General features: G+C 43.2%; 2 protein-coding genes and 1 non-coding gene across 5 annotated transcripts; 2 read left to right on the top strand and 1 right to left on the bottom strand.

Annotated features, from left to right (window-relative positions):
- Positions 1–38,651: 38,651 nt before the first annotated feature.
- LOC145356975 (calcium/calmodulin-dependent protein kinase type 1D-like) lies at positions 38,652–70,570 on the top strand. Of its 3 annotated transcripts, XR_013889225.1 has the most exons (14): positions 38,652–38,742; positions 39,015–39,120; positions 44,613–44,732; positions 44,863–44,937; positions 47,864–48,002; positions 50,374–50,497; positions 51,582–51,657; positions 55,533–55,645; positions 57,067–57,145; positions 58,629–58,716; positions 59,768–60,489; positions 63,247–63,339; positions 66,828–67,023; positions 67,674–70,570. XR_013889225.1 is itself a non-coding variant. In XM_080209997.1 (13 exons), exons 2-12 carry the CDS (start codon positions 39,035–39,037, stop codon positions 63,317–63,319), a joined length of 1,695 nt encoding a protein of 564 aa, XP_080066123.1. In that variant the 5' UTR covers positions 38,652–38,742; positions 39,015–39,034; the 3' UTR covers positions 63,320–63,339; positions 67,674–70,570. The 3 variants fall into 3 exon arrangements, 2 of the variants coding, with proteins under 2 accessions (XP_080066123.1, XP_080066122.1); XM_080209997.1 differs by lacking the exon at positions 66,828–67,023; XM_080209996.1 differs by having other exon boundaries at positions 66,828–70,570.
- Positions 63,648–63,720, top strand: trnak-uuu (transfer RNA lysine (anticodon UUU)). The gene has a single exon. It is a non-coding gene; the product is annotated as a tRNA-Lys (tRNA).
- Positions 70,571–71,756: 1,186 nt separating the features above from the next.
- lamb3 (laminin subunit beta 3) lies at positions 71,757–119,170 on the bottom strand. The gene is made up of 22 exons (XM_080209703.1): positions 119,126–119,170; positions 118,643–118,703; positions 115,765–115,928; positions 104,749–104,875; positions 102,397–102,470; positions 100,785–100,970; positions 100,498–100,561; positions 99,144–99,343; positions 97,193–97,313; positions 95,897–96,085; positions 94,770–94,966; positions 93,227–93,335; positions 89,495–89,864; positions 86,761–86,930; positions 83,988–84,196; positions 81,672–81,860; positions 80,910–81,054; positions 79,424–79,631; positions 78,117–78,258; positions 76,752–76,928; positions 73,611–73,761; positions 71,757–72,230 (listed from the first exon to the last, which is right to left on the bottom strand). The coding sequence occupies exons 2-22, from the start codon at positions 118,665–118,667 to the stop codon at positions 72,091–72,093; spliced, it is 3,357 nt and encodes a 1,118-aa protein (XP_080065829.1). The 5' UTR covers positions 118,668–118,703; positions 119,126–119,170; the 3' UTR covers positions 71,757–72,090.
- Between the last annotated feature and the right edge of the window lie 25,009 nt (positions 119,171–144,179).

Genomic DNA, 144,179 nt, shown 5'->3' with positions numbered 1-144,179 from the left:
ATGTACCATGCTTCGGGACATCCTTTCTTGCAACGTATCAGGTAGGCCAGTCCAACGCCGGCATACCCACATCATTTCCTCAGAGTGGCAGTGTCAGATTGGCACTGAGTACCCAATTCTGTACCTTAATTTTTTTCCGATTCTATTTTGCCTGAGCTTGCAACTCAGATTGAGCGAGATCCAGACAGTACAATGTATCCCCAGGGCTTAATGTCAAAATGCAGCTGAGTCGAAGGGAAGGAGGCCTCACCTTTTCTTTATGGTACTGGCTGTTGCAAAGCAGATAAAAGCTAGGAGGTTGGACACTGGCCGGTCAAGAACCTGATGGGCATTTAATTTTGGCGAGCTCTCCCTAGTTCTCCAGCCAGCAGTAATGAGTGCACAACATTGAATTCCATCCATGGAATGGATAGCAAGATTGAATAGTGGTGTCATTATTGATATATTTCGATCTGGGGCAATAGTGGAACTTTACAGACTTTCTGATTCGATAAACTGAAATGGGTGGAATGGCTTTCCTCATTTTAGTTATCTGGTGATCTTGTAAACAGCCGAATCAAAGTGCCAGATGTCCACCACATCTTATAGAGGTCTATAAAATAATGAGGGGCGCAGATCAGCTACATAGTCAACATCTGTTTCCAAGGGTAGGGGAGTCTAAAACTAGAGGGCATAGGTTTAAGGTGAGAGGGGAGAGATACAAGAGTGGCCAGAGGGAGCAATTTTTTCACACAGAGGGTGGTGAGTGTCTGGAACAAGCTGCCAGAGGTAGCAGTAGAAGCGGGTACAATTTTGTCTTTTAAAAAACATTTAGACAGTTACATGGGTAAAATGGATATAGAGGGATATAGGTCAAATGCGGGCAATTGGGATTAGCTTAGGAGGTTTAAAAAGAAGGGCAACAAGTTGAACCAAAGGGCCTGTTTCCATGCTGTAAACCTCTATGACTCTATAACCACAAGAAGACTTTCAAATAAAAATGACACCCAGGTTGTATGCTGCAATTAATCCCGTTTGTCAAAGTTTTTTTTAAAAATCATTTGTCCGTCCTTTTTCTCTTCACTGAATATCCAGCCATTTAAGATCTTCAGAATATCAGGATAGGGCAAATTCCTACAAAGCTTCGATGTGTAAAGACCAAGGTGATAAAAGATCTTTGGATTCTGGGCTTTGTTTTTTGAGAGGAACAATATGGAAAGAATAATGCTATCATTGCAGTGGAATGAGTAGAATCTGGCACACCTCACATTCCACAGCCATTGACTCTGTCTGTGCCAACAACTAACCCCACCCAATTCTGGAATACTGTACAATTTTGCAAGACACTCCATGTTAGCCTGCGTACGCAGATGTTGAATCTGTAATGAAGCATGTATTCTGCCAGATAGTATTAAGCCATGACCTGACAAAATATCTGAACATTTGCACAACATGGAGGCGGGAAGGGAAATCTCATGGCCTCTCCCATTGGTACGGTTTTCCAGTCCCACTGGAGCCAATGAACTTGTGGCTTTCCACATTTGCCAGTCCCACCCCTGCTGTGACAGGGACATAAAAATTTGCCTTGGTAATAAAGAAAAACATATTAAAAAGCACAAAGTATGTAGATTGTAGGAATTTTGAAGAACAAAAGCAAAATAAAGATGTGTTCATATTACAAGTGGTTTTAACAGCAGAGCACAAAGGAAGCATTGTTAGGTGTGAAAGCTGAGATACTATTTTAACTAATTACTGAAAATGAATGCCTTGTTTTTACTGAGTCCTACAATGTACATTCATATGCACGCTCCTTCTTGCAAAGGGATCTGTGCATTCAAGGTTTGATTACTTTTTAAAGCCTTTTATGTATGTTGTGGAGCAGCATCAAGAGAGTGAAAGTAACAGTGCCACAAATTCTGTTCCTTAACCACTGTTTGAGGCTGATTCAGACAGATAAGAACCTTGGTGTCTGACTGGACCCTGAGATGAACTTTCAACACTATATCCTCTCCATCAAAAGTATCCAGAGGGGCACTTTTTATTACCAGGATCACCCTAGTAATAAATAAATAGTGATGTCTTCAGGAGTGTACACATTACAGATAAGGAGGTGCTGGAAATCTTAAAGCGCATCAAGGTTGATAAATCCCTAGGACCTGATGAAGTGTATCCCAGGACGTTGTGGGAGGCTAGGGAGGAAATTGCGGGTCCCCTAGCCGAGATATTCGAATCATTGATAGTCACGGGTGAGGTGCCTGAAGATTGGAGGGTGGCAAATGTTGTGTCTTTGTTTAAAAAGGGCTGCAGGGGAAAGCCTGGGAACTATAGGCCAGTAAGCCTCACATCTGTGGAAGGGATTTTGAGAGACAAGATCTACAGGCATTTAAAGATGCAAGATTGATTAGTCAGTATAGCTTTGTGAGTGGAAAATCATGTCTCACAAATTTGATTGAGTTTTTTGAAGGGGTAACCAAGAAGGTAGATGAGGGCAGTGCAATTGATGTTGTTTACATGAACTTTAGAAGGCCTCTGAGAAGGTACCGCGTGGTAGGTTGTTGCATAAGGTTAAATCTCATGGGATCCAGGGCAAGGTATCTGAATGGATACAAAATTGGCTTCTTGACAGAAGCCAGAGGGTGGTTGTAGAAAATTGTTTTTCAAACTGGAGGTCTGTGACTGACCAGCGATATGCCATAGGGATCAGTGCTGGGTCCACTGTTATTTGTCATTTATATTAATGATTTGGATGAGAATATAGGAGGCATGGTTAGTAGTTTGCAAATGATGCTAAAATTGGTGGCATAGTGGACAGTGAAGAATGTTATCTCCAATTGCAATGGGATCTTGATCAGTTGGGCCAGTGGGCTGAAGAATGGCAAATGGAGTTTAATTTAGACAGATGTGAGGTGTTGCATTTTGATAGATTGAACCAGGACAGGACTTACTCTGTTAGGGCAATGGGGAGAGTTACAGAACAAAGAGATCTAGGGGTACATGTTCATAGCTCCTTGAAAGTGGAGTCACATGTGGACAGAGTGGTGAAGAGGGCATTCAATATACTTGGTTTCATTGGTCAGAACATTGAATACAGGAGTTGGAATGTCTTGTTGAAGTTGTACAAGACATTGGTAAGGCCACACTTGTAATACTGTTTGCACTTCTGGTCATCCCATTATAAAAAAAGGATATTATTAAACTAGAAAGAGTGCAGAAAAGATTTACTAGAATGCTACTGGGACTTGATGGATTGAGTTACAAGGAGAGGCTGGATAGACTGGGACTTTTTTCTCTGGAGAGTTGAAGGCTGAGGGGTGATCTTATAGAGATCTGTAAAGTAATGAGGGGCACAGATCAGCTAGATAGTCAACATCGTTTCCCAAAGGTAGGGGAATCTAAAACTAAAGGGCATAGGTTTAAGGTGAGAGGGAAGAGATACAGAAGTGTCCAGAGGTGCAATTTTTTCACACAGAGGGTGGTGAGTGTTTGGAACAAGCTGCCAGAGGTAGTAGTAGAGGTGAGTACAATTTTATCTTTTAAAAAGCATTTAGATAGTTACTTGGGTACGATGGGAAGGGAAAAAACCCCAATCCCCTACCGTGGCCCCCACAACAATTCCCAGGCCATTCCTGACCCACCCACCCCACAGCACCCCGCTGTCTAGCCCACCCCCTCACAGAAGTGGCAATCCCCCCACCCAATGAAGTACTCCTGGCAGGGTGGGAGGTTCAATTGGGACCAGCAAGTTCCCAATAATCACATGCAAAACATATTTTAAAAAGATCCGAATCACTTACCTGTCTTTCCACTGGTTTCCAGCGCGATCTGGACTCGGACTGTTCTGGGTGACGTGCATTCCTTTCTGGCACACACGCAAATCCCGGAAAAAGGCCAATGATGCGATTCTCCCGACTGGACACACCTGAAAAGATGTGGGTTGCAATAGGAGAATCGGGCCCTATAATTCTCAGCCAACCAATGATTTTACTTACATCTTTGATGCTTGTTATGGTGAGGGGTAAATCTGGCTAAAGTCAGGACTGACATTGCCAAGGTTTAAAAGACACCTGTTTATTGGGTTTTCTGAGCAGTCCAGTACAATAAAATGGTCAAGCAGTCTGTGCCTCCAATTCCATCACTTGTTACAAACAAACACAGATTGTGATCAGATGACTCAGAAGCCCACGTCCATGGCTGCATTTGAGTTTTCTTGTCATGTGTGTACATTTTGGACTCATTGATAATACAATGGTGTGGACATGTCATGCAAATGTCACCAAATCCATGCACCAGCACCTTTAGTGATGCCAAGACTTGGTGGAGGCTGTCAGGAAATATGGAAAGAAGATATCACTTGAAGCAGCAGCCCAATGGAGGCAGCAAAAGATTCTGCAGCTTAATTTGGTGAACAGGTGAAAACTGTCACTAATAAGACCCAGGTGTTTGCAATCTGGCTTTAACAGACAAATTTGACCCTCGTTGCTGATCACCATCATTTGAATTTGCTTCTAGGTTCTAAATTAGACATCTGCAGATTTAGTATTCCAACACTGATTAAAGGAAATTTTTGTGGAACAATATGTATGGACTTTAATGCCCTCCCTCGAAGCTGGTTTGGAGGCAAGGGGGACATTTAGTCAGATGGGAGAGTGCTGGATGGGGACCCTGCTGTCTTCCCACCTTTCCCCCGATTGAATTCAGGGTGGGAAGGCTTGTGGGTGGTCTCCCTACCCTGATGCCAATTGAAAGCCTTAAGGGGGCAATTAATGGTCTCATCTCATTGGTGCTCGAAATGTCAGTCAGTGGGGTTAAGTGCCGCAATTGTGAAATGCAGGATGTCTATTACGCTTCCAGTGTCTTGGATGACTACATTCGCAGGACATGCACTCAATTGCAGCTTCTTATAGACTGCATGGTTGGTTGGGGCAGCAGTTGGATGCACTTAGGAGCATGAAGGAGGTGGAAAGTGTCATATATAGGAGCTTTGGAGACATGGCCATGCCAAAGGTGCTGATAGATAGATGGGTGACCACCAGAAGGGGCATGCAGTCAGTGCAGGAATCCCCTGCAGTCATCCCCCTCTCTCACAAGTATACTGTTTTGGATACTGTTGGGGGAAATGGCCTATCAGAAGATAACATCAACAGCAGCAGCCAAAGCAGTGGCACCACGGCTGTCTCTGTTGTTAAGCAGGGATGGATAAAGAGAAGTGGAGCAATAGTTATAGGGGATTCTATAGTTAAGGGTGCAGATAGTCACTTCTATGGACACGAAAGAGACTCGAGGATGGTGTGTTGTCTCCCTGGTACCAGGGTCCAGAATGTCCTTGAATGGACAGAAAGCATTCTGAAAGGAGAGGGCGAACAGCCAGAGTACATATTGGTACTAACGACATAGGTAGGAAGGGTGATGAGGTCCTACCTGTTTAGGGAGTTAGATAGAAAGTTAAAAAGCAGGACCTCCAGGATTGTAATCTCACAATTACTCCCTGTGCTATGTGCTAGTGAGGCTAGGAATAGGAAGATAGTGCAGCTCAACACAAGGCTAGGAGGGAACGTTTCAGATATCTGGGCCATTTGAATCTCTTCCTGAGCATATGGGATCTGTACAAGAAGGATGGGTTGCATCCCAACTGGAAGGGTATAAATATTCTGGCCGGGAGGTTTGCTAATGTCACACAGGAAGATTTAAGTTTGGCAGAGAGGTGGGAACCAAAGCAATGGTGAATTAGCTCAAAGGGAACCAGAGAGTACGGCCAGTAAGACTCAAAGAACAGGCAGGATGTGGTTGCTCATCAAAGAGGGTCTGGTGGACTGAAGTGCATTTGTTTCAATGCGAGTAGTGTAACAAGTAAGGCAGATGAACTTAGAGCTTGGATTAGTACTTGGAACTATGATGTTGTTGCTATTAAAGAGACTTGGTTAAGGGAAGGACAGGATTGGCAGCTTAACATCACAGGATACAAATGTTTCAGTGGGATAGAGAGGGGTATAAAAGGGATGGGGGAGTTGCATTTCTGGTTAAGAGGAATATCAAAGCATACAGCGTGCTTTCCTTCATTGGCCGGGCATTGAGTTTAAAAATTGGCAAGTCATGTTGCAGCTTTATAGAACCTTAGTCAGGCTGCACTTGGAATATAGCGTTCAGTTCTGGTTGCCACACTATCAGAAGGATGTGGAAGCTTTGGAGAGGGTGCAGAAAAGATTTACTAGGATGTTGCCTGATATGGAGGGCATTAGCTATGAGGAGAGGTTGGAGAAACTTGCTTTGTTTTCACTGGAATGATGGAGGTTGAGGGCAGACCTGATAGAAGCCTACAAGATTATGAAAGGCATGGACAAAGTGGATAGTCAGAAGCCTTTTCCCAGGGTGGAAGAGTCGATTATTAGGAGGCACAGGTTTAAGATGCAAGGGGCAAGGTTTAAAGGAGATGTATGATGCAGATTTTTACAGTGTGGTGCCTGGAACTTGTTGGTGGGGTAGTGGAAGCGGATAGGGTAGTAACTTTTAAGGGGAATCTTGACAAATACATGAATAGGATGGAAATAGAGGAATATGGTCCCTGGAAGGGTAGGGGATTTTAGTTAAGTCGGGCAGCATGGTCAATGCAGGCTTGGAGGGCCACAGTGCCTGTTCCTGTGCTATAATTTGTGTTCTTTCATCTAAACTGATGGGTCCACATATGGCAGCTGCCATTGGCAAAACAATGAGCTCTGGGGATAGGTGGGGTGGATACCTATAAAGTGTCTAAGGGAGTAGCAAAGTTCTGACCCTTTTAGGGAAATCTTGAGGGAATAACAAAAATAAATGTTGCTGGTGCGTTGATGAAGTCTTTACAAAGTGTGCCAGAAAGTCTTCCAAATTGTGTCGAAAGTTCTGTACAAGTCTCCATCAGTAAGTGAAAAGCAAAGGGTGAGATATTTTTAAGTAGCACTGGAAATTTGCAGCAATAATTTATTTACTCCTGTTCAGCTGGTTCCTGTTATGAGAGGCTGTTACATAAAGCAATATCCATCAAAATGTCATACGGCCTCTCCAATGAGCATTTACAGGCAATTTAATTATCAATCAGCTGCTCAACAATCCTCTAGTTAGCTGATAGTAGTGCTGACTTCAATGTCTCTACCACGATGTTGTCAGGTGATTAAACCAAGGATACCGAGACAATGTCACGGCATTACGGTACATCTTTCATATGTTTCTGTTGACAATTCTTTTTCCCTCAGTATTCTTGGCTGCTGAAGGGATTTAAATGATGAGTGTGAACATTGCCAAGTTCTGACTCTGTTGGAATTTCTGGACAAGAAGCCTACGAGGGGCCATCAGTAGCAAATGCAGTAACACAAAGGATAATTTAAAAAAAACAAAATGCTGGATAAAATCTGCAGGTCAGGCATTCCCTGTGAATAGGGAAACAGAATTAATCAGATAGGTTTTCAAGACCCGCCCTCCAGGAGAATCATGACGGGCAGGATGGAAAATTTGATGGTTTATTTAAAGGCACTTGACCACGGGCAGGAATTTCCAGTCTTGAGGCGAGTGGAAAATCCTGCCAAAGTTTTGAATCTGTGTGACTCCTTAGACTCAAAACAGTAACTCTGATTCTCTCTTCACGAGTACTGCCAGACCTGCCAAATTTATCCAGCATTTTCTGTTTTTATTTCTGATTTCTAGCACCTGCAGTATTTTGCTTTTATTTTAGTGACACAAAGCATTAGGTTTATTGTCGCATTTGTTCCAGTATTGGTGTGACTTCATGTTCGTAGGCCAGGCAACAGCTGTTTGCTATTTGCTACCTTTAGCTGTAAGAGAGGTTTTCTCCGGCATTGGCAAAAAGAGTGTGTGGAAAAGCAATGATTGCATACAGCTATTACAATGATATTTTCCAAGGCAAGGGGTGGGATTGTCCATCTTAGGTTTGTGGCATGCCTACTCAAGCATGGGGATTTCCAGCCTGTTCCCAATGGCCTGGGAAACGTTTGTATGATTGGCAGTTGTATGTGGGTAGTTAAAATAGCTGAATAATGAACAACATATTTGTAAATCCCAAAGCATTTTTGAATTTGTTATGACTGTTTTCTTTTGGTTGAAAACCAAGGTGGGGTGGAGAGGTGAACCATCCTAGAGTAAATATTAGGATGTCCCTGCCTGCCTGGACCTCCGTTCATGGGCTCACTGATGGGCGCCCAAAACTCCGGGTCTGCATTTTGAGGTAGAGGTTCAGTTCTGGGGGCTACATAAAGAAGCTTGGCTGAGAGCCAGACATCCAGTACTCTTACTGAGACCGCTGCATCATGGGGGAAGTATTACTCGATTGACAGCTCTGTCTCTCTGATCTCTGTGGTCAATTTTACAATGTTTACTTACTGAAGGGTAGAATTTTCCCATTTCATGGTGGGCGGGAGCAGAGAATCCAGCAGCAGGCCAAAGGTTGGAAAATCTGCTGCCATAAAAATAGAACCATAGAGTCCCAACAGTCAAAGATTTGATTTATTATTGTCACATGTATTAACGTAAAGTGAAAAGTATTGTTGTGTGTTATATGGACAAAATATATCATTCATAGAGAAGAAAGCAAGAGTGCAGAATGTAGTATTAAAGTCATAGCTAGGGTGTAGAGAAAGATCAACTTAATACAAGGTAAGTCCATTCAAAAGTCTGACAGCAGCAGGGAAGAAGCTGTTCTTGAGTCGGTTGGTACGTGACCTCAGACTTTTGAAAGAGAGAATGTTTGGAGCGTGGAGGCTTTCAGTCCGTCAAGTCTGCACTGACTTTCCAAACAGCATCCCAACCAGGCCCTCCCCTCTGCCCTATCCCCATAACTTCACAAATTTACCATGGCTAATCAACCTAACCTACAATTCTTTGGGCACTAGTGGGCAATTTAGTGTAGCCAACCCAGTTAACCTACACATAGTCGGTCTGTGGGAGGAAACCGGAGGAAACTCATGCAGACACAAGGAGAATGTGCAAACTCTACACAGACAGTGATGCAAGGCCACAATTGAACCTGGGCCACTGGCACAGAGGCAACAGTACTAACCACTGTGCCACCATGCCACCCACAGGTCTGTATTTCCCCAGTGGTGGATTAATGATGGGTTGGGTATCCTGTTTCACTGTGGCATGAACACAATTTGTATTCATTACCACCTCAATGCTGATTAAAACAGCTACTTGTCCAAATCATGTGCTACCCTCCAATCTTGCATCATGCCAGTGGGAAATTATGTTGGCCTGAAACCCATTTGAAAAAGAATAGCATGCACTCATTGGACCTCACTTCGCTCGTGAGATCGGGGTGAGTGCAGCATACATACATAGCTGATCTGTCACAGTTTGTACTGATCTCATTGTAACGAGCACCACGTGCTGGGGCTGTGGTGTTGATCTCCTCTGTGGTCTCAAGGACACCACTGCACAGCAATGTTCAGGCAGGGCTCAACTTTCAGACACTGACCGGTATTGCAACCAAGGCTTGTGTGGGGATGGTCTGTGCCTGGTGGGTGCCACCATTGTTCAGAGGGACACAAGTATAGCAATACAGGGTTGAACATTCAGAAACCAGCATTTTGGCCAGGGTGGGTTTGGGGAGATGGATGGTGGGTGGGGGGTAGTAGGTGAATGGGGAACACATTGGGGCAATGAGGAAGGAAGGATTTGCAAGGTGTTGGGGGGTAGGGTATGATAAAAGGAAGAGGTCCAGGAAAACTTGGTCAGAAGGTAGAGGAGGAAGACATGTTTTTTTTTCTATTGATATGACTGAAGTGATACGCACACAAAGCAAGGACAAGTGGAGTGAGGTGCATGCTGATTGCTCACAACATTGAGACGTATACTCCCTCTGTGTCCAAAGTGTAAATATTTCTTTTGTTTTTACCATTTGGAGTTGATAATAGTTCTATCAATATATAAGCAATTTGCATTTTCTATAACTCATTACGAAATATTTGGTGTGTATTAAATGTATTTAATCTTATTTATGGATGAGTAAGTCTGATTTTAACCTCGCAGCCCACTGAGATGAAGGGAAGGTCACTCATGCAGCCCACTCACTAACCTCGGTTACCTTTCACTGCTCTGACCCCTCATTCACCACTGCCATCCTTAACTGCTCCATCGACCTCCATGGCCCCTCACATGGCTATTGCACTTGCATGTTTATTGACTCAATACACAATGTGTAGAACCAATGAAAGCTACAGTGACAATATAATGTATAAAAAGAGCTTTAAAAAATCATTTATTCATTATTTTCTAGTATGTTTAAAAAAAATCATTTCACTGCAGAGCGATAAGAGTGCCAATCATCTAGGCTCTTTAAAGTGTCACTCGAGTAAAATGTTTCAAGAGAAAAAGCCATTAAAACCTCTTAACGTTCAGTGGAATTTTCCAGTTTTTGTAACTAAGCGCAGTGGCAGATTCCACGGCATGTATCCTGTTCTTCGGGATGGTGGGAAATTGAACCCAATTTTGCACAAGGAAGCTCATTAATCACATGCAGGCAAGTTTCTGCCTGAAGCGCCTGGCGAGCTGGGAGCTGATTCATCTGTCCCACCATTTATTTGCAGGCGCCTTACTTAAATGTCACCCAGGCACACACACAATCCAGCTATCGCCAAAACCGTTAGAGGTGTCTGCTGACAAGGGGAAGGAGACTGCAAGCCAAAATGAGTAGGCTGCATCCCATTCCATTTACAATATCCTCCAGGCCTTGGGAAGAGGAATGCATGTGCAGAGGGATGTGCTTTACCCTAGGGAAAGCACACCAACCTCACCACACCAGTCACACAGGCCATCACAGAGGAGAACGGCATGACTAGCCACCGCACCTACAGTTTCATCCAATGCAGGAAGAAAATGAATGATCTCATGCACTCTGCCAGGTTAAAACATCCTTCAGCTCATTTCCTGTCAAATTCTCATTATAGCATTGTGCACTCAAGGGGCTACTCACTTCAGAAATCTCACACAACCATTAGAGGAGACACAAATCACCACTGATTGTTTCAGAGAAACGTTCACATTGCCACTATCTCATCTATCGTACTGTGCACGCTCCATCCTCAGCCCCTCCTGAGAAGGGCTCTGATGTCGTGGCTCCAACATACAAGTACCTCGGGGTCACCATGAGCAGATTGGTGACTATCAGTGATACCGTGGTCCAACAGGTCCTGCCAGCTTTGTGCTCCATCCTGCACTCCATGATACAAGCCCAAGTGGGCAGCATTAAGGGTGACCACCTTGACCTCTCCCTAGGTGCCCTTTCTCCTTATGGAGTCAGGGAGGTTCCCTTGGGCACACACAGGAAGAATGAGTGTCAGTCAGAAATTCTGAGGGCCTCCACTGAAGGCATTCCAAGGGTGTTCAACTGCTCAGAATCCCCTCTGCCTGTCACTCTATCTACTCCAGCTCAGACCAAGGAGGGTGTAACTGCCTATGATCATAGACCCTTATCAGGCTGCAGTCTTCCATGCATCAGACCACCAGGAGATGTCTGCCAAGGTCATCACAAGCAACAGGACATAGCTGTCAGCAGGTTGCTTCCAGCTGTGGATGTTGGGGCTGCTCCAAGAGGTACTGGAAGCGTTAGGAAAGTAAAGAAATATTGAAATCACTTTTGAGTCACAGCCAACCACTGTACAAATATTGGACTTTTGTTAATATGTGTGATGTTTATGTGAAAGGTTTGGTGAATTGAAAGCACTGTGATTACGTACATATGGATCTTCTTACTTCAAGGTTTCACCACCTTGATGTTCAATGACGTCAATGACAATGTCCCTTGAAGTTCACATTCATCTGAAGATAATTTCCAAACCCTTGTGTAATGTGTTAATTCAAGCACTTGTAACCCTTCCTTCTCACAAAATACCACTGAGGGCAACTCAGGTGTCTTGTGGGACTAGAGGGAGTTATGTCTAGTATCAAAGGAAGAGACAAGGCTGGGGAAGGGGGCGGGTGGGGAGACCCCCAACCACATCTTCATACCACTGCCTGCTCTAGTTTCTCAGCCGATGACTGTTTCAAGGAAGTTTTTGCATTGTTCTTGTTCAGTGGCCCCTCTCTTCCCAGAGTGAATGCATATGGGGGTACTTATAGATCATGGTCTAGTGAATCATGAGGCATGAAGGTGTGAATGCTGGACTACCATTCGATGTGGCCAGTCGGACATCCTTGAGGTGATATGGAAAGGCATTGAAGGCCAGGAGAACTATAGCCATCTCCCTTTGCCTTCACTTTATTCCTCTTGCAACATGGCAGCGGTTAAATTGTCATCAGCACATCTCCCACATCTCGCTTCCTCAATGACTTTGTCACTTTTAAAATGTTCCCAATGGCAGGAGAGTCCAGAACTAGGGGTCATAGTTTGAGAATTCACCACCATCAAATGTAGCTGAGGCCAACACATTGTATAATTTCAAGAAGAAATTAAATATAGTTCTTGAGGCTGAAGGGATATGGAAGGAAGGGGGATCAGGATATGGAATTCGATGACCAGCCGTAGTCAAGATGAATGATGGAGCAGGCTCGAAGGGCCGAACGGTCTACTCCTGCTTCAAGTTTCTATCACCCTCTTAAGCCTCCTGGGTCTCTGTATCTTCATCCTCTTAAGGGCCCTCAGCCTCATGAATGTCACTCTTTGTCAAAGGATCACATCTTTGCAGTCAGATTGTGATGTGTGCAATGAACAGCGGTGATGCAGGATATTCTATTGGAACTGTACTGTAGTGTGCCAACTGAGTGAGCTCAGACATCTGAAGCGTGTTGCCTGTGTGCCAATGGTCTGCTCGATCAGGAACTGTGTGGAGCTATGAGCAGCATAGTTCCTCTCATCTGAGTGACTCTGAGGGTGTCTGCACACTCACCAGGATCATCAGCCAGCATTTCAGTGGGTACAGCTGATCCCCAGCAGCCAACCCTGTAGATATTTAAGTGCTCAGGATGTATGAGTTGGGGTGACTGCCAAGGTACCTGGTACTAACATGCATTATGTACTTTCAATGGTCACGCAGTTGTACATTGATGGAATGATAGCCTCGATGGTTGATAAACATTAGGGACTGCAAAGTCTTTAAAATCAACTGAGGTACAGTTGTTGACATTCTGTACTCTTGGGAGGCCTGAGATAGCAGTGAAGCTGGTGAATCTTGCAGCCTGGCTAGCTTAACCTCACATAGTGATGTGCCCTGCTGTAAAGGACATTTGTTATTAATCTTGTGCGCGTGAACCTCACTTCAAGTGCTCTTGCTTTATGTGCGTATCACTTCAGTCATACTGGTCGGGGAAAAAAAACCACATGAACAGAAATCATCCAAATGGGGCAACTTGGCACATGGGCAGCAGTTAATAAAATGTCTCATGGACCGCACTCAGAACCCAAATGTGGCCCCTGGGTCTCAGGTTGCCCGTCACTACCTTAGAGGCTGGGCGGAGGAGCATTGAGTGACATTGGTGGTGTGAGGGGTCACAGGGGATAGGTGAGGGGGGGGGGTGTCATGAGGTGGCATGGATGATACATAGGGAATGTGTGGTGAGTGAAGTGTAGTGAAGGCTGGTGTGTCTCTCTGCTTTTATTCCATAGCATCGAGGCAGGTCTTTTAAAGTGTTCACCCTGGCACTCGGAGCACCTGTCGGCTGATCCAAATCTGGCCTGCACCCGCCCCCATGGAATAATGGAAACTTCCACTTATACCCTGTAAAAACTTTTGGGAAAAACTCATTGAATGAGGTACAGTTGGGATATTAAACGCTCATTAAGTTTATAATTGTTGCTACAGAAGCTTACTGGTCCTGAAAAAGTAACTTAATAAATATGGCACATCAAATTTTCCATGATGGTTTAAAAAATTGCACATTTTTAATAATTCTTTTGACGAGATTGTGAATAATAATTCAGATTCCACCTTAATCATATCATAATTGTTCACTCGGCTATTTGAAAATTTAAAGAACTGAATGAAAAGGGAAGTGTTTTTAACTTCCTGGTTTTGTGTGTGTGTGTGTGTGTGTGTGTGTGAATGTTTCTGCGCCTCTTCTGCTATCTGTTGCCTGTAGATTCCATTGACATGTCGCCAGGCTGAAACTGCGGTCAGGAGAGAGACAATCTGCAGCACAAGGGATGGCTCGATCATTGAGGGCAGCTTTCTTCGAGATCAGCGCCAAGAGCTGTTCCTTTGCTGCTGACCACGAAAATCCGGAACATTCTCTCAACCCTGCACCAACCTGGATTACAGCTTCCACAAAATGGAAAGTTCCCTGACATTCTCAAAGCTGCTCTCTCTCTCTCTCTCTCACTTTTAATGGTTGCCATCTTTGTCAGAAAGGGTCCCTTCATTTATTTATTAAGTAGCATTTTCTGCAAGATAGTTTTAAAAGTCCAAAAGATGTTTCTGATTATGCTTGAGCAGCCTAACCAAAACCTCACTGGGATCTAGCAGGCAGTGCCTGTAATTACACTAATCACTGTAATTATAAAGGGAGGTTTGAAATTAAATCTGTGCTTATGCAGCTTAAGTTTCAAGAGGTTGTGAGACCAGACATTTCAATTTGCCAATAGAGCTTAACTTGAAAGTGAGATATGTCAAACTATACCAGTATCCAGTGTTCTCGTATTATACCAACTCCTTTAACAAAGGTGAATTTGACTGTATTAATTACATCACCTTGCCCCATTTACAGTGAGATGTGTGGGATCAAACTGGGCTCCTATATTATATCACAGTGGAAAAGAGATTAAAAGGTAGAAAAGCATAGAACAGAGGGAAGCTTTCAAGTGAATAATTAACTGGTTGAGTCAAAAGGTACAAAACAGTAGTTGTTAGGGTTCCAGAAGTGACACAGAAAGAGACCGCTCGTGGTAAACTGCAGGAATTAGTTTGTAGTCAGTGTTGATTTTATTGTATATTGCTGATTTGGGAGACAGAGATTTGGGCGATTCGGGTGATTTGGGCGATTTACAAGAAAATGCTAAGTATCCAGCTAGTGTGAATATGGGAAGTTTCAGATCCATTTTTTAGATGAGCCATTACTCCCAACCTTATGCACTTGGTGTATTAAAAATGGCTGAACCATTTCTCGCCACTAGAGGCAGTGAGTGTGGCTTAATTTGCCAGTCAGCTTGTTCTAGCAGCAGAGGGAGCCATTGCTCATGTACAGACCTCTGTGGCTGCACATGCTCAATTGCAACACAAAGGCCTGACTGAGACAGACAGAGATTTGTCAGGCCTCCACTGTTGCAGCTGGCCTCAACCCAGCCTCCTCGCCATCCCACCATCATTGGGGCCTGTGGCTGATTGGGAGCTCCACACTGCCTGGAAATATCACCCCCGCCACCACCCTGCTGCCCAGACTGATCGCATCCCCCCCCCGCCCCAACCGATATCCTCCCTGCCCCACTTATCACAGCTGCAAAGTGGCAAGTGGGTGCCCCTTCTTCCCACACCAATCACAGCTGCAAAGTGGCAGCGGGCCCTCCCTCCCTTCCTGATCAATCTGCCTTCTCCTGGCCCAGTCCCCTTCAGGTCCCACCCTTTCAAGCTCCACCTCTTCAAGCTGCAACCCAGTGGGCAGAGCCAAGGTGCCAGGTTGGCAGTGCTGAGAAGCAAGACTGGCACTGCAAGGCTGGCACTGTCCAAGGGGCGCTGCCTTACCCTCAACCTCCCTGGGGGGAGCATCAAAGGCCTCCACTTTTACTGGTGAGGCCAACACTACTGTTCCCCATTCATGTTTTCCTCACCGGAGAGAACCTCTCTTGGGGAAGCCACAAAGACAAGCGAGCCCAGGTGATTGCATCCTGAGCTCACTCATTGCACGCAAGTGTGAATTTAAATACTTTTGAATAAATTATTCAGCCTCTTGCCAGAAATGGGCGAGAGGCTGAACGGGCTGGATACCCGGTGCCGATAAGATTGCGAGAGGTGAGAAATCGGACCTGATCCTGATTTCTTGGCTCTCGCGTGATTTTACCAGTTCTCTCCACACATCGATGGGTGGTAAAATCACCACCAGATGGTTAGCTGCCTGAGTTTAGTAATAATGCCAAATTGAGGAGCAGTTGCTAAGGAGAGCGGGCAGGTTGACAAATTGGGCTGGAGAGTGGCAAATGTTGTTTAATATTTAAAAAAAAATCATTTCCAGCAGTTAACAAAGGTGCAAATTCCAAACATTGTGCAGTTGTGGGGCAGAAGCATTTCAATAATAGGGTTAAACCACAAGAAATAAAACAATCTGTGGGTTTATTTTGATTTTCAACAGTTGTATAATTCTCTTGATTTTTATCTCCATTAACTTCAACCAAGAGAAACATAAAATGAATTGCCCATTTGTTCTCACCGGTAGTGCGCTATTGCATAAAGTCAACATCCTGTGTAGTTTAAAACATCCATGAACCATCAATATAGTGTATAATGGGATGAAAAAAATAAACACAGTCTTGGGCTGTGTAGCTGAATATCACATAAGTCCTCGGAACTGATAGTTTTGCAGAAAGCACTGATCCATCCTCTCCCTGAGTATCGTGCACTCCTAATGCTATTATCACTAGATTATTAATCCAGAAACTCAGCTAATGTTCTGGGGACCAGGGTTCAAATCCCGCCATGGCAGATGGTGGAATTTGAATTCAATAAAAAAAATCTGGAATCTACTGATGACCATGAAACTGCTATCAGGAAAAAAACATCTGGTTCACCAATGCCCTTTAGGGAAGGAAATATTGGCCATCCTTACCTGGTCTACTTGTGACTTCAGAGCCCCAGAAATGTGGTTGACTCTGAACAAGGACAACAAGGGATGGACAATAAATGTGGGATAGTCGGCAAAGTCCATCTTCCACTAATGAAGTAAAAAAAAATTATTGCAATTAGTTTAATGCCCAAGCAACACCCCAGTTTTTCCTCTTTTTTTATAGTAAGAAGTCTCACAACACCAGTTAAAGTCCAACAGGTTAATTTGAAATGATGAGCTTTTGGAGTGCTGCTGCTCCTTCATCAGATGAGTGCTTGACTCACCTAATGAAGGAACAGTGCTCCAAAAGTTTGTGATTCCAAATAAACCTGTTGGACTTTAACCTGGTATTGTGAGACCTCTTACTGTACCCACCCCTGTCCAACACCGGCACCTCCACATCATAGCTACCATCCCTTTTTTTATAGCCTGCACATTATTGCACCTCAGGGAAGCACTGGTATTGTCATTGCCATGATAAGTGAGTTCCCATCAAGTAAACCTGATATGTGGCCATTTTCCTTGTCCCTTTGCTGGTCATCAGTTGAGTGCTCTTTGTCCCCAGTTACAGCGAATGCAATGAAACGGGGAAGTCAGTATTTCAAGTTTAACCTTGACAATTTTAGTGCGGCTTTCTTCCAGGGGGTTTTGACTGTTTGCAGGAGTGGCTACTAATTTACCTTTTGTGATTTGGCAGGTCACCAAAAGGATGTCATTCTGCATTTTTCTCTTATCTCTGTTACCTCGTGAAAGAGAAGGTTGAAATTGTGAAGGCATCCTGAAGGCCAGAAAGGTTCAACAATTAAAAGGGAGAACGGAGAATGCTTGTGCATTACACTATCACCGTACGGAGGCAGAGGTCACTGTAGCTGTTTCTGAAAGCTGGAATATTCATGTAAAGGTGAATTCCTTTAAATGTTCTTTCCACATTCTACATTTACGTAGATTCAGTGCTGCACAAACAATGGTTTGACAGGAGAGAATGAGCAGAGTACCAAAGGGTTGATGTTGATGACTGGTGGCAATGAAGGGATACCATCAAGTCTTGTTGCACTGCCATTCAGTTACCTGTACCCGACTCAGCTACTTGCAAAACAAACACGTGTTGTCCCTGAGGATTAGCAGCAAGGCATTTGAATCTCTTTCAGGAAAATGTTGGCACAGCACAATATCCAGACACACTGCCAGCAGCTGCTAAAGATGTTTCTGTACTTTACCATCCACTTTGCCTTGCGCCATCATACCTTCTTGTTCATAGAATCCCTACAGTGCAGAAGGAGGCCATTTGACCTATTGACCCTGCACCAACAACAATCCTACCCAGGCCCTATCCCCGTAACACCACATATTTACCCTGCTAATCCCCCAACACTAAAGACTGGTTTAGCATGGCCAATCAACCTAACCTTCACATCTTTGGAGTGTGGGAGGAAATGTGGAGCACCCAGAGGAAACCCATGCAGACACCGGGAGAATGTACAAACTCCACACAGACAAGGGAATTGAACCTGGCTCCCTGGCACTGTGAGGCAGCAGTGTTTACCACTGTGCCACCCTATTTAATCTCTCTGGCTGAGGGTACATTGTGTAGTTGGGGAACCCGGAAGAACAGGGTTCCCTCGATCTCACCCTGACTAACATTCTCTGCTTCTGTTTCCTGGCTGCAGCCAGGGTGACTGAAAGGGGAAGTTTGATGGCTTCAGTGGGGAGAAATCAGAAGGCTGCGGCTGGTGGGAGATTATGGTTGGGTTGTGGGGCGAGGTACTTATTGCAGTTGGGGGGATGGGAGCCAGGTCCAGCAGCAAAGTGTCTAAAAGGCACATGAAGGTTCTTATCTCTCTTTAGCTGCCAGGGTTCCCTGAAGTTCTGGAACCCTAGGTGGCCAGGGGGGCATTTAGATCTGATCATTGCAACCTCATTGTAATATTTAAATGACCAACCCACCAGATGGGGGTGGGTTGGTTGAATCCCCTCACCCCGACCCTGTCAAAATCAGAAGCAAGTGTTTTGGCGGGAAACTCGAACTTATCCATTGTTGAAGGAGTTCTCAAACCTACCCGATGATTTGTTGCCCATGGAAGGAACACAGCAGAACACAATCAGCGGTTATCAGTGGTACTCACAACTCGTACAACACAATTGAAACTCAACAAGGACAAATGCACATTGGCAAGACCTGAGACTTATTTTCCAGGGTAGAGAGTGACAGCAGCTGAATTAAGGTCTGCACACAACGTCAAAATCACTCATGTACTTTTTTCTCCATCTAACACAAAAGAGTTGGCATTATTTCTCAGTATTGTGACATCTTTTCCTGTGCCTAACAGTGCAGAGATTGTGGCGCCTCTTTGAAAGCTACTGCACAATGGGAATGGATAATCATATAGCAAACAGCATTTGACACATGAAGATAGCCAGTCCTCACACATTTCATCCCAAATGCAGAAACTTATGTTATAAATTTCTTATAACGTGGCAAGGTAGCACAATGGTTAGCACTGCTGCCTCACAGCGAAAGGGACCCGGGTTCAATTCCCGACTTGGGTCACTGTCTGTACAGAATCTGCACGTTCTCCCCTTGTCTGCTCTGTGGGTTTCCTCTGAATTCTCCAGTTTCTTCCCACAGTCTGAAAGATGTGCTAGTTAGGCGCATTGGCCAAGCTAAATTCTTCCTCAGTGTACCCGAACAAGTCCTGGAGTGTGGCAACTACTGTGTATAGTTCTGGTCACCCTGTTATAGAAAGGATGTTATTAGACTAGAAAGAGTGCAGAAAAGATTTACTAGGATGCTACCAGGACTTGATGGTTTGAGTTATAAGGAGAGGCTGGATAGACTGGGATTTTTTTTTCTCTGGAGTGTCGGAGGCTGAGGGGTAATCTTATAGAGGTCTTTGAAGTAATGAGCGGCATAGATCAGCTAGATAGTTAATATCTTTTCTCTAAGGTAGGGGAGTCTAAAATTAGAGAGCATAGGTTTAAGGTGAGAAAGGAGGCTCCAGAGGGGCAATTTCTTTCACAGAGAGGGTGGTGAGTATGTGAAACAGGCTGCCAGAATAAAGTAGAGGCGGGTTCAATTTTGTCTTTTGGAAAGTGTTTAGAAAGTTACATGGGTAAGATTGTTGTGGAGGGATGTGGGCCAAATGCGGGCAATTGGACTAGCTTCGTTGTTGAAAAAAGGGGCAGCATGGACAAGTTGGGCTGAAGGGCCTGTTTCCATGCTGTAAATGTCAATGACTCTATGACTAGAAGGTTTTCACAGTAACTTCATTGTTGATAAAGTGTTAATGCAAGCTTACTTGTGACTAATAAATAAACTTTTAAAATTGTAAGTTATGCATCAAGGAATGTGGTAGGAGTTGTGCTGTGACAATAAATTGAATGAAGTGAATAGCCAATCATTTATGTGTCACGCTCATTGTTGAAAGTTAAACGTCAATTCTCCACTGGAGAGCGGGAAGCACTAGCCTTTGTGCTTGTGAAATTGGATGCATGTACCTCTATGGTAGAAAGTTCACTGTCTACTCTGATCACAAGCACTGCTGAAATTGTTAGCCACATCGGGATTTGACCATTGATCTGTATGCATCTACAGATGGTCAGATTGATTTCAATAGCACAAGTTTGAGATCAAGTACCTCAATGGTTTTTCTTTAGTTCTCTATTTTTCTTCATTCATGGGACCTGGGTGTCACTGGTTGGCCAGCATTTATTATGAATCCCTAGTTGCCCGAGGGTAGTTGAGAGTCAACCACATTGCTGTGGCTCTGGAGTCACATGTAGGCCAGGTAAGGATGGCAAATTTCCTTCCCTAAAGGACATTAGAAAGCGGGAAAGTGGAACTGAGCAGCGACAGATCAGCCATGATCTTATTGAATGGCGGGGCAGGCTCGAAGGGCTAGATGGCCTACTCCTGCTCTTATTTCTTATGTTCTTATGTAAATGGGTTTTTCCTGACAATCTGCAATAGTTTCATGGTCATCAGTAGAATCTTAATTCCAGAAATTTTTATTGCATTCAAATTCCACCACTTGCCATGATGGGATTTGAACCCGGGCCCCCAAAGCATTAGCTCAGTTTCTGGATTAATAGTCTAGCGATAATACCACTATTCCATTGCTTCCACATAGTGGTGCAGCTGACACGCTTAGCCATATTGCTTTCACAGACAGCATTAGCAACAGCAAAGTAACCTGTGACATTGAAGATCATAGTAATTTTATATGTGACTGTGAATCTTGTTAATTAGGAGAAGTTGAAGGCAGAATTGGCGACAGACAGAATACTGCAATAAGAGTAATCCAGCATCTTAAAACTGCGCGGTGTTGTGAAAAAAGTGAAGAATTTATCCCTTACGTAATGAACTATCATTGTTCGATGACAACTGTGTTGCATGCTTAAGTGGTTATCTCAAATGTGTTACAGCAACATGTATTGTACCTTGTCCATCAAAGTTCATCTGACTGTAGTTAAGATGAAGCAATTATCCTATGAAACAGCCTGCTTCTGCAATAACTTGCCCTATAGAGGAGTTAACACAAAATTTCACAGCTGAATGAGGAGGTGTCACACATCACATTCCTATCACCTATTTACTTCTAACGTCACGACAGTAGATTACAGCCCTGAATTACTTAAAGGAATTTAAAACTTTGTACGGTAGACATGTGCTTTTTAAAATACATACAAACAAAAACACTGAGCAAATGGTTTTCTTTAATTCATTCATGGGATCCGTGTGTCGCCGATAAGGCCCGTATTTGTTGCCCATCTCTAATTGCCCTTAAATTGAGCGGCTTGCTAGGCTATTGCAGAGGACATTTTAAGAGTCAACCACGTTGGGTCTGAAGTCACATAGAGGCCAGCTTGGGTAAGGAGGACAGATTTCCTCCACAAAAGGATATGAGGGAACCAGATGGGTTTTTACAACAACAGTTTCATGGTTATCATTAGACTTTTAACTCTACATTTTTCTAGGTTTGAAGTTCACCATCAGCCATAGTGGGATTTGAACCCAGGTCCCCAGAGAATTAACTCAAATCATTGGATAACTAGTCCAGCGGTAATACCACTACACCACCATCTACCCGTGCGATGACAGATAGCGTAGAGACCATTTTTAGAAAATTCCTGTGCGGAATAGTGTTGAGAAAACATGAATGTCGCATCTGAAACATGGCGTGGACTTTTTCAAAAACAGGTTTGAAAGGAGACAGGAAAGATTGAACTTTAATCTCCTGCGCTTGCGGAGGTAAAATACTGATTGCACATCTCAGCAAATATCCAAGACCCATTTCTTGTTGATTATATTTCAGAATGTGTAAACTGTTAGACAAAGAAAAAACATGGACTTTGGATGCAAGGCTTCACTTTCAGGAATCATCCAATGTAATAGCTGCAATAAACCGTCAATTAAGTCTCAAGGACAAGTGTATGAATCAAAGGACTGATTCATACACTTGTTTTAATTTTTATTTGGACTCAGCTTCTCATTTCTGATCAGCATGTGTAGTATTTTATTAGTTTTCTCAGGTTTTAGTAACTAATAGACTTATTCTTTCCTTGACTCAAGAAAGCCCGGTTAAATTATCTCCTTCTAAAAAAACAAAAACATGTGTCCATGGGATAGCTTGTCTCAAATGGGTCAGACAATCACAAAGTGAAATAACAGCTTTCAGTCTATTTTTTTCTGGTCAATTTGTTGCCAGCAGTTTTAGACAAAATTAACAAGTGAGATCTGTTTTATGAAATACAACATACTGGTCAAGGACAGGTTAACCCTCTCTGTTGCGTAAGCAGTTGTGAGGAAGTACGCACGAGTGATTAAGGGTTACTTGGTCTTCAATTTTCATTCTTCTTTTAATTCTATTGAATGTTCATTCCTACCAAAAAACTGCAATTGAGAGATCAGCATTGCAAGAACCATGGATGGAAATCCACTATCTAATGTTTAGTGACACCAAGCCATGCGCCACATTGCTGAATGAACATAGAAATTAGAAGCAGGAGTACACTATTTGTCCCTCTGAGCCTACCCTGCCATTCATTATGATCAAGGCTGATAATCAAATTCAATATCCTGATTACCCCCCTTCCCTCCATATCCTTTGATTCCTTTAGCCCCAAGAGCTATACTTAATTTCTTCTTGAAATCAGACAACATTTTGACCTCAGCAGGATCATAACAGTACCAGATGTATTGCAGCAACTCACTAAGCCTCCTTAGAAAGCTTCTTGCAGGCCCGTGACCACTGACCGTGTAGAAGAACAAGGACAGCAGGCACATGGGAAAACCACCATTTAGAAGTTCCCCTCCAAGGTATACACCACCCTGACTTGGAAATATATCATTGCTCTTTGACCGTTGTTGGGTCAAAAAACGTGGGACTCCCTCCCTTATAGCACTGTGGGCGCACCTGCACTATGTGGACTGTACGTGATTCAAGAAGGCAGCTCACCACCACCTTCTGAAAGGTATCGAAGGTTTGGTATCAAATGCTGGCCTTGCCAGTGGTGCATGTGAATGCCTTAAAAAATTCTGCATTCTTAAAACAATCTAAGGATTAGAAGTAAAACATTCCAAACACATGTTGCTGAATTAGATATTTGCCTTGGTTGAAGCAAAAGTAGAATTTGAAAAAAATTGCTGATCACAATTACTGCAGAATCTATTAACCTCTATTTCGGTGGGTATTTGCTGCCCCCTCTTGGTGGAAGGTAACCATACACTAAAATATCCAAACTTCTATCATCATAGAATCCCTACAGTATAGAAGGAGGCCATTCAATCCATTGATTCTGCATCAACTGCCTAACAGAGCTTTTCATCCAGGCTTACCCTATCCCTGTTACCTCAGACATGTATCCCACTAATCCCCCTACAGCCTACACACCTTTGGACTCCAGGAGCCAATTTAGCATGGCCAATCACCTAACCTGCACATCATAGAATCATAGAATCCCTACACTACAGAAGGAGGTCATTTGGCCCATCAAGTCTGTACCAACCACAATCCCACCCAGGCCCTACTCCTGAAACCTACACATTTACCCTGCTAATCCCCTTGATACTAGGGCCAATTTAGCATGGCCAATCAACCTAATCCGCACATCTTTAGATCATGGGAAGAAACTGGAGCACCTGGAGGAAACCCATACAAATATGGGGAGAATGTGCAAACTCCACACAGACAGTGACCCAAGACTGGAATCAAACCTGGGACACTGGTGCTGTGAGATAGTAGTGCTAACCACAGTGCCACCCTGCTGCCCAAAGCGATTACATGTTGTCACTGGTTGGGATTGAACCACATCCTTTAGATTAACAGCCAAACGCGATAACCGATAGCACCATAGAGACTACATCTTTGGATTGCGGGAGGAAACAAGAGCACCCAGAGCAAAACTACACAGACGTAGGAAGAGCATGAACACTCCACACAGACAGTAACCCAAAGTTGGAATTGAATCCGGGTCCCTGGCATTGTGAGGCAGCAATGCTAACTGTTGTGCCATCATGCCACCCATTTATCTCCATTAATAAGTTTATAGGGCTGCTCTGTTGTACCTCAATATGGGCTCATGTTACATATTAAATGTTACATATTAAATTACATCTTAAATTTCAATAACAAATGTATACCTAACAAAAAGCTGCACTCTAAAGTATTCAAATAAAATGAAAAGAATTAATTGCCAGGAAGTTCCTCAAGGATCCTTCCAATCTGCCTTTACAATTTTGGCAGAAATCCCATTTCTCTGCATAACAAGGTTTACACCAACCTTCAGTGGAAATTGTGATGGCAAAGCAAAATATTCCCAGTAAAAGTGTATTTTGTAAATAAACCAATCTCGGGTTTCCATTTGCAGAAAGGTTAGGAATTTATTTTAATGTGGAGTTCAATTTAGGAAATCTTACTTCCATGAACACTTCAAGGTCAATGTTACAAATACACTCCTCCAACCAGAAGCCATGCCAGCTGAGAGTGCATAACCAGGTTTACAGGCACACACCCTGTGACACTTTGCTCACATTTGAAGTATCAAACCCTCTAATGTCTAGATCATCAATAACCTGTCCTGGTCCCTCCATGCTGATGCTATAATTAAGAAAGCCCACCAACGTCTCTACTTTCTCAGAAGGCTAGGGAAATTTGACATGTCCGTTACGACTCTCACCAACTTTTACAGACGCGTCATAGAAAGCATCCTTCTGGTTGGTGGGGGTCTTACTTCAATACCATCAAAAACTACAAAAGGTCGTGAAAGAATCCCGTAAACCAGACTCCCATCCATTGACTCCGTCTACACTTCCCGTTGCCTCAGAAAAGCAGACAGCATAATCAAGGCATTCGCGTGCCCTGGACATTCTCCCTTCCACCTTCTTCTGTCAGGAAAAAGATATAAAAGACTGAAAACACATACCAAACAACTCAAGAACAGCTTCTTCCCTGCTGCCATCAGACTTTTGAATGGACCTACCTCATATTAAGTTTATCTTTCTCTACACCCTAGCTACTACAGTAACACTACATTCTGCACCATCTCCTTTCCTTCTCTATGTACAGTATGCTTTGTCTGTGTACCGCACAAGAAACAACACTTTTCACTATATACTAATACATTTGACAATAATAAATCAAATCAAATCAAAGTCTTTTAAACCATAATAATCAGCTAATGCAGGAATGGGCTGATAAGGATGCCTTCATAGAATACAATGGGTACTGGCTCATCACTAGTGTTGCTAACTGTGATTAGATGTATTTCTGAGAGGAGACAGGTAGTCATAGCATTTAAAGGAGAGTCATCGGCCGCTGTTTTATTGATTGCCTCATCCATTGATGAGGCCAAGAATTCAGGATCGCACCTGATTTCTCAGCTCTTGCAATCTTCCCAGCACTGGATTTCCAGTGCTGTCAGTCTCTTGCCCATCTCTGGCAAGAGGCTGAATAATTTATTCAAATTTATTTAAATATGTACTTGCATCTGTTTGATGAGGTCGATGCTCAATCATCCGGTCTCACTTTCTTTTATGGCCTCGCTGAGGGAGGTTTTCTTCGGCAAGGAAATCTCCTGCGCCCCATGCATGGGGAACTGTCGTGTTGCCCTCACTGGTAGAACCGGAGATCATTGAGCCCCTCAGGGGGTCCAAGGGCAAGGGGGCGTGCTCCTTGGGCGCTGGGCCTCTTGGCAGTGCCCACTGGGGTGGGGTCTATGGGGGTGGGGCCTGGGACATATGGACGGGACCCATGGGGACGTGGCCTGGAAGGGGCAGGGCTGGGACGGTCCAACTGGGGAGGGGGGAGCTGCTGTGCATTCCTCGGCCGCAATCGGTTTTGTGGGGGCGGGGGGCATGATCTGTCTCGGTAGTGGGGGTAGGCAGCAGGGGCTACATCTGTGGGTGGTGTGGGGCTTGCGATTGGTCCTCGGGATTGCTGATCAGGGGTTTGGTTCAGGCTGGCTGCAGCAGGGGCCTGACAGAGCTGTATCTCTCTTTCTGTCAGGCTTCTGTTGTTGGAATTGTGGATGTGCAGGTCTGCACATGCGCAATAGCTCCTTTTGCTGGTTGAAGAAGCTGGCTGGTAAGTTAAGTCCAGCCCACTGCCGCGAGTAGCTAGAAACAGTGTAGCCCATTTTCACATGCACTTTGTGCACAAAATTAGGGATAAAACGCATCCAAAAAATGGATCTGCATCTCCCCCATTTTCACACTTGCTGACACTGAGAATTTTCTTGTACAATTGTGCCCATAGAATTTTACAGCACAGCCAGAGGGCCTTTGGCCCATCATGTCTATGCTGGCCACCCTAGCTATTCTAGTCCCATTTTCCAATATTTTGTCTGTAGCTTTGTAGGCTTTGGCATGTCAAGTGCTCATCTAAAAGCTTCTTAAATGTTCTGAGGATTCCCACCTCTACTGCCCTTTCAGGCAGTGAGTTTTAATTCCCACTGCCCACTGGGCGAAAGCATTTCTCCTTACATCTCCTGCTTCTTACCTCAAATCTATGACCCCTAGTTATTGACCTCTCTATGAAAGGGAAAAGTTTCTTCTTATCTATGTCCCTCATAATTCTGTACATTTCAAGCAAGTCCTCCCTCAGTTTCTTCTGTTCTAATGAAAATACAGTAAAAAGTCTCACAACACCAGGTTAAAGTCCCACCAGTTTATTTGATAATAAACCCACAAGCTTTCAGAAACACTGTTCCTTCATCAGGTGTGTGGAAGGTTCTGATCAGAGATATAGAGGCACACACTGTTTATAGAATACTGATTAGAATGCGCATCTTTACAGCTAACCTGCTATTCAAGCCTTAAAGATGCAGACAATGTGAGTGGAGAGAGCATTTGGCATAGATTAAAGAGATGTGTATTGTCTCCAGACAGGACAGTAAATGAGGTGTTGCAATTTCAGGCAAGTCATGGGGGTTACAGATAATATGACATGAACCCAAGATCCCGGTTGAGGCTGTCCTCATGTGTGCAGAACTTGGCTATCAGTTCCCCCCAATAAAAATAACCAGTCTCTCTTCATAGCTGAAATGCTCCAGCCCAGGCAGCACCCAGGTGAATCTCCTCTGCACCCTTTCTAGTGCAATCACATTCTTCCTATAGTGTGGTAACCAGAACAGTACACAGTCCTCTAGCTGTGGCCTAATGAGCATTTTATATAGATCCGTAAGTTCATAGAGTTCATAGAATCCTACAGTGCAGAAAGAGGCCATTCGGTCCATCGAGTCCACACCGACCACAATCCTACAGTGCAGAAAGAGGCCAATCGGTCCATCGAGTCCACACCGACCACAATCCTACCCAGACCCCAACCCATTACCCCGTGCATTTTACCCTAGCTAGTCTCCCCCCTTCCCCCAACACTAAGTGCAATCTAGCATAGTCAATCCACCTAACCTGCATATCTTTGAACTGGGGGAGGAAACTGGAGAACCCAGATGGAACCCACACAGACACAAGGAGAATGTGCAAACTCCACAAAGACAGTGACCCAAGCTGGGAATTGAACCTGGGTCCCTGGCATTGTGAGTAACACGTTAGCGTGTTACTGTGGCTGGAGATGTGACTTCAGGATGGTGTGTTTCCTCCCAGGTGACAAGGTCAAGGATGTCCCAGAACAGCTGTGGGTATTCTGAAGAAGGAAGAGTGAACAGCCAGAGGTTGTTATCCATGTTGGGACCAATGACATAGGAAGAAAGTGAAATGAGGTCCTACAAGTTCTGAAATTTAAAAGCAGGACTTTGACATTAGTAATCTCTGGATTACTCCCAGTATCATGGAATAGTGAATACAGGGGCAGAAGAATAGAACAGATTAATGCATGGCTGGACAAATGGTTCAGCAGGGAGAGCTTTAGCTTTCTGGGTATTGGAATTATTTCTGGGGAGGATAAAGCACAGACACTCACACTTTGGTGGGTGCAATAAGTACACAGGCTTCTGGGTCACACACTGGTGAGCACCTCACAGCTGAAGATCTGCAGCAGGTGGAGGCAGGAATGTCCCAGGGAAACGGCACTGAGAGGGATGCTGGAGACCAGGACTCTGCTGGGCTCCAAGCCAATGGTGTGCCCTTGGGCCTGAAGTGATGGAGCTGCAAAGACAGAGTTGCGAACATCAGGCGGGGATGAAAGCGCCCCTCCTCAGACTACAAGACTGAGTCGGGGAGTCCCATCGCCATGTGTCGGAAGAGATGGTGGCATTGCTTCAGCGCACCAAGGCCAACATTGTGAGGCTGGCATCAACAGTGGCACAGGACATGCACTCTGTAGCAGCAGACGTTCACACCATGGCTTAACTCATGGCCTCCTGTCTGAGGTGGTGGGAAACTATGAATGTCAGAGCCTGTGGGGCTTCTGAGCCTCACTCCAGCTGGCCCTCTATACCATGGAGGACCACTGGGCCTCCGAGGTAATGAGAATCGTATGGTGCACAGCCTTCCACCGAGGATACCATGGATTTGTCCAGCCTATCTGAGTCCCCCCCCCCGGCTTATGAGGGACACACCTACGGCCCCGCACAGCAATGAGGGCAGAACTGCAATACTCATCCTGCCTGAAAGCCCTCATGGTCCAGGCCCTGCAGGGAACGCCCACCAAGGTCATCTCAGGCAAGAGGGTATGGAAGTTAGCAGGCTTCCTCAATCTCAGCTGCAGATCCTGAAGAAGCACCTAGACATAGTGGGAGGGTGAGAATGATTAAGAAGTGATAGGCACCTTCTTGGCACGGGTGAAAGGTGGCAATTGTGTAGGGAGCTCGCCACTATACATAGTTACAGATAACAAAATACCATTCACACACACAGCCTCCACCCATGCTGCCAAACCCAATGGACTCACGCATATAACCAACGCTATGGAGTATGAGAATGGCTGTGCTGTGTCCGTCCCATTGAGGACAGAGTAAAGAAGCCCTGCTGCTGGCAAGCCCGTCTCCCACAATCTCCAACTATCCTTCTCAAGACCCCATTCATGGAAGAAGAGAAGCACTATCTGCATAGTTCCACCTCCCCCCTCCCCGCCCCCACCAGGAGTGGTTCCTACCAGACAGGGTTTACAACTGCTTCCCACTAACGGGGAACAGGCATCTTCACCCTGCTAGTGGGATAGAGGCCATTGTGGGCCCCCCCCGCCCGCCCCCCCCCCCCAGGAGATTGAGGGCAAGGAGTGGTGGTGATCCTTAGGCAGTGCCAGCCTTGTAATGCCAGCCTGGCACTGCCCAAGGGGTGCACTGGCACTGCCCACCAGGCACGTTGGCACTGGGTGGGGGTGGCGTTTCTATCCTTCCATGAAAGGGCAGTACCAGGGTGCGGGGCCACTAGGGGACAGGGCATACTGGGGCAGGGTTTATTGAGGGTGGTCTGTGGTGAGGTGGTACCCACTGCCACTCCAAGTGGAATCAGTGGGTGAGTTTTCCCATTCACAGTCCAAAGATGTGCAGGTTAGGAGGATTGGCCATGGTAAATTGTCCCTTAGTGTCAGGGGGATTAGCAGGGTAAATGCATTAGCAGGGGTTACAGGCATAGTCCTGGGTGGGATTGTTGATGGTGCAGGCTTCATGGGCCAAATGGCCTCCTTTTGCACTGTAAGGATTTTAGGATTAAGCCTATTACCAAAGGCAGTAACTGGAGAATATCTCAGTATAAAATCTAACTTTTCTGTGCGTCCTAATCGATGTTGTTCATTTCCCTGGTTTCATTCTTTGGCAGCAAGTACTGCTGCTCTGCAGAAGCAGCAGAACTGAGGCCAGAAGCAACATAAAAGGAAATTGTGCCTTGTGGCACTGGGTGACATAACCAGCAGATAGCTCCTGTGATTATATCTGCCCTATGTAACAAAAGCTGTTTGTAGGTCAGTTAAGATTAAAAGGAATTTAGTAGCTTATGTTCACTGCTGAAAGCTTATCATGTTAGACCTAATTACAATCCTGCTTCATGCTTTAGTTGTACCTACAAATTTCAAGTGAACACTGCCTTTATTTTTTAGACCATTTATTTGCTGTAAATTGCACAAATTTTAACAGGACACTTTTATATATGTACACAATTATAAATAGTGTGAGTATGGGCAGCACAGTGGCACAGTAGTTAGCACTGCTGCCTCACAGCCCCAGGCACCTGGGTGCGATTCCCAGTTTGGGTCACTGTCTGTGCAGAGTTTGCCTGTTCTCCTTGTGCCTGTGGGGGTTTGCTCTGTGTGCTCTGGTTTCTTCCCACAGTCCAAAAGACATGTTGGTTAGGTGCATTGGCCATGCTAAATTCTCCCTCATTATACCTGAACAGACACCAGAGTGTGCTGAGTAGGGGATTTTCACAGTAACTTCATTGGAATGTTACTGTAAACCTACTTGTGGCACTAATTTATAAACATTATGAGTAATTGTGAATCTACTTCACTTCCACTTAAGGGTGAATCCGTTTATTTGGCAAATTGGCGCTGTAAAAATGTCACAGGAACTTTGTTTTGGTAAATTTTGTTGCTTCTACTGCTTGCGCTTTTTAAAAATAAACCTCTAGAGTTTTGTCACACTTTCTGACCATTTATGTGAACTATCATCCAATTCCTTCACTTCATTTGCATGTAGAAAGTGAGAGCCAGTAACTGTGTGGAAGTGTTTCTATAAGAGGCCGGTGGGTGTGCTCAGGGTGGTGCTCAGGGTGGTCGAGGAAAAAGCGGGGAATGCGATACTCTGACAGCCTTGACTCACCTGATGAAGGAGCAGCGCTCCGAAAGCTTGTGCTACCAAATAGACCTAGTGGACTTTAACCTGGTGTTGTGAGACTTCTTCCTGAGCCTTAATGAGGGTGTTGCTCTTTTTAAAACACTATTCTGTTGTACTGAGATTGAGGAAGTTGACAGTCATTGACCATGCACCTCCCACCATGTGACTTAGAGACACCTGCACCCATCTCTGCCTCCTGTCTTCAATTTTCTCAAGACAGACCTAGGTTCAGAGATCGTAAAGTTAGTTGTTCTTCTCCTAGGTTGTGTCCTGTCCTGCCATTATTTGGGTAGCAATGGTGTTTGATGGTCTTAACTCTGTACGATTCAAATTTTAATAAATAGATTTACAAACCAGTGAGATTATTTAAGAGTTAAAGAGCCAAACATTATTCCTCTCTTGCGTTATTGTCTCCCAGTCAGCTGCTCAAGTGTCTGGGCTGAACTATCTTTTTAAAGGCTGCACAGGAATTTCCAAGTAGTTCAACTACTCACAGCTATAGAACCATACAACATTACAGCACAGAAACAGGTCTTTTGGTCCTTCTTGACTGTGCCGAACCATTTTTCTGCCTAGTCCCACTGACCTGCACCCTCCACACCCCTCTAATCCATGTACCTGTGCAAGTTTTTCTTAAATGTTAAAAGTGAGCCCACATTCACCGCTTCATCTGGCAGCTCATTCCACACTCCCACCATTCTCTATGTGAAAAAGCCCCCCTTTAAACTTTTCCCCCTTCGCCCTTAACCCATGTCCTCTAGTTTCTTTCTCCCCTAGCCTCAGTGGAAAAAGCCTGCTTGCATTCACACTATCTATACCCATCATAATTTTATACACCTCTATCAAATCTGTCCTCATTCTTCTATGCTCCAGGGAATAAAGTGCTAACCTATTCAACCTTTTTCTGTAACTCAGTTTCTCAAGTCCTGGCAACATCCTTGTAAACCTTCTCTGCACTCTTTCAACCTTATTAATATCCTTCCTGTAATTAGGTGACCAAAACTGCACACAACACTTTAAATTCAGCCTCACCAATGTCTTACACAACCTCACCATAACATTCCAACTCTTATACTCAATACCCATTTCCCACAATTTTACAACATTGCATAAACGGAAATACAAATAAACAGAACTATAGAACCAGAACCATAGAATTCCTACAGTGCAGAAAGAAACCATTCAGCCCATCAAGTCTGCATCAATGTCAATTTAACAATGTTTACTGACTGAAGAGGCAGATTTTTCATCCTCCTGTGATGCATTTCATGGTGGGTGGCAGCAGAGAATCCAGCAGCAGACCTTTGGTAACATATGACCTTTGGTCTGCTGCCATAAAAATAGAATCATAGAGCCTTAGGCTTCCTACAGTGCAAAAAGAGGCCTTTTGGCCCACTGAGTGTGCACTGACTCTCCAAACAGCATCCCACCCAGCTCCTTTCTTCCTCCCTACCCCTGTAAATCTACACATTTACCATGGCTAATCTTCCTAACCTGCACATCTTGGGACACTAAGAGGCAATTTAGCATGGCCAATCTACCTAACTTGCACATCTTTGGGCTGTGGGAGGAAACCCATGTAGACACAGGAAGAATGTGCAAACTCCACACAGATAGTCACCCAAGGCTGGAATTGAACACAGGTCCCTGGCATTGTGAGGCAGTAGTGTTAACCACTGTACCCCCTACCACCCATAGAGCCCAGAAGGAGGACATTTGGCCCATGGTGCCTTGAAAGAGCTAGCCAATTAGTCCCCCTCCCTTGCTCTTTCCCTGATAAGCTCAGGGGAAGTGAGAGATTTCTAGGCTATAGTTATGCATATGAGTGAAGGAATATTCCCTTGAGATTTCCACTCTTGTTAAATAATAGTTTGGTAAGTACCTTCCCTCTGTTTAAATATAAATGTAATGATCTCATTGGCGTTGTGAAAACATCAATACTGCTATGTCACAAGAGAACTAATGGCAATAATGGCAATGAAATTGGTAAGTTTTTTTGTCCTTAGAATGATAAAATTCTCCTCTGAAGAGACAATATCCATAATTACAATATATATATGACTCTTTTCATGATACTCAGACAGAAAGTTGCAAGTTAACATATGACCACTACTTTGGAAATTTGAATGTGATATTTTTTCATGCGCATTTTGAGAGTTTAATATTATTTTTAACATACAATTGCTGAAATTCTGCTTTACTTTACATAAGGTCATATCCAAAAATAGACAGGTTAATCCATTAGCTTTCATGTTATAAAATCCCTGACCCAGATACACAGGTTTAATTCATGTAATTCTAATCCTGAGTAGAAAACTTATGTAAAATGTTTCTGGGCATACGGAGCTTTCAATTATTTTGGTCACAATGTAATGTGATCCATGCCTATGGCTTACATTGGCAGTCACTGAGCAACTTGCCAACCATTGACATGTTCCTTAATTAGACTATAAGATATAGGAGCAGAATTAGGCCATTTGGTCCATCGAGTCTGCTCAGCCATTCAATCACGGCTGATATGATTCTCATCTCCATTCTCCTGCCTTCTCCCCATAACCCTTGATCCCCTTATTGATCAAAAACCATCTATCTCTGTCTTAAAGACATTCAACGACTTGGCCTCCTGTGGCAATGATTTCCACTGATTCACCAGCCGCTGGCTGAAGAAATTCCTCCTCATCTCAGTTTTAAAAGAGCATTCCTTCATTCTGAGGTTGTGCCCTCGAGTTCTAGGCTCTCCCAGTAGTGGAAACATCCTCTCCATGTCTACTCTATCTAGACCCCTCAGTATCCTGTAAGTTTCAATTAGATCCCCCCTCATCCTTCTATTGAGTGTAGACCCAGACTCCTCAACTGCTCCTCATATGATAAACCTTTCATTCTTGGGATCATTCTTGTGAACCTCCTTTGGACCTCCTCCAAGGCCAGCACATCCTTCTTTAGGTATGGGGCCAAAAACTGCTCACAATATTCCGAATGGGGTCTGAAGAGAGCCTTATAAAGTCTAAGCAGTACATCTTTGCTCCTGCATTCTAGCCCTCTAAAAATGAACACTAACATTGAATTTGCCTTCCTAACTGCCAACTGAACCTGCATGTTAACCTGAAGAGACCCCTGAAGCAGGACTCCCAAATCCCTTTGTGCTTCAGATATCCAAAGCCTTTCTCCACTTAGAAAATAGTCTAGTAGTCTAATAGTCTAATTTTCCAAGTTTAGGGACATAGGCCTAGTGTAAGCTCTTCAAGAGATCAGGCTACAAATTTTCAGCAGAAATTTTCCACCCATCCCAAATATGGATCATGTCATCAGGAGAAAAGTTATATACCAGTGCTGGTAGCTCTCACTTCTCAATCCACTAAAGTGTTAAGGGTATTGGAGGAATAATTTAAGCAAAGAGCACTTCACTCTGCCATTTGAAATTAGATGCCCTTGAATTGCTGGTTTGAGGCAGACAGAAAGAGGATGACGCAGATGGGACATCTGCTTTTGGAACATTTTGGAATTGGTGGGGACTGGAGGGGATGGGGGGGTGGGGGGCGGTGGTGCGGTTAGATGGATGGTGAGTTTCTCTGCAGAAAAAAGTGTTGTAATTCATGTACTAAGGTAACTAATAGAAGTTAAGCTAACATTTGTGATCACACAAATCTTTGAACTTTCTCCCTAACGGTACTGTGAGTGTACCTAAACCACATGGACTGCAAGGCTTCAAGAAGGCAGTTCACCCGTTAGGGATGGGCAACAAATGCTAGTCAGCAACATCCATTCCCAGCTTGGGTCACTGTCTGTGCTGAGTTTGCACGTTCTTCCCGTGTCTGCGTGGGTTTCCTCTGGATGCTCCAGTTTCCTCCCACTATCCAAAGACATACTGGTTAGCTGCATTGGCCATGCTAAATTCTCTGTCAAGGTAGCCGAACAGGCACCAAAGTGTGGCGACTAGGGGGATTTCACAATAATTTCATTGCACTGTTGATGTAAGCCTACTTGTGACTAATAAATAAACTGTTAACTTTAACTTTGTTTGATATCCTTCCTGGATATTAACATTCTCAAGCGTATCAGAAATTTAACTCCTGTTCATTGGCCATGTCACTGCAATGTGCAAACTGCAGTCACTCATTATAGCAAACCTTTGGATAAATTACGAATATAGATGTTTGTTTTATCATGCATTATTAGGTGTTATCTAGGTCAGTTATCTAAACACCCAGGGAGCTGGATGGCTGGTGTGGATTAGATTGGTACCAATAGCTGTGGAGTTTGATCCCCATTTTTGCTGCAATGGATTAAGTGCCTGTCCCCATGCCCTATTCTCTACCTGTTGTGGAGATTGTTCTGCTGTAAGTTGGATCTGTCCCCAGGCATAGAACTAAAGAAGAGAGGAACACAAACCTTTACTATTATTTTGCAGATTACGAGTTGGCTCACGGCTGCTTGACAACAATTTTGATCAATTGTTGGGTGAAGAACAGTGACTGGCAGTGAAACTGGGAAAATTAACAGTAAATTTAATTTATATTGTTGATATCATATAAATAGTTGTTCTCAAGTTCTTAGAATATAGCATCCCTACAGTGCAGAAGGAAGCCATTCAGCTGATCAAGTCTGCCCCGTCAACAATCCCATCCAGACCGTATCCCTGTAAGCCCACATATTTACCCCACTAATCCCTCTGACAGTAAGGCACAATTTAGCATAGCCAATCAACCTAACCCACACATCTTTGGATTGCAATAGACAAAAAAAAAGTACCAAGGGAGTGGAAGTAAAAGGGACTGGGAATTTAAAAATGTTCCAGAAGGTGTGGCCAAAAGGTTGAGTATCAATTTATAGAGCAGAAGCAACTGAATATAAAGTCCCCCCAAGTTCTAATGGAAGATCACCAACCCAAAACGCTGTTTTTAAAAATTAATTCATGGGCTCTGTTGTGAGTATCACTGGCTGGGCCAACATTTATTTCCCTCTTTGATCCAGCACTCTGCTTAAATGAAACAAAGATGAAAATGAAAAACAGCCATCCAACCATCACCCTTCAGACCCCCCACATTCCCTATGCCCCATATGCCAACCCATGCCCCCACCTCCACAGGCCATCCCATCCTCAATGCCAACCATGCCCCTCTATTGATCACCATTTGCCCTTACTCCTTCTATGTCTACTCATCTAATATGCTGGGACACTCCCTTGACAGCTGGACAGTTTCTTGACAGCTGGACAGTTCCTTAACTGTTCCTTGACAGTACAGTTTCAATGAGTTCATGCATAAAAAGTGCATAATGGTGTTTAATTTTAAAAGTCCCAATGAGTGTCTGACCTCTCCCAAACTGGTCCCACGACTCAATTCAAAGGGGTGCCCTACCTTTCCATAGGGGATAGATATCCTGGTCATCCAGACTTATTTACCAAGTTCAGACCTCCTCTTACCCAGTCTAATTTGCATACATCGGGTTTCACATTCTGGTCCACCAAGATCTCACTTCACTGGAGGCAGCTGATGATTTAAATGGCTGGCTGCCTCCCCCAGTTGTTATTTGTGTGAATCCCTGCCCAAATCCAGTCATGTCTCTCCACCGTGGTGAAAATCTGGCCCCTTGACTCTACATTTGGGCTGCATTGACAATCGGCAACATTGGTGTCAAAGTGAAGCCATTTACTTAACTTGGTGTACATACGAGTAAACTGCAAGGGACTGGGTGAGTTCACATTGGTTGAACTTGGACTCTAGGCACACTTCCAAGCATTAGTCTCCTTTTACCTGAACAATTCCATTCATTTTGAATGAACACTGAACATGTAATTCCAGTCTCTTTTCCCAATCTTAGTTTCTTGAGCTTTTCTTCCTGATGAGGATTAGGAGGAGATCTGAGGAAGGTGGGTGTAATCATAGATCTACTAAGTATTTATTCTGAGTTCCAACAAATCCAATTTTGAGAATTTTAAATTTCCATACCAAAATGCAGATGTGGATAACTCAAAAAGTTTAGCATGGCTAATCCACCTAACCTATACATATTTGGACACTATGGGACACTTAAACATGGCTAATCCATCTAATATGCACATCTTTGGACTACGAGAGGAAACTAAAATATCCAAAAGAAACTCAAGCACGTATAGGAAGAATGTGAAAACTCCACACAGATAGTCACCTAAGGCCAGAGTTGAAGCCAGGTTCCTGGCATTGTGAGGCAGCAGCACTAATCACTGTGCCACTGTGTCACCGACATTAGTGGTGGCTGTTGGATTCTCCTCTGGATAGTGTTTAATTTCTCATTAATTTTCAATAAAATTTTAGGAAGTAACTTACACTTAATCATGTAGTCCAAGAGTTCAGAATGGGAAGAGAGATGAATGATAACACAATGCTGTTTAGAGGCCAGTGGCAACCATGCTTTCCAGCTCTTTAGTGATTTAACAAACTGGTGTTAGTTGGAGAGAGCATTCCGATTTTTATGGACTTAAAGACTCTCTGCTTCTCTTCAACCACACCTCCTGCTCCAATCAAAGGATTGGCCCTCCCCCCTTCTCATGTTGTCTGCTTTGTCTTCCTACAACTTCTTCTTTAAGGGATTGATTTCTGATTTTTTTAGTGGTTCGAATTTTAAAAACATTTTTATTCCATCCAAAAAATCAAGTTCAACTTTAATCCTATTCATGGTCCCCATGAGGTCAAACAAGATCCAAGGTGACAAGGTGAGGCATTGAACTCCATCCTGGGCTTTATCTTAGCCAAAAGGCTGAGGTGGCTTTGAAAAACTGCATCAGCGATGCCCCGATTTAACCTTATCGTTTACTCTGATCATTGACCCTAGCCTAGCCTGGGAGATCACCTACTCTGATCATTGACTCTACCCTAGTCTGGGAGATCAACTAACCTGATCACTGACAGTACCCTGCCCTGAGAGATCAACAGCCTGATCACTGACTGTACCCTGCCCTGAGAGATCAACAGCCTGATCACTGACTGTACCCTGCCCTGAGAGATCAACAGCCTGATCACTGATTGTACCCTGCCCTGAGAGATCAACCAGCCTGAACATTGACTATACCCTAGCCTGGGCAGCATGGTGGCACAATGATGAGTACTGCTGCCTCACAGCACCAGGGACCCGGGTTCGATTCCAGCCTCGAGTGACTGTCTGTGTGGAGTTTACACATTCTCCCTATATCTGTGTGGGTTTTCTCCAGGTACTCCAGTTTCCTCCCACATTACAAAGATAGAATCCTTACAGTGCAGTAGGGGGGCTATTTGGCCCATTGAGCCTGCGCCTACAACAGTCCCTCCCAGACCCTACTCCCGTAACCCTAATATTTACTCTATTAGTTCCCCTGACATTAAGGGGCAATTAAGCATGGCCAATCAACATAATCCACACATCTTTGGATGGGTTAGGTGGATGGGCCATGCTAAATTGCCCCTTAGTGTCAGGGGACTAACCACAGAAATGCATGGGGTTAAAGGGATAGGGCTTGGGTGGGATTGTTGTAGGTGCAGGCTCGATGGGCTGACTAGCTCCTTCTATACTGGAGGGATTCTATGATCGACCTGCCTGATCATTGACTATACCCCAGCCTGGGCGAACCACCATCACCACAGCCTTGGTGCAATGGACCAGCCTCCTCACTTGCATGACTATGGTTTCATATTCGGATTTGTTTGTAATCTGTTTGGAATTAGTACTTGGAAAGGATGCAGGAGGAGCTGGATTCGGGGCGGGGGGATCACAGCAGACACATCAGTGTAAGGAGCCTCTCACCTTTCACTCCCACTGCTCCCTCGCTCTGTGCACACAGTCTGCAGCCCAGCTGGTGTAAGTATTTATTTATGTTGGTGTTTTGATGATCATTTTACTGTGGTATCTTTTGGAGATGAGGCAGGAACTGGCAATAACACCCCTTTCCGGGCGAATTGGCTTTTATTGCTCTGTAGAGTTTAGAAAAATAAAGGTTTTGACAAGTTTTGTTTTGTTAAATATTGAGAATCAGCCGTTCATTCAGATCACTGTTTTGTGTCATTATTATTGCGGGTGATTCTCATGTTAATGATGTCTGATATCACTTTATTTCGCTCGCCTTTGTCCAGTTTGAGGATTTGCAGAAACTATGGGCCGGAAGGAGGAATGTTTTTGCTGGAAGAAACAAACCAGCAACATCGGGGAGAGTTTCCAGTTAATACAACTACTGGGATCGTAAGTAGATGCATTTTGAAAAATATCCCGGGGTAGTAAACCAATCTGAATTTAAAACGGTAACGCAGCAGGTCAAGAGAAACAAGCGTTCCAGGTTGATGAGCTTTCAGTAAAAACTCGGAGGCAGAAGCGGCAGCTGAAAGGTTGAACTGGGTTTCTCTCTCTGCAGACCCTTTCTAAGTGCTTGGAGCCTACTGCGTTTTATTTAGGATTTTACCAGCCTCAGTCCAGATGCGCCAGTGCCTGTGTGTGGGTACAGCTGAGCTGCAGTGATAGTCTTTATCTGTATCCTTGTGCCTTCTGTGGTTGTTTATTGGCATCACCTTCTTCCCAGAAGGTTAGCTGCCCTGAATCTCCCACTTCTTGCCTCCCTTGTGCTGCCCGCACACATACCATAGAGGTGAACTATAGCCAGTCCATTATTCCCAACTTCCCCTTGCATCCCTTTTCTTTGTTTTTCATAAATCAATATCCTTCCAATAATTATCTCTAACCAGACCAAAATATTGTATCTTCTGCCCTTTGATATTATGCACTAATTTCCTCATTTCTTCAGCTATTTCCAGCACTTCCTCATTCATCTTTCTCCCTGTGTAGGATTTGTGGAACATTCTTTGATTTGATTAGATTTATTATTGTCATATGTATTAGGATAGTGAAAAGTATTGTTTCTTGCACGCTGTACAGACAAGGCATACAGTTCATAGTGAAGGAAAGGAGAGGATGCAGAATGTAGTGTAACAGTCATTGCAGTCCTCCTGTACGTCCGCATCTCGACCACATTCAGTTTTTCAGTAGTCTCTTTGTTGGTTGTGTCTCCGAGACATATATAATAGAATCCCTATAAGTGGCAGAAGGAAGCAATTTGGCCCATCAAATCTGCATCAACTCTCTGACAGAGCATCCCACCCAAGTCCTATACTGTAACTCCATGTATTTACCCTGCTGACACATCTTGGAACATTAAGGCAATTTAGCTTGGCCAGTGTGCAGTGACAATGTGCAAACTCCACATAGTCACCCAAGGCCGGAATCGAACCTGGGTTCCTGGCACTTGCTATGAGTGAGTAGTGCTACCCACTGTGCTATTGTGCCATCCATAACATAGATGACAACGTATGGCAACTTAGCAATCCTTTCCTATCATTTAGGTTTCTTGTACTTTTCCTTGTATCTACAAACACTTAAGAACATGGTCAAACCACTAGAGGCAGATGTTCTCAACTGGGTTGCCCTAATCTTGGATGCTATTGGATATAAATTGGAGCGCAGAGCTATCTTGTTTAAATGATAATCTATTATAATGTAGGCAATATAATAATATTCCACTGTTAACCCATCCCATGAAAGACACACTGCTCTTTCAAATGGCAAATTAATCCTTATTGGATTTTCAATCCAGTTCACTTTCAAATAATGAATCAGTCAGTTTATAATTGTTCGGATTTTTTAGATTTGATCTGTACGGATGTCTGTCCATTAACAATAAACAAATCGCTAACTGGTGTGAGCGGTCACATGTCAGGAACATGCCTTGCTCTGTGGGTCAGCCCTGCTCAGCCTTACAATGTGTCAGCTATAATCAATCCTCTAAAATCTACTTTATCTGTGTGGCATCATTCCAATATTGAGAAAGTGAGGGAAGATTACTGCAAAATGCCTCCCTCCAGTCTTCTCTTTCTGGCACATCAAATTTAAAGAAATCTAACCTTTTCAGGGTACTATCTCCATAATAGAACCTCTTCAAAGTAACTCTGATCAGTGTAGAGAGCAGGTGATTTATGGAAATTGACTGCAGATTATTTCCTGATAAACCTGTATTAAAGATGTCAATTGCCATTTATCCTCTTTAATGCCACCATTATTTGGGAATTAACAGGCAACTGACATTATCCCTGACTGGCAAACAAGAACTCATTAGAATTTTAAAGGAATTTGGGTATTTTTATTTTTTCTAAACTGTATCTGCCAGGAGTAATTAGAAAAAGACAATCTGATCTGAAGCTTCAACACTCTGCTGCAAACCATTCAAATGTTGTTCTTGAATTAATCCAAAGCTCTTAATTAGATTGCAAGCATATTACCACTTCCATAGGCACAGAAACTTTACCTTTGCCCTTGAACTTGAATCTGCTGTGTCTGCCTGTCAGATGTTTTCATTTAATCCCTGTGTCAGAAGGACTCCTTCAGACTTTTGCCTTATTATCAGTTTTGCGGACGAACAATAATTCATAAAATAAAAATCAAAGGGATGTGTTAAGCATCTTACAACAAACACATTGAACTGTCATGTAAATGTGTAGTTTGAGAGTTGTTGCGCTGTTGATTTAGATAGCTCTGCAGACGGTCGCTATGATAAGTGGTGCTCTGGGTTGCCAGGTCATGTGAAGACTGTATAATATTTGTGTGAGAAATTCTACTTGAATCTAAATATTAAAAATTCTTTACTCCTCCTTTGAGATTCAATTTTTCTCTGATAGTCGATTTTCTTTTTCTCTTGAGATGTCGTAAGTACTCAAGATCAGGCTTTTCTCAAATTCTTGTTTTTTCATCATTGCTTTGAATTTTCTATATATTTGTGTTTGTGATCATGTGAAAGCACAAGCAGAAGAAGTATGTAACAGCTAAGCTGTTTTTGGATCATATACAATGCATGCTGGTTTGAATGCCATTCATGTGTCTCATGTTATACTGGAGATATGCATCCTTGAAAGGCATGCACTATATTAGGGCAGTGGTACACATATCAGATCAGGACTTACAGATAAATACAAATCAAGCAATCCAGTTTTGTACCCAAATTGACTTCTTCCTAAAATTAATGACATTTTTTTCCAACGAATGAGACATTGGGGTGTTTATTGTCTAGGTTGGATTTGTCCATTTTGTTGACAGGACACCCCAGGACAATTTTCTGCTTTGTCAAGACGATGTCTGTGTTACAGCTAAACTGGAATAGTTTGGCTTGAGGAGTGGCTAGTTCTGGGGCATAAGTCTTCGTGTAAATCAGTAGTGGGCAATAGGGCTACATGCTGCCCATCTGGGTTCTGAGTGCAGCCCATGGGACATTTTGTTGACTATTGCCCACTAGTAAGGTTGCCACGTTCCACTGATTTCTGTCTGCGTATTTTTTTTTCCTACTGGTATGACTGAAGTGATCAAACAAGGGCAAATGAAACGAGATGTGTGCTGATTGCACACAACATTAACTAAAAGAGCCACCATTTAAAATTGATAGCTCTATTAATTTTTAAATGATTAAGTCTCTTCTGTACTCATCATGAAATTTTTAGAAGGTATTGAATCTTATTCATGGGGTCATAGTAGTGAACAAGCCAGATATTGAACTTGTGGCCCACTGAAATGAAGGAACGCCATACATGCGGCTCACTTACTAACCAAGGTTGCCCATCGCTGTTATAAATACATGGAAATCTATTATGTATGCCAGTATATGTGGATGTATTTCAGTTGACGTAGTTCTTTCCCATTACTGAAGCTTGGTTGTTTACTTATGTTGTTTCATGAATAGTTTGTTCAGTTTCTTGCCATCTTCCAAATGTTGCCCTTCTACGCAACTGCTTAGTGGTTGTGCCAGCCTTGGTCTTCAGCACTGCAGCCAGGAAAGTTCTAGGACCCAGTGGTACAGTGGTTAAAGAACAAAGAACAAAATCAGCCTGGGAAACAGGCCCTTCGGCCCAACGAGCCCACGCTGCCATCTCAACACCACCAGTCCACCTCTCTACCCACGATCCCTGTCTAATGTTTTATGGCCATCCAGATTGAGGGAAACTGATTTAGGGACAATTTATTCCTGCCAATCAGCCTAACAGCACATCCTTGGGGTGTGGGAGGAAACCGGAGCACCCGGAGAAAACCCATGCAAGCACGGGGAGAATGCGCAAACTCCCGCAGACACCGGCCCAAATGCCTCACAGAGCCAGGGGCTCAGGTTCAATTCCGGCCTCAGGTCACTGCCTGTGTGGAGTTTACACATTTTCCCTGTGTCTGCGTGGGTTTCCCCTGGGTGCTCCAGTTTCCTTCTACAGTCCAAAGGTGTGCAGATTAGGTTGATTGGCCATGCTAAATTGACCCCAGCATCAGGGCTAGCAGGGTATATATGTGGGGTTACGGGAATAGGGCCAGGGTGGGAGTGTGGTCAGTAAGACCTGATGGGCTGAATGACCTCCTTCTGTATTGTAGGGATCCTATGGATTCTATGACCCACAGCCATTGCACATTCAACTGTTCGTAGTCTTGGGGGGTGGGTTAGGAGATGGTGGTATAGTGATAATGTCAGTGGCCTTATTAACTAGATGCCCAGACAAATGCTCTGGGTACATCGGTTCAAACCCCACCATGGCAGCTGTTAGAATTTAGATCCAATGAATAAATCTGGAATTAAAAGCTAGTCTTGGCAATGATGACCATGGAACCATTGTTGATCAAAATCCATCTGGTTCACTAATCCCTTTTAGGGAAGGAAATCTGCCATTCTTACCTGGTTTTGCCTACATTAGACCACAGATCCACAGTAAATGGTCCAGCAACCCAATCAGTTCAAGGCCAATTAGAGATGGACAACAAATGCTGGCTTTGCAGTGATGCTCACATTCCATAAAAAAAATAATATAATCCCTACAATGCATAAGGAGGCCATTCAACCTGCAGGCACAACAATCCCACACAGGCTTTATCTCCATAACCCAATGAGTTTATCCTGCTAATCCCTCTGACATTAAAAGCAATTTAGCACAGCCAATGAACCCAACCTACAAATCTTTGGACTGTGGGAGGAAACCAGAGCATCCAGAGGAAACCCACGCAGGCACAGGGACAAGGTGTAACATCCGCAGACAGTCACCTGAGGCTGAAATTGAACCCGGGTCCCTGGCACTGTGCCGCCCTTACAATAATAAAAAAAATCCTCATTTCAATGGTGTAGTCTGTACTGCCTGTATAAATTATAACATTTGTGTGGCAGTAAATAAAGCTGTATTTACTTTTAAACAAATCTACTAATAATATTAATAGCTTCTCATGTACGCACCATTTAGCCAATTTCTTCAAAAACCAAATGAAGACTCTGAAGAGTTGCATCAAACATGGACAAACGGGGATACATTTCCACCTTCACCACATGTTCAGAAATCTGACATTGCAGATCATTCATCTATCATAGAATCTTCCTGATTTTATCCTTGTGATATCAATGAATGAAAAATGGGGTGGGGGTCTCTAACATATGGCAATATTGTCACATATGACTGTCCACACAGTGAAGACAAACATTATTTCGTAGTCTTATAGCTCTAGCAAATCAACAAATGAATTTTCAAATCATGATTATTCTTGACTGAATAGTGTAGACATCAGTTCCAGCTTCCCAGTGGTACAAAGAATTTGAATCACATTCTTCTGCATAATATAAATCTGATGAACTACTCTGATATCAACACATGTAATGTGGAATGTTTCTTTCATTCTTGCAGAGGAGCCTTTTCAGAAGTGTATTTGGCAAAAGAGAGGGCAACTGACAAGATGGTAGCATTGAAGTGTGTTCATAAAAACAACAACGATTCATTAGAAACTGAAATTGCTGTTCTGAGAAGGTGAGTAAGATTATATTTATTTCACTTGCGTATCGCTGACAATCCATTTCTAACCCGCGTCACTTAAACAAGTGCATTGGAGCAATCGCAGGACGATTGCAATGGTTTTACTTTATGTTTTGGGTTTCAGGGTCAAACATGAGAACATCATAGCCCTAGAGGACATCTATGAAAGTCCCACTCACTTCTACCTAGTCATGCAACTGTAAGTAGGCATTTGAATCTACTTCATACCGTATGAACTTCTTTGTATGATTTATACTTCACATCGTTTCATGAATTATTATGGGTAGGATTTTATGGCCTCACTCGTTCTGAAACCGTAAAATCCGCCCCCCCCCCCCCCCGAGGTCATCAGATCTTTCACTGTCCACCCTACACCTGCTCCGATTCATGTGGTGGGCATGGCTGTAAAATTCTGGCCATTGTGTCACTGATGAATGGCACGGATGCAAGTGAGAGCTCTGTGCTTTGCTGTTGGCAACAGCCTCAGTAATTTGAATTCTTATTGTGTCTTGAACCTGGCAAAATATTCCAAGACAACACCTTTAGCAAAATGAATTTCACAGCTAACTATTTAAGGAGATATTAGTATAGATGACCAAAAGCTTGGTCAAAGAGGCAAGTAAAGAGTGTTTTAAATGGGAGAGAGAGAGGTGGAGAGGGCAGAGTCATAGAGGTCTACATCATGGTTACAGGCCCTTCGACCCAACCTGTCCATGCAGCAGGGATGGAATTCCACACTTTGGGGCTGTACAGCTGGAAGTGTGATTCCAGGGAGGAGTGGTGAAACCCAGGTATGCGTAAGAACCACAACTGAAGGAACAGGTAGAATCTTTTTGGAATTTTTCCCCAGAGGATTAGCTGTATGGTCTTATGGAAGGAACAGGGATAACATTTCATTTCAAGTTGCCACTGGAGACCCTGACTTTCTGGGGGAGCATGTCAAAAGTTTGAGCATGAGCAATGATTGATTTTCTGATTTAAATTATGCATTGCATGTAAACAAATGCCATTATGTATTCCTGAGGGGCAAGATACCCTCCAGAAGCACAGTGTTGTAAAATAATCCCTACCTGCATCACCTGGCAAAGTAATATTTGTCACTCATTGTGGTGCCATTTTGAAGTTGGTACTGTGGAAGTTACTGGATGAAATTCTGTATGTTTGAAATGCAATAGACAACCTAACAGAAATTGACCAATACACCAGTGATACCAAAAGCAAGGCCTACCATTTATTCAGACTTTGACAGTTGGGCTTTGAGAGTGCACCAGCCATGTGTAACAATACTGTGCTTTTAAGAAAGATATTTTAGTCATGCTACTGTGCTGTATGTGTTCACTAGCCATTTCCATTTCATCTGAGCCATTTTGTCTGGATCCAGCAGCACTGCCTTGTTTTAGCAGCAGAATAATTGATCTTAACTGATGCAGTGTTTGTTTTGATCTGAATTTATGAAGGGTTCAGTTGTTTTGTGTTTTCCCCTGGGATATTGCAGAGTGGGACATAATCAGGTTGATTGACAGGTAAGATCACGTGACAGGCTAAAAATAGGTTTTCACAGAGAACTCAAGGCAGTCTGCTTTTGTGATTTTTAGGGACAGATTGCTTTCTCGGTGTCTCTTGCTCTGTTTGAAGTCACGACTGGAACCTGCTAAGAAATAAGCCTATTTCTCTAAGGTTCTACATTGGGGGGGCAGGGGTGTAGGGGTGGAGCTTTCTCTGGAAGTTTCTGCATTTGAATTATAAATCAGAGATCCATTTGGATCACTCTCCAAGAGTGTCAAAAGGCTGGAAATCTAATACCTATATAAGCATCTTTGGATTCAGTGCAAATTGGTTCTAAAGATGGGATTTATGTCTGTGGGGGATACTGCGAAATTGGGACAAGAGAGATAGCCAGCTGATAAGAATTATATTTTGCATGTTTAAGTATTTCAATTGGTAAAAGTTATGTTAATTATTTTTGTTATATTCTAACTGTGTCCTTAAATAAAGTTTGTTTTGACAAAAGCTTCACTTGAATCATAGCTGGAGTGAAAAACCTTATGCTCACCCTCATGCCAAAATCAACTATAAATGTTAGGGTCTGGGCTAACTTCATAAAGTACCATGGAGTTTCTGATCTGTTTTTGAACACATGGCTCAGTGGATGCCCCCCTTGACTTCTAGGCTAAATGTTTTGGTTCAAGTCTTACTCCAACATAATATTTATGTTGACACTCTAGTGTAAATACTAAAGGAGCACTGCACTGTTAGGTCTGATTTTTCAAGTAAGGTGCTCATTTGAGATCCAACATCCCTAAAAGTAGATTAACTGATTATTATCACATTTGTGTTAATGGGAGCTTGCTGTGCACAATTTGGCTGTCATATCTATTACAAAATCACGATGACTTCGTGATTTGGCTGTGAAGTGTTTTGGGAGGTTCTGAGATTGCAAGGCCATCTTTTCCCTTGTATCTTATAAAAAGCAATGAAAATAATGGATTCACCTGTGTAGGTGTAGCTGTGTTGCATTTCCAAAAAGATCTCCAGTTTCTCTTTGTAACTTTGGTGGCAAATTACAGAAGCTGCAGAGAAAGTGCGTAATGTTCTTTGTGTGGATTCTCCGGCACTTCTGCTGAAGTTGTATTTGGAAATCAGGAGAATCCCACTTAGAAGTGACTGGCACTTGTCTTTGTGGCATTGTGAAATTGTTCTAATACCAGAGTTTACAACAGACAGATTGCACAGAACCCATCAGTCTAAGCCTCATTGAAATAGTAACAATCAGAATAGAGAGTTGCTGGTTGAGATTCACATTCGTGGGGAAGGAAGGTCACAGTTAAGGATGTTTAGCCAACACAATGTTGTTGACTGTGGGAGAATCTTATGAGTGAGGCAACATTTCAGCATTATCATCACTGCACCTTTTGTGACGTCTATGATTCCTGCAGGGATGTACCTGCTGCAACCTGAAAGGATTAACCTGGTCAGAGGATTCCGTGATATGTTCTGCCGAGGAATAAAACAACTGTTTTACATATTGTTAATTGCAAACACACTCATTGTGAGCACGCATTCCGTTGCGTTCCATTTCAGACTGGCTGTTATATTAAAACATGCACATTCATATTTATTTCCAGTGTGTCGGGAGGAGAACTTTTTGACAGGATTCTAGAACGTGGAGTTTACTCAGAGAAAGAGGCCAGGATTCTGATTCGACAGATACTCGATGCTGTGAAGTATCTTCACGACAATGGAATTGTGCATCGGGACTTGAAGGTATTGTTTTGATTTTGTGACCAGAGTAACTTTGTTCACCTAATTGCTGCAATATTTATTCATTCATTGCCCAGAGGGATATAAGCCAAACTCAGGCAAATAGGGCTAGTTCAGTTTAGAAAATCGTGTTGGCCTGGATGAGTTGGGGCAAAGGGCCTGTTTCTGTGACTCTGTGTGGAAATTTACAAAAATGACTCTAAGCTTGTGTGAATATGGGAGAGATGCAGATCCATTTTTTGGGTGGATTTTCACACCCAATCTTGCACACATAGTGCACGGAAGATAGTCTAGACAATTTCTTGTTGCTGTAGGCAGTGGGCTGGGCTTAATTTGCCAACAAGACTGCGGAGGGAGATATTGCACATGTGTAGACCTCTGATGCTGCACATGCATATTAGCAGCAGCAGAGGCCTGACAAAAAGAGAGAACTGTCAAGCCCCTGCTGTTATAGGAACCTGAATAAACTTCCTGCAATCACAGGGGCCCATGGCCAATTGTGAGCCACACACTGTCCAACATGGAGTCCCCACTGCTCAGACTGATCGTGCCCCCTCCCCCAACGATCACGATGCAATGTGCACACCACCCCCCCCCCCCCCATATTGATCGGACCTGCAGAGTGGCCCCCTCCCTTTCCCGATTGGGTCACCCCATTAACCCTGCCCCAAAAGCCCTGGCCCATCACCCCATTAATTTTAGTTCCTTCAGGACCCAACCCCATAGGTCCCAGGGGGCCTCAATTGCCTCTGGTTCTACTGGTGAGGCCAGCAGCACTGATCTCCATTCACGGGGAGCAGGTGTTTTCCTCTCTGAATAGAATCTCTCTCAGTGAGGTCAGAAAGTCAAATGAGCCTGGACAATTGAAAATTTATTGAAAAATAAAAATAAAGTAAAAATTGGAAGTCCAGCTCTTGTAACGTTGTGAGAGCTGAGAAATTGGGCGTGATCCTGATTTCCCAGCACTCGCGCAGTCTGCCCTATAGCACAGACCTTGTACAAAGGCAAAAACCACACGGCTTTCCTCTGAGTGCTCCGGTTTCTTTCCACAGTCTGAAAGATGTGATGGGTAGATGCATTGTGCCGGACTGTGGCGACAAGGGGAATTTCACAGTAACTTCATTGCAGTGTTAATGTAAGCCTTACTTGTGACTAGTAAATAGACATTACTTTAAAGATCTGTATCGGTTTTATCTGAGGTAGATCTTAATATCCTGAATATCAAAGCAAATGATGCTGTTGGCATTGTGTTTCCACCTCCCCCATCCCCCACCCCAATCCAGACATCAAGGGCCTTTCTTAGCCCCACTTATCTTTTATCAAAGGTGCCCGGCCACTGAGGAGCCCTCACCCTGCTGATGTATCTTCAATGACCTGCATTCGTGGTGGTGCTGCTGAGCTGCTGACATCTGTTTGGGACAGAAATTGGCTTCTGAAATAACTACTCAGAGGCAGGTGCCCCTTCCTCAGATTCCCTTTATTTGCAAACTCTATTCCACTCCTAGAGTGCTTCAGGTGCAAAGTCAAATGGACCTGACACTCCCATATTTCTATACAGGTCAGATTCCCTGATTGGGCTGGCAATTATAACCAATCTTTTTGGCCAACCAAATAAACTAAATCAAATTAAAATGGGCAGCTCCCCAAAGGAGGGGAACTATCCGAAACAAAGGACAGAGTGGAAAGGAAACTTAAAACATCAAATCAAACTGTGTTAATTATACCCTCAGACACGGCATACTCCTTCTCCAGGGACACCCTGCAGCAAATATAGTCACTTTAGAGAGGCAGACAGTTTGGTCAGATGACCGCCTTGGTTGGCAATTATGACCTCAGTTAGGGAGCTCATACTCCAAGAGCCCAACCTCATGGATCTTGTTGAAGTCATTATCCCTAAATCATGATCCCCAAATTGACAATATCAGCCAGATATTGCTGGTGTGGAAATGGGAGTAATGCCAGGAGGCTGGGCAATGTTTTTACCTGAGATTAGTTATTGAGGTAGGGCAAAATAAGATGAACTTTATTGTACACCTAATTCTCTTACACTTGGCAGAGAGTTCTTGATTCATTCTTCAGCAGTAACATTCTTTATCTTGCTAAGCACTGAAATCATATCGAAAACAAATCCATAAAATAATCTCAATCATGTCCTCTTTCAATGTGAATTCCCCCCAGCGAAGCAATTACGTAATCCTCATAAAACCTTAAATCATGGGATATTTCTTATTCTTTGGAACCTTTTCCCATTGCAACAATTTATTTTTCAAAGTATCCAATAACACCAAATAAATATTGTGATGTTCAAGATGTGGCCTCAACAATGATACTAAAGCAGGAGATACTATTAATAATGTTACAATTTCTTTCATAGCCTGAAAATCTACTGTACTACAGTCCTGATGAAAACTCCAAGATTATGATTAGTGACTTTGGTCTTTCTAAGATTCTGGACATGGGTGTAATGTCTACAGCATGTGGTACACCTGGCTATGTGGGTAGGTGCAACTGTTCTGTCAATTGAATTAAAGATGGTAAAACCTCAGTAGCTATGAATATCGTGATATCTAATGAAATAAGGATGTCACATCTCTGACTCTGAGGTCGTCATCACTCACCTATCTTAATTAAATGTAGAACATCTAACGGCTTTCTTCTGATACCAAATTTTTTTCTCAAGAATTGAGCCATCTTTGGAAGTAAAAACGATTGCTTTAAAGCAATATTTCCTCTTGAGAACATTTTAAGGAGCTTTACAGTCAATTAGTTGCTTTGAAGTGTAGTCATTGTAGACAAATGTTTATATGATACAAATGTATGGTCACAGCAATGTTCCTTCAGACTTATGAGTCACTTATGAGTTAGCCCTGTTGGCTGGACGGCTAGCACATGGATCAGATTAATGACAATACCACGGTATTCGATCTTTGTTGCAGCTAAGGTAGACTTGGGGTCTGCCTCCTTGCCCAGCCCATAGTAAAACATCATGGCACTTTGCTGTGGTCTGGCAAATAATTGCCAAGGACCTGCCTTTGGACAGAGAACTCAAAAAGACGAAGGTGAACTTTCTCCCATTCCCATGTCGTCAAACTGCCTATACTGTGATCCTGTTCTCTGATGAACTGAACTGAACTGATATTGGTTGTGACCTGCCATTAGGTGAACTCTGATATTTATAGCAATTATGTATGAGTGGCAGGGGATCCAATTAAGCACCATAGAGAGGAAGATTGGGAAATGGAAAACAACAATTATAATCCAACAGTAAGCACACTGGTGACTCAGAGCTGCACAAAACCACATTGCCTCCTTCTGCTCACATTTTATTAAAATAGAGCAGACTGTAAAATAGGACCTGCCTAAAGTCATGATTAATTTAACTTGCAGATAAGCTTTAGTCTTAAACAAAGTCCCTCAAGTTATAAAACCAATTGTTTTTCTCTCTCTAATGGAGACAGATGCCTATGACCCTTTGTGGACTATGGTTAACTGCTTACTTACTTATATTGATAAGAAATCTATTCTGTTTGTTTCAGTTTAAGCAACTCTTCAAAGGAACTAATACATTTTATCTCTTCGAAGCCCCTGAAGTTCTTTACCAAAAACCGTATGACAAAGCAGTTGACTGCTGGTCCATTGGAGTAATTGCATACATTCTGTGAGTATCTGAATACATGTGTAGAGTTTTGACCTGATATCCTTAGCAAAAACATTGTGCAGTAAACAGATATGGGCCACCTCATCAGTTGGCCTTTGAAATTGACCATTAAAAATACAAACCTCATACACAACTGGCTTTGAAGCCACTAAGAGTCTTCATAGAATCCCTACAGTGCAGAAGGAGGCCATTCAGCCCATCGAGTCTGCACCAACCACAATCTCATCCGGACCCTATTCCCATAACCCCACATATTTACCCTGCTAATCCCCTGACTCTAGGCTCAATTTAGCATGGCCAATCAACCTAACCCGCACGTCTTTGTAGTGTGGGAAGAAACTGGAGAAACCCATGCAGACATGGGGAGAATGTGCAAACTCCACACAGACAGTGTGAATTGAACCTGGGTCCCTGGCACCTTGAGGCAGCAATGCTGACAACTGTGCTACCTTTCCGCCCAAGTCAATATGAAATCCACTGGTAGCAATCTTGAAACTAAAGCCTTCTATATCTGACACCTTTCTTAAGCTCAGTGTCCAAAGACGTGTAAATTAGTTGGGTTAGCCATGATAACTGTGGTTATGAGGATAGTGTAGGGAGGTGGTGGTGATGGTGGGTGGGGGGTAGAGGGGAGGGAGTGGTTGGATAGGAGGACGGTTAATGCTTTTCAGTGAGTTGGTGCAGAATCGATGGCTTGAATGACCCCCTACACTGTGGAGGGTCTGTCGTTCTATGGCAAACTCGGCCCCTGATTGATATATGGTCCAAATGATTGACTCAATAACTATTGCTAAATTTGTGAGGTTTTAAATCCAGCCTATCATATAGAGGCTATCCAGCCAATATATCAGTGACCATTCTTAGAATAGTGGTTGTGATTTTTTGACATTACTTGATAATCTGGAGTTTTATTTGGAAGCTGCTCTGCAAATGATATTCATAACATGTAACTGATCTTCAGAGCGATCACAATCAATTGACTGTGAACATCATCGTGCATTGTCAAAAATAAAGCAATGGTATGCTGTTTAAAAAATTGCCTTAAAATTTTCGATCAAATGAAAAAAATTCCAACAAAATCTATTAAAAAGCATCACTGTTTCCAAAAGCTGTAACTCAAAACATTCATCATAGAAAGTTAACAATTCAGAGGGAGACCATTCAGCCTATAGTGTCTGTGTTGGTTCTCTGAAAGAGCAAATCAGTTAGATCCACTCGCCACCCTATCCCCATACCCCTTTTCCTTTCAGGTGCTTATCCAGTTCCAGTAATAGAAACAAGTCCAAAATGATCTATGCTAACAATGAGAAATTGTTTATTTGAATGTCAAAATGTAACTCAAAATAACAAATAATATAAAATTAGTGCAGTGCATATTTTCCTAAAAACTGAGTGATTCACTGGCTGCAAAAACACGTCAGAGGCTAGGAATCCTGTGATGAGTAATTCATCTCACCACCTTATCTTTTTCCACCCTCTCATTCTGGCCAAAGCCTTTCCACCACCTATAAAGCCCAAGACAGGAATGTGATGGAATGCTCTCCACTTGTCTGGATGAGCTCAACTCCAGTAACACTCAAGAAGTTCAATCAGGACAAAGCAGTCCGCTTGATTGGTATTCCCTCCATAAACATTCACTCTCTCCATCACCAACTTACAATGGAAGCAGGGTGTACTATCTACAAGGTGCACTATGGCAATTCACCAAGGCGTCTCAGACAGCACTTCCCAAACTCATGAATGCTACCATCTAGAAGGACAAGGGTGGCTAATATATAGGAATACTAGCACCTACAAGCTCCTGTCCAAATTACATTTTACTTGGAAATATACTGCCATTCCTTCACTGTCGCTAGATCAAAATCCTAGTGCTTCCTCCTAACAGCGCTGTCGATGCAACTACACTACATGGACTAGCAGCTCAAGAATTAAGCTCACCACTGCCTTTTCAGGAACAATTAGGGTTGGGAAATAAATGCTGACCTAGCCAGCAATACCCACATCCCATGAATGAATATTTAAAAACCCTAATTGATTTATGAAAAAGACAAAAGCCATTTTCAAGTGACTTGGGATCACAGTCAAAGATGACTGCACATGTGCATCTGTGTACTTTCTTCATTCCAAAACCTTTGACATGGAGCCAGCCTGCCTGCCAAGCTGCACCAGGAAGAATTGCCTTGACATAATATAAATGGGGACCATCTCCTATCCCATAAACAAAGCATAAGATAATCATCAGAGTACTCAAAGAGGGTGGAGACAAACCATTAGGTATAATCACTTGGACAATGGGGCCCTGGTTGAGAAAGGAGTTCTCAGTTTAATCAAGTTACAACTGAAATCTGCTAGCTGAGATACTGGACAGAAAGGGAGAGAGAAGATCAGTCAACACTTTGTGTACTTAAGCACATGTTTTCTCTAAAGATCATGGCAGCAACTGAGACACTGAAAGACCAAGGATGGACTTTATGATGTTGCTTGCCCTGAAACCAGAAAACCCTGTTTGAGGTCAATGGACCTTCCCATGGTCTGTCCCTTGCCCGCTCCGATTCCTGTGGTGGGCGGGACAGTAAAATTCGCCCCTAGGATTCTGAGTGTTCTCTTTCTCTCTTGCTCCACCCAACTTGCAAGTTTTGAACCCTGTCTTCTGATTTTACTAGAGACGTAGATTTTATAAAAGCAGTCCAACCCCACAGCTGCTACCTTCATGCAAACAGATAAATTGTCTCTCTGGATCATTAAACTGCCTTGGTGCTAATCCAGAAGGACGACTAAGTTCAATCTGAAGGCAACAAACTCACCAACCTTCAAGAACCATAATCCCTTTAACTTTACTGGACTTAAAATAATCTATTTGTTTATGTGCGAGCATGTGTGTGTTGTGTGAAAGTCAGAACATTTTAAAACATATTTTATTGGACTGGGTTTAGTATAGTAAAAACTATCCTTTTCTTTTTTCAAAGCACTGAAGGAAACCTGTCTGTTTGTATCTTTTATGGACATAGCAAGCAAGCAGTTGAGTACTCACTCAATTGGCAAGCATGTTCTTTCAAATGAGGAGTTGGAAACAAGGACAGCCATTTTGACCCCTCTCACCTGATCGTAACAAAATGTGAAGGTGACCCAGCGGGCCATGCAAGGCCTTTTTAAACATGAAAATAATGTTTTTAACAAATGGTTTCATAAAAATATGTTCCAGCTCCAGTCTCAATCATTTCCTTCAGTTACAGGTATACAGTTCTGCAAAATTTATACCACATTCATGTCAGAGATTTTGATTTGGGTTAGTATTGAACAGCTTGGTGTGAAATCTATGCTGCTTTTAGGGAGAAATTTTTCTTTGCCAGACCTATAATTTAAACGCATTCCAGTGACAAGCTTCTGCACTAACAGAATCTAGCAAGATGCTCACAAAGCAGAAATTCAGGTTAAGCAAGTTTACCAGAGCATGGAACTTGGTGTAGATGTAGATTGAGTTGTAGATTGGGTGCAGTATGAAACTGAGATACAAATTCAGAAAATGGGGATATAAAATTGAAACTTAAACTTGGGCTCAGGTTGGGGGGTGGTCGGGTGGGAGGCAGTGATCGGAGGAGCCATTTTAAGCAAACGTGTCTGACAGGAAGCTGCTGCGGGTGAATCAGGATTGAAATCACTGGAAATTAAAATTGGACTGGGTGTAAAACTGATCCAATCCTAACTGCTCCCTGCAGGTGGGGTGGTAGGGCATAATGTCCAGTTAGAATTCTTCTCCTGGACTTTGAAGCATTGAACACCTCCTTTCCAAACATAGAAAACTGACAGTATATTTTGTGTCCCCCATGGTTACAACATAGATGATTGAAACAAAGAATTTTGTTTTATTTTTACAGGTTATGTGGTTACCCTCCTTTCTATGAAGAGACAGAGTCTAAACTGTTTGAACGAATTTCAAAGGCTGATTATGAATTTGATTCTCCATTCTGGGATGATATTTCTGAGCAAGGTGTGCGTGCAATACAAGTAAAGGGTGTATATATCTTCATACATTGAATGACTGTGATGTTTTATCCAATTAGAGAAGGAGATTTTGGATGGGGCTATAAAGATTAAGGGTGAAATTCTAAGTGTTGAATTTACGGGAAAACTGGAGTAATACTCTGGCTTTTTCAATGGGAGTTCAGATTAGAATCTCCCACACTCTGCACTGCAGAGGCCACCAGCGTGAATATTATTATAAATCAGTGGGTGGGACCTATTCCTACCCAGGGGGCTGAAACTAGCAAAATGCACAATGGCCCCGAACTGACAGTCTCCCGTTTGCTGGCCAGCTGTATCGCTGGTCAACCGGTACCCCCCGGCCTCAATGCTGCCCTCCCAGCACTCCCATGGCCCCCTCCCCCGGCCATTCATGGACCAACCATGACCCCTCTCATCCCAGACCGCCCTGATCTCCAGCCCCCCATAACCCCCACAGTGCATCCCGGCGTCCCTCCCCAACAGACCCCCATCCCCAGCCCGTCCCGATTGCTGGCCTCTCCCCTGCCCCCACTAATCCCAATGCAGAGAGGCAGCGGGACCCTCCACCCCACCAATCACATCCTAGGCCATGCCCCCAATAGGCCCCACCCCTGCAGAGAAAGATAGGCCGTAATTTCTTGGTCTATTTATTTCCATACCCATTGCTGAGGCACTTCATTGCAATAAAAATCAAACTGCTTATGATCAAGTTTCCAAAGTGTGTTAGTGTGACAGAAAATTATCCATCTTTCTTCAAGAATTGAGTTTTCCTAAAACTGACTTTCCCAATACATTGGTGGAATGCATGGAAATAAAAAACAAAGAATAATGAACAATACAGAACAGGTCCTTCAGCCACCAACCATACTCAGATTCCTCATCCTTATTTGGACCCACTACTTACTATTCATAAGAGGTTTCTATCCCTCTGTTTGCCATCCATTCATGTGTCTACGCTTTGAACTTGCTTCCACCACTTCCACTGGTACCCACCATCCTCTGTGAAAGTCTTTATCCACACACATCTCCCCTAAACTTTCTCCCTCTCACCTTGAACCTGTGCCCTCTCGCAGTTGACCTTTCCAACCTGGGAAAAAGTCCCTGACTATCCACCCTGTCTGTGCCTCTCATAATTTTGTAGACCTCTATCAGGTCTCTCGTTAGCCTCCATCTTTCCAGTGAAAACAATCCGAGTTTATGCCACCTCTCCTCATACCTAAAATCCTCTGGACCAGGCAACACCTAGTAAACTTTCTTTGCACCGTCTCCAAAGCATCCATGCCCTTCTGAAATGCAACAACACACTGTCAATAAGCTTTATTATTGAGCTGTTGAGTGGATACAATAACGCTGTCTTATTACCAACTGTATTGTCTTTCATTTCTCTTTCCTCATTTCCAAAAACAGCTAAAGACTTTATCAGGCACTTGCTGGAGAAGGACCCAACAAAGCGTTTCAGTTGTGATCAGGCACTACGACACCCCTGGTAAAATATTTTAAATATGATGGCTTTGAAAAGAGTGTGAGCTGTTTTAATTTTTGCTAAAAAGATAATGAGATTATGAGGGGCATGGACAGGGTGGATCGGGAGCAGCTGTTCCCCTTAATTGAAGGGTCAGTTACGAGGGGACACAAGCTAAAAGTGAGGGGTGAGAGGTTTGGGGGGATTGGGAGGAAAACGATTTTACCCAGAGGGTGGTGACACTCTTGAATGCACTGCCTGGGAGGGTGGTGGAGGTGGGATGCCTCACATCGTTTAGAAAGTACCTGAATGAGTACTTGGCACGCCATAACATTCAAGGCTGTGGGCCAAGAGTTGGCAACTGGAAATAGGTGGGCAGGTCAGGGCCTTTCCTGTGTTGGTGTAGACTCAGTGGGCCGAACGGCTGCTTCTGCACAGTAGTATTTTGTGATTCTGTGATAAATAACTGTAGAGAAGAGAATAATGTAAAATTAATATTACATGTTATAATTGTAGAGCATTAATGTTGGCTTTCATTGAATAGACCAGGTTTCGTGACTTTCTGTAATGCTGTATGTGAATCATATCCATTCATCCCCATTCATGTAAAAATATAATGGAGAGTATTAAAAAATAGAATGTATTAGAATTCAATGTGGGGGAGCAGTTTTTGGTTCGAATTAGAACTTCACAGTTTGCAATTTATGCGGAGTTCTTGAAGCTCCACAAAAGATTTGTGTTTCTTAGACATGCTCCAGCATTAAGCTAGAATATATTAACGAAATACAATGCGCACCCCCCCCCACCCCCTTATCCAGCCCTTCATGCTAGTGGGACCTTCCAGTCCGGCTGACATGAAAGGAGACCTCAATGGCTCACCAGCTCCATCACGGGTTCCCAAGACAGAAGGCTTTAAGAATTTACAGATTGGCTGAAGTCGCGAGAGGTAAAATATGCTATGCAAAGAATGATGATGCATGTAAGGAGGGTACCTCATGACCTCCCTTTAGTGTCACCTCCTGACGACACCATCAGACGTTTGTCTTTATTTCTGACACAAAACCTTGTTGTAGAGATCTCGAGCATTGGTATCAACCGCGCATGATGAGGTTTTGTTAGTGTTTAATCAAAGACCTGGACAGTATAGTGCAGCTACACTGAGGGAGAACTTAGCATGGCTAATACATCTAACCAGCACGTCTTTGGAGGAAACCGGAGCAGTCGGAGGAAACCCATGCAGACACAGGGAGAACGTGCAAACTCCATACAAAGCTGGGAATCAAACCCAGGTCCCTGGTGCTGTGAGGCAGCAGTGCTAACCACATTGCAAAAACTTACAATGCTTCTGCAAATCGCATTGCCAAACTATCTCCAATAATAAGCCAACAATGTTTGGGGGAAAAATGTTGATTTAAAAGAGGATCAGTTGATTCTTGTTCATAATGGTAATCTGACACTTCGCGACCGCACCTACCAGTTGGAATAATTTCTCTTTGATTTTTGACAGGATTGCAGAGAACACCTCTTCATTATGTGAGAGCTATCGTTCTATCGACATTCAGCTTGCCAAGAGCAATGCGAGAAATAAATGGAAGGTGAGTTCCAGTGGAATATATTTCAAAACTGTTGTTAAACCTGTCATTGTATTGGTTTTGCTTATTTTGTTACACAGCGCTATTGCATGCATTATGTATACGTTTTGTCATTGCTCTATCCTTTCAACCTGTGTATGCGATTCAGAAAATATTCAAATTTTTTTTGTTATGTAATTTTGCAATCTGTGCAAAATAATAAACAGGTTGTCTGTCCAAATGGATCTTCTGATTCAGATTATAATGAATCCTACCTTATCGTAGTTATAACTTAAATGTAGCACAAGGAGAGTGTGGAAAAGTCACAGCTCGAGTTTTTGACAGCAAAATGGATCTTACTGGCGAAGCAATGGCTGGAAATGGAAACGGTCATTTTAGGTGCTTAAAGAAGCCATACTTTAAAATCAGGACTACAAGGATGAACTTTTGCCACTGTTGTAATTAAAGAAAATGATTTGAAAGGAGGCAGCTAACCTGGGATGCCAGAAAGGCAAATCCCCTGAGGAATTAAGAAACGTGGAAATTCTAGCACAGGAAGAAGTTACTGCACTGAAATTTTTGACCATTTTTGGCAGCAGTTTTCACACATTCCTTTCTTCCTTCTTTCTCCCCATACTATTTTACATCCCTGTACAATTCAGTATCTGTTTAAATGTTGTAATCAATTTAGCATCAGTCAACATAGTGACAAAGCATTCATCAGGCGGTTAACTTTTGCAGTGATGATATTTATTCCAATCACTCTAATTTGTGAGAGAGTTTGTTTTCCTCAGAGCTACTCCCATCACTGTTAATGTTATTCCTTGAGTCTGGTGGGGGTGATGCAGCTTTGTTTGGATATTAATGTGCCACTGCAGGACACACTCAGTAAATTGAGCATAGGTGTGAGATAAAAGATGAATGAAATTCTCTCAGTTATATTGTGTATATGTTATCATTGTGGTACTGGTGAGCACTTTCTCTTCAGCCTGACCTGTCCTTTCTTAGTGGTATCTTATCCAGGGTTGACTTCTGCACCTTGTGACTCATTGAATCTTTTTTCTGTTTCTTATAGCAAACAATCAACATTGTGGCAGCAGTGAACTATATGAAAAGGTTACAATTATCTTCAGAGCAGGAATCACAGGCGACCATTTTCAGTTACTCCCAGAGTGACTCCAGACTGTCATGCTCACAGATGCCTAGGAATCTGAAGCAGCAGTTGACTACAAACGTTTCAACAACAAAGAGGCCAGTAACCCTGGAGCTACCAACAAAGAGGCCAGTAACCCTGGAGCCACCAACGAATAGGCCAGTAACCCTGGAGCCACCAACAAGTAGGCCAGTAACCCTGGAGCCACCAACGAATGGGCCAGTAACCCTGGCGCCACCAACGAATGGGCCAGTAACCCTGGAGCCACCAACGAATGGGCCAATAACCCTGGAGCCACCAACGAATGGGCCAATAACCCTGGAGCCACCAACGAATGGGCCAGTAACCCTGGAGCCACCAACGAATGGGCCAGTAACCTTAGTGACGAGCAAAAGTATCAAACAGAGCATGGCATCAAACTGTGTTGCGAAGGAACCTCCTCACCAAAGGACTAGTGAAACTGCATTGGTTTGTGTGTCATCCGGTGTGAAAAAAAACAATGGACCGTCTAAACAGCAGAGGGCTGCTTGCTGTGTAGTAAATGAGAATGTGCGCATTGAACCAACAACGAAAAGAAAGCAGGCAGAGGTCCCTAGTGCCACAATCAAAACTGTTCCACCGAGTAAAATCAATGGTCACGACCAGTAAGTCGCGCATGTTTTTCACCTATTGTTCATAAACAGCCCTGAACACAGCTCCCATTCACCTGGTGAAGGGGCAGTGCTCTGAAAGCTTGTGTCTTGTGCTACCAAATAAACCTGTTGGTTTAACCTGGTATTATGAGATTTCTTACTATTCTGTACTTCATCAGGAGCATTTGATGCTGATCCCGAGGGGGTGACCTTATCAAAAAGAATCTAAGTCCATTTCAGATCCATTTTTTGGTTGAGTTCAAAGCTGTTATCTTATCCGCTGAGTGCAGGAAAAATTAGCAGAAATGGTTCCTTGCCCATAGGAGGTGGGAAAGGGGCATGTCACCTGACTGTTGGCGGAGAGCAGCAGAGGATGCCATTGTGCATGTGCAGGCCTCTATAGCAGAGATCTGTCAATCAGTCTCTCCTACTTTCAGCCAGCCTCTATGACCTCCACAAAGTACTCAACCTCACAAACAAAGCAACTCCTTCAGCTCCTGTGGGGCCTGCAGCCTATCGTGACCAATCCCACCTGCCCAGACTGTTATACCCTCTCCTCACGGTCAGTGCTTGACCCTCCCCTGGACAGTCGGCTGCCTAATCCCTCCCCACCATGGCCATCCCCAATCATCCCCCTCCCTCGCCATACTGACCCCAAAGCAAATTTGTGGCAGGTTCCTCCAAACCCCCAGTAGGTCCCACTGCCTCAGGCCCCACCTCTTGGCACTGACAGGGTGCCCAGTGGGCACTGCCAGGGTGCCAGGCTGGGGAAACCCCTTTGCCCCAACCTCCTCAGGTGGGTCTCAATGGCCTCTGGTTCTACGGTGAGGCCATCACGACTCGTGCCCGTTGCTGGGGACCAGCAACTGGAGAGAACCTCTCCCAGCGAGGCTATAGAGGCAAATGAGCCCAGAAGATAGCATCCCAGGCTCATTAAATCAATGTAAAAACAGTTTTAATTATATTTAAATAATTTATTTAGCCTCGCTGTGGAAATGGGCATGAAGCTGAGCTCACTGGATATCGGTGCTGGTAAGATTGCATGAGATGAGAAATAGGGTGCGAACCTGATTTGTCAGATCTCATGCGATCTTACCGGCTCACCCTGCCCATGGGCCGGCAGGGTGTAACGGTGAGATCGCCCCCATGTCAGATGCATTCTTTGCTGTTTACCCCACCTTGCCAAACAGTCAAAAACTGTTACCTCCCGAATGATAGTAGTGCTATATAGATATTTAGGAAATGCGTCAACTATATTTTAATCATTGTACTTAGTGGAAGTGTCATCCTTTCTTCTTGCAACCATTTTCCATCACACCTCGTTAACAAAAACCCTTTATGAAACAATGTCTGACTCAAAGCAAAAATCCAATTAGTTGGTCCATGGTTTTAAATAGAATGTAATTAAAAACAAAAATAGGCAAATTGGCTGCTGGTTTTATGTTAATTGCTAATGGATCAGCCCATCGAAAATTTAGATTTCCATTCAGGAGCAGATAAGCAAAGGATTTTGAGCTGAGTGGAGTCAGTAATAGTGTTAGTGACATCTTGTGGCAGAGTATCATACTGCACTAACTATTTATTATTACTGAAAGGGTGTCTTTAATCAGATTAAAATCATAGAATCCCTACAGTGCAGAAGAGGCCATTCATCCCATTGAGTCTGACCCCCCCACCCGCAGAACGTCCCACACAGACCTTATCTCCTTAATTCCATTCATTTTGCCTGTGTGGAGTTTGCACATTCTCCTCATGTCTGCGTGGGTTTCCTCCGGGTGTTCCAGTTTACTCCCACAGTCCAAAAATGTGTGGGTTAGGTTGATTGGCCATACTAAATTGACCATAGATGCATAGGTTAGAGGATTAGTGGGTAAAATATTTACAGATATGGGGTTAGAGCCTGGGTGGGATTGTGGTCGGTGAAGAATCGATGGGCCAAATGGCCTCTTTCTGTACTGTAGGATTTCTATGATTTAACCCATTAATTCCCCCAAGCTACGCATCTTGGGACACTAAAGGGCAATTTTAGCATGGCCAATTGACTTAACGTGCACATCTTTGGACAGCGGGAGGAAACCAGAGCATCCAGAGGAAACCCATGCAGACACGGGGAGAATGTGCAAACACCACACAGTCACCCAAAGCTGGAATTAAACCGGGTCCCTGGCACTGTGAGGCAGCAGTGCTAACCACTGTGCCACCTTACTACCCAACGTCAACACTCGTTTGATACATAGATATGGCTAATACTCAAAAGGACTGGTTTCCTGGCTTTAGAGATTTTCTTTCATTCATTTGTTGAATAAGAATCAAATTCAAACAAAACAAGAGTTCATATCATGTATTTTGAAGGAATCCAGATTGAACCTAAGTTGAGATGAAACTATCATTAATAGAATGTGTCTTAATATCCACCAGTTTCATAAACCCATCAACACTGCTTACTAATTCACTTTGAGTCTGTTTGATCTAATTTGATTTCTCCCGGTCCTTAGATATTTAACTCAGGCAAAAAAATCATCAGTTTGTTACAAAATACTCCAATTCTCGTGGGATGAGGATGATTACAATAATCAGAATGCAGTGGCACAGAAACGGTTTAGCACAGACTCATTGAAAAAACACTCAAATTATTTGGAATATGCTTTTTCCATTATCTCTGAATTCTGTCCCAAGTTAGGGATGTAATGTGAAGCTTGACTGATTTAAATGTTGCATAGCGGTTTTCTTCCTTTTAACCAAAATCTCCATCTTTCACCTTTTCGACAGATTAACTTCACATCCCAAAATGATTTCAAAGAAAAGGCATAACTTAAGGACGAGTGTGTGCTTCATTATGTAATATTATCGGAACGTGCACCCGTAAGTAGTTAAACTTGTGAATGTGTAGTATTGCAACAAAGGAGACAATCATAACACATCCACTCATAAGAAGATGGTACAGGGTTCACAAGTACATAAGCAAGGCAAATCATATCAGCTTCCATTATGAAGTCACAAAAAATAAATGAAGTATGTTTTAAATCAGAAAGTGAAGTCACAAGGACAGTACTTACAGTACTTGGTACATTTGGCTCCCATTTCAAAGGCTCAAATTTGAATATTAGTTCTATTATATTCTTATTCATGTTTCCAATGAGGGAATCTTTATCAATTCATTTATCTCAGAAGCCCGGATAGCTCAGTCGGTAGAGCATCAGACTTTTAATCTGAGGGTCCAGGGTTCAAGTCCCTGTTCGGGCATTGCTTTTTCTGGAGTCAGGGGAAATATGAAGACATCAGGCAGATAATTGGACGAATAAACTGGAAGGAGGCGTTCTTGGGGAAAAGTACAGAAGGAAGGTGGCGGATATTCAAGGAATGTTTGACTGGAGCTCTGCACGATAATGTCCCGATGAGACAAGGAGGTTTTGATAGGGCATGGGAACCGTGGTGCATGAAGGCTGTGGTGAACCTAGTCAGGAAGAAAGGAAAGGTGTATAAAAGGTTCAGAGAGCTAGGAGATGGTAAGGATCTAGAGGAGTATAAGGCTTGTAGAAAGGAGCTTAAAAAGGAAATTAGGAGAGCCAGAAGGGGTCATGACAAGGCCTTGGCAGGTAAGATTAAGGAGAATCCCAAGGCCTTCTACAAATATGTAAAAAGTAAAAGGATGAGAAGAGAAGGGATAGGACCTATAAAAGGTGAAGGGGGAAAAGTCTGTGTGGAACCAGAAGAAATGGCAGAGGTGCCTAATGAGTACTTTGCCTTGGTATTCACGGTGGAAAGTGATCTGGGAGGTTGTACTACAGGTTTGCGGCAGTCTGAAAAGATTGAGTATGTGGATGTTAAGGAAGAGGATGTGTTAGAACTTTTAAACTCTATCAAGATAGACAAGTCGCCAGGACTGGATAGGATGTACCCCAGGTTACTGTGGGAGGTGAGGGAAGTGATTGCAGAGCCCCTGGCGATGATCTTTGCATTGTCGATGGAGACAGGGGAGGTTCCGGAGGATTGGAGGATTGCAGATGTGGTTCCTATTTTCAAGAAAGGGAACAAGGATAGCCCGGGAAATTACCGACCGGTGAGTCTGACCTCAGTGGTTGGTAAGTTGATGGAGAGGCTTCTGAGGGACAAGATTTATGAGCATTTGGAGAAGTTTAGAATGATCGGAAATAGTCAACATGGTTTTGTCAAGGGCAGATCGTGCCTTACGAGCCTAGTTGAGTTCTTTGAGAATGTGACTGAGCACATTGACGAAGGAAGAGCGGTAGACGTGGTTTACATGGACTTCAGCAAGGCGTTTGATAAGGTCCCCCATGCAAGACTTCTTGAGAAGGTGAGAGGGCATGGGATCCAGGGGGCTTTGGCCTTGTGGATCCAGAACTGGCTTGCCTGCAGAAGGCAGAGAGTGGTTATGGATGGGTCTTTTTCTGCATGGAGGTCAGTCACCAGTGGAGTGCCCCAGGGATCTGTTCTAGGACCCTTGCTGTTTGTCATTTTCATAAATGACCTGGATGAGGAAGTGGAGTGATGGGTTAGCAAGTTTGCAGACGATACGAAGGTTGGTGGTGTTGTGGATGGTCTGGAGGGATGTCAGAAGTTGCAGCGGGACATAGATAGGATAAGACTGGGCGGAGAAGTGGCAGATGGGCTTCAATGCAGATAAATGTGTAGTGGTCCATTTTGGCAGGACCAATGGGATGAAGGAATACAATATCAAGGGTAGGAGCCTTAGCTGTGTTGAGGAGCAGAGGGATCTTGGGGTCCAGGTGCATAGGACTGTTAAATCGGCCTCGCAGGTGGAGGATGTGGTCAAGAAGGCGTATGGTGTACTGGCCTTCATTAATCGAGGGATTGAGTTCAGGAGTTGGGAGGTAATGCTGCAACTTTATAGGACCCTTGTCAGACCCCACTTGGAGTACTGTGCGCAGTTCTGGTCGCCTCACTATAGGAAGGACGTGGAAGCTATTGAAAGGGTACAGAGGAGATTTACAAGGATGTTGCCTGGATTGGGAGGCATGCCTTTTGAAGATAGGTTGAGGGAGCTGGGACTCTTCTCCCTGGAGAGACGAAGATTGAGAGGCGACCTGATAGAGGTTTATAAGATGTTGAGAGGAATAGATAGGGTGGATTCTCAGAGGCTATTTCCCAGGGCTGAAATGGTCGCTACGAGAGGACACAGATTTAAGGTGCAGGGAAGCAAGTACAGAGGAGATGTTAGGGGTAAGTTTTTCACTCAGAGGGTGGTGAGTGAATGGAATCGGCTGCCGTCGGTGGTGGTGGAGGCGAACTCGCTGGGGTCTGTTAAAAGACTTCTGAATGAATATATGGGATCTAATGGGATTGGGGGTTATAGATAGGTCTATGGCTTAGTAGGTATAGCATTGATTGGCGTAACTAGTGGGCCGAAGGGCCTGTTTGTGCTGTGGTGTTCTATGTTCTATCTCGTCTGCGGGGGTGTCAGAGAACCTTGCAGAGAGACACACAAAGCAGGGTAGCATGATAGCACAGTGGTTAGCACTGCTGGGGACCCAGGTTCAATTCCTGGCTTAGGTCACTGTCTGTGTGGAGTTTGCATGTACTCCCTGTGTCTGCATGGGTTTCCTCCGGGTGCTCAAGTTTCCTCCCATAGTCCGAAAGACATGCTGGCTAGGTGCGATTGGCCATACTAAATTCCCCCTCAGTGTACCCAAACAGGTACACTGGATTTTCACAGTAACTAGCATTACAATGTAAGCCTAAACTTACATTGTAAAACTAGCAGTTAATGTAAGCCTACTTGTGACAATAATGAAAAAAATAAACGTTAAACAGGATGTGCCAATACTTTTCAAATGTGGTGTGTGGCAGGCTAGCTATGTATTAATATTAAAAACAAGCACAGATGTATCTATGGGAAGGACATTGTGGGTGGGGAGGAGGTTGGTGGGGAGATTTGGGTGCAGTGATGCGGGGTAGGGTGGAATGTATTATTCTTTTTCAGTAAAGAAGGAGAATGGAAGAAAGACTAAAAGAGAAAAGAAATGCCATTGCCTGAGGAAGCAATTCAACCTCTTTCTTTTCATTAGGAAGGATTTATTTTCTTTTGCTACCATATTAATACCTGACAATATGACTAAGCCCCCATATTAATTCCTATTTCCTGATGACTCAAGGAGTTCAATTTCCATGGGATTTTGTGCTGTTCCTGCACATCCTCTGCCAATCAGGTGAATCCCACTGAGATTCATCTGCCTAACATCTCCTTATCAGCAAATGTGTTATGATTGCCCCCTTTATTGAAATAATTCACATTCACAAGATGAATAAATGCTTTGAAGGCAAATAAATATTTTGTGTTAACAATATTAATCCTGCTTTGTATTTTGTAGATATAAAGATATCCATGTGCAATGTATCAATTACTTGGACACACCTGTAAATTGACCCTGTTTTTAAGATCCATTAAAAGAAAATAATGGAATTATATGTCTGAAATGCAGCCCTTCTCTTATTCAATCGTTGACTACTTTTTCACCTTAACTCCCTATTTCATCATCCTGTAATTCAGAATTCTTAGTGATACAGGTAAGTGCGGTGTGGCATAGTGGCACATTGGTTAGCACTGCTGCCTCACAGTATCAGGGACCCGGGTTCAATTCCAGTCTCAGGTCAGTGCCTGTGTGGAGTTCGCACATTCTATCTACCCTGTACCTGTGTGGGTTTCCTCCGGGTGCTCCGGTTTCCTCCCACAGTCCAAAGATGTGCAGGTTAGGTTGATTGGCCAGGGAATTAGCAGGATAAACATGTATGGTTGTGTGAATAGGGCCTGGGTGGGATTGTGGTTGGTGTAGGTTTGATGGGCCGAATGGCCTCCTTCTGCACTGTAGGAATTCTAATGATTCCATGATATAGGCAGGTATAGGGTTATTTATCCAAAAAAAAGCTAATGCCATTTCATAATAGCAGGTCCAAAGTTAAGTGAAATGTTATCGTCTTTGTTAATGCAAAAGGGTTGAATCAAGTGCTTTAGCATGTGTTGATAGCGTTATGTTATATTTTCCCACTATGTTTTAGAATGCACATAATTTATACTGGCATAATTTATATATGGGTGTTAGCACTGTTACTGAGGACCTAACATCAGAAAATGCCAATGTTTGTTACTAATGTCCAATCTTATATGATGTGCTAACTGTTTGGAAGTTTTTCTAACCAAACTATACTCTTTATACTAGGTGGAACAAATGGATGTTCAACAATTTCTGATTTTCATGGAAAGAAAACAACTGTAAACTCATGACTACAAAAGAAGATGTTTTGGAGAAGTAAGCTAGGAGATGAACAACAACATTATAGGGGTTCACCTAGTGGCTGCTGCTCTTCATGTTGGAGATAGCTGAAGGTTCAGAATGAATAAAAGGAAGTTATTGAAATGGGGCATCCCATTAAATGAATGCGCAAGATTGAATTGGACTGGGTTGATTGTAGTCAAGTTGAGATTTAATGTAAAATCTTCCGCAAATCTTCAATTTAATTTGTTGTGTTAAATATATTTTATTGAGCCATATCACTACAGTAGCAGTATGGCTTTGGATCTACACTACATCATTCAACAGAAAAGAAGGTACAATTGTGAAACATGTATAACTTGCATTTTTTTAAAATTAAGAAACGAAATAGTACATTTATTTGTGATAAGTGAAAAGCATTCACATTGAGATTCAACGGGAGTTGGTTCAATCAAGTACCCAAAGCCATTGATTTGTAATAGCTTTGTCACAAATTTGTGATCAATCAGAAACTTAGCATTACTCACTTGCTGCAGTGCTTATATTCACAACTGTGTTTAGCCTTATATTCTTGAGTCACCATATAAACATTGTAATGAATTGAAAATACGATGAAATGCTCTATATATTTGTTGTACTTAACTTGCATTATATAGTCACGTGACATAATAGTTATAAAATTTGTGGGTGGTATTTTTGTATTTGCAACTACACTACTATTCTGTCCGACAGGCCACCATAGTAAATATATTGGGTAGAATTCTCCCAAAAAATGACTAAGTTGTGTAACGGTGGGGGTGGGGGGAGGTGCTGGCTAAACACACCTGTGAACCTGGATGCAGAGCACTTGGGTGCCATATTGCAGGGACGTCCCAATCTCAGAGTGCACTGGGAGACACCCTCCCTTCCCCCACTGACATCGAGTTCACCTCTCATCAGCAGCATTGTCCCCCACCCCTTCCCCAACATAGGTCACCAGCAATGGGGCCCTCCTCATGGATCCCCCTGCCTGACCTCCCCAACATATCTCCCCATTGTGACCCCCCTCCCCACCCTGCAGAGGCTCCACCCTGGCCCCACACCCTTGGCACTGCCCCTGGCACACTGGCAGTACCCAACTGGCAAACTAGAGATGCCCAACTGACACTGATGGGGTGGCCTGGTGGTAACTGCTGTGATACCTGTTAGGCACTGCTAAGTTGTCCAGTGAACACTGCCAGGGTGTCTGGTGGGCACTGCCAGGTGGACATTGACCTTCCATAGTCCTTTGGGGTAGAGAATTCCTAAAGATTTACAACCCTCTGAGCAAAGAAATTTCTCTTCATCTCAGTCCTAAGTGACATATACATTTATTATACTTACCTTGTATTATATGCAAGTTGCGTACGTTAGAGGGATTAGTGGGTAAATATGTGGGGATAGGGCCTGGGTGGAATTGTAGTCAATGCAACCTTGATGGGCCAAATGGCCTCTTTCTGCACTGCAGGGTTTCTATAGTTTCTATATGGTCACGTGACATAATAGTTATAAAATTTGTGAGTGGTATTTTTGTATTTGCAACTACACTAGTGTGTTCAACAGGCCATCATAATACATATATCAGGCAGAATTCTCCCAAAAAATGACTAAGTTGCATAACAGTGAGAATAATAGTGTAATCCCTGGCAGTCTCTCAGGCACGATCTGTGTGGGGAGGGGGGTGGTTGCTGGCTAAACATGCCTGTGAGCCCAGCTGCAGAGCACTTGGGTGTCGTTTTGCAGGAGCATCCCAATCCTACAGTGCACTGGGAGACCCCCACCCTTCTCCCAAAGATGTTTATTTTGAAATTGCGCTCCCCTGATTCCAGGCGAACCGGGGGAAACACTTCACTTGCTTTGACCCTGTCTGTTCATTCTAGCATTTTGTGGGCTTCAATGAGATCGCCTCCCATTCTTTGAAACTCTGTGGCGAAGAAGAACAAGTTTATATGCCACAGCAAAAACCCCCAGTGATCTATTCAGAATTTCGGCAGAATACAAAGATGAAAGTTGAAATCCTGGCATGTCTGTATTTTAATCTCCGTTGATGTGGAAATGCACATTCAACTGGTTGAATCACAATTTACAAATGGTACAATAATACTGAGACATGGGTGTAGCAGTTCAAAGATTTGTACAAGTCTTATAAATGATGCAGTACCTTATGTTGTCCTTAAGCATTTTAAAAACTGGGTTCATATCCTTCAACCATTTTAGGATGTCTTGCATTCTAGACCAAGTTGTGCCCGTAGCCACACAATTCTCCAGTCATTTATCTGATTAATAAATTTGTGGAATTTATGGAGATACTCAGTTTAAAACAGAATCATTTTGTAAAGTTAAATCATTTTTGTTATACATCTGTTTTCAAGATGAGAGAGAGGTAGAAAAGCTGCTCAGGCATCAAATTTAACTTGCACAACAATAGGATTGCGGCTCAGAAATGAAACAGGCTGTGTGGCTCAGTTACCCATTAAATAAAATGCACAATATTATTTTCCTTTATCAATGAAAATGAATCTGCTTTGGTTGCTTTGACAATCAGGGCTTGTAATCCACTGAGCTGGTGACAGTGGGTATGATTCTCCCAAGTACTTTTAACAGGCTGAAGCCATTCACTTTGAAATGTTGGATTTAATTGTCTCTCAATGTTGCATCTTGTGCTATTAATTTTAAACAAGTTAATTATATTTTCTTAATAGGCATCCTCTGTGTGTTGAACAAATCAGTGGCAAGTATTTTATCTGGGAAATATTTCTGTAGCTATAAAAATGAAAGTCTGTGAAATGAAATTTGATTTTGCATTAAAGGGCTACAAACAAGTATTTTTAAGCAAATCTCTTGTGGTTTTGTTAATTTAAGATCTTTGTTCTCTCCTTTTCTGTTCACAGTTCAAGTCATATAATTTACTTATGGCTATATCATTTATATCTCTCAGGATTTCAAAAATCTAGAATCATAGCATTCCAATAATGCATAAAGAAGCCATTGGGCTCATTGAGCCTGCACAGATAACAATCCAACCCCAGCCCTATTCCTGTAACGTACTTACCCCTGACACTAAGAGACAATTTAACATGGCCAATTCAACTAACTCACACATCTTTGGACTGTGGGAAGAAACTAGAGCACCCAAAGGAAACCCACACAGACTCAGGGAAAACAGTGTCTGGTATAGGTGTCTAGGTGTAGGTTATGACACCATTAATGTTCTTTTCCTCAATGAGAACAAGTTCAGGTTTATGAGTTCTTTCTCGTAATTAGAAGTCTTAAGACCACAAATCAGCCTTATTCTTCTAAGCCCTCTTAACATATGAGTGGCATTTTAAAGATAAAATGCCCAAAGGGAGCTAATGCCCATTCAAATGCACCATTTGCTGGTCAGGAGTGTTAAAATATCTTTAGGTGTTCAAGTGTCCTTTGAGCTAAGTTGCCACATAAGGTTTTTACTGTGGTTTATTAGTATCTGGCTGGCTGTAGCAGGCAGCTGGTTGCCAGGGAAGATCTGATGGGGGGAGAGGAAGCAAATGTTGGGGATTTGATGTGAATGGACCAGTAGTGGACTAGAGCATTTTTGTTTGGCCAGGGGTGGAAGTGGAGGGAGGAAAGAAACCTATCTTTATGATGAAATCTCCAATGGTCCTGTGGAGATCAATTCCCTTTGATGCCAACAAAAAAGGCTGTTTGCTCACTCCTTCATTTTACCATGGCAATCATAATCAACATTTTGTAACCGGTGTAGAACCCCCATATGCATCTCTAAACTCCCCCTGACCTGCTTTTGGGAAAAGTGTTATTGATGGTTTACAGACTTGTCTAGAAATCGAACCAAAGAACAAACAAGGAAGCTGCCAAATGTTCCCTCCCTAGCAGCTAAAAACTGCCCCAGTTTTCCAAATAAACCATTGTCGTGTATCAGAAAAACTGAATTGTAAGGCTTAAAAAAGTCACATTTTAGTGATGTTTGCAAATAATTCCAAGAGTCCCACACTGTATACCAAAAACTTGTGATAAGTTATCATTTATTGAATTACAACAACACTGCGTCTAGACAGTTTCTCAGACATTTAACATTGAAAATAAAGGCTCTTATTTTGCAGCCTGGTAAACCTAAGTTTTATTTTTGTTTTCTGAAATTGGACTCATTATAACGAAAAGATGGAAACGTGCAAAACATGTCCGCCAGGGCATTCGTTAGTCATATTCAAGGACAAGGTTGTTTCCAAGTGGGGCTGAATCACTTATTCCTCTTGATCTCAGACCTAAAGGCCCCAATAATCTTCAGACATAAAGTTGACCATTAAGGAAGTAATTTGTCTAAATTTCATTCAAAGCCCATGAATAGTTATGGTGTGCATTGGTCATAGTATTTTGCTTGAGATTCAATGTATTTCTTGATGTCAATCACTTGATTCTGATAATCTTCCAGTTGAGCATTTTTCATCTCCAGTTGCTTATTTCCATTTGCAAGTTCTTGTTCAATTTCTAAAATGAAAAAGAAAATTCAAAATATCAGGGTTATTGTTGGAGTTCAGTCCCTCAGGCATTAGTAACTGCAATTATGTAAGTTAAACTCCCATTTTAGTAAACATCCCCTCTAAGCGAGTTCTTGTACCAGCATTCCTGTTAGTTAATTCTTGAATTTCTGATCAAACATTTTAAGATAGCTATATCCATTAGAAATTAAGCTCTCTGTTTGGGAGTGCCCGTTTCTTAATGAGTTTTGTTGATTGATCTTAAGCTTTTTTCCCCTTTTTTTGAATGCAGCTGTTTTTGGTAAGGATAACATTTATTACTTACTAAAGGGTAGTTAAGAGTCAACCACATTAAGTGAAACTGAAGTCACATCTATATTGCTGCCAGCGCCCTAGGGGCAGTAATGCTACCGGTAATGCAGCCAGAGAAGCCAAGGATCATCACGAGACCCGGGTCAGTGCTAATGAGGCGAGATGGGGATCGTGGGGAGGAGGTTGCCAGATGAGGAGAGAAAGGGAGGGGTAGAGGGCAGGGGTGTGGCAGGGGAGGGCGGTCCGGTGGCACAGTGGTTAGTGCGGCTGCCTCACAGTGCCAGGGACTCAGGTTCGATTCCATCCTTGGGTGACTGTGTGTGTAGAGTTTGCATGTTCTCCTTGTGCCTGTGTGGATTTCCTCGGGGTGCTCCAGTTTCCTCCCACAGTTCAAAATGTGCAGGTTAGGATGATTGGCCATGTTAAATTGCCCCTTAGTCCCAGAGGGACTAGCAGGGTAAATGTGTGGGGTTACGGGAATATGGCCTGGGAGAGATTGTTGTTGATACTGGCTCAAATGGGCCAAATGGCCTCCTTCTGCACTGTAGGCAATCTGTGGTTCTGTCAATGGTTTTCCCCTTCCTTATATCGGATCTCCCAATCGGACACAGGATGCCCTTGTAATCCACTCTTATGAGCAAAGCCAACAGGGCTCTCAAATGGCAAACCCCTGCCTATTATTGGTTGACTACCAGCAGTGATGGGCTGGAGCCATTGCCCACTTGAAAGCTTAATTTAGCAACTGGAAGGGAAGGCTGTCTATGAATCTTCCCATCCTAGATTTAATCAGTGGGATTAAATTGTGGATACCCTAACAGGTTCTCAAACGTGTTAGGGTACCCACATTCAACCTCAGATCCAAGAAATGGAGTTCCACTATAATATTTTTTATAATGAGTTTGCAGCATGTGTGGGCTCCCTTTGCCATTTTTGATCTTCTCAACGAGCTGTTTCTTTATAAACTGGAATTGAATGATCAGCAGCATCAAAAAAATTTGCCCATAATGCCAGAACATTACCAACTGACCTTTTCACAAAATCAACCTGACTTCAGAGTAAATAATTTTCAATAACTTACTTCCAATTTCCTGCACCTTCTGTTGAACTATTTTAAAGTAATAATCAGCCTCGGACCGAACTTTATCTACTCGATCTATCACCTCTTTTGGCAATGATTCCGGAACCTTATTTTGTAGTTCTTCGTACAAGGAAATAAGTCGTTCCAGGTCCTGAACAAGAAGCAAAAAAAAATCATTTCAACGCATTCCCTCTTGAGCTTTAGATACACACAAAACATACATTTCATACTGGAGTTCATCACTTCGACTGGGCAATTGTTGTTGGTTTCCCTTCTATATTGCATGTTCTCAAAAGTTGTGTCACTTTGAAAAAGTAACCTAAAGAAGCAAAAATTGATAGTCACCAAATCATTTGAGATCCAGCTTGTAGTTTTCATGGAGTTTATAATTCTTGTAGTAACTCGTGGTGGGATTTTCCAGTCCTGTGGCCTACTCAAAATCAACAGACCTTTTGCTAGTCTGTCAGATTTTCTATCCTGCCCCCTACAATTCCTGTGGTGGGTGTGGTCAGAAAATCATGCCCTGGATTTTTGCATGACTTCATAAATTAAATGTCCCTTTGAAATTATATTCTGGTAGAGTCCTTTTGGGTACGATTTTAACTGTGCAACTAAAGTATTTTTGAGTGATTTAAGATCTTGCCTGGTAAATCGCAGCCAAGTATTATAGATCCACTGTGTATTACTGTGATTCAGATCATGTCTTTTATTTTTTTTGATACAACTCCCTCTCTGTTCTTCTCATGGTCACATTCCCCACCTTCAGTATCATACAGATGAGGAGACAGAGAACATTCACCATTTTAAAAACAAAGCAGAAACTCCATATAATACTTTTGAGATTGTAATGTAATTCTGGCTAAATGAAATTATGATACAAATCTAGGCAGGCTGTAGGGAGGATCCATGGAGGCTGCAAAGGGATATAATTGGTTAAGTGAGTGAGCAAAATGATGGAACCCAATGGAGAGAAATGCCAAGTTAATCATTTTGGCAGGAAAAATAGAAAAGCAGAAGAATTTTATAAAATAAGGGGCTGGAAAATGCTGGTATTTAGAGGGACTTGGCCGTCTTTGTATGTGAATTCCAGGAATCTAACTTGCAGGTACACCAAGTAATTCGGAAAGCAAATAATATGTTAGACTTCAGCCTGGATTCTCTGATCTCATCTGTTCCACTACAATTACCAGTGAGAACGGAGAACTTGGCACTTAGCCAAATCTTCATTAACAGCAATGGAACTGGAGAATCCATGCCATGACCAGGGAATTCAACAGAATATGGTGCTCGACTCATAGATCGACAGTTCCGATGCGCCACAGCAAAAAACCACACCGATCTCCTCAGAAGACAAACACAGGACACGGTGGACAGAGTACCCTTCGTCGTCCAGTACTTCCCCAGAGTGGAGAAGCTATGACATCTTCTCCGGAGTCTTCAACATATCATTGATGAAGACGAACATCTCGCCAGGGCCATCCCCACACCCCAACTTCTTGCCTTCAGACAACCACACAACCTCAAACAGACCATTGCTCGCAGCAAACTACCCAGCTTTCAGGAGAACAGTGACCACAATACCACACAACCCTGCCACAGCAACCTCTGCAAGACATGCCGGATCATCGACATGGATGACATCAACACACGTGAGAATACCATCCACCAGGTACACGGTAAATACTCTTGCAATTCGGCCAACGTTGTCTACCTGATACGTTGCAAGAAAGGATGTCCCGAAGCATGGTACATTGGGGAGACCATGCAGACGCTACGACAATGGATGAATGAACATTGCTCGACAATCACCAGGCAAGACTGTTCCCTTCCTGTTGGCGAACACTTCAGTGGTCACGGGCGTTCAGCCTCTGACCTTCGGGTAAGCATTCTCCAAGGCGGCCTTCACAACACACAACAGCGCAGAGTCGCTGAACAGAGACTGATAGCCAAGTTCCGCACACATGAGGACGGTCTCAACAGGGATCTTGGGTTCATGTCGCGCTATCTGTAACCCCCGTGACTTGCCTGGGTTTGCAAAACCTCACTTACTGTACTGTCTGGAGACAATACACATCTCTTTAACCTGTGATCAGTTCTCCTTCCACTCACATTGTCGGCCACTTTAGGACTTGAACAGCAGGTTAGGTGTAAAGTTTTGCATTCCAATCAGTAATCTGTAAACTGTCTGTGCTTTATCTGCTCTGTCTGAGGCCAGAACTCTCCATTCACCTGACAAAGGGACAAACCCCGAAAGCTTGTGAGTTTACTATCAAATAAATCGGTTGGACTTAAACCTGGTGTTGTCAGACTTTTTACTATGTTTACCCCAGTCCAACGCCGGCATATCCACACCACAAAGTGAGGTAGGACATCAGCATGCAGAATAAGCTCAAAGGAATGAATGGCCTTCTCCCGCTGCTGCTTCTTATGTTCTTATTCTGGTGTCAACTGAAATCTTGTATGTAGACACTACCTGAAAGTGCAATCGCTTTATAGTTGATTTTTAAAACTTTTTTTATCAAATGAAACCTGTCCTCAGCTACATCATATCATAGAAAGGGACAGGAAGCATCACATAGTGCACTTAGTTCAGGTGGCATTAAACAAATTTCATTCCAATAAGCAATAGAAAATTTTCTGGCATTTATATAAAGAATAAATTGGGATGTAGACACATTGTTAAAATATGAAATTAAAGCTAACATGAGGCTGTTTGAAAAAGATATTTATCAGTTTGCAATGGAATCCTACTCCTGGGTCAAGATTAGTAGTATAGTTGGGCATTAAGAAATTTTTATTAGCTTAGCTATTTGATGCAGACTCGATGGGCTGAATGGTCTCCTTCTGCACTATAAGGATTCTATTCTATTCTAATGAAAGGAGTTTGACAGGGTGGATGCTGGATGTGGGGGTAGGGGAGTGAAAGAGTTTCCTTCCAGCTTCCCTTGATCAGCAAGTCTAGATCGAGTGGTTACAGGTTCAAAACAAGTGAACGGTCATTTGGGATCGAGAAGAGGACAAGTTTCTTCCCTTGGAGGGAAGAATTAAGAGTTCAGCACTAGAATTAAATACAACATGTGAAATAAAATAAACCTCATTGAAATATTTGTTGTTATCTATGTAAATTCTATGATTATCTACCTGTTCGGCACTGCCACCCATGCTTTGTAAATCAAGAGCTCTGCTTTTTAATGTTGTGGCCTTCCCCAAATTAAGATTATTTTGTGCCTGCAGGTCATTGATTCTATTGCTGAGGTCCCTTAGCTGACCTGTTATTTCCTGCAGGTTAGTTTCTGTGTGAGAGAACGTGTCTTCAATCTGAAAAATAAGTATGATATGAACATGTTATTGTCAAAACCCAAAAACAGAAGCACAGACAATTATTATTATGTTCTTTGGATTCCACATTTAGAATACAATTTCTCTGTAATGCTAGCCTATATGGTTCTCATGACAGAATTGCAAGACTTCCTTGAAAGTTATGCATGGTGGGAAAAAGTGACTGATCGCCTCTAATTCCGAATTGTCCTATATTCCCTTATTGTAACACATCAGAAACAAATCTTAGATGTACCTAGACCTTGGTGTACAGGACACAATTTCAACATTTGCAGAGGATGCAAAACTTAAAATCATTGTGAACTGGGAGAAGGATAGTGCACAAGGACAGAAATAATAGAAGCGGGGATACAACCATCCAGAGAATGGAAAATCTGGGCTGATTTTTGTTCTGTCACAAATAGGTGTCAATAAAATAATGATAAATAAACCATGTGCTCATGTGTGGTTTATCAGTAATGTAAATGGTAAAATACTTGGTTCGTGATCAGAATATTTTGGTGTTCAAATTCTGAAGCTAATCGTCAACGAAATTTATCTGTTGCAGTTTGCTGAGCTGCACTGGGAAGGGTCAAAAATAAGGGTCCCCATCACTAAAGTATAAGGAAAGAAAAATGTTTGCTCAGTTTAATCTCGGTTTGTGTAGACTGAGCATGGTGCGATATCCTACAATCCCTACAGTGCAGAAAGGGGCCATTTGGCTCATTGAGTCTGCACCAACTCTCCAACAGAGTATCTGACCCAGGCCCTATTCCCATAACCCCCATAATCCACACACCTTGGGACACTAAGGGGCAATTTAGCATGGCCAATCCATCTTACCTGCATACATTTGGACTGTGGGAGTAAACTGGCGCACCCTGCGCACACATGGGGAGAATGTGCAAACTCCACAAAGCAAGTCACTCAAGGCTGGAATTGAATGTGGGTCTCTGAAGCTTGAGGCAGTGGTGCTAACCACTATGCCACTATATTGAGGGAAAATGTGGAGACATTTGATAGTCAGACAGTTGGTGTTCACTATCAAGGAAGAACCTGTGTCATGGTGAGGAAGGAAATACCAAAACATTTAATTATATCCATTTTAGGATGGACATGCTGCAGAAATATTACTGTTATTTTAATTACAGTTGAAGGAGCTTTGAAATTATAACATGCTTCATCTACCTCTGTGGTTTTTTCCTGGATGGTGTCAATAGCCTCTGTGGCATCTTCAATCATGTCACCCACAGTCTTGAGGGTCGCATTGGCATCTGCTAGAGCATCCTGTACTTTGTTGATGTTATCCTTCACTCTGCTAGCTCTGTCCCTGGATCACAACAGCAATGGATGAAGAATGAGGACATCTTAATTTGAATGTACCTTTAATCATATATCAAAGATAATAGAGAAATAAACTCTTTAAAGAATTGACAGTGTAGTGAGAGCCCTTTCAGGACTGAAGCTTAACTTTAGGTGTGCTTTTCCAATTGTGATGATGCTGTGCCTTTAAGAAATGGATTTATATCATGTATCTTCTGAGGGTTATGTTTAAAATTCAGCTCTGGTTTACCAGGTATTGATCTGTCTGCAATCCAGACAGCTCCATGTGGAGACACTGCTCCTAGATAATGGGGTGCTTGTTTTAGCCTGAGCTAATGCATTTTTTGCTTATTTTTGATTTTCCCCTGGAGTAGGGCTTTGATTAGGTTGATTGATAAGAGACAGAGTCGTGTGAAGGGAAGGGGCTAAGATTACAGATAAAAAAGAATTTGTTTTCTGTTTGATCTTGAATGAAGCAAGAGGTGTTTTTCTCTCCCTCTTTCTGGAGGCTGCAGTTTGAGTGTCAGAAGACAGATGTCTCTCTGTAACTCTGTCCTGAAGTGTTCAAAGGCTTGAGGACTGGCAGCCCACATACTAGAATGTAAGCCTGTGTTTTTGCTAACTGGCTTTGAAGAAGCGTTTTAGTCTGTGAGAAATATTGCCTAAATTGGAACTAGATATGTTAACAATTAAGAATTATATCTTGTCACGTTTAATTATTTCAATTGGTAAAAGTTCAGCTAATTCATTCTTTATATTTAAACTGTATTGTTAAAATAAAGTTTGTTTTGATAAAAGCTTCCTAGGGTGTCAATAGAATCATACCTGGAGTGAAACAACTTATTCTCACATTCAGGTTAAAATTAAAAAAATGTAATTGGAGCCTGGTCTAACTCCATAATATACTTTGGGGTTTATGATCTGATTCCTAACATATTTCTTACTTTATTTCTGATGACTTGCTATCAAGATGCAATGCAATTTTGAAAATTATTGGTAAATTAATTTATATTGAAATAAATGTTGTTCCAAAAGAATTGAAATGTTTAAAATCACCTTCTTGCAGGAACGCGTCAATTGGGTTCTAGATTTACAGCGACGAAGCACTAGAGGATTGTCTCTCTCTCTCTCTCCTAAGCCTGATGATGTTTAAAATGAGATTCACTTAGTACCTGGCTTCATTTGCATTTTCGAGGAGAATCTTCGCCTTGGCAACATCACCCTGTGTATTTGTGAGTATTTCAGTTACATCAGGAATTCCAGCTGCAATGTTTTGTAAAGTGATGATTTTATCTCTGATCGTAATTGCATCAATGGGAAGTTGGAGTGTGAGAACATACTCACTAATTCTTTGAATTTCATCTGGATCTGCCTGAGTTGCTGTAAAAATTGAGCGATACGTAAATCAACAATGCTATTGTAGCACCTGGCAAAATATCAATCCATCCTGTAAACAACATTAAAGCTTCATGATTTAAAATCACCCACCCTTTGGGCAAAGTCAAAGATACAAGTTTTGTTTGCCCATAACTATCTTTTACTATGAGTTCTTTCACAATCTCACACCACACTGAGTAAAGTAAATCTCAAATGTATCTTAAGTAAAGAAACTTTACAAAGTTGACAACCCTGGAACCTCAAAATGGCTGTTGATGATCTTAACTCAATTGTATGATCATAGGGCCATAGAATCCCTGTAGTGCAGAAGAGGCCATTCAACCCATCGAGTCTGCATGGCCTTCTCCCCTGCGCTATACTTGTAACCCCAAACATTTACTATGGTCAATTCACCTCACATGTACATCTTTGGACTGTGGGAGGAAACTGGGGTACCAGGAGGAAACCCACACAGACACGGCATTCAAACTCCACACAACAGCGACCCAAGGCCAGAATCAAACCTGCGTCCTGCAGCTGTGATGCAGCTGTGCTAACCTTTTTTGTATTTCTTTGTCAGTGGAGCTGTTAACTGACAAGAGTCACAAGAGTGTACAGAAGAATTCATCCAGTGTCCGCCCACTAATATCAGTAAAAGTATTTTTTATTACATGTGAATTCTCGAGTTTCTTTTTGCTCAGGTGCAACCTTGGTGGAACGAAAAGGGGAATATGAAACATTCAAGTAGGAATGAGCAGCATTACTGATCTTCACTTTTCAAAGTGATATGCTCACATCAATATAGCAGCTATTGAATGACAGCATGTAGTGATAATGCTGTTTATTCAATCTTCCTGTATTGCACCTGGCACGAAAGTCCAAGCTCACAAAGTGGCTTTGTTAATCGAATTCCAATGTTTGCGATAGACAGTTCATTCACGAGTTTTAGTATAACTCACTTCCTAATTTGTGACAGTAGAATCAGTTAACAGATATGGGGTAGGGTTCTACGATCTCGTTTGCCCTGTCACTGCTGCCAGCGTGCACGGAGAATTTGGCGCTTAACCAAACTTCCTTTCACTGCAGCGGGACTGGAGAATCGCGGCCTCAGATGGGATTGGAGAATCCCGGCCGTAGAGTATAAACTATGAGTTTGCTGAAGAGCACTGCATGCAAATTGTATGCTGACTCTAGACAGGAACCTGCTTTTATTCCCCTTGTGACACAGTGTAAATCAATCAAAATAAATTAAATCAAGACTTTGGATAGTTGATCACCTACATGTCAGGAAATACTTGACTGTGGCAATGAGGGTCTTGATGTCTGCAATATTTTTTTTCATCTGATCATTGGCTGAGGCAATTTGATTTTTCAAACGCAAGGTGTTGCTCTTCATTTGTTGTGCTTTTTGATCTGTATTTTCAAGCTGGAAGTAAGTAAGCACAGGTTAAAATACAACACATTCTCCGTCACTGAGGCTTTCACAACTGGTATCAATGTTAACACCTTCCCCATTAAAAATAGCCAAATATTTATAGGAATCTTAATAAATAATAATTGAATTTTTAATAAATAATGATAATATTCAGTTACATATAACTGCTGCCAAAGTTTAATTATTAAAAGTAATATTTCCAATATTTCAATTGTCCCATAAACAAAATTATGGCAATAATTAAACCTACATATAAAGTAAAGTTTATTTATTAGTCACAAGTAAGGCTTACATTAACATTCCAATGAAATTAATGTGAAAATCCCCTGGTCTCCACGTTCCGATGCCTGTTTGGGTCAATGCACCTAACCAGCACGTCTATCGGACTGTGGGAGGAAACCGGAGCACCCGTAGGAAACTCACGCAGACATGGGAAGAATGTGCAGACTCCACACAGACAGTGACCCAAGCCGGGATTTGAACCCTGGTTCCTGGTGCTGTGAGGCAGCAGTGTTAACCACAGTGGTACCGTGCTGCCCACATATAAGAATTCCTGTGCTGTGTCATGTATCACTATAACTTCTGAACATTTTAGGAAATGTTTTTACCCTCTTGGTGAGTTGTGTGATTCTGTTGGAGACATCTGGTATAGAAATACTTCCTCTCTCAGCATCTTCAATAGCTTTCTTGGCCAGATGAAGTGCCCCCTGGCAATTGATACCTTCGCATGTCTCTGGACAAAGGTCGCCCGGGCAACTTTCTGCGGTGCAAGGTTCTGTCCTAGAGCCGCCACAGACCTGGAGACAGATCATAATCGTAACGGTTGAAAATCGTGATATATCTTCAACAAAAATAATCTGCATTAATAAAATTTAAAGCAGGTTTTATGAAGTCCTATAAAGAAAACTTACCAGATTTTCACAGCTCCTGACTGTGTGAGTATAATCGAGGTGCAGTACTACAGCTGTTAGGAATTATACTGAACCTAAGCGTGAACCTCAGTGAGGTGCAGTGACTTGTGGCAACGTGCTGTTACGCCACTTTGATATTGCACAGGGAGCAAACTCTTGTCACCAATTACACAATAGCACTGTATTTCAGTAATGGAACTGTTTGACGTTGCATAAACATTTCTCATGCCAAATGACAAAGTCGCGTTTACAATACAGCTAATCTCAGGACTGCTCCCTCAAGTACCAATTGTCTGGACTCACTTTGAAATTCTAGAAATACAATGGGGAGGCACTAGACTTATTATTCCAGGATCTCAGCTAATGTTTCAGGGATCCAAGTTTGAATCCCGCCATGGCAGATGGTGGAATTTGAATTTGATAAAAAAAAATCTGGCATTAAAAATCTACTGGTGACAATGAAACCATTGTTGATTGTCAGAAAAACCCATCTGGTTCACTAACGTCCTTTAGGGAGAGAAATTTGCCATCCTTACCTGGCCTACATGTGACTCCAGAGTCACAGCAATGTGGTTGACTCTCAATTGTCCTCCAAGGGCAACTAGGGATGGGCAATAAATACTGTCCAGCCAGCGATGCCCATATCCCATAAATGAATATATAATAAAATGGTTTTACTCTGCATCACTGCGCTGTTGAAATTGGAACCCTTGTGAAGAATAAGATCTTTAATGCTGGAATTTTAGCACCTCGTCTGCCCGAGGCTCATAAGATCCTGCCTGAGGCCAAAGGAAAATGCCTTTCTGTGAACCTCGCCTGCCCCGATTCCAGCATAAATCACAGGTCAACCCAAATGTAATCAGGGATGAAGACGGAGAAGGTCTTCTGTGGTGTTATAATTTTGCTGAGGTGCAAAATAAGTGGATTACATAAGAGGAAAATTATATTTAAATACACATTGGCTGCGAATTTCCACTCCTGTTTTTCGGTTGTGCTCTGTGAAGGGAGCAGAAAATCTTTTGCGAAGATGAAATCGCGTTTCAGATCGATATAAAAATATGATGCGATCGACTCCGCTCCCTGTGAGGGACATAACGCATTTTCTGCGTGCATTGTGATTCCACTACTAGGCTTCTACATCTGAAGCGTTCCATAGTCCCCTCTCTGCCACCCTGTAAGAAAATCCATTCATGTCTGTATGAGGGCAGAACAATGTGAAGCCTGACTGCTCTCCCAGAGCGTGCATCTGGCGAGCAGACTTCTAGGAGAGCTCAGATGAGTGCATCACTTGGGGAATGGGACAGGGGGCTGGGGTCACTGCCAGGAGGCAGTACTGACGGCGGGGAGGGAGGGGATGCATGGGGCGGGTGGGGGGGGCTGGTTCCTGGCAAATGATTGTGCATTGGGTAGCCTTTGAAAATGGTGCCCCGATGCTGGAGGGACTAAGTTGCTGATGGGATGGACTCTGATTGCCACCGTTACATTGTGGGACCTGTCCCTATATGTTGTTGAGACTAAGTGTTGAATGATCTGACAGAGTACTTGGGTGGGATTTTACAACCTCGCTCGGGCAAGATCGTAAAATCTGCCTGAGGTCAATGGAGATTTCTGTTCTGGGCACCTCACCCACCCTGGAATCGGGTGGATGAAGGGGTAGAGTTTCGGCCATTGCTGCCAAAGGCTTCAACCCTGCTTTTGCTGCCTGTTATCGGTCTTTGTCAATGCCCAGGGAAATTTTGTCCAGAGTGAATTGCTGGTTATCAGAGTTGAAATGTAGATGTCCAAGGATCACTAAATTCAGATGGAAAAAGGAAACCAGTGCCCTGCGAATGCTATGACATGTCTTAATTTGTCAACCTTTTTCTAGACTTAGTTGTTTCAATTCACTTATAACAATCAGAGAGGCCATAAGTGTACGAGAACGGATAATCTCACATCCACTATGGCTACAAATCCTGCCCATGATCACAGGTCTTTTCTTGTGCTAATTCACACACCCCATTGTTTACTTACTTTGTTGATGAGAGGGTTTACATTGGGAGACTTCAGACCATTCTTCAGCTTCTCCAGTTTATTCCTGTTATCTGTGTTTACGCGTTTAATAAGTTGATTTGCAGTTAACCGAGCTTCTCTAGATTTAAGAATGATGGGTTCCACGGCAACAATCCTGTCCTTTGCTTTACCAGACCGTTGATATGATGACAGAATGCTGTTGAAAGTACCTGGAGGAAACAGAAACCATCAGTCACCCTGATCTGAATACACCGTGTACGGGAGGGTTCAGGAGAAAGCTGAACATGTTCAGATTTTGTACGATTATTAACTGATCCTCTTCGTTTTGTAAGTTACTTTCTCTGGCATTCCTATAGGCTTCCTATCCACATGATCCTGCAGAAAGTCTGGGCAAGCACCATATTCTCTAATATTGGTCAATATTGTTCAAATGGTGGGACAGTGGTTAGCGCTGCTGCCTCACAGCACCAGGGACCCGGGTTCAATTCTGACCTCTGGTCACAGTCTGTGTGGAGTTTGCATGTTCTCCCATTGTCTGTGTGGGTTTCCTCCTGGTGCTCCGGTTTTCTCCCACAATGCAAAGATGTACGGGATGATTGGCCATGCAAATGTCAGGGGGATTAGCAAAGTATGTATGTGGGTTATAGGAATAGGGCCTGGGTGGAATTGTGGTCGGTGCAGACTCGATGAGCCTCCTTCTGCACTGTAGGTATTCAATGATACTATGTTAATGTAAAGAGTTGGGAGGCAGCGAGATCGAGATGCAGGAAGAATCTCCTCCAATTTTCCCTCAATTGAGTGAAAGCCTCCTCTTGGCTGAGACTCAAAGCTCCTGTTAGGAGCATAGAGTCAGAGGGCAGGATTTTATGGCCTTGCTCGCCCCTGAGGTCAACAGACCATTCCATGGTCCGCTCCTCGCCCACCTCAATTCCAGTGGCGGGCAGAACGGTAAAATTCTGGATATAGAGATATGCAGCATGAAAACAGGCCCTTTTGCCCAACTCATCCATGACGACCAGGTTTCCTAAACTGAACTAGTCCCATATGCCTACGTTTAGCCCATATTCCTTTAAACTTTTCTCATCCATGTACCAGTCTATTATATATTGTAGTTATACCCGTCTTTACTACCTCCTCTGACAGCTCATTCCAATAAGCACCACCTTCTGTGTGAAAAAGTTGCCCCTCGGGTCCCTTTTAAATCTTTCCAGTCTTATCTTAAGTTTTGGACTCCCCTACCCTCCCCTATTCACCTTATCTATGCTCCTCCTGATTTTATAAACCTCTATAAGGTCAACGCTCATCCTCCAATGCTCCAGGGAAAATTGTCCCAGCATTTGCAGCCTCTCCTTATAATTCAAACCTTCTCTGACCCACTGGCACATCATAGCAATATCCAATCCCACAAAATGAAACATAATTTACAAATCCCCTGTTTTTCAAAGCTTAACTTCAGGTTTCAGTGTGATTTCAGATGTGCCTGTTATTCTCTGATATTTACCATGTATCTTAAAAGTTTAAAGTTTTATTTATTATCACAAGTAGGCTTACATTAACACTGCAATGAAGTTATAGTGAAAAACTCGTAGTCGCCACAATCTGAAGCCTGAAGGGAAAATTTAGCATGACCAATGCACTTAAACAGCATGTCTTTTGATCTGTGGGAGGAAACCAGAACAACTGAAGGAAACCCATGCAGAAATGGGGAGAACGTACAGACTCCACACAGACCCAAGCTGGGAATTGAACACGGGTCTCTGGCACTGTGAGGCAGCAGTGCTATTGTCAAAGTCAGTTTTGATTGTGAAAGTTTACTAGCTATTTCAATCTGAGTGTGTGGACCTCACAGCCCAACCCCCAGTACTGTCCTCCTTTAACATCTGCACACGTGCACCTCCTCCTGGGACTTACCAGACGGTGAGCGTTCTGCAGCAGAAAAACTGGCTGATTTACTGTTACCTTCTTGGCTATCAACAGCTGATTGAGATTAGCTAACTCAGCACAGATTTGGATCAACCTGGAATCTTCTGGGTCCCTATGAATCAATCCCTTCTTCTAATCTAAACCTTGCCATGTATTCATGATGCCCTCTGACCTTCCTGTTTCTGGCATTAAATGATCTGTCCTCAGCAAAGGCCTGAGCTTCATCCCCTTAATACCCCCACCTCAATGAGTTTTGAACTGAGGACAACATTGAGTTCTTCTTCAATCCTCTTCGCCTTCCCACTGGCCTCTTTGGCCAGGTGCCGTGTGCCTGTTTACCCATGTCCATTATTCTTCCTTCACCTGGGCCTCTCCCTCTGGCCACTTACCCTCTTTAAATGTTTTAATTGAGAACTGCGGAAGTGACATTCTTCACTCTCTCGTTTCCTTCTCTATGAACGGTATACTTTGTATAGCGTGCAAGAAACAGTACTTTTCACTTTATGCTAATACTTGTGATAACAATGAATCAAATCAAGTAAAATTAAAAATAAAACAAATCTCAAGTTTTCTCTCCTCTCTTCAATCACTCTAATCTGTTACTCTCCTACTCGCCTGGTCTGTTCCACACTACTGTTAACCGTCAAAGTTACAACACCATTTAAAATGATACAAAAGCAGAAAATGTGGGAGAAATTCAACGAGTCTGATAGCATCTGTGGAGACAGAATAGAAGCCAACAATTCGAGTCAGGATGACCCTTCATCAGAGCAGATTTAAAATGATACTTCAGTCTGCAGAAGTCAAAAATCAGATCATTTACTGCAACAGAATGCCAGCGTGGATTCACCTTGTGTGCCTTGTGACCCTTCATTGATGAATATCTCCATCTTTTCCTTTGTGATCTGCAGTTGGCTGTTGATGCTTTTGATATTAGTGTCCAAGACATCCATTTCATTGCTCAGGTGATAACTTTGATCCACAACATTGGAATCAGGATTGATCCGATCAGCTTCCACCCTGCATCCAAATATAAACAAACAAATTGAGGAACAAAATCCTGGCTTTACTGTGACACAGGAGCGTAGGGAATGGTGAAACCCGGATTCTACAGAACCCTGACAAGTATTATTATGGAATCCTCGGATTTGTATTTTTGGCTCCACAGCTCCTGGAATTTCGCCCGCCCGAGCCTCATTAGATCCTGCCTGAGGCCAACGGTGAATGCAGCTCTGCGAGCCTCACCTGCTCCAATTCTAGGGTGGGCGAGACTGTAAAATTCCAGCCAGCAAGTCAGAGACTGAACATTTTGACTTAAATCAGGCTGATCATTTCATATCAAAGCCTGATGCTGAGTCAAAAGCGGGAATCAGTCTAGATTCAGGTGTTTCATTCGGCATTGCAGAAGATGGAGACCCTTTGGCCCATTGAGCCTGCTCTGCCATTCAATGAGATGATGGCCAATCATTTACCTGAGTGCCACTTCCTTGCACTATCTTGATGTCACTAGTCTCCAGAAACCTATTGATTTCGAACATGCTTGATGATTGAGCTCCCACATCTCACTGGATTAGAGAATTCCAAAGATTCACCACCCTCTGAATGAAGAAATTCCTTTTCTCATTTTAGTCTTAAATGGCTGGTCCCTTATTCTGAGACTATGTGCCCCTGGTTTTAGAGTCAGCATGATGTGGGAATGCCGGCGTTGGACTGGCGTAAACACAGTAAAAAGTCTGACAACACCAGGTTTAAGTCCAACCGATTTATTTGATAATACTCACAAGCTTTCGGAGTTTGCCCCTTCGTCAGGTGAGTGGAGAGTTCCAGTCTCAAACAGAGCATATAAAAGGCACACAAAGTTTACAGCATACTGATTAGAATGCGAGTCTTTACAGCTAACCTGCTATTCAAGTCTTAAAGATGCAGACAATGTGAGTGGAGATAGCACAGGCTAAAGAGATGTGTATTGTCTCCAGACAATGTTGTCTGGAGACAATACACATCTCTTTAGCCTGTGCTATCTCCACACACATTGTCTGCATCTTTAAGACTTGAATAGCAGGTTAGCTGTAAAGACTCGCATTCTAATCAGTATGCTGTAAACTTTGTGTGCCTTTTATATGCTCTGTTTGAGACTGGAACTCTCCACTCACCTGACGAAGGGGCAAACTCCGAAAGCTTGTGAGTATTATCAAATAAATCGGTTGGACTTAAACCTGGTGTTGTCAGACTTTTTACTGTGTTTAGAGTCAGCAGCCAGGGGAAACAGCCTGTCCACACCCACTCTCTCACACCCCGTAAGAATTTTGGAAGTAAAAGCTTGTTGCCTTTCCACTGCACTTTAAACAAAGTCACGGTTAGGAAAGTGAATTTGTACAGCAATGCAATCTTAAAAGCAACTTCAAATATCAGTGAAATGCAGGAGTAAGTCACTAAATGTCTTGGAGTATTGCTGAAAGAAAGAAAAAAACACCGGAATTCTACCTCCCTGTCTGCTACAGAAATCGGAGCAGGTGAGAAGCGGACAATAGAAAGGTTTGTTGACCTCAGGTGGAATTTTCTGGCCTCCCATCGATCAAAGCCAGAAAATCCCACTTATACTATCCAAGATTTCACTGATTAGGACAGCACTGTCTCTTCTTTACAGCAACACAACATTTCTGTACCATCAGCAACTGTACACATATTTCTACTACAGACATAGTTACAACATGATCCTGGGGATACATATCTCCAGAGTAAGTTTATTATTTTTGTGCATCTTCCCACTCATAAATCTTATAATTCATTTATACTATATTAAAAATGAATTTATATCACCCCTTTTGTAACTCCAGCATTTCATGGTTAATGAAGTACTTCTAAAGTGTGATCACTGCTGCCATATAGAATAATAGAATCCCTACGTGCAAAAGGAGGCCATTCAGCCCATCAAGGCCGCACCAACAACAATCCCAGCCAGGTCCTATCTCTGTAACCCCACGTATTCACCCTGCTAATTCCCCTGACTCTAAGGGGCAATTTAGCATGGCCAATCAACCCAATCTGCACATCTTTGGAGCATAGGAGGAAAGCAGAGCATCCAGAGGTGCGCAGGCATGGGGAGAGCGTGCAAACACCACACAGAAACACACCTGAGGCCAGAATTGAACCTAGGTCCCTGGCACTGTGAGGCAGCAGTGCTAACCACTGTGCCACCGTGTTGCTCCTTTATCAAACAGCAATAGGGAATCTTTTACACCCGTCTGAGAGGGCAGGCAGGGCCTGGCTTTAATGTTGCCTCTGAAAAGTAGCACCTCTGACAGCGCAGCGATCCCTCAGCACTGAACTGAAGTGCCAACCTAGGTTATTTGCTCAAGCAGCGGAGCTTGAGCTCAGGACGTGGTCTGTTAATTCAGGCATTGAGAAAAGGATGAGACTGAGTGACCAGTCCCTGTCAGGTAGAGGGTCGTTTATGCCAGAGTGCCCCCATAGGATAGAGAAATAAGGTGAAAACCAAAATCCTGTACTGAAAAGAAAGTAAATCTGCAGGAGTACAGAGTGACAAATAAATTAGCATTTGATCAATAATTCATCCATCCTACCTGAGTCGCTTGTAGTTGTTGTACACCTCTGTGACTGTGCTGTCTGTCACGGCTGGGTTGTCAATTATTGCCTGTACCTGTTTCAGTTTGTTATCGAGGCTCCCAATCTCAGAATTGTACTGATTTCCCACTTGAGCTGGCAGCTTTATGTTCACCAAGGCTTTGTGGCGAATATTTAAGGTGCGTAGTTGGTTATCCACAATCTGGAAACATGGGTGACACTGTTTGCAGTTTGGAAAGTCGGCGCAGTAGCCACGGATCCGCTGGCACTCATTACAACGCCGCCCTGTAAAGCCTGTGTGGCAGAGGCATTGCCCAGTGCTCTTGTCACATCGGCCAGACTCGCTACCACTCTGGTCGCAATCACATCCTATCAAGACAGCAAGTTCCAAAGAGGATTGGTTCTTGACATTCAATTAACATCATGCTACATCAATACTCAATCGTAACATCATCAAGACCAGATCAACATGATGGAGGGGAGGGGGAGGTTGTACTTTTCACAAAAATCATCAAAACTCCTTCCAATCTCCTACTTGCTCATTACACCCTCTAATATTTCTCTTTTTCACCCAACCCTTTAATTTTTAAATCCCTTGCTGTCTCTTTAGCAATATTAAACAGAATAGCATGGCCCAAATAACAAACATGGTTTAATTCCCAACTGGGGGTGGCACAGTGGTTAGCAGTGCTGCCTCACAATGCCAGGGACCTGGGTTCAATTCTGGCCTTGGATCACTATCTTTGTAGAGTTTGCACATTCTCCCTGTTTTTTCTCTGGCTGCTCCGGTTTCCTCCCACACTCCAAAGATGTGTGCATTAGGTTGATTGGCCATGCTAAGTTGATCCCAGTGTCAAGGGGATTAGCATGGTAAATATGTGGGGTTATGGGAAAAGGGCCTTGGTGGGATTGTGGTCGGTGCAGATTCAATGACCTGATGGCCTCAGTCTGCTCTGTAGGGATTCTATTCTATGACTTACATTTGCAAATGTTCCCCCTTTGTTCTATCTATTTTGGGGCCTTCAGGAGTGGGTAATGGGACAGGTAGTTGTCCCAACAGCCCCCTGGGCTCTGCTGCCACTTCTGAAACATTCTGTTAGCCGTCTGACCAAGATTCAACAATGTTACGAAATGCATTAGATGTGTTCTGTCAGCAACCTAGCATTAAAATACATATACAGTAAAACCCTGATTTTACGCACCCCAATTTAGCGTGAATTTGGATATAACGCGATGAATCATTGGACCCTTTTTTTCACTCTTTCTGGGGAACTGAAAAGTGTTTGGTTGCTGCAATCTAAGTCTAAAGTGAAAGTAATCTGTCTTAGAAAGAAATTGTGTACAGAAAACATTTGCTTCCCCCCTTGCTCAGTTCAGACAAAAGGGCTTATCACTTAGAAAAACACTACATTAGATAGTTGTTCAGTGGAGGAAGTACTTCACACTTAATGGACCATGGAAGTGTTTGTGTAAATAAACATTCCCACTGCCTGCTTTAAACTTGCCTGGACCTGCCAATCAAAAGATGTGTAAAAGTAAGTGAAGCGTGTAGTGATTGTATAAACAAACAGAGCTCTGACGGACGCCGAGATCGCCCGTCATGTAACTATAGCAGCCCAATTTAGCGCGACCCCACTTTTGTCGCAATAACATTTTATGGACCCCAACCATCGCGTTATAACGGTGCTATATTTGGAGGGTGTATTTAAATGATTGTTTAATGGCACGTTTGTTGTTTGGGCCATTCTATTCTGTTTAATATTGCTAAAGGGACAGCAAGGGATTTAAAAATTAAGGGTTGGGTGAAAAAGAGAAATATTAGAGTGCATAATGAGAAAGCAGGAAATTGGAAGGAGTCTTGATCATTTGTGTGAAAAATAACACCAATACAGATTTGATGGGCTAGGGGTTCCTGCTTATCTTTTCCCCCCTCATTCACAGCAATGAGGAGAATAATGGGTGATAGAATTTTACCAATGATTCCTATTAAATTGGGGATTCAAGTTTGAACTGCAGCTCTTAATCTAGACCCCTAGATGGAGCTCCTGTGCAGTCAAAAATAAACCAACAGGGGACACTTTCCAATGTTGAAGCCCAGACATGTTTGTGTCTACTAGTCTCACAACACCAGGTTAACGTCCAACAGGTTTATTTGGTAGCAAAAGCCACTACCTTTCAGAGCGCTTTAACCTGGTGTTGCGAGACTTCTTACTGTGTTTACCCCAGTCCAACACCAGCATCTCCACATTGTGTTGACTAGGCCAGTTTCCCAGTGGCTAACAGATAACTTAAGAAATGCAAGAAGAAAAGGATGAGAAACAGTTATTAGCTATGAAGACACTCCGAAGGGAATAAAATCGAGAGTTAAAATTATGACATCAGAGGTGCTGAGATGAACTTTGACAACACATTTTATCATCAACCAGAATTAAGAAGATTTAGAACAGTGAACTGGAGTGACAGAATACAAATATAACACAACACAAGAGAGAAATCTGAGTGATCAGCCAAGAACATAGGCCTAACCTTTATGACTTAAAATCTTGAATGTTGCACTTACCTTCTACATGACAGCAAATATTGGTGATGAGGGAATGGTATGTTAAATTATACAGAGAGTGAGAGGTGCAGGGTGTGGTGGGTATGGTATATGTGTTTATCATTGGCGGAATCCTTCCATTTGATCACCATTTTGGCAGTGATCTGCCTGTCTCTGCTTGACGTTTGCTTCTCTTCAAACTATAGGATTCTGTTTCAATCTCTCAGCACCTTCTGTCTATACTTGCTTTGGCTAGTCACAAGCTTGCTGTGTCTCTTTAGTTTCTTTTAATGTTTGATATTAATATCACCTCAGACATTTAGCTATCTCCTGTTTCCCTTTTAAACATCTAACAGTTTGTTCTCTACGCCCTTCCAATCCTGTTTTTGTGTGCACATGTGTGCACATGTATGGCTATATGTGCATAAATATTTATGTATGCATACCTGGATCTACATCTGAAGTGTTGTAACCTGCAAAGTTATGGACCAGGTGCTGGAAACTGGGATTAAAATGGTCAGCTAGTTGCTTTTTACCTTTCTTTGGCTGGTGCAGACATAATGTATCAATGGCCTCTTCCTGTGCTGTAATTTTTCTTTGGTTCTATGGTCTATGCACTCTGTATACTTCAATACAGAGGGTAGGTATAGACCATAGAACCATAGGTCAAAAATTGAGAAATGGATGGAGATCATAGGCCGAGGTACTTGAATTGATTAATATATAACACTCCAGTGTTCACCATTGAGGCTCCATAACAGTTTTTCCTGTTACTTCGTGTTAGATAAAGTAAGAAGGGCCTATTTCAAAAACTTACAGGAATTCAGAAGGATCTTTTAAAGTTTTTTTACTAATCACAAGTAGATTTTCATTAACACTGCAAATGAAGTTACGGTGAAATTTCCCTAGTCGCCACAATCTGGCACCTGTTCGGGTCAATGCACCTAACCAACACGTCTTTTGGACTGTGGGAAGATAGAGGCAACCCATACAAACATGGGGAGGATGTGCAATTTCCACACAGATAATGACCCAAGCTGGGAATCGAACCCAGGTACCTGGAGTTATGAGGTAGCAGTGCTAACCACTGTGCCACCATGCCAGAACAGGACAGTTAGACAAAAAGCTCTGAAGATGTTTCAGTCAGGGAAAATATATTTGTTTCCAATGAAAAAAGGCTTGCGATACTTACGTACACATTCTGTACCCAAATGGTAATAGTTGTCTGGACATTCTTGTAAATTTGCACCGTTGCATGTTCTTCCACTATTTGCTGTCCTGCAAGGACACTGTCCTGTGACCTGGTCAGAACAAGGTAGCAACATATCAGTATTCTGTTGCATCCTGCTTGGGTGAAAAGACCTCAAAAAGACGTCATGCACTTTCTTGGTATGAAGGCATACTGTAGGTATTGTGTGCAGGATGGCACTGAACATATCAGCAAGATGTTATCAAAGATCATCCAAGATAAAGCTGCTCTCAATCCCAAGAATAAAACTGTAGATTTCAACCCACATTGCCAGGGCACAAGCCCATGGATGTCAACTAAAGATTTCAGATCGTGTTAAGTAAGGTTCCTGTTAATGGGATGTTAAAGGTGCTATGTAAATGCCAGTTGCTGTTGGTGCTTAATTGAGTCACACTTGCATCGTATATTACATATCCTACACGCTCTAAAAGCTGAGATACAAATTATAGAAACATAGAAATTAGAAGCAGGAGTATGCCGTTCAGTCCTTGGAGTCTGCTCTGCCATGGTTGATCATCAAATTCAATATCCTGATCCTGCCTTCCCACCAATATCCCTTGATTCCTTTAGCTCCAAGAGCTATATTTAATTTCTTCTTGAAATCGCACAACATTTTGGCCTTAACTATTTTCTATGGTAGTAAATTCCACAGATTCCACCACTCTCTGGGTGAAGAAATTTCTCCTCACCTCAGTTCTGAATGGTTTACCCCTTATCCTCAATCTATGACCTCTAGTTCTGGACTATCCCATCATCAAGAACTTTCTTTCTGAATTATACCAGGGTATGAATAATCTGTTTAGTGGATCATATATCAAAACACATTTTAGGGAAATATATTGGTGTAAATTACATTTCATAGCTTTAAACCTATACCAAATGCATCTCAGTACCTTTGACGCAGTGGGTAGCATTCCTGTCTCTGAGCCAGAAGTTCTATGTTCAAATCCCAGCCCAGGACTTGATGGTCAAGGAAGGTGCTTTCATAACATGGACACAGGATGAGTATCAAAATCCTTCCAATGCACACCAGTGTCAGGCAGTAAGGGTGGGAGAGACTTCTGGACACCATGCTTGATGTGGAGTGGCACCCCTCCAGTTATAAGCCTCCGGCGACAGACTAGTAACCTATTCCAGGAAAAATCTCGCTATGGGAACAGCTGAAAGTCTGCCTTGTGTGGGAAGACGAGCAGCTTCAATGTGCAATGCCCCATGAAACCTCGGACTTACGTTCGTGACTCGCTTTCCTCTGCCTGAAAATATAGCCCCAGCCAAATCTGTAACTCCTTGCAAAAAAAACTTCACAAAATCGTTTCTGTTTCAGCACAATTCCACACTCAGCTGGCCTTGCAGAGACACCCACATCTTGTGAACAAATAATAAAAAAATCCAGAAAATTAATTAACAACAGGAAGGAGATAGAATGCTGCTGAATTTAACCATGGTTTTAGTTGGAATAGTTAGTAGCATTTTCAGTGATGCATACCGCGTCACAGCGCTGGCTGTAAGAGTTTCTGGAATCACAGCTACAAGGTTGACAGCCAATTCCTCTTCTCAAGTTCCAGTAGCCCTCGGCGCATCTGTCACAGTTTGAACCGATCACATTTGGTAGGCAATCACACTGGCCAGTGGTGGGATTACAGCTGCCACCATGTTGGACTCCCAGTCCATTGCATTTGCATCCTGAAAAATAAAGAAAATCCTCACAGTGTTCACCTGAGTATATCCTGTTCTTCTGACTTACACGCCAGATCTTTCTAGCTTATGCTGGGCATGATGTGTGTTGGGGGGGGTAGGGCGTTGGAAAATCAGACAGGGAGGAGGGGAACCTGATGGTGGCACAGAGCCTGCCTCATTTACTTTTTGAATATTATGTTTTGACACCAAGAAGGAGATGTCAGTTTTGGGGAATGGACCACTTTTAGCCTGTTTTGCTCAGTGCTGGCATCAAACATCCTGATATCTGTAACATAATTTTCCAAGTACAAATTACAACTCCCTCTGCTCTTTCTGAACTATGTGACAACTCAGAAGATTATCTGCTCCCTACTGAGATGTCAGCTGTGGCTCAGTGATGGCATTTTTGTCTCAATTTAGAAAAGTGTGGATTCAAGCCCCCAGACTGAGAAACTAGAGCGTGTAATTGAGCCTGATACTGGGGGAGAGCTGCGATAAAGGATACCAGCTACAGACACCATGGCACTGGCAAAATCCTGCAAAGGAACATGATTAAAATACATTTCTTAAAGGCACAGTATCATCACACGATGCATGGTCATAGCATTATGCTACTTTTTTTTGTTATATTTTAACTGTGTTCTTAAATAAATTTTGTTTGATAAAAGCTTCCCAGTGGGTCACTTGAATCATTCCTAGAGTGAAACACCTTATGCTTACCTGTACAAAATTCAAATGTAAAATTTAGGGTCTAGTCTAATTTCATAAAAGACCTTGGAGTTTCTAATCTGAGTCTTAACAATAGGTTTGGGGCATCCTGGAAACTGCAGTAAATGAAAACTTGACACTCTTATTTTTTATTGGTGTATTGGCAATATATTGGTGTAAAACATTCTTTATTAACACTGATTCGGATGCTATGTGGAATTCACTTACGAATGCAGGCGTCGATTGTTGTAGTATCACGTCGTGGGTTGCGATAGAAAGAGGGTTTGCATTTCTCACAGTTGTTTCCCATTGTGTTGTGCTGGCAGTCCTCACAAACTCCACCACTGATTCCTCCACTGGCTCGGTACACCTCGGGATCAAAGTGACACTTCTGGGAGTGGTTGTTACATTTGCACTCTGCAGGAGAAAGGATGAGATGCAAATTACAGGTAAAAGCTGCAACCAGATATGACATGAACGTACCAAACCATAAACAGAGTAGTGCATGAGATCTTTGTCGTTTCATCACCATGACCAGGAAACTATAATGCCGGAACAACATGCTTAGAAAGCCAAACTCTGATCAAAGGCCCTGCCAGTGTCTATAGTATCCCTCAGTCCAGAAATAGGCCATTTGGCCCTTTGAGTCTGAACCGACTCTCTGAAAGAGCATCCCACCCAATTTCACTTCTCTGCCCTATCTATGTAACCCTGCACATTTACCTAACCTACATAGTTTGGGACACAAAGGAACAACTTAACATGGCTACTCCACCCAACCTGTACATCTTTGGACTGTGGGAGGAGACAGGAGCACTTGGAGGAAACCCACGCAGACACAGGGAGAAGATGCAACTTCCACACAGACATTTGCTCAAGTCTGGAATCGAACCAGGATCCCTGCCTCTGTGAGGGAGTAGTGATAACTGTGCCACCATGCCTCCCCTACCTAAATAAGATTTGTTATCACCATTTACTTTCCAATACAAAATTATAGAAACATACAACATGATTTAACTGTATCCGTAACTGGAGTTTATAAGTGGACGATTTACAAATCTGTTCTCTCAGCATCTGCAATTCAAAAGGATGATTTTCCACTCATCAATTTTGTTAGCTGCAGATGTTTGTACCTGAATTCCAGATGTGCGCTCCTGGTGTGCAAAGTTTCACAACAGGAGCAAGAAGTTATAACATCACCCCTAAAGCAGGATATAAAGGACAAGAACACATTGGTGAGAGAAAAGGAACTAGTCAGGAGAATGTGTTAAGCATAGAACCAGGTGTTCAGTGGGAGGATGGGCTTGAGAGGGCCAACCATATAACCCCCGCCCCCATAGTCAAATATTCGATCCATGAGAGTATAGCCCGGCACTAGTCATCGGCATTGTTACCAGATGAACGATTAATGCTTGGCAATCTACTAACCCCTTTTAAAATACTCTCGGAAATCATTGCCACTCTCCTCTAAATCCGGGAAATTCTTCCTGGGGATCACACAAAACGGGGAGGCTAATTACTCACTTTTGCAAGGGTTGGTATTGTAATCATCAGCTGGCTTCCAGGGTCGGTCGTTATAGAAGCTCGCACACACCTCACAGTTCTTCCCTGCAGTATTGTGCTTGCAGACACATTGATCTTGAATCTAAAAGGAATGGACAATGCATCATTGACCACTTTAAAAATAAAAACAAGTAGCAGAGGTCAAATTCTGAAGTGGGCTGCTGCGTAGGTTTTTCAATTGTTTGAAAACATGTAAACTCCGTGGCAATATAAACTCATGGGCAGAATTTTCCACGATGTGGATGTGCCGGCGTTGGACTGGGGTAAACACAGTAAAAAGTCTGACAACACCAGGTTTTAGTCCAACCGATTTATTTGATAGTAAACTCACAAGGAGTCCCCTCGAAAGCTTGTGAATTCTCCACCCCAGAGTGCATTTTCCTGCATCTCGCTATTGGCCACCAGGGGGTTCTTCTGGTCCCATCCAACTTGATGGCGGTTTACATTCCTTGCCTGTTCTGTGGCGGGAGTCAACTTCAGTGGAACCGGAAAATTCTGCTGGTGGGAAGGGCTGGAGAATTCTCCCCATAAAGTGGAGCGTTGAACTGTTTGAGTCCACTTTGATTTGAATCATGTACTGGTTAGGGTCAGCCTCGTTATGCTCTACATTTTTATCAGTGTAATGCAAACTGAATGCCCTAGAATGGTGAGATAGTGGCATGAATTTCTAACTTTGAGAATTAAAGATAATGGGAATTACTTCTTGGAATAATTTTTACTCCCTAAATTGTTCTCACTCATGTCCTATTGTAAACAGACTGGAAGAATTTAATTTCAACTCATTGAATCAAAAAATCCCTGCAGTGCTGAAGGAGGCCATTCAGCCCATTGAGCCTACACCAACAGTGATCCCACCCAGGCCCTATCCCCATAACCCCACGTATTTGCCCTTTGACATTAAAGATCAATTTAGCATGACCAATCAACTTAATTCGCACATCTTTGGAATGTGGGAGGAAACCAGAGCACTTGGAGGAAGCCGACGCAGGCACAGGGAGAACATACAAACTCTACACAGACAGTCACCCAAGGCTGGAATCGAACCCACGCCCCTGAGGCAGAAGTGCTAACCACTGTGCCACCATTCTTCAATTTTCAAACAGCAACAATTTGCAATTATATGGTCTCTTCATTAACCCCAGAGACTCTGGAGAAGAAGAAAGGAGTGCATGCTGAGCCTGGCAGTGGGTCTTAGATGACGGCATTGAAAGCTTATGGAAGATGAGATTTTCAGCTAGTATTGCAAAGTGGAGAGAGAGCTAGAAGAGACGAGTATCTTCAGGAAAGCAGTTAAGCTGAGTAAAGCTCAAAATTGGTTGTGACAGGGATGCTCTGAAGGCTAGAATAAGAGAGGTGAAGGACATGGGAGAGGCATGAGGCTGGAAGAAGTTGCAGTGAGTTAGAGTTGTGGGGAGATTTATACGCAGGAACGAAGATTTTAAATCTGACACATTAGAGAATAGACAATGAGGTAATTTGAAACGAGCAACTGCTTGTTAAAGGAATTGTAACCCTACATTCAGGATTAACGTAATGCTGAGTTTGAACATTTGCCACACCCCCGACAGAATATTGATGTAGAAATCCTATAACATGAGTAAAAGGAGTAATTGATGCTATTAAAAAAATATGAAGGATAAGGTTTATGTTAACTTTCATAGGCTACAAATGGCATTTTAGGTGGAAGGGTGTTTCATATTCCTGTTCCTATACAATTCTCCATTCAATCTTATTTGTGCATCTCTGTGAATTTCCTTCCCAGTTCCAGTTTGTGACCCATGTGAATTTTCTGAAATAACATCCAATTAAATTGTTCTATCTATGAAAGCAAGGCAGCGATCAGCATTTTCAACAAAGGTGTACAGTAAAGATTGTCTGTAGCTTTTTTATTTAGTATCTTAGAGATTCTCACCATTTTTCTTGGTCCTTGTGGAGATTGCACAGAGTTGTCTTCTGAGGTGCAACGAGATGCATGTCCATTACAGAAGCAGCTACCTTGAACCTTCATGTCATACATAGCATAGAAGTGATTGACATTATGAAGCTCACGGGATAAAGTTGGCTTGTACAGTTTCACAAAATTAATCCTCAGGTTTGTAAATGGTGCCATGTCTAAAGGTGGAGAGAGACGATGCTTGTTTACTTAAAATACAGCAACAGTCTTGTGATTCTTCTGGATATGGTGAAACTATAATACATTTTAGATCATGACAGTGAATGCAAGTTTTGATGTATCACTGAATTATAGAATCCTATTGTATAGAAGAGACCCATCGAGCCTGCACTGACTTTCTGACAGAGTATCTTACCAGGCCCTCTCCCCCCGCCCTATCCCCATGACCCCACACATTTTCCATGGCTAATCCATCTTAACCTGCATATCTTGGGGCGCTAAAGGGCAATTGATCATGGCCAATCCATCTATCCTGTACATGGGACGACATGATGGCACAGTGGTTAACTGCCTCACAACTCCAGGAACCCTCGTTCAACTCTAGCCATGGGTCACTGTGTGGAGTTTGCATGTTCTCCCCATGTCTGCGTGGGTTTCCTCCAGGTGCTGCAGCTTCCTCCCACATTTCAAATTTAGCCATGCCTAACTGTCCCTCAGTGCCCCAAGATGTGTAGGTTTGATAGATTAACCGTGAGGTTACGAGGATAGGCAGTGGAAGACTGGTTGAGTAAGATATTCTATAGAGTTGGTGCAGCCTTGATGGGCTGAATGACTTCTTCGGCATTGTAGGGATTCTATGATTCAATGCTTTTTAGACTGTGGGAGGAAACCAGAGCACCCGGAGAAAACACACAACGACACGGGGAGAAAGCGCAAACTCCACACAATCACCCAAGATCGGTATCGAACCTGGATACCTGGTGCAGTGAGGCAACTGTGCTAATCACTGTGCCACCGTGCCATCCATGTTCACCTTGCCACCCACATCAAGTCATTAAGCAGAATGTACAAGTTCCTCACTCTAAGTGTACAAAACAAAACTGATTGTAAATATCTACAATAGTAGACATGTCCGGTGTACACCTCATTTTCTGTTAATATTTGTGTGTATATATCTATTCAGGAAGAGTAATGGTATGTTAGACAGCATCTCTGCCAATGCAAATATGATTAGGAATCCACTATTGATAAGTAGACATTCCAATTAGTCTACTGTATCCCTGTATGAAGGCATTATAAAACTCAAAGATCATTTAAAAGTTGAGAGATCATAAACATTAATTGGAAGTTTAAGGTCAAAGAAGTTCCTTACTGTTAATCTTGTCACTCTTGGTAGCACCGATATAATCAGTCAGCTTGAGTGGGTTAAATGCAAACTGCAATCAAAAATGGAAAGAAGGAACACAATATAAATGCTTTGTTTAAATAATGCTAGTTTTCATAGGTTGTAACTTAGCAAATACTCAGCAAAAAGAAGTGCTGATATGCCTGACGTTCAGCCCACTGATTTACATGCTGCAGCTCACACACCAGCAATGTGTTTCCCAGCTGAAAAAGGATGTGAATAGTTGGAAAGTACAATGAGAATCATGGCCGTACCTCGTCATTGGGTGCATTTTTATTCCGGGGCTGTACCTGACAGCGCACATCATCAAAGCTGCGAGGTTGCCCTGTTGGGATTTGAGGGAAGGAGGCAGAACAATCATCAGCAATGTACTGGTACGGTTTCCAGGTTTGACCAAAGTCTGTGGAGCGCTCAATCATCATGGCTGCTGGCCGTGGGGACTAAAGGTAAAAATAGATCAGAAAACATTAGAAACATTCTCCTCTCCATTAAAATAATTTGAGTTCAGAGTTGTAAGGATGAATATATTTGTGTCAAGATAAACAAGCTTATAATTTCTGATCATTGTGTCACACTCCTAGTCATTCCCTGAATTTATAGAATCCTACAGTGCAGAAGGAGACCATTCGGCCCATCGAGTCTGCACCGACCACAATCCCACCCAGGCCTACCCCATAACCCCATGCATTGCTAGTCCCCCTGATACTAAGGGGCAATTTAATATGGTCAATCAACCTAATCCGCACAACTTTGGAAGGAAAGTGGAGCACCTGGAGGAAACCCACGCCGATACGGGGAGAATGTGCAAACTCCACACAGACAATGACCCAAGCTTGGAATTGAACCTGGGTCCCTGGCGCTGTGAGGCAGCAGTGCTAACCACTGTGCCACCGTGCCACCCAAATTTGATTTGATTTGATTTATTGTTGTCACATGTATCAGGATACAGTGTAAAGTATTGTATCTTGAGCGTTATATAGACAAAAACATACCATTCATAAAGTGCACAGGGGAGAAGGAAAAGGAGAAGGTGCGGAATATAGTGTTGCAGTTACAGAAAGGGTGAAGAGAGGGATCAGCTTAATGTATAACAGGACCATTCAAAGTCTGAAGGCAGCAGGTAAGAAGCTGTTCTTGAGTTAGTTGGTACATGTTCCACGCTTTTGTATCCTTTTCCCAATGAGTATGCTATCTAGAGGTAGCCTGGCTAAATGAATCAAGAGATGCAACTGGGGACATTGACTCAGTCAGTGGCAGAAGAGGAAATCAGTGTAAGTCAAGGAAGGGACAGCATTGGTGGTGGCCTATAGCATATTACAAGTCAACTGTAACAAACAAGGGCACAAAGCAAAGACAGTGGACCAAAACACAACTGGAAATAGAATACGGAGTAACAGCAATAAATGGATGTGCATATTTAGCACTGTTCAGGAGGGTCAAAATTTTTGATTGCTATTATCTGAGCAGTGAACACAGAATTTAGAAACCATTGCTTTGAATTTCATGGATTTTCAGAGAAAATTACCTATCCTCTGCATTTCAGATATGTAAATGTTTTGACTGGGAGTGCAGCAATGTGAGAGTTGGATTCCTAAAGATCTGAGTTTGTCTCCCCATCTCAACTGACATTTGCACTTCAGCCTCTTCTAGCCAACGATGTAGGCCTAGAATGTCTGTTTGATGGGGAGCAAGTTGGTGACTCCTTACACCAAGATAATGTGAGAAACCTAATCAATAGCAATATCGATCAATTGCCTGCTATTGTTCCATCCTACTATCCTGCTGATGGCCATATAACTATAGGAAGAAAATAAACAGTAGAACACAAAACACCCACATGGCAAATATTTAAAGAGCGTGTCTTACCTTGAATCTTAGAAGAATATCATGAAGTTGAAATTTCCCTTCCATGTCTAGTTGTATATAGACTTGATCCTGATCTGTAAATATAGGGATCGAGACAGTGTCAGAAGATATCAATGAAATATATTACAGCACAGATGTCATTCACCCTATCTTTTCTGTATCAGCTCTGCCAGAATGATTTAAAACATATTCTCTCTGCCAACTTTCTTCCCTTGAACCTGTTTTATACAACAGTCTCTGCCATTCCCCATGGTAAATTATTCCATGTTAGACTAACCTAAAAAAAATAGTTTTCTTCACATTCTGAAGAATTTCAAATCGATGACTCCTCATCATAGACTCATAGGCCGGGATTTTCTAGCTTGCCTCGCCCATCGATGGACAGAGTGAGCCGGTAAAATCACGTGACAGCCGAAAATTTAGTATCACACCTGATTTCTCACCATCTTATGAGAGCCAGATTTCCAGCGTGGTCAGCCTCTCACTGGAAATGGGCGAGAGGCTGAATAAATTAAGGTAACTCATTCTAATGTTAATTTACATGTTTTGAGTGTGCCTGATGTTCAATCGTCTGGGCTCACTTGTCTTTATGGCCTTGTTGGGAGAGGTTCTCTGCGGCAAGGAAAACACCTGCTCCCCATGGACAGGGAACAGCCATGTTGGCCTTGCCGGTGGAGCCGGACGCCATTGAGGTCCCCCGGGAGGCTGAGAACAAAGAGGGGTGCCCCTTGGATGGTACCAGCCTGGCAGTACCACCCTAGCACTGCCAACCTGGCACCTTGGAAATGCCCTCTGGGCATCTTGGCACTGACCCTGAGAACAATCACCACCATCTCCCATTATACTCAGTGTGACTCCTGACTCCAGTTTTACTGAGGTTGCTTGATGCCACATTCAGTAATGTCAAGAGCATTCACTCTTATCTCACAAAGGAAATATTTTGTTCATTTTTGGACTCAAGATGTGATGAGTTCTAGAGTCAAGTGGCTCTGATGGAAGACTAACTAAGCATTAGTCAGCAAGTTATTGGTGATTAAATATTGCTTGATAGCACTGTCGATGACACTTCCTATCACTTTGCTGACAGTTGAGACTAGACTAATGGGATGATTGGTCTAGTCCTGCTTTTGATCTGTGCTTAATCCCATTGCTCTCTATTACTATAACATTCTCCAGCTCCAGAATCATGTGAGAAACCTCTGGCCAGCGGCTCCACTTTGAGGTCTCTCTGTGCTTTCCCTCTGCATCAGCAGCACCGAGATCTCCCAGTCAGCCTGTTGCCTGCAGCCCTGTGGATCCTCCCATTGGGCCTCCCCACCCCTATCATTAATTGAATGATGAAAACTGAGGCAGCCTGAGACTCCAACCAATGAATCCCAAATTTGGAGATTTCTTACTATTGACCCAATGATGCATTCATTCATCTGCCCAGCTAATTTTGCTCAGATTTCTTCTTATCTCACTGAACTTTATCTTTTCCAGTCAAAGCCTGTTTTATTTTTCAGTTGAGTGTGATGTCCTTGGAGGTGTGACATGTGTTGACAGTTTGCCTTAATTATTTAGGTGAGGCCAGAGGACCAATTTCTCTCAATCCACGAGCCTTCCTCCCTTAAATGCCAAGATTGCTCCCTGCAGCCATTTCCCATTTACAAACCAGCTCAAAATAATTTCTGGTCCATTGTTCAGATGCATTAGCCATTGAACTCACAGTGTGTCTGAGAATTATCAAAGTTCAGCCAATGATAGTGAGCAGGCTTTAATCTTTAGTATTCTAAATCATAATCTTACTTGGCAGTCTGATGCCTATCTATCCATTCCATAAGGAAATCCTCATGGGCTCTCACAGTTTCCAAGATGGTCAGTGAGTGCACTGTCTTGGAATCGTAAAACCATAGAATCCATGTAGTGCAGCAGGAGACCATTTGGCCCACCGAGTCTGCATTAACAACAATCCCACCTATGTTCTATCCCCGCAACCCCAAGTATTTACCCTGTTGACTCCCCCTGACACTAAGGGGCAACATAGCATGGCCAATCAACCTAATCCATTTATCTTTGAACATGACTTACAGTGGGATCTGATGTTACAGTATGGTGAAATCTAAACTAAATATTTGGAAGCTAAGCTAACAACATTGACCTTAAAGTTAATAAATTGTCTGCTACAGTGCAGGGCTTTGGAGTACTGCTGGCTATTCCAACAATTGCACCCACTTCAACATTATCTCAGTCTGATTCTGCTTCTCAACAGGGTCATTTTGGTGTGAGATTGTTAATATAGGAATATAACTCTATGAAAACACAATGCCTTATTCATTGCTCTCCTTAGATGAAATGAAGTGCTGATCTTACCATTTTCAGATTGCCACCAGCTCCTCAGTGCACCTGAAGAAACCACATTCTTAATCCGAAAGCTGTTTGTGAAATATACAGGATTGTATTCATTCCTAGAATCACAGACACAGCACTGCAGTACCTCCTGAGGCACAAAGGAAAAGCCATTTCAGTGGATTGTTTCACTTTTTATTTTTTTTTATTCCTGGCAGATGGTAAAAAAGACAAATGTTTTATTCAATCTTTATTGAGTTTTTTCCTTCAGCGAATATGATGTTGGCTCAGAATTGCTGTAATTTATGAACCATTAGTGCGCTAAAGTAAACAAGAATTGGTTTGTACTTTTAACCTGACGATCCTTGTATTACAGGAATGTTGCAACAGTCAAAGATGGGTTTGTGAGCTAGATTTTTATCCATACAAATTCTACAGTGCAGAAGGAGGCCATTCAGCCCATCAGGTCTGCATCAACCACAATCCAACCCAGGCCTTATCCCCATAACCCCATGCATTTATCTTAGCTAGTGCCCCTGACACTAAGGGGCAATTTAGGATAGCCAATCAACCTAATCTGCACATCTTTGGATTGCGGCAGAAAACTGGAGCACCCAGAGGAAACCCAAGCAGACATGGGGAGAATGTGCAAACTCCACGCAGACAGTGACCCGAGGCCGGAATTTGAACTCAGGCCCCTGATGCTGTGAGGCAGCAATGCTAACCACTGTGCCACTGTGCGGGTATTTTAAGTAGTTAACTGTTCATATTCTATATTCTTATTGGGGTGAGCCTATTCAGCATTTCACATGTCCCAGAGCTTTTATGGAAATCCTAATACTTAAGCAATATTATCATCAATGTGAAATTAAAGAATTATGCAGTCATCAATTATTCCAAATCATCTGCCCCAAACCTGATTAAATTAATGATACATTTTTAAAATATATTTGCATGGCTCCCAGAAAGTGTCTTTCTTCTGTACAACACACTTATGGCTTGCATATCATTTTTTGTGAAGTAATTTGGATGAACTCCCTCTGTGGATTTCCATCTTGCTTTGATGGAAAGGCTTATGTGCTCTGAGACCCCTTGAGAGATGCTGTTGGGAGCTCCTGGTAGGGTCACCCCTGGCAGCATGATTGAGGGATGGGGGGAGGGGAGTGGAGGGGTTTGGGAGGGGGTGAGGGGGAGGGAGTGGGGGTGCAGAATGGGTACCAGACAAAGTGCAATCCAAAAAATTCCTCAACTATAGAATGGGTGGAGGAAGCCTGTGCGTGTCTGCTTGGCTGCAAAGCTAAAGGAATGCCGCAACAGCAAGGTGGTTCCAGGTATCCTGTTTTAACACACCACCAAAATCTGGCCACCAACGTTTCGAGGTGGTATGGGCAATGATTGTGCCCAAAGGTGTCCTCATTAAACAAAGTCATGTGCGGTCAATTTACGAGTGTTGAGGTGATGAAGAATTGGTGACGGGGGAGGCCTGTGAACCTGAGGAGTAGCGAGTCAAGAGTCTTTACACAGACACAGATATAGGAGGTATTTGGACACCTGTATTCGGACAGAGGTGTCCTTAGGCAGCAGCATCCATGACTGGGCACTCCTCTTGAGGATGCCTCTTGCTCACCCCAAATGGGGAGGGGGCTAGAAAAAGTGCTCTAAACAGAGGCTAAGGAACCACCATCTACTGGTTCACCATCTTTTTTAGTCAAAAAAAATCTTACAAGTTCCTGTCAAGTTACGTTTGCTTATTGAGGATAGCTTGAAGAAAATATACAACCTTTGTTTTACTATTGCTCAGATGATGTTTTATTGAAAGTGAATTCCCACAAATGGGAGAGTAAGATACTGTGTGATTAGGAGGAGAACTTGGTAGTGATTAAAGGCTCGCTGTACCATATTTCTGATGTTTGTTTGAAGGCTGATGAGGCAATATTTGGTCCGGTTATTCGTGGATATACCCAGTCAATTTTCCCATTGCTGGGTAGATGCCACAGCTTGCTTAGCTACACGAGAAGACTTTGTTTTGGCACACGAGTATTCAGCATTACATTAATCAAATGGTCAGAGTTTATGCTCTTCACTGTGTTCACTTCTTAATGTCATGTGGAGTGAAACAAATCACGTAGATACTGGTATCTATGATAGTGGAAACCTTGAAAGGGGTTCAGATAAGATCGCCAACTTGGCATGTTTGAATGAGGATAATTACAAATCACTCAGCCTTCTTACTCGCATTTATATGTTAAACTCCACCATGGTTGAGGATGGGGATGCTTATGAAGACCCACCTTTAATTAAGAACAAAGAACAAGAAAAATACAGCACAGGAACAGGCCCTTCAGCCCTCCAAGCCTGCATCGATCATGATGCCTGCCTAAACTAAAGCCGTATGCACTCATGCAGTCTGTATCCTTCCATTCCCTTCCTATTCATGTATACGTCTAGTTGCCCCTTAAGTGCCACTATCATACCTGCTCCCACCACCTCTTTGGGCAGCGCGTTCCAGACATTCACCACCCTCTGTGTAAAAAACTTGCCTTGCACATCTCCTCTAAACTTTTCTCCACGCACCTTAAACCTACGTCCCTTAGTACTTGACTTTTCTACCCAAGGAAAGAGTATCTGACTATCCACTCTGTCCATGCCACTCATAATTTTATAAACCTCTGTCAGGTCACCCTCAATCTCTGCCGTTCCAGTGAGAACAAGCCAAGTTTATCCAATCTCTCCTCATAGCCAATACCCTCCAGACCAGGCAACATCCTGGTAAACCTCTTCTGTACCCTCTCCAAAGCATCCACATCCTCCCTGGACAGGTCCGCAATTTTCTAAATGAGGCCTAACTAAGGTTCTGCACAACTGCAGCATGATCAGCGAATTTTTTATATTCAATGCCCCAACCAGGGGAGGCAAGCATGCCATACGCCTTCTTGACTATATTACTAGCCTGATTGGACAGCAGCATTTTTCACTCGAAGTGATGCAGTTAGAGACTTGATCCATAAATTACCTGGGACCTTAGGGAGCTTATAGTTCTCTGTTACTTTCTCCATGGCTACTCTGTGGCCAATCTGAGTTGACATAGAATCAAAGAATCCCTGCAGTCAGAAGGAGGCCTTTCGGCCCATAGAGTATGCACCTATCTCTGTAACCCCATGTATTTACACTGCTAATCCTATAACAGTAAGGATTACATTTCTAATCCCATGACAGTGGCACTTTCAATCTATGTAACCTGCACATCTTTTGAGTGTGGGAGGAATCTGGAGCCCCCAGAGGAAGCCCAAGCAGAAATGGGAGAATGTGCAAACTCCCCACAGACAGTAATCCAAGGCCAAAATTGACTCAAGTCCATGGCGCTGTGAGGTACAATGCTAACAGCTGTGCCACCATGCTGCCCAATTCCCAATCAATCAGCAGCTTTTTCTCCTGTGGCATAAATTATGATCATTTGAAATTTGGCATTCTTGTGCTTGCCCTGATGAGTAGAATCTCTACAGTGCAGAAGGGGGCCATTCGACTCATCAAGTTTGCACTGACCATAATCCCACCATGGATCTATTCCCGTAACCCTGCATATTTACTCTGCTCACCCCTTGACAGTAGCGTTAATTTAGCATGACCAATCAACCTAACCTTCAGCTCTTTGGAATGTGGCTGGAAACTAGAGCACCTGGAGGAAACCCACATAGACATGGGGAGAATGTGAAAACTCCACACAGACACGGGGGAATGTGAAAACTCCATACAGACAGTGATCCGAGACTGGAATTAAACCTGGACCCTTGACCCTGTGAGGCAGCAGTACTAACCACTCTGCCACCGTGCCACCTCTAGTCAAGTGAGAATGTGGGCATCAATCCCATTACGTCTCTCATGCAAAGCAAGTTCTCTAACATTTGAGCTAATTCCCCGTGGCTACTCTGCGGCCTATCGAAGTTGATATCGAATTACAAGATGAAGGCCAGAATTCTCCAGCCCTTCACGTCCAACAGCTCACCCTGCCTGCAGGTTTTGTGGTGGTGGTGGGGGGGTGACATCAATGGGAATTCCCATTGACAGTGGGGGCACCAGAGAATCTCACTGCCAGCAAGCAGCATGCTGCCCTCCACCACCGAGAAGCACGCAGCTGGGAGGCCAGAGAATCTTGCCTCAAAGATTTCTGCGATGTGTCTGACTTTTCAACTAAATTTCAGTTTTGCTGACTATATGGTTGAGAATTGCAAACAGCAATTTCAGCCAGTTTTATTTCCAGACGGTCATGGTGAAATATATTGAATAAAGCTTAACCTTTGTCCTACAAAGTTAGTGGCAAGGCCATTTAAGCTTGCCACTCTATTTGACTTGTTTCCAATTAGAGTGATAGTCCCGCTGAAATCTATTTGTTCATTTTCTATAAAGCAACTTTGCCATGGGAGCAGTGAACTAGAGTGCCTCAGACAAGTAATTCTAATGCTCAACTTATCTCATACAATCCAATTTTCATAAAGCAATGTTGGGGCATTAGATGCTGAAGAGATTGAATGGGCTTACATTTGTTGACAAGCGGAGTGAAAAGTTAATCTGAGCCTTCTGTGAGGGTGCAATTGTTGCAAGTTTTTTTTACTGCAAAACCCATTCCATGCTCATATGCTGCCTCTTAGTTTTTGCCTTCTGAAGGGATCTACTTTGAGTGAGCCTAGTTTCTTATAGTGCAACAATGTCCACATTGAGCCTTGTAAGTCCTTTGTCGATAACATGTGTCATCAACAAGGTATCGACAAGGCCCGGGCACATGGTCCTTACGTTCCAATTTGCAATGCAAATGACTGCTTTCGTTGAGTCTCTCTTGCCTGGTGCACAGATTAGCAAAGACGTCTGAGAGATGACTATCCAAAGCAGACTATGATGAGACAACACTTAACTGACTGGGGTTTTGTTCAATTTGAGGAGGATGGTAGCTTTCTATTGAAATGTGATCATCGTTTCCACCTTCAGAAGTAACCTTTGGCACTTGTGCCCTGTGCCAGTTGAGCAAGAGATTACATATAATTGTTGCTTCCTGCATTGTGCCAACTTAACCATGGATCTGGAATGTCATCTCCAGAGGCAAGATACCAATTTCTTTCATCTGCTATTTGCGGTGATTTTCCTTTTAAGGGCAACACAACAGAGTCAGGGTCACCTGGCTTGGGATTCAGAGTGGGGAATCACTCCAGGGGAAGGAGTTTCACTTGGGCAGAGGTATTCTAGAATTAGCTGCAAACGTGCTGCTGCTCTACACTGTTAACAAATCTCTTGTTGTTCACTGATGACGTCTCTGAAAGTACATCATTATACTAGTCATAGAATCATTGAACCCCTACAGTGCAGAAGAGGCCATTTGGCCTATCGAGTCTGAACCATGTCTCCAATAGAGCATCACACCCGGGCCCTTACCCCTTCACCATCCACATAACCCTGCACATTTACCATGGCTAATCCATCTAATCTACACATTTTTGGACACTAAGGAGCAATTTACCATGGCTGATCCACCTAATCCGCACATCTTTGGACTGTGGGAGGGAACCAGAGCACCCGGAGGAAAGAAGGGGAGAAAGTGCAAATTTCACATAGTCACCCAAGGCCAGAATTGAACCCGAGTTACTGGTGCTGTGAGGCAGCAGAGCTAACCACTGTGCCACATAGTTCAACAAAATTTGGGAAGATTTTTTAAGTCACATCTCTCATAATCTATATGTGAATAACTACATCAAAATCAGCAAGAGTCAGGAGTAAGCTCAGTGGTCAGACCTAACCTACAGGATTTCTGTTGTCAGATGACTAACTTGAACCATGATGCCAGCATTTTAATGTCAGCTGTCTTCAGTTGCTTTTTTTATTTCATTTAGGGGACATGGGCATTGCTGGCTGACCAGCATTTATTGCCCATCCATAATTGCCCTTGTTCAGAGGGCAGTTGAGAGTTAAACACATTGCTGTGGCTCTGGAGTCACATGTAGGCCAGACAGGGTAAAGATGGCAGATTTCCTTCCCTAAAGGAAATTAGTGAACCAAACAGGGTCTTTCCCACAACCGATAATGGATTCATGGCCATCAATAGATTCTTAATTTCAGATATTTTTTACTGAATTTAAATTCCACCATCTGCCATGGCAGGATTCAAACCCGGGTCCCCAGAACATTAGTTGAGTTTCTGGATCAACCATCTAGCGATAATACCACTGGACCATTGCCTCCCGTAATTATATGACACTTGCAAACAGAAGCAGGATGGTGGAAATATTTCTTCTCTCCAACTGAGCCACTTTGAAACATATATTGTATTTTTTTCTGCATCCTGCGTAGGCTTAGATTTGCGTAGGCTTATGGTTTGAGTAAACCCTATTGCATCATGTTGCACTTTGATAGTCTTGTGTGATCAACCTGGCTGGAGAGTTATCCAAACAATACTCGACACGTAGTCACGGATCAAAAGGGCAGCTTCCTGGCTGCTGCAAGCCAATTTAACAGAAAATTGGCAATGTGGGGGTCTGAATTCTGTGCAGCTTTTTAGCAAATGTTGCAATTTTTCGTCAGGTGAACTTGTTGAAGGAATTCTCCATCAAAATGCGTATATGTGTTCTCAAATGTTCTCTAGCCAACACTGCCAATTTGACTGCGAAGGGCATTTCAGTAGGATACTTTCAATGAGGAGGCTAGCAATTATATGTAATTTATCATGCATTTAATCAATTGAGTTTCTCCCCTCAACCCAAAAGTTACTTCATACAAATTATCCAAAAATTTACAATAAACTCAACATTTAATGCCCACTTTGCCATGTTACTTTTGTTGCTCAATTAACATTATTGAATTATTCAGTTATATTTGGGGTTGTTTGTAAGTTATGCAGGATTGTTACCTAAATTTAAGTCAGTGGGAGACCAGCTGGTTAATATGCACTTACAAGGTTATTTAGTAAGAGTGAATAACTGGATCTATGTATATTACTTGATGTCTTTTAATTCCTACTGATGTTTTTTTACAACTGCAGTACAGAATATCACTTTAGCATTAGTTTTGATTTAAATAATACACAGAGGACTTGAGTCAAGGCTACCGGTCTTAACATGAAATTGCTCATATGAAATTACGATAAGGCTATAAGTTTTTCTGCAAAGCCCTACAATAGCACCTTATACTCCTTCTAATTATAATGACAAGATTATTACTAATAGGATATTTTTCAATGCTCAAATGCTTCTGTTAAATAATTGTTCATGTCCTGTGACAGAAATGATATTACTGCAGAGTTCAGAATGGGTTAAACTGTTACCAGCAAGCACGTTATGTAGTGAAACATGCCTTTGCGTAGTCAGAACTGAGACCCACCCTTGCTGATTCAATAGAAAGCCTCACCCATCGGTCTGCATTTACTTCCTTTAGCGCACAACTGAAACGGGCTGGGCAATAATCAGATCAGAGAAACCCAACAGAAATATTGGGATACAACTTAAAAGTCATCCATGCTGGTTCAAAGTGGAATAACAATGCAGGGTAACTCAGACTGATAAACATCACTGAATTCTCATTATGCCCAATTTCACGTCATATACATTCTATCTGTGATAATGAAAGAACCACAGGAGTAAGTAATAACTCATACACTCAGACAACCGTATGTTAACAAAAATACCTTCTGTGCATTTCCATTAAACCTCTGTCATTGTAAAAATGTTAAAGTCCGTTATAAAGATGTAACAGCAGAGCATTTAGACGTACATAATATAATCAGGCAGAGTCAGTATAGCTTCATGAAGGGGAAATCATACCTGACAAACTTATTAAAATCCTTTGAGGTGGTTATGAGAATAGATAAAGGGGAACCAATAGATGTAATATACTTGGATTTTTGTAAGGTGTTCAATAAAGTATCACATAAAACGCTACTTAATAAGATGAGAACCCATGGTGTTGGGGATAGTATATTCGCATGGATGGAGGATTGGTTAACTAATAGAATAAGAAGTCTCACAACACCAGGTTAGAGTCCAACAGGTTTATTTGGTACCAAAAGCCACTAGCTTTCGGAGCGCTGCTCCTTATCAGGTAAGTGGGAGTTCTGTTCACAAAAAGGACATATAAAGACAGAAACTCAATTTACAAAATAATGGTTGGAATGTGAGTCTTTACAGGTAATCAAGTCTTAAAGGTACAGACAATGTGAGTGGAGAGAGGGTTAAGCACAGGTTAAAGAGATGTGTATTGTCTCCAGCCGTACGACAACAGATGAATGAACACCACTCACAATCACCAGGCAAGAGTGTTCTCTTCCTGTTGGGGAACACTTCAGCAGTCACGGATGTTCAGCCTCTGCTCTTCAGGTAAGCGTTCTCCAAGGTGGCCTTCATGACACACACGACAACACAGAGTCGCTGAGCACAGACTGATAGCCAAGTTTCACACACATGAGGATGGCCTCAACTGGGATCTTGGGTTCATGTCACACTATCTGTAACCCCCATGACTTGCCTGAGCTTGCAAAATCTCACTAACTGGAAACAATACACATCTCTTTAACCTGTGCTTAACCCTCCCTCCACTCACATTGTCTGTACCTTTATGACTTGATTACCTGTAAAGACTCGCATCCCAACCATTATTTTGTAAATTGAGTTTGTGTCTTTATATGCCCTGTTTGTGAACAGAACTCTCACTTACCTGACGAAGAAGCAATGCTCCGAAAGCTAGTGGTTTTTGCTACCAAATAAACATGTTGGACTTTAACCTGGTGTTGTGAGACTTATTACTGTGTTTACTCCAGTCCAATGCCGGCATCTCCACATCATAACTAATAGAAGACAGAGACTTGAGATAAGAGAATCATTTTCAAGCTGGCAACCTGTAACTAGTGGAGTGCCACAGGGCTCAGCACAATTATTTACAATATATATTAATGACTTGGGTGAGGGAACTGAATGTATTATTGTCAAATTTGCAGATGACACTGTTTAAATCAAGTTCTATTTTTTCAATTTTTCAGATCACAGGAAGGAACCTGGCAACTTTAAAGATTATTATTTTATTTTTAAAGTGGATCAGTGCTTTCCCCTGACATGCCTTATTAGCCATGACTCATGCCAGATGAATTTTTAACTTTCAGGAACCAGCAGGAACCTTGTCACTTTCAAAGAGGAACTAATACTCCCTGTTACTGCAGAAAATCAAATTCCGAAGAAATGTACAACATCCTGTACGTTTCCAAAGCAGGATTCTGGCCAACAGGGACATGTCTGCTATGGACAACAGGGGCCTTGACTCCTCTATTAAACATCTCCAGATACCAGACCTGGAAAAATTTTGTCCAAAACCCAGGACAAGAACTGGGAGGTACAATACATCATCTCCCCTAAGCTACTCGACCTGTAATATTGCCATATTGAATCACAGAATCTATACAGTGCAGAGCAGCCCATTCAGCCCATTAAGTCTACACTGAATTGCTGACAGAATCCCTTACCTACCCCTCTCCCTTGCCCTATTACCTCACACATTTACCATGGCTGATCCATCTAACCTACACATCTTGGGACTGAGGGAGGAAACTGGAGAACTTGGAGGAAACCCACACAGACACAAGGAGAATGCGTCAGCTCCACACAGTCAGTCACCTAAGGCTGGAATTGAACCTGGGTCCCTGCAGCTGTGAGGCAGCAATGTTAATCACAATGCCATCATTCCGCCCCAGGAACTGAACCCAAACTGTCTGCCATTACCCAACAGGTAACTGCAGAACAAGCTCTATCCAGGTTAATTGTCAGGCCCTCATCCACAATGTGTTCTACCAGAAACATTGGGAACTCTTATACTGGTGCCAATGAGACTCTGTGTGCCTTTTTCCATTGGGGAAGACATCACTTCTGAAAGGACAAATCAATCTGCAACAGCTTCAGCTGGCTAACCTCTGAAGGAAAATGCCTTTGGACTTTTGATTCTGGACTCTGGACCCATATGAAATCGTAACTCTTATTTTTATTGTGGTCTGTAGCCCATTCTTTCCTTTATCCCTCTTCTACAGTTTTTATGAGAAAGGGGCAGATGTTATGAAGCCCTTCCCCGCATTTTGTGTGTGTATAAAATAAAACAATCCTTTTATTTAATGGGCTGCACGGTGGCACAGTGGTTAGCACTGCTGCCTCACAGCACCTGGGACCCAGGTTTGATTCCAGCCTAACTGTGTGGCATTTACACATTCTCCCATGTCTGCGTGGGTTTCCTCTGGGTGCTCCGGTTTCCTCCCACACACACAAAGATGTGCGGGTTCTGTGGATTGGCTACGCTAAATTGCCCCTAGTGTGTAGGTTAGATGGATTAGCCAGGGAGGATCCATTGGGTTCCAGAAACGCAGTAGGGGTTTGGGCCTGGGTGGGATGCTGTTCAGAGGTTTAGAGCAGACTCGATGGGCCGAGTGGCCTCCTTCTGCACTGCTATGACTTTAACTTCTCCTGAGTTTCATGTGTGGTTATTGATAGAGGATTGGATCAACTCCAAACTGAAGGGTTGCAGAAACTATGCCTCTACTTATAAAGGGGGAAATCAAAATTCAGGAACACCTTTCTATTTCTGGATAGGTAATGACAGGAGAAATCAGGGCTGTTTAAATTAATCCCCCTCCAGCTTTCACCAGACTTTTGTCAAGTATTGGGATAGCAAGCTGGAAAATGCATAGGAATGGTCAAGCTAAAGCATTCCTTCAACATCTGAGATATATTCTAAAATGCAGCTTAATGGATGTACTTGTGAATCAACTTAAATTGTCCAATAAGAATCTGTTACTTTTTACACTGGATCAATTTTGCAGGTCAGAAAGCCCCTAGAGATTCCTGCAAAGGCTCAGTAGTGAATCTTTGTGAGGGCAAAAACAATTTTTTCGCAACATAGGAATTGTACATATTTGAAAAAAAAATTATTTTCTGGTAAAATTGGCCATTTGGTAGCCAGATGTTTAAAATAGTGCAGGTTATTAATGCTAGCCAACAACGCAGGAACAAGTTATATATATATATTACTGACCCGTCCATAGTACATCTTTGGGCTGCAGTATTTCTCAGATGCATAAAGACCACATGTAGATGAAGCTTGTAGTTTATCCGTTCGACCTATGACTAGGTCTTCTGCGTTGGGATAGCATGCTCGTTGAGAGCAATCTGTCTGTGCTGTTACAGAACTGGCAAATACTGAAAGCATAGAGAGTGAGAGTTAACGTACAAAAAAAGCTCCAAGATCATACCGAAGAAATGTTAATAATCATTGAATAAATAAGAAGCAAGTACATCGCATAACCTTTATTGGTGGAAAATGGTTTAGGATAAAAACATGCTTGTGGGAAAAGCCCTATACATTGAGGGACTGTGCTGAGGGGGAGTAAAGGGCACTCAGTGGTTGCTAAGTGGTCATTTTTCACATGGGCATGTATTCGAAAGTTGGGAGCATTATATCCAGATCCAGTCCAGTTCTGAAGAAGAGTCATATTGGATTCAAAACAAGTGCAGAATTTTCTATGTTGCTGGGCCAGACCAGAAAAGCGATGGGTAGCTCACTAGCTTCTCAGTTGGCCTTTCTCATCATATTAATGCTTAAGAAGAAAAATCTCCTGGAGGCATGCTCCACATTGACATGTAGGCCGAACGGGGCCTAAAAGGACCGGCAATGTCAGCTTCCCAGAGATTGAGGTGCCGTTTATAAAGGACGTCCTGATGTCCAGAAAGAAAAAAATGAAGCAACTCCTGGTGGTCACAGAAACTCACCACATGCACATGGGGACAACACCCACAGGGACTCCATCTACCCACATGTACAAAGGGACACTCCCCCACATGCACATAAGGGAACACCGCCGCGGGAGTCTCCCTGCCCATGTACACCAGAATGACCTCAGCACCCTCCCCCACCAACCCCCCCCTTGCCCCCTACCACCCCATCCCTTCCCCATGGAATTTCCCAGAGGAACCTCGAACGCTTTGCCAAAGGCATTGACCATCCATGTCCCTTTCCCTGCTGGGAGCTGTTGCTACTCTTGGTATGGTCCCTTTGCCCAGTTCACATTGTTCCAGACCTGTTGTAAACTTCGCCAACCTGACGTCACGTCAGTAAGGGGGAAATCCCAATGTGGAGGGATGATACAATGAGGACACCCACTAGTGTGATGGTGATGTTAATTTAAATGAGGTTCCCAATCTTCCTGGGCAGGATCCTTATGGTGGGGGTGCGCAGGGATGACCACACCTCAAGATCTCACCAGTGGGAATCTTTCTTTTGGCCTCTTGTGGGATTTATATCCAAGTCACCATTTTTCCCCCGGGCAAACGGACTCTCAAAATCCTGGCTATCAACTCTGTTTCTCTCTCCTCAGTTGCTGCTAGATCTGCTGAGTTTTTCCTGAATTTTCTGCTTTTAATTTCAGTTGCTGAAGAACTGCAAAATGTGGTAAAAATAACTAAAATTGAAGACAGCAGAGTTTATAATCCACTAGAGATGCTTTCAAAAGTAAATATGGTCCTTCAATTGCCCGATGACATTATTGAAGATTCTAATCACCTAGAAATATTTACTGCTGTATTCAGGGATGTTAACTTTCAGCCGATTAGCATTGTCATTAGCTTCACATTCTTCATGATCACATTTGTATTTGTGATGCATAATATCTGGAAAGTCAATGTCTTTTATATTCATTCGTGGGATGAGAACCGTTGCTAGCAGGATGAGTACTTATTGCCCAACTTTAATCGCCCTTGAGAAGGTGGTAGTGAGTTTCCATCCCGAACTCTTTTGGTCCATTTGATGATAGAACTGAGGGAATCCCATGATCTGGACCCAGTTGTGATGAAGGACGATCAGCATATTTGCAAATCAGGATTGGTGCATGACTTGGAGGGGGGCCTTCGAGGTGATAGTGTCCCGCTGACCTTTTTCTAGATTGGCCAGCAGCTCTTGAAGTTGGGGCATTCTTTAAATATTTAAAGTCGGTCGCTTTGGAACTGTGAGCAGTGGGCCCCCCTCCAATAAAATCCACCCTGAGAGTAGGACAGTGCCACAGTGGTTAACATTGTTTCATCACAGCGCAAGGGTCCTGGGTTTAATTCTAGCCTTGGGTCACTGTATGCATGAGGTTTGCACATTCTCCCCATGCCTGCATGGGTTTCCTCAGGGTGCTCCGGTTTGCTCCCACACTCCAAATATGGTTGATTGTCTATATTAAATTACTGAGTTTCAGGGGATCTAGCAGAGTAAATACATGGGTACAGGGATAGGGTCTGGTTGGTGCAGGCCTGATGAGCTGCATGGCCTCTTTCTGCACTGTAGGGATTCTATGACTCTATGTCACTATGCTTCAAACAATGAAGTCTCTGAGTGATATCTACTCTCATTGATTGGTGCCACACATATAGGTAAAGTTGGAATGAGCCACTTTTGTCTTTGTTTATCTTATCAATCCTTCAACAAATACCACTTTTTCAAAAGACAACCATTTCTCAGGAACATCCAATTAATCTAATAATGCTAGCAAAAGTAGCATTGGTGTTGACTGGCTGATAATTGTACTCCTCTTTAGTAACAGTGCTAACAGTTATAACTCACTGAGAAGAAAACCGTACTAAAAATGTACCTAGAGCAGAACTATTGATAAGCATTTGTGTGTGGCAGATTCAATCGCTTAGAAAACATGCCCAAACCAGCCCAGAACATGCATGATGCACCATTTGGAATGTTTCAAGTCTTTAATCTTAAAGTACACGTATTAATCCTTTTCAGTGATGAATTAGCCCCTGACACTTGTTCATTTTCAAAACAAAACACAAGAAGATTAAAGAAAAGCATATCAGATCTGCTCACTGACATAGTTAATTATCCATCTATTTGTGTGTTCAACTTTATGTTTCTTAAGACTCACCTAGACTTAGGAACAGTGAAAGCATCTTCGCTTTGGAAGGGAGACTCTTAAAGCTGTCACCCTATAAGGATAATCATAAATACAAATCAATATTTCAAAAGCGACAGACCTATCATTCCACTTTTAATTATATGAAGATTTTTAAAACATATTCAGCCTACAGTAAATTGGATCAAAATTCAATTGCTTCAGAAATTGAGTCCAAGATTTCAAGGTTTGACTTGTTACATGGACTTGAGCCTTTACAGATTTTTGTGGCTGATGACTTCAAAAATAACTGAAAGAAGATCAAAGTTCTTATTCAGTTCCATAAATTTGTTAAGGTCAGCTGACAGTATTTCTTAGGAAAATAGTTCAACTTAAAATCCAAATTTATCTGAAACTACTTTACACTAATTCTGGCAGTTTTATTATAAGCATTATTAACAGTAAAATCTCTTTAACTTTGCATTATGCTTCCGCCACGCTGCTTGGTGTTCTTACCTGTCTCAGTTCGGAGTCTACCTCTGAATGTGGGAGTTTCTCTTTTAACTGACGCCCTCATCTGGGAGTGTTTTAAGTTCTATGAGCCTGGGATGATGAAGGAATGTCTCAGAATTATTCATGCACACACCCAATGGCATCAGCGTCCTTTGGTGTAATACTGCAAACAATTACAAACTCTTACCTTACAGTCCTTATATTAAATATTAATTACATTCTACCTTGGGTATATTCTTTCAAATTTGTGATTTTAATGGTTAAATATTTTAAAATATTTACATTTTTGTTGTAATTCAAACTTTGCTTAAAGCTTCCTATCATAATTTCTCACATTTCCCAATTTAAAAGTCCAGAAATCTTGCAATAATTTTCAGAACTTGGGCCGTGTGCCTTTGATGAAAAGCTTTTAAGGTTAGGTCGATTTGGCCGTAGTAAATTGCCCCTTAGTGTCAGAGGGATTGGAGGGTAATTAAGAGGGGTTAAAGGGATACAGCCTGGGTGGGATTGTGGTCGCTGCAGACTCGATGGGCCAAATGGCCTCTTTCTGCACTGTAGGGATTCTATGATTCTATGAAGACATGCATTTCACAAAGTCTTCTTTTCCAGGCTAGTACAAGGGAGATAGATAAACATTGTTCATAATTGATGAAAGCAGTCCGTCAAGAATAGATGGAGTGTATACCATTGACAGCCTGGCGATCAATGTTAGATAATATAGATCAGTCTTAAATGCATCTGCGATTAGCAGGAATTGTTAATTTCCAGATGTGTGAACCTAGCTGGCAATTACTTTTGGTTCAACAGTTGGGACTGACTACAGTACCTCCTTCTGAAGTAGCACACTTGCATATACAATAAGTCAGCTCAGGAAACCCTGGGTGGCATGGTGGCACTGTGATTAGCACTGCTGCCTCACAGTGCTACGGACTCAGGTTCAATTCCAGCCTCGGGTGATTGTCTGCGCGGAGGTTGCATGTTCTCCCCATGTTTGCTTGGGTTTCCTCCAGGTGCTCTGATTCCCTCCCACACTCCGAAGATGTGCAGGTTAAGTTGATTGGCCATGCTAAATTGCCCCTTAGTGTTGGGGGAGCAGCTGGATAAATATGTAAGGTTGCGGGGATGGGGCCTGGCTGGGATTGGTGTTGGTGCAGACTCGATGGGCTAAATGGTCCCCTCCTACACGGTAGGAATTCTAAGATTCTGAGCTGGATCTAGCAAGTACCTAGTCCTAAATAAAGCTGTAGAAAAAGAGACAAACCCCTACTTCAAAGTCAAATGGGCAAAGCAGATATTCTCTCCAAGAAAGTTGTCTCAACATTTAAAAAAAAAATACAATTCTGTCACAGTACGCACCCCTGAAATAAACAGCAGAAATTCTTATGATCTGAACAAGATAAGTCACGGATCTGTGACTATTTCACTGTCTGTGATAATCTGCTTAGAATAAATGATCTGTTCTGATGGTTTCACTCAGTAATTTCTGAATTACACTCCGCAAGAGTGAAATGAGGGTCTGCTCTTGATTCTACACCTGTCATTCCAATAAGTTATAGGTCTTGGGCTAAATATGTCAGGGTCCGTGCTGCTGCTGCTGCTGATATCTCACACGCACCCACAGCACACTGGAAAACTCATAAATTTACCTCATTGAATTTACAATCAGTATTTTCATAAAATACTCGGAGAAAAGCATCTTTAAGAAGATAAAAGAAAGCCATGGTGATGTCCATTTTAATTCTTATTAAACTCACTGTTGTATGTTTAAGATTTGTTTTTGATGACATCTCTGACTAATATTCAGCTGGAGATTTCTGAGCTGCCTGTCTAGACAATCTCCTTGATTGGGGTCACATTGAATAACCCTTTGCTCATAAAGAAAACAAGCCACCGCCCTGCTGTTACAGCCCAATGAGACAGTTTTATAGGTGTTATAACTTGTCTGAGGAAAGTTACAGCAAAGGCCTGAGGAGTCTATTGAGCATATTCAGTAATCTGATCCCTTTTGGAAAGGACAGCTTATGTATCAAAGTGCATCAGTGTGGAACTAATGAATCCAGTAAACAGGAACTGGACACGAGAGAATGAAACTATTACGGAGGAAAAATATGTAACCTACTTAGTCCATAATACATAGCAGCAGAAGTAGGCCACTTTGACCCATCTGGCAGGATTTTATGGCCTTGCTCACCCTGGGTGGCACAGTGGTTAACACTGCTGCCTTACAGAGCCAGGAACCTAGGTTCAATTCCAGCCTCGGGTCACTGCCTGTGCGGAGTTGCACATTTTCCCCGTGTCTGCGTGGGTTTCCCCCAGGTGCTCCAGTTTCCTCCCACAGTTCATAGATGTGCGGGTTAGGTTGATTGGCCATGCTAAATTGACCCTAGTATCAGGGGATTAGCAGTGCAAATATGTGGCGTTACGGGAATAGGGCCTGGGTGGGATTGTGGTCAATGCAGACTCGATGGGCTGAATGGCGTCCTTCTGCACTGTAGGAATTCTATGATTTTGATGAAAACATAAAATCCCTTCTGAGGTTAACAGACCTTCCCATTCTCCGCCCATCACCTGTTCTGATTCCCCTGGCAGGTGGACCGGTAAAATTCTGGCCAACAAGTCTGCTCCACCATTCAATGAAATCATGACTGATCTGAAATAATAATCTACAACTACATTTTCCCGCCTTATCCCCATAAACTTTGATTCCCTTACTGATTAAAAATCTGCCTATTTCAGCCCTGAACATACTTAACGATCCAGCCCTCAACGATGAAGAATGCAACAGATTTGCTACCCTTTGACAGAAGAAGTTCTGCCTCATCTCCATCTTAAAGGGGTGATTCCTTACTTTGAGATTATGCCCTCTGGTTCTCGATTCTCCCACAAAGAGAAACAACTTCTCAGAATTTACCCTGTCAAGCCCTCCGAGAATCTCATATGTCTCAGTAAGGTTGCCTCTCATTCTTCTAAACTCCAGTGCATACAGTCTTTGAGTGCAAAGGACACAGAAATCACACTATGTGCATTTTGTGGCCTTGCATTTCTGTGTGTATTCCATTAGCCATTACCTACACACTGTCCCATTGAAGTGCTTCTCAGTGTTTTGCTATTGCAACCAGCTCAGAGTGGTGTTGCCCATGCTGTGGAAGTAATTCTCAAAGGCCATTTGCAGTACTCATCCACTGCAGGTCAGCTATCACCCTGCAGCCACTGTAGCAACTGGGGAAACCCAAAAAACAGGCAGAGGTAACCCGTAAGGAACTGCACAAGATGATTCGGGATGTTTGCATCCCTGGGGCACAGGAGAAGCAGTGGTTTGGGGTAATCAGTGGCATGGTGGTTAGCACTACTGCCTCACAGTGCCAGGGACCTGGGTTCGATTCCTGACTTGAGTCTGTGTGTAGTCTGCATGGGTTTCCTCTGGATGCTCTGATTTCCTTCCACAGTCTGAAAGATGTGCTGGTTAGGCCCATTGGCCATTCTAAATTCTTCCTCAGTGTACCCAAACAAGTGCTGGAGTGTAGTGATTAGGAGATCTTCAAAGTAAGTTCATTGCGTTGTTAACGTAAGTAATGTGACACTAATAAATAATCGCCACAGAACTGGTAATCCAGAAACCCAGGCTAATGCTCTGTGACAGGAGTTTAAATCCCACCGCAACAGCTGGTGAGGTTTAAATTCAATTTTATTAGTCTCAGGAATAGTGACCATGAGATCAACTGTCATAAAAACCCTTCAGTTCCTTAATATATGTTCCAACCAGCTCTGACTCCACGTCCAAAGCAATATTGTTGACTCTGAAATGGCCTAGCAAGTTACATCAAATTGCTAACAAAATCAAAAAGGAATGAAATTAGATTGATCACCCAACATCAACTTGGGCGGTGAAAATGATAATCGTTAATCCAACTCTGTTGGCCCTGAAAAGTCCTCCTCACTAACATCTGCCGGCTTGTACAAAAATTGGGAGAGCTGTCCCACAGATGAAGCCTGACCTAGCCATCTTCACTGAATCACACCTTATAGGAAACATCCCAGACACCAGCATCGCCATCCCTGGGCATGTCCTGTGCCAGAGGTGGTGGCAGACAGTCGCCAGGAAATTGCCCTGGGAATCCTCGACATTGAATCTGGAAACCAGGAATTGTCATGGCATTGAGTCAAACATGTGCAAGGAAACCTCCTGTTGGTTAGGACATACTGCCTCCCCGCAACTGATGAATCAGCATTCCTCCATGAGGCACTGAAGGTCACAGGGGCACAGAATGTACTCTGGAAGGTGGACTCCAATGTTCAGGTTCAGGAGCGGCTCGATAACATCAATACTGACTGAACTGACTGAGTCCTAAATTACACGGGCTAGAATATTCTGTTTTGGAAACAAAGTGTGGTTGTGGGTGGGTGCCAGGGCACATGTCTCGCTGGTCAGAATGATGGGAAATACGGCCCAATTGTGTGCTTGGAAGTTCATTAATTATGCACAGGCTAACGCTCTCTGAACTGGCTGGGAACTGATTGGTCTGCTCTGCTGTTGCCTGGTGGGGTTGAAGGTTAGGTGCCATTCTTAAGCCACCAAATCACACACATTTCACTCTCTCCAGCCCAACAGTCTCCTGGAGACACAGAGAGATGTCTGGCAACCAGCTGAATAAGGCTGCAAGCCAGAAGAAGGTGGCTGCACCCTACTTGAGTCCCAACACTTCCAAGGCCTTGATTCGAGGAGTACAGCAGCATTGGGATATGCCACCCAAGGACGGCTCCAAGAAGTAGACCGGCCTCAATTCTTCAAACTGGGAGTTCATAACAAAACCTACCAGTGTGACTGGCTACCACATTCACAATACCATCCGATGCAGGAAGAGGATGAATGATCTCATCGGTTCCACTCCCATCCTTTAGCTCCCTCCAATATCAAACTCTCATCATGGCATCATAGATTCAAAGGGCTGTTCTTGTGAAGGATCTCGCAACCATTAGTGAGGGACACATACCCCACTGACTTGCTCACAGAAATATTCACATCACAACCATCCCATCATGCTTACTTTCCTTCCTTAGCCCCTTCTGAAAGGACTCTTCACATACAGCAGGGGGGCACACATCCTTCCCAACCTTTGCTCCATCCCTTCCCATCACGTTCCTTTAATTTGTCTTCATCCATGACAAACAGGCTCACAATGGGCGGGAAAGATCCCAGATCTGGGGGAGTATGGTTGACATCTTACTCCACCACCAGGTTTGAGGAGGATGCTGCTGAGTTGGCTGGGGAGAACAGGGTTCACTCCTCTGAGGAACGGGAGAACAGCTTCTTCCAGCAACACAGTATGGATCACACCACCGTCAGTTCATCACATCATTACATTCACAACAAGTGACATGCAATATTTTAATCCACATGAAGTAAAATTTTCTTATTGGCACGAGCAGGTCTAAACAGATGAGGAGAGCCAGCATAAGCCCTGGACTCCAGACCACCTCAGATGAGGAAGTTGAGGAAGCCACCGAGGAAGGACGGTCACTGCACTCGTCCACACCCCCAAGAAACACACACCTTTGCGGTCAAAGCTCTAGATTAGGCTTGGGGTCTAACTGGATAACATCTCACGGACACATCCCCAAACTAGCTGGAGGCAGGGATAGCCCAGATCTCCGGCATTTGGGAAGCTGCTGGTGGGCGACCACCACTGAGTCAGAGGTGAACTTCCAACACAATGCAGGAGATGCAATGGCAGGAGGAACATCAAGCAGTAGACCCTCAGTGACTTCCCTTCCGCAAAGGTGAATGATTAACTGTGAGATGTTGTGAATATCTCCAGCTGCAGCTTTCAGGAACCAGCTACATGAAAGTTTGCCATCATGGTCATCTTCACAACCTCTCTCAATGAGGTCCTTGTCCTGCTCTGAGGTTTCAGTTGTGCCTCCATTAGGTGGTAGTTTGCAGTGAAGATGCCCTTACTGATGTACCAATATCTCCCACATTGACTGGGATTTAATGTGTGCGATGGAGATATAACCACAGTTGGAGAACCCGTGAGAGATCTGGGCCACTTTTCTCCGGGTGACCCAATATTGCTACATTTCAGTCAGGCACTTCGCTGGGCAGCACTTGGCCTCCTGTCCAATTAAATCCCCAATAGGGTGGAAATCCTGTCTCTGAGAACTCCAGCCGATCAGAAACCAGAAGATCTTCACTACCAGCAACACCATCAGGAAAGATGGCTTGTACTACGATAGGATCTACTTTCAGGATCCCAGACAGAAGTGAATGTGGGCGGAATGGTGGTTGTGGGGACCAGGTCTGCCTGTAAGGGAAGCGGGGGAGTCAAAAGGAACGGCAAGGATGTAGTTCACTGCGAAGGCTCCCCTTCCCGATGCTGGGTCTCATGATCAGGCACCAAGTGCCAGTGAATGAGTGACTAATCCTGGTTAGTTCCTGGCAAACACAACAGAGTTTTCCGGGTGGTCTCCCTGGATGGGAAGACGCCCCCCCACCCCCTCACCTGCCTTTGGGTGAATATCAGCGGTAATGGGTTGAGGCCCTGAGGTGGTTCTTAAGTGGCACACTGGGCAGGAAGGCCACCTGCAAGGCTTCATAGAAACCTTACGGTGCATTCGGCCCATCGAGTCTGCACCGACAACAATCCCACCCAGGCCCTATCCCTGTCACCTCACATATTTACCCCGCTAATCCCTCCAATTTAGGCATCCCGGAACACTAAGGGACAATTTAGCATGGCTAATAAACCTAACCCGCACATTTTTGGACTGTGGGAGGAAACCGGAGCACCTGGAGGAAACCCATGCAGGTACAGGGAGAATGTGCAAACTTCACACAGACAGTGACCCAAGCCAGGAATCGAACCCAGTTCTTGGAGCTGTGGGGCAGCAGTGCTAACCACTGTGCTACCATGCTGTTTGGACTGTGCTTGATCAAGGAGAGGTAAGAAGGCAAGATTTCCACCCCTCGCCCTCCTGCCCGATCACACAACCCCCTGCCTTCGAATCACCTTGCCCGACGGGGGGAGTGGGGGGGCATTAAATTCGGTCCATTTTCCATTCCTGAGGTTTAGGTAGGAGAATTATTCCCTGAACATCCTAGCTGGATGTGGCGTCATGTTGAGAGCCTCTCACCTTGCTGTTCCTTCTCCTTCCAACAGCTTGTCCTGCTCTGTGTGAATGAATAGATGTGTGACATCTATTCATTCATCAAGTCATGTTGTTTTCACAGGGGAATGCCTACTGGAGGACTCAAGTCTGAGAGAGGTGGTTTCTGCGCGATCCTTGAAGTTAGCACCTGTCAGTCCACTTTTTGTGGATTTTTGCAACTTGAATCCATAGAAAGCACAGAACACTTGTAAAATTGAAATAACATCCAAAAGAAATCAACTAACGGCTACACTGTGAGTTGGTTGTTGAAGATCATTATAAATAGCACTAGTGAGCAATCCTTCTTGAGGCTGAAAACTCAACTCTGCATGGTGTAAAATAAGACTCCTAGTATTAAGTCAGTGTTTCATGCTGGTTGGTGTCATGACCCCACCTGCTCTGCATAATGTTAGCCACTGTTCACTGTCCCTGCACTTACACCCTGACCAATATGCTCTTCCATGCAATTTGTCCTAAATGCGTGTGCACACGCCACTGGAGCTCTGAAGGGCACTGATAAGCTTCCCAAAAGTGAATGAGAACCATTTTAATTTCTGTTTTGCGCCTAGCTTTGAAAAAACAAAGACTGATGCTTGACAGTATTTTAGAGGAGACTTAACCATAAGCTTGGCTGACTCAAATAGAGTATGAAACCTATAATGAAGTGTTGCTGTCAACCATTCCTTTCTGATATATATGTTCCTAAAAACACTGTTTCAGCATTCAGTCTATAACACAATACATGTCTTGGCAAAACAAAAACTCAACAAGCAGAGGCCAGTCAAATTATACCACAGGTTGGATATTAAATTCCGGATGGCAATATATCTCATTACAGAATAGAGCATTTAGGTAAACTGGAATCCCTGTGAAAATTACAGTATATCTATAAAAACTAGGGAATTAAATATAATTCCTAGTTTAAAGCATCCTAGTTACACAGATAGGCTCAAACTGCCAAATCTGCTTTGGAGAGAGATAAGTTTGGGGTTGATTTGAACTTGAACGAAGAACAAAGGACAAAGAAAATGCAGCACAGGAATAGACCCTTCGGCCATCCAAGCCTGCACTGACCACGCTGCCTGACTGAACTAAAACCCTCTACCTTTCCGGGGACCATATCCTTCAATCCTACCCTATTCATGTATTTATCAAGATGCACGTTTAAAGTCACTATCATATCTGCTTCCAACACCTCCCCCGGCAGTGAGTTCCAGGCATCCATCAACCTCTGTGTAAAAGACTTGCCGTGTACATCTCCTTTAAACCTTGCCCCTTGCACCTTAAATCTATGCCCCCTAGTAATTAACTCTTCCATCCTGGGAAAAAGCTTCTGACTATCCACACTGTCATGCCCCTCATGATCTTGTAGACTTCTGTTAGGTCACCCCTCAACGTCCATCATTCCAGTGAGAACAAATCAAGTTTCTCCAACTGTTCCTCATAGCTGATGCCCTCCACACCAAGCAACATTCTGGTAAATCTTTTCTGTACCCTCTCCAAAGCCTCCACATCCCTCTGGTAGTGTGGCAAACAGAATTGAACACTATGTTCCAAGTGTGGCCTAACTAAGGTTCTATAAAGCTGCAACATGACTTGCCAATTTTTAAACTCAGTGCCTGACTGATGAAGGCAAGCATTGCCGTATGCCTTCTTGACTACCTCCTCCACCTGCGTTGTCACTTTCTGTACACCCAGATCCCTCTGCTTATCAATACTCATAAGAGTTCTGCCATCTACTGTATATTTCCCGTCTGTATTAGACCTTCCAAATTGCATTACCTCACATTTGTCCAGATTAAACTCCATCTGTTATCTCTCCACCCAAATCTCCAACTTGTCCACTTTAATGTTTCTCAAGAACCCCAGTACCTCCTCCTTTTTTATCTCAACATAACCCCAACTATCTACACACCCTTCCCCAGACTCAGACTCATCATCCACCAAGTCCTTCTGTTTGATGAATACTGATGCATATCCTGATGTATCCTTTGACAGTCCTCATCGCTATCCACACTTCCGCCAACTTTTGTGTCGTCCACAAACTTATTAATCAAACCAGTTACATTTTCCTCCAAATCATTTATATATATTATAAGCAACAAAAGTCCGAGCACTGAATCCTGAGGAACGCCGCTGGTCACAGCCCTCTATTCCGCAATGCATCTGCTACCCTCTGTCTTCTATGACTGAGCCAGTTTTGTATCCATCTTGCCAGCACTCCTCTGATCCCATGAAACTTCATCTCTGTACCAGTCTTGCCATGAGGGACCATGTCAAAGGCCTTACTGAAATCCATGTAGACAACATCCATTGCCCTACCCTCATCAATCATCTTCGTACTTCCTTGAAAAACTCAATCAAATGGTTCCTTCACAAAACCATGTTGTGTCTTGCTAATACATCCACTTATTTTCAAGTGGGAGTAATTCCTTGTTGAAGAATCCTCTCCAATAATTTCTCTACCACTGACATAAGGCTCATCAGCCTGTAATCACCTGTATTATCCTTATTACCTTTCTTAAACAAAGGAACAACATTGGCTATTCTCCAATCCTCTGGGACCTCCTCTGTAGCCAGTGAGGATACAAAGATTTCTCTCAAGACCCCAGCAATTTCCTCCTTTTCCTTTCCTCTCTCAGTATTCTGGGCATATCCCATCAAGCCCTGAGACTTGTCTACCTAAATGTTTCTCAAGACCCCCAATATCTCCTCCTTTTTGATCTCAACATGACCCAAATTATCCACATGTTCTTCCCCAGACTCATTATCCACCAAGTCCTTCTCTTTGGTGAATACTGACACAAAGTACTCATGTAATACTTCACCCATTTCCTCTTGCTCCATGCATAGATTCCCTCCCTTGTCCTTGAGTGGGCCAACCCTCTTCCTGGCTATCCTCTTCCTCTTTATATATGTATAAAAAACCTTGGGATTTTCCTTAATCCTGCTGACCAATGACTTTTTTGTGACCCCTTTTAGCCCTCCTGACTCCTTGCTGAGGTTTCTTTCTACTTTCCTTGTATTCCACACTTGCTTCATGTGTCCCCAGCCTCTTAGCCTTGACAAATGCTTCCTTTTTCTTTTGACTAGGCTCACAATATCTCTTGTTATCCAAGGTAATTTGCCATACTATCCTTCCTCCTTACAGGAACATGCTGGCCCTGAATCCCTATCAACTTACACTTGAAAGCCTCCCACATGCCAAATGAATAAACTTGGTTCATTCAAAGAAGGAAGAATTAGAATATGTTTGGGTGGACAGCTTGTTTCAACTGGAATAAGTTACAAAGGGCTGGAATCACAATCCCAAACTATGTGAAGGCAGAACAGGATAAGATCATCAGTGGTTCTAATATTGGAGAATAATGGAACATATTACCAGCTTGTACACTGAATGCTGCTTTGTTGGATTCTTTTAGGTGAGCGATGGAGCCTGCTTCAGGCTGGGATGAGTGATCACCTCACACAAGGTGTAGGTACCACTGGTTATGTGCATTGACCCAAACAAGTGCCCAACTGTGATGACGGCGGGGGGGATTTTATAGTAACTAGTAACATAGTAACTTCATTGCAATGTTAATGTAAGCCTTACTTGCGACGAATAAATAAACTTTATATATAAGTAAGTGTGGCTTGTTTGATCTCCTGGGATTAGTAATGGATTAATAGGCTTAGTGATGGATTTTCAAGAATTTTTATGCCCTAATTGGCTTAGATTTTTATCTGGTCTGTCACGTCTCCCGGGAGATCCAATGGCCTCTGGGTGGGACAGGATATCTTCACAGTTGTGTGGAATAGGCAGGATGGATCAATATGCCTGACATGTTTAGTGTGTTTATACAAAAAGACCTGATAGACTTGTTCGATGGTTTGGTGATTAGGTGAATCATTAGTTGTGCTGCTGAGCAATACAAACCAGGAGGATGTTAGGTTTGATCCCTGATCAGTAACCCAGGGCTATGGAGGAGGGAAATCATTGACTCGCTTGGTGCTGATTGTAACTCAGTGACCACAGCTGCAAAGTGAATATATGGATGTGGAGGGAGAATGGGATCCAATGTAGCTTTAATCCATTTTTAACACAATGCAAAACATTTCCAATAACTCTCAGCCCACCTCATTACAACCCCCCAACCTCCCCACCCGCATCCCTTAAAATCCCCCACACAGTCCCCACCCTCCCTATTCCCTAATACCCCCCACATCCTTCCCTATCCCCCATCCTCTAACATCCCCCACACCCTTCCCACCCTCCATTCCCTAACATCCCCATACCCTCCCCACCCGCCCATTGCCTAACGTCCCCCACACCCTCCCTACTCCCCATCCCCCCAACACATACATCCTCCCCACCCCACATTCCCTAACACCCCCCACACCCTCCCCACCCCACACTCCCTAACACCCCCCACACACTCCCCATCCCCCATTGCCTAACACCCCCATACGCTTCCCATCCCCTACACCCTCCCCATCCTCACATTCCCCAACATCCCCCACACCCTCCCCAAACTCTATTCCCAAAAGCCCCCCACACTCTCCCCACACCCTCATCCCCCAATACCTCTCACACCCTCCCCACCCCACACCCTAACACCCCCCACACCCTCCCTACCCTCATTCCCTCAATACTCCTACGCCTTCCCCACCCCCCATCCCCCAATACCTCCCAGGGCCTCCCCACCCCCATCCCCAATAACCCCGCAAACCTCCCCACCCCCATTCCCAATAAACCCTTCATGCCTTCCGCACTGCCCCATCCTCCACACACACCCCACATCCAGCCCACCCCATCCCCTAATACCACCCATACCTTCCCCAACCCCATCACCCAACACCACCCACACCCTCCCCACCCCCCTATCCCCTAACACCTCCCACACCTTCTCCAGCCCCATACCCTAACACCCCCCACACCCTCCTCACCCCTCCATCCTGTTTGACTCCCCAGCCTCCATTCCCTAACATCGCGCACACCCTCCCCAACCCACTATTCCGTAACGCCCCCCACATCCTCCCCACCCCATCCCCTAATATGCCCCATACAGTCCCCACTGCCCCTATTCCCTAACAACCTCCCATGCCTCCCCACCACCCTATCCCTTCATACCCCCTCACGATTCACCCCCACTGTCCCCATCCCCTAACACACCCCTCACCCCCCCCATCCCCTATCCGCAATACCCCCACTCCTACCCACCACCCCTATTCCCTAACAGCCCCTCCATTCCTCCCCTCCACCATTTCCCACCTGCCCCAAAAGCCTTTAGGTTGGACAGCTTTTGGCAAGAATTTAATTCAAAAACCGTGAATAGTCATCTAATAAAGGGAAAAATGGGTTGTCTTTTGCTTGGGTAACTGTTCCCCAACTCCACCTCCACCTCCTTCGACCCTCTCCCCTCCCCTCTCCTCTCCAGAAAGAATCAACTCTGATATCATCCAGTAATTCACCTCCCCACTCCCAAAACTGTGAAGCTATACAATCCTGACATGCTGTAACCCTGAGGCTTTTCTCAGTCTGTATTTAAGCAGATATTCACTGATACTCTGACAATTGAAGGAGACGATATAGATCCCCCTTGTGGTGCCGCGATATAATTGTTAGTAATAATAGCCCGAATCTTGCTGAGAAAATAACAGCAATTTCCTAGTTGTTACAGCCAGGTAACAACATTCCACTCCCTTGCTGACTGCAGCAAAGATTTTTAAAAACTTATTTTCACCTTTTTGAATCCAAATCTAATAACTTTTTAATAAGAAGCCAAACAAACCAGGTTTTCTTGGGTGAAAGAAAGAGCAAATTTATTAGTTACTAAACCCAAGAACAATAACAATATGCCACAGCAAGATTTGCTTGCTCGTGAGGAGTGGATTATTGAACTTTGCAGTTGTCTTAAGTTAGCTGGTTTTCTTTATTATCCTGGAATTGAACTAAAGTTCTGGTAACTGCATCATGGTGACACAACGGTTAGCACTGCTGTCTCACAGTGCCAGGAACCTGAGCTTGATTCCTGACTTGAGTCACTGTCTATGTGAAGTTTGCATGTGCGCCCCGTTTCTACACGGTTTTCCTCCGGGTGTTCCGGTTTCCTCTCACAGTCCAAAGATGTGCAGGTTAGATGCATTGGCCATACTAAATTCTCTCTCAGTGTACCCAAATAGGCTACGGAGTGTGACTGTGACTAAGTTTTAGAATGAGAAAGAGAGTATGAGAGCAAGAGATTCCTTACTGCTCCCTTCAGCAGCGTTTCCAGATTACTTTGATTTTTAATTTCTGTTTCTGGCTTGGTGAAGCCAATTCTTAAATCTCTTGTCTGTATATGCCAAGAAGAAATTTGATTAACATACCTTGCTGTCATTGTTGTATTTGATCTTTCATCTCAATATAGTAGAAACCAACAGGAGATGGGGAATTTCATCCTCCTCACAGGGTTTTGAATGTCTAATGGGTATCTATAGTTCCCATTGTCTTCACAGAACTACAGTTAATTAAGGTCCTGCATTTCTAATGCTTTCCTTTCAAGAGTCACTTTTTGACACCGCACCCCCCACCCCCCCAACCAGGTGTGGCATTCCATGAACAACATGTCAGCAGTGCAATCAATATAGATCATCTGACAATTCCAGACATCAGGTGAGTCATGGCAGCTGTTTTTGGTTAGTGTCATAGAATCCCTACACAGGAGGCCATTCAGCCCATCGAGTCTGTACCGACCCCTCTTCCCGTAACCACACACATTTACCCTGCTAATCCCCTTGACACTGGCCATGGCCAATCAACCTAACCTGCACAACTTTGGACTTTGGGAGGAAATCAGAGCACCCAGAGGAAACCCGTGCAGAAATGGAGAGAACGGGCAAACTGCACACAGACAGTGACTGAGGCTGGAATTAAACCTGGATTCCTGGTGCTGGGAGGCAGCACTGCTAACCACTGAGCCACCATGCTGTCCCTAGGGTATTTTCTTCTAGTTAAAAAAAAAGGTCCTTTTCAAACAGTTCAATATTTTTGGTCAACTGGTGAAATGATAGATAGATCTCATTACCTCCGGTGTTGTAACATAATGCACACTATTTTTCATGAGCAAATCACTTAGCAAGTTCAGACGAAGTGGAGGTATAATGTGACTACTGAATCATTGTTATTTGTTGGCCCATTTATGTTGCTATGTTATTTGTCTATTGCAAATAGCATTTTGCATTTAGTCTCCCTGTTATTTTTAAAAAGTTGCTGGATTTGTACATTAAACTTCAATTTAACTCACTGCAAAAAAATTAGTGTTGATACTCAACAGCAAAGGTACAAAATGGTGATTGTGAACATAATTCTAACCAATCTCCCCAACCCAGAATGGGAACAATTCCAACTGTTGATTCACATTCCTCCCTATTGTAAATTCTTTGAAACTTAAAGTACTGAAGTTCTAAAATATTTGCTTTTTTTTTCTACTTTCTGAACCTTGATCTAACCTTCCTTTCCCTATTGTTATTCCTCTCTCTGTACCTGATTTGATTCAATTCACTCTTTCAGGTGGGATTGTCTGTCCGCGCTCAACCCAAGGCTGGAAATTTCCACCCCAGATCCACGGACTTTTGAATGGTCCACCCCCTCCCGTTACGATTCCCGTGGCAGGTAGGATGGGAAAATTCCACCTTCCTTCTCTATTGATCTTCCATTTCTTTCTCAGCCCTTATATCTTGTGGTTAAGGAGATAGACAGTTAGTTCAATCATTCACAAAGCTTCTCGATGTCCTGTTGCCCTTGTCACACCATTGCCTGTTCTTCCAGCAACTTTTAGGGCAAAATCTTTTTCAAATTGAACAGCACATTGAAACATAATGCATGGTGTGTAATACAAGATGTCGATCTCCAGTAATTTTTGTTTAATTAACAAAGGGATGTGGGCTCATTGGATAGATGAGTATTTATTGCCCATCTCTAGTTGCCCTTGAGAAAGTGAAAGTGAGCTGCCTTTTTGAACCACTGCAGTCCCCATGGTGTAGGTACTCCCACAGTGCTGTTATGGAGGTAGTGATGGAACAGCAATATATTTCCAAGTCAGGATAATATGTGTCTTGATGGGGAATATCCAGGTGGTGTCTGCTGATGACCTTTCACTTTAACTTGGTGGCGGTCATGGGTTTGAAAGATGTTGCCTTAAAATGGGGCCATTATCTATGTAGCAACTGCTTTCATAGGATTGCATCCTTTTTCGGGTGTACCAAGTCTGCTTCACAGCCAAGTCTATTCTGCATTGTTAATAAAATTCATAACCAAATTCTCAATCAGTAATGCAATTTCCATCCTTTTAAAACACGTTGACTGGGTAGTGCACAGAGTGGGTGGTAAATACTAATTTGATGGCAAACAATAGTGCTAATAATTTCCTTGTGGCATTCAACGTATTTTCAATTAACATATTGGAGAAATTAGATGTATGCCCACCATTGGGTTTACTCAAATTGCCATGCAAATATTGTACAATGGTTATATTTTAAAAAATTCATTCATGGGACATGGTCATCGCTGGCTGGCCAGCATTTACAAAGAACAAAGAACAAAGAACAAAATCAGCCCGGGAAACAGGCCCTTCGGCCCAATGAGCCCGCGCCGCCATCTCAACACCACCAGTCCACCTCTCTACCCGCGACCCCTGTCTAATGTTTTATGGCCATCCAGATTGAGGGAAACTGATTTAGGGACAATTTATTCCTGCCAATCAGCCTAACAGAACATCTCTGGGGTGTGGGAGGAAACAGGAGCACCCGGAGAAAACCCACGCAAGCACGGGGAGAATGCGCAAACTCCCACAGACACCAGCCCAAATCCACGTGTCTGCACAGCAATCAGCGATAGTCACTGAGCTGTCGTCTTGCCCAGTATCTTGTCCAGTTTAGGCACACACTAACGACTTGAAGCACTAGGCCAATCTCGAACAACCAAGAGCAGCCCCAGTACGATCCATCACGTGTATGCCCCTCGTTGGACACGAGGTGGACTGACTTATTGCCTATCCCCAATTTCCCTTGTTCAGAGGGCAGTTGAGAGTCAACCACATTGCTGTGACTCTGGAGTAACATGTCAGTAAGAAGTCTCATAACACCAGGTTAAAGTCCAACAGGTTTATTTGGAATCACAAGCTTTTGGAGCACTGCTCCTTCAACAGGTAACATGTAGGCCAGACCAGGTAAGCACAGCAGATTTCCTTCCCAAAAGGACATTAGTGAACCAGATGGATTTTTCTGGCAACGTACGATGATTTCATAGTCATCAGTAGATTCTTAACGCCAGATATTTTTTAATTGAATTCAAATTCCACCACCTGCCGTGGTGGGATTCAAACCCAGGTCCCCAGAACATTAGCTCAGTTCCTGCATTAATAGTCTAGCCAGTGCTGGATTTAGGCTTAAGCTAAACAAACTACAGCTTAGGGCCTCACAATCTGCAGGAGCCTCACAAAATTTCAAAAGGTTTGCAGTGAAGAGAACATTTAAGAGTGGATTACAGAAAACAAAAAGAAAGCACCAGCTTGGAGAGCTAAACAGCTTGAAGGTCCTGTTTTGGTATGCACCGTTGCGAGACCTTTTGGTGTAACTTTTTAACAAGGGGCCTCCAAGTTTTATATGGGTTAGGGCCTTACCAAGTCTCGTGATAATACCACTAGGTTATCACTCCCCTAATGCTAAAATATCAGGGGTTATTGCACTGCTGCTCCAGAGCCATTGTGATCTTCAGGTCTTTGCACCAAAATGTGACTGCCCTCAGGCTACCAAGGACTGTACAGAACCCTGCAAGTCAAAGAATAACTTATGCTGGGATTTCAATATAAACTAAACAGTATATTGCTCTTTGGATTATTGCAGCAGCTATGATTAGCTAAATCCCCAAATTAAAGGTGTCACATCCGTAATCCTTCACAGCGCAAATGACATCTTGGTCAAAACCAGTCCACAAACCACTAACTAACTGATCATTGCCCATTCATTTCTCAATCCCTGATCCTTTTGTGGGCTTGCCTAGACAAATTGAGAATGGAAGTCACTGCAATTATTTTACTGCTGACAGCAGGTGGAAGATTTACAGCCTGATATCCCTTTGATAATGATAATGGACAGAGCAGTGGGGGTGGGTAATGCGAGGTAGCGCCTAACAAATTATATCTGGCGTTCATTGCTTGTCAGGTATCACACCCACAGTGAGGTAATTATCTTGTGAGAGAAGGTTCTTGTATCTAGCGTCTGGATAACACCTCTCAGCAGTGGTCATCTCCAACCCGACTTTCTTTAGCACAGTAGGCAGTTCTGATTGTCCTATGTCACAAATCAGATTTATTAATAATCAATTGCTAAATCACGGCTCTCTTGTCAGAGTCTTTGCCCACCAGGAGACTGACTTGCTCCAGAGCACCTTGTGTCAAGTCAACAACTCCCTCCAGTTGCTCCCCTTTTTGGTCGATAAGTCACCTCATGCCTTGCTCTTCAATCTCGCACATGAACTGGAAGATTCACTTTTATTGAATGCGCAGGACCTCTGAATCATGAAGGAAAACTGTTAGGAGACAAGTCCTACTTCACGGCCGGAATTTTACTGCCCCGCCCGCCACAGGAATCGGAACAGGTGAGGAGGGGATAATAGAAAGTTCCATTTTGGAGGGGATTTTACAGTTTTGTGATGAGCGAAGTCATAAAATCCCATCTCATATGTTTAATCTGCATTGGGATTTAGCCAGCAATTTTAAATCACCAATGTATATAAAATGTCATAGAAATTACAACAAAGAAAGACTAAATGGCCTAAACTTTCCATGTAGATTTTATCCTAAACAGGAGTAGCAATCGCAATCCAAGTGCCTGCCCATTTTGCAGCTTCTGTTGTCCTCCTTAACTTCAATCGTGTATTTAACCTATTCCTAAATGGTTAATGGAGGGTAAAGTTTGTTAATACCAGCAGTGTGAATCAGGCATCGATAGGGAATTGGTCGGCAATTTTTCCACTGCAACCAATCTTGAAGTTCACAAAATGCTAGTTTAAAGTCTTTGTGGAGTTTCATTTGCGAGTTTTATTATCACTTTTACTTGGCTTGAAATGAAATATCTCAGCAATGTTTTCCAAGCGAATGAAAAATAAAAACTGGTGTGGTGAAAAATCGACTTTGATTCACTCTGAGTCTGTTTCCTGCTACAGGCATAGACAAGCTTCACCCCAGCGCTCCTAATTGCTAACTCCGGAAGCCTGGCATCTGTCCGTGTAAGAAAGTTTCATCTATGCAATTTCAGAGGCACGGCAGTCAATGTGCACGTGGCAAACTGCCATAAAACAGCAATGTGATACTGAGGGATAATCCCATCTTTTTGTAGTTTTGATTGAATGATAAGATATTGGCCAGGACAGTGGGGATAACTCCCTCTTTTTCGAAATAGTTAAGGATGAAAAAAATCTATGAAATTCCTCTCTGACTCATCGAGTTGATGGTAACTGGTCTGGGAGATCCCAGAATTTCCTGCCATGGATATCTTTTGTAAATAGTGACTTATGTCCCAGTCAGAAAGAGGCCCAACCCTCACTTGAAGCACTTCATTAAGTTTATTTATTAGTGTCACAAGTAGGCTTACATTAATACTACAATGAAGTTACTGTGAAAATCCCCTAGTTGCCACCCTCCAGCTCCTGTTTGGGTCCACTGAGGGAGAATTTAGCATGGCCAATGCACCCTAACCAGCACGTCTTTGGAAATCAAAGCCCCTGGAGGAAATCACATAAACATGGAGAGAATGTGCAAACTTCACACAGACAGTGACCCAAGCTGGGAATCGAACCTAGGTCCCTGGAGCCGTGAGGCAGCAATGCTAACCACTGTGCCACCGTGTCACCCACTCACTTGAATAAATCATGCTTACTGCTGGAATGGCAACCTGTTCCAGAGGTCAACCTATTCTCTGGGAAAGGGACTATCTTCTGACATCATCTGAAAGCACAGTGTTAGTTTTCAAATAGACACTGACAGCATCCTGGTCTCTCCTCCACTAAATTCTCAGGCTGATGATCATTCAGTACTGGATGAGCAGAAATTTTCTAATTAAACATTAGAACGGCTAAAATAATTGGGGGTGATGCTGATGGGAGTGAACCTGAGTCTAATACATTTGAATATATTTACATATATTAACTATCTCCCCTCTCCACCACATAGTGAGCCCTCACCATTTCTTCAAACCTCACTGCCATGCCGTCACATCAGCCGATTTACAGCAGCTTCACCCAGATATGAACCTGTCATGAAGAGTCCCTCCGGGGGCATAAAGGTGAATGTAGCCTCTAGTAAGAGGGGCACAGCCAGGCATTAGCCTGGCAATGCCCCCTGGCACTGCCGCTCGGCACACATTGGCATTGCGATGTTTACACCATGTCCATGCCAACCTGGGCAGTGCCACCCAGGCAGTGCCAAACTGTGCCAGAGGGCACTGCCAGAGTGGAGCCTAATGGGAGCCGCATGTGGAAGAGGGGGGGTGAGGGGGGCTTTCATTTATTTGTGGTGGTGGGAGGAAGTGGACTTGGCAGCTCATTGCAGCTGGGCTTTGCTGCATGGTTAAACCCAGTCCTCAACATGTCCTAAGATCCAGACAGCAAACCGATGTGTTTCTCAGAGAAACACAATGGTTTTCAGTCAGATCCTGACAGTTAAGACCGGCCCCAGAGCTTTAGGTCCCACTTGTTCCAATTCCAATTTTCTTCCGTGCTCTAAGGCTGACTTACAGCTGTAATTGTTGGAACAGGTCACTAGGCTGTTGCCAGAAGAGTGCAGAAAAGATTTACTAGGACACTACTGGGACTTGGTGTTTGAGTTATAAGGAGAGGCTGGATAGACTGGGACTGTTTTCTCTGGAATGTAGGCGGCTGAGGGGTGATCTTATAGATTTCTATAAAATAATGAAGGGCATGGATCAGCTAGATAGTCAATGTCTTTTCCCAAAGGTAGGGGAGTCTAAAGCTAGAGGATATAGCTTTAAGGTGAGAGGGGAGAGATACAAAAGGGTCCAGAGGGGCAATTTTTTCACACAGAGGCTGGTGAGTGTCTGGAACAAGCTGCCAGAGATTGCAGTAGAGCCAGGTACAATTTTGTCTTTTAAAATGTGTTTAGAATGTTACATGGGTAAGATGGGCATAGAGGGATATGGGCCAAATGTGGGTAATTGAAACTAGCTTAAGAGTTTTTAAAAAAAGGGAAGCATGGACAAGTTGGACTGAAGGGCCTGTTTCCATGCTGTAAACCTCTATGATTCTATAGTGGTTCACTCTGGTGGGCTTTCCAACAGCTCCACACAATTGGGGAGCTGGCTGCCTGACCCCACTGGGGGGGGGCTAGAGGCCGTGGAGGCCCTGCCCAGAAGGTCGGGGGTGAGGGAGGTGCATTGCCAGCCTGACAGTACCAGCCTAACCCCCTGGCACTGCCCAAGGGGCAAAGTGGCAATGTCAAAGGGGGTGGGGCCAGAAGGGGCAGGGCCTACTGGGACCAATCGGTGGAGGTGTGAATCCTGCTGTTACCCTGCATTGAGATCGGTGGCAGAGGTAGGGAACAGGGTGATTGGCGCTGGCCATTTGGGTGGGGGGGGGGGGGGGGGGGTGCTGCTGCTCTGGGGGTGGGGAGGAGGTAGTGTGGGGGTGATGGTTTGGACTGCAGGAGGGGTGCAGGTGGTTGCAACTGCCGGCAAGGGGTGGGTGGGGGGGCAGTTGGAGAGATCGAGGCTCGTGGGGGGTGCTGGGGGATTGGTGGAGGACATTGAGGCTGGGCCGAAGACACCCAGGACACCAGCGATTGGGGGGTGGGGGGAATTGGCATGGGCAGCATTGCAGCGTCACGGGGCTGGCCAGCGATAGAGCTGGCTAGCGATCGGGAGACCAGCAGTGCGGGTCTACTGTGCATGCACTGACAGATCGACACGTGCGCAATGGCCTACTCAGAGCTATGCTACCAGCCTCTCCAGCAGGAATAGGCCCCATCCCTTAATTTTCAGCATGAATTTTCCTGAGGCACTCTGCAGCGCTCAGAATGTGGGAGATTCATTTTGAAAATCCCACTAAAAAAAACCCAACAGGAGTTACACCCGTTTTTCGCAAATTCGGCTCTTAGAATTTTTCAGAAGAACCTGGCCATATAGATTTTTGTGTGGACAGGTAACATAGACCTGGTCTTACAAAACTGAAAATTGAAGTCGAATCTTTTTGATATGCGATCCCAGCCACAAATGCCAAGTTGGAAAATTAGCCCTGGTTGTCTTTAAAAAAATTAAACTAGTTTACCATTGATTCACAGACTGTGAGCTTTTCCTTCTTCTAGGGATCAGGGATAAAATATCCATTAGTGAACACCATCTGATTACAAGTGAAACAAGATGCTAACTTTGAAATTAAAAACTCAAGGAAGAATATGTTATAAAAAGATCATATTGTAAAATGTGAGAGGCATGTAAGGGTTTCAGGCAAACTACAAAGTACAGAAAGCAAATAACATTTTTCGACCTTGGAAGAGCAGCATTGCAAAACATCAGAGCTGCGGAAAAATGCATTTGTTGATCACCAACTGGAAGTGAGTTTGGCAACTGTTAAAAAAGCTTTCAATTGCTTACAAGTTGCTTATGCTCAACCATTATGATTGATAAGTTCTGAACTGAGGAAACTGTGGGAAAGGTGAAGGTTTTGAGTGATTCAGTATCAAAACTTGAAGTTAGCTTGACTTCTGGCTGAGAAAGATAAAACTGCTCTGGCGTTGTAAACAGAGTGGGACATGTGGTATAACTTATAAATCTTTCCCGTTGATCATTGGAGATCCTTCAATCACCCTGCGTAAGAATTAAGGTGAGATTTAGCACTGGAACTGGATGTTTAAACAGAGCTGTTGCTACAGTGGTTGTGACAGAGTGAATCCAGTCTCTGTACAAGTGACAAAATTGTGTTATACAGCCACTATCCACATATAAATAGGATAGGCAAATGACACTTCCTAAACTGGCTGGTTTCAAAACCAAAGTTGGAGTTTCTTCTTTAAGACCATCAGTTGAGTCCAGGAGCATGTTATCTGGCAGAGAGTGTGAGTTGGAATGCTTAAGACACACATTTGGGATAATTCTCTGGCTTATGCTGCGGCTGAAGTCTCAGCCTGTAGAGATATATTGTTACAGACTTGGATTGATGTAATATTGATTTATTGATCATTGTTTCATGTATGGGGACCATGAAAAGCATTATTTCCTGTGCACTATACAGACAAATCATACCGTTCATAGAGAACATGGGGGAGAAGAAAAGGAGAGTCCAGGATACGGAGTTACAGTCATAGCTAGGGTGTAGAGAAAGAGCAACTTAAATATAACAAATGGTTGAGTAAAGCTGATAAACTAGTACGGATTTCCATTCCACAGCACTGACACCTTCATCCTGATTAAGAACAATATTTACCCAAATTTTAGTAAAAACTGTTGACTGTTTATCTTGGCACTCAACTGGGGAGGACAAAGTTTGGAACTATTTTCAAAACAGATAGCTTACTAAGTTGATTGCAAGTGGTTCAGGGACTTGTATTCGATCAGTTTATGTATCCTATTTTGAGTGAACCTTATCCTGAAACAATGATTTTTGTGATGTGGCACTGTGGACAGAGAGGATGTTCACTTGTTTCTCTCAGATTCTGATAGGTTTTCAAAGGAACTTGTTGACCACAGAATCCATCCTTTCGGGAGTGCTAATGAGAATGATTTTATAAACTGGTTATAAGACAGTTTAAATCAGTGAAAACTAGGCATTTTTATAGATTGGCATCAAACTAAGTATATGGATTCAGAGCAGGCAATGTAGGCGATGCCATTTAGATTCAATATCACCCAAATCAAGATTGGCCAACTGGCAAAAAAAAGGCAGAAGGAATAGTCCCCCCACCATCTTTACCAGTGAGGGTATCACTGTCAGGGGGACATCATTGCCATAAATGTATTTATCGAAGTATGGTGCAAAAAGAGCTACAAAGTGGGCCTCATAACTTAAACACTGGGGTTCTCTTTATTACAGGTGTTACTGTCCCACAGTCAGGGGCGGCATGGTGGCACAGTGGTTAGCACTGCTGCCTCACAACGCAAGGGAACTGGGTTCGATTCCTGGCTTGGGTCACTGTCTGTGTGGGATTTACATATTCTCCCCCTGTCTGCTTGGTTTTGTCCGGTTGCCCTGGTTTCCTCCCACAGTTCAAAGATGTGCAGGTTAGGTGCATTGGCCATGCTAAATTCTCCCTCAGTATACCTGAACAGGCGTCAGAGTGTGACAACTAGGGGGGATTTTCACAGTAACTTCATTGCAGTGTGAAATGTCAACCAACTGTGACTAATAAATAAACTTTAGATCCTAGACTGCTTAAGCGCGTTCCACACTGAGTAGAGCTCAGGGGTCACACAGGGGCAGCACGCACCCCAAACCCCCAACATATGTATATCACAATCAGCACCTCCAAGTTCTGCTCCATGTCACGTTCCATCCTGATTTGAATATAGATCACCATTGCTGGATCCATGTCCTGGAATTTTGCACCGAATAGCACTACAAAAACAGCAGCAGTTCAAGGAGGCAGCACATAACCACATTGTCTGGTCATTAAGGGGGCAATCTTACTAAAAAGATTCTCACTGCTGAATGAGCGTGAAAACAGGAGAGTTTCAGACCTCCTTTTTCAGCCAGAGAAAAATATCAAACCTTAGGACATTTCAAAAAAATGCAGAGTGTTCAGTCCCCATGTGCTGCCTCCCCTTCAGGCCCTGTCCCTCCCCTTAGATCCTGCCCCTTGGCACTGCCTAGTGCCTGTGGGCACTGCTAGGCTGGCAGTGCCAGGCCTAATCCTAATCCCAACCCTAACCTTTCCCAGGTGCGAAGCTGATTACACCGACAGATAGGAGTTGGTAAGATTGCGAGAGACTAGAAACTGGGTGCGAGTCTGCTTTTTGGCTTCTTTTGTGATCTCACTGGCTTGCCATGACAAATGACCAATATGATGAGCTGGTAAGATTACCCCCTCAATCTTTACACCTAACCTAGTGGTCAATTAAATTGTCCGTCTTAGAGAATTGCAGCAGTTGACTACATTGCTCAGCAGCGTTAGGTTTGATCCTGTCAATGCCAAACACAAATGCACACTTTCCAACAGGTGTTATTACATAGCAATTGTGTCCACGGACACTGAGGTCGATAATAATACCCTGACTCTTGTCCCTGCTGAGATTAGCTAAGCTCTCTGCTAACACTAAAGTTCAACTAGTATCTGAACACCAAGTGAGCACATGTCCTGGGCAAGGAGCGATGAGGGATATACTGCTGGCCCGATAACCCCTACTGCAGTCACAAGCAATTATCCAACTGTAAATAAACAGAGAAAAGGCTGGAAATACCCACTGGGTCATGTGGCACCTTTGAAAAGAGAAACAGATTCAATCTCTCAGTACGATTTCTTTCATCAGATGCTGCCTGACATTTTGGATGGGATTTTCTGGTCCTTCCCGTCGGTGGAACCTTATGGTTGAGTCGAACTCGATCCCTCTTGTTGATTCCCCAGAGATGTAGGGGGACTAAATTAGGTTAATAAAACACATAATCAAGAACAATACTGACGTAAGACTGAATGATCTTAGACAATAGGGAGCGCTGACAAAAGGCTGTTGCTACAAAAGACAGCTCTAACTCATAGAAACCCTACAGTACAGAAAGAGGCCATCTGGCCCGTTGAGTCTGACCGACCACAATCCCACCAAGGCCCCAAATCCTTACATATTTACCCACTAATTCCTCTAACCTATGCATCTCAGGACTCTAAGGGGCAATTTTTAGCATGGCTAACCAACCTAACCCACACATCTTTGGATTGTGGGAGGAAAC

Source organism: Carcharhinus amblyrhynchos, chromosome 22 (genome assembly GCF_965287045.1).
Source record: "Carcharhinus amblyrhynchos chromosome 22, sCarAmb.v2.hapA, whole genome shotgun sequence".
Taxonomy (NCBI): Eukaryota; Metazoa; Chordata; class Chondrichthyes; order Carcharhiniformes; family Carcharhinidae; genus Carcharhinus; species Carcharhinus amblyrhynchos.
This window is presented reverse-complemented; position numbering and strand designations above follow the sequence as displayed.

Coding starts and splice junctions, on each gene's coding strand:
- LOC145356975 (XM_080209997.1), top strand. CDS start 39,035: ATGGGCCGGAAGGAGGAATGTTTTTGCTGGAAGAAACAAACCAGCAAC. Junction 55,646..57,066: donor GGATGATATTTCTGAGCAAG/GTGTGCGTGCAA, acceptor TTCCAAAAACAG/CTAAAGACTTTATCAGGCAC. Junction 57,146..58,628: donor CAGGCACTACGACACCCCTG/GTAAAATATTTT, acceptor GATTTTTGACAG/GATTGCAGAGAACACCTCTT.
- lamb3 (XM_080209703.1), bottom strand. CDS start 118,667: ATGCTTTCACTGTTCCTAAGTCTAG. Junction 89,865..93,226: donor TTTGGGTACAGAATGTGTAC/GTAAGTATCGCA, acceptor CTGTCTTGATAG/GATGTGATTGCGACCAGAGT. Junction 76,929..78,116: donor TCCAGGAAAAAACCACAGAG/GTAGATGAAGCA, acceptor CTTATTTTTCAG/ATTGAAGACACGTTCTCTCA.